This window comes from Hylobates moloch, unplaced genomic scaffold (assembly GCF_009828535.3).
Source record: "Hylobates moloch isolate HMO894 unplaced genomic scaffold, HMol_V3 SCAFFOLD_2, whole genome shotgun sequence".
In the NCBI taxonomy this organism is placed as follows: Eukaryota; Metazoa; Chordata; class Mammalia; order Primates; family Hylobatidae; genus Hylobates; species Hylobates moloch.
This window is the reverse complement of record NW_026652277.1, coordinates 65873344-66017522: the sequence shown is the minus strand read 5'-3', so window position 1 is coordinate 66017522 and position 144179 is coordinate 65873344. Positions and strand designations below refer to the sequence as shown.

At 41.0% G+C, this 144179-nt stretch overlaps 1 protein-coding gene across 4 annotated transcripts; it reads right to left on the bottom strand.

The window, feature by feature from the left end:
* Window positions 1–41627: 41627 nt before the first annotated feature.
* On the bottom strand, window positions 41628–124201 carry KIT (KIT proto-oncogene, receptor tyrosine kinase). 4 transcript variants are annotated; one of them, XM_032151289.2, is made up of 21 exons: window positions 124009–124201; window positions 86446–86715; window positions 83660–83941; window positions 82459–82595; window positions 78356–78527; window positions 74963–75152; window positions 72720–72835; window positions 58638–58752; window positions 56289–56482; window positions 55006–55112; window positions 54792–54918; window positions 54410–54514; window positions 54216–54326; window positions 52857–53007; window positions 50916–51004; window positions 50337–50464; window positions 49141–49263; window positions 45732–45843; window positions 45521–45620; window positions 45063–45168; window positions 41628–43913 (listed from the first exon to the last, which is right to left on the bottom strand). In XM_032151289.2, the coding sequence occupies exons 1-21, from the start codon at window positions 124073–124075 to the stop codon at window positions 43785–43787; spliced, it is 2931 nt and encodes a 976-aa protein (XP_032007180.1). In that variant the 5' UTR covers window positions 124076–124201; the 3' UTR covers window positions 41628–43784. The 4 variants fall into 4 exon arrangements, with proteins under 4 accessions (XP_032007180.1, XP_032007195.1, XP_032007171.1 ...); XM_032151304.2 differs by having other exon boundaries at window positions 56301–56482; XM_032151280.2 differs by having other exon boundaries at window positions 50916–51007; window positions 124009–124200.
* Between the last annotated feature and the right edge of the window lie 19978 nt (window positions 124202–144179).

The window sequence follows — 144179 nt, the reverse complement described above, 5'->3', positions numbered from 1 at the left end:
CCCTTACAATACGCTCTCATCAGATGCATTTTTCAAAGGACATTTGCTTTAGCAGAATTGGAGAGACATAAATGGCAGCCCTGTGCATTTGATACTTGATACATTCTTCCTCCACTGAGAAGCTAATGCTCTAGTTCTGAGCATGGTTTACCTGAAGCCATTAGGAGAGCTAAAACTCCATATAGTGTGCTCTGCTAAAAGTAAGTGGATTTCGGAGCTAGAAGGAGAATTCTCTCTCTCTGTAGTTCAAATGGCATTCAGAAATCCAATTAACGTTGGTTTTTCTAAAGCAGAATCTGTAATTGTGTCCAATACTGCCAACTGTTCAGTTTGATAATAAGACAGGCTATTCTTAAGATGGCCTATAGTCATTAGGGAAAGTCTAGCTCTGTAGGATACAATTTCTCTTTGGAATAATATATGTAATGTTTTTATAATTTCTTTCATCCAAGCATTTCAAAGCATTTTAAAATAATTTGGAGTCACAGGATATATATTTTTCATAAATTAAGCTACATATGTCAATACTTTGCCTAGGGACAGAAATTAATTATTCCACAGAAGTGATGCTGGTATCTAATCTTATTACACTTACACTGTAAACGTATCATTATTAATAATTATGACAGCTATTATTTATTGAAAGCAGAATGCTTATCCTGTTAGGCATTGTGTTAAGTGCTTTGTGTGTATTATCTCATTTAATCTTCCCATGAATCCAATTCTAAATCTAATCCCATTTCAGTATGATTCTATGAGTAAAGTACTACTTCTATCCTTTTTTCACAAATGGTGTCAATTAGCTTCAAAACAGGCCCATTGTCACATTGCTAGTAAGAATGGTGGAGCATCTCTTATTGGGGAGGACCAGTTATTAAGAGTTCCGATGGTCAATTTCCTTTTCAAATGTCACCTGCGTGGCATGTTGTTCAGCCTGTTTGATCATGAAGAGATGGCCTTCTTAATTCTAGAACCGTGTGGCTGAAATCTTTGCTAATTATTGAATGTACCAAGAGCTCCACTGTCTCTCAACACCTTGTAAGTAAAGAAAACTTTAGGGTGATTTTTAAAGTGTGGCAAAGGATAACCTTTCTCAACTGTCAGCCAGTTCTCTAGATCACAACTATAGCACATACCATACTAAAAATTACAAAATTTTGAAACATAAAGTTGTCATCTTCCTCCTGGGTTATTGCAGTGTCCTCCTAATTGGTCTCCTTGCTTCTCATTTTACCCCCTTGGAATAAAACCCATGGCTAAATGTTTTAGCCTAGCTTACCAATAATCTGATCTCATCTTATGCCACGCTCTTCCTAACCCACTCTACTCCAGCCGCACTCACTCAGCCTTTTCCAGCTCTTCAAACACGCCAAGTTCTTCCTGCCTTTATACATACTATTATCTCCTGCTGAAACCTCATACTCCTGCTGTTCTCCCATATTCCTTCCTCCCATTTCTCGGCTCTTAAATGTTATAAATGGTGTTGAATCACATACACACACACATTCACAAACACACACCCCACATCTAAATTACACCCTGTTTTTCTTTCATAGCTCTTATCCATATTTACAGTTTTCTGTTGTTTTGAGTACTTTGTCTAATGAATATCTCTTCAATTGGACTGTAAGATCCATGAGGGAAAATTTCATATCTCTTCATTTACCATTGTATTCCCAGTGCCTGATACACTGCCTGACTATATTAGAAGCCAGTGAAATATTTGATAAGTTGAGTGACTCTAAGTTTGATTCCTTATCAACCACCTAATTGCTGTGTGACCTTTGGAAATGCATATTCAACTTCTTCTCTGAGTGTCAGTCTTTTCATCCGTTAAATGGGGCTCACAATACCTATATTACAGGATCTACATGGAGAAGATGTATGCTAATATATATAAAATGCTTCATAAATTGTTAAACCTTGTAGAATCTCGAACTTTAAATTCAGTATCGCCCCAGTGAAGCTAAGGGTGTTTCCTCCAGTTTAGTAGGCTAAACTTGCAGAAGGAGCAGACTTTGGACAGCATGTGGGCAATTTTCACAAGGCGTTTAACCGGGCTTCAAGCCCAGGGCACTCAGAGGCTCAGCAAGGAGTGAAATAGGGCCAGCTCGTCCCCCGAGGGGTGCATCGGTCCCTTGACTGAGCTGGTATGCTTCTGTTGTGTATTTGTGCTTCATAAACACAGCCATCTATCTGGCTTTTCGTCCTCTTTTCTGACTGACTTCTCACTCAAGCACAAAGAAAAAGAAAGGAAATGCAAAGTCACGTGCATCAACAGAGCCTGTATCTTTGAGTATCTTAGTGACTTGGGATTATTTTAAGGGACAAAAAATGGAAAAGCTCTGCAGGGACCTAACACACATGGCTGGCTAACATCTATACTCCAAGTAGACATCACTTTCTTAACTGTTGTAGATGTTTGGAAGGAAGGGTGTGTCTGATGCAGCCTAGAACTTTTCCCAGGGATTTTGGGGAAAGCTCTCTTCCTTCTTATTGATCTGGATTTGAAAAAGCAATGATATCTAAAACTATGTTAGGGGAAAGGTCAGAAAAGAGAGGTCACCTGAGAGAGAAAGGGTCAAGGTGGACAGAGGTCACCTGTGGAGACCAAGGTCTAAGACATATGGTTTCCTTTGACTTTCTTCTCACCAGTGGGTAAAGTGGTGACCTGGATATCAGCATTCTTGGATTCTTGGAAACTCCTGGAAGTTTTCTAATTCTCTCCAGAACCATGAAGTGAATAGGGCACTTCAAAGAAGACTTGATCCATAGCCCTTGCTTTTTCATAGGTTAGTCTCTGAAACAAATGAGAAAGTAATTCACATTATAAATGGTATTCCAAAAACAGCAGCCATTTGGGATTCTTGTCTGGTATTGAGGGGCAGACAGGATTTTTCCAACCTTGAATAAAAGTCCCAGGGTCTGCCAGACACGGGGAATTTACCCTCTGTTCTTCACCCATGTGAAATCTCACTCCACGACCATTCCCTGACCCAGGCTCCATCATCTCCTGCTTGGGCCACTTCAAGAGACTCTTATGCAACTTTCCGCTTCTGGTCTGGTGCCTGCTCCGCTTCACCCCCAATCCATTCACACTTTACCCAGAGTGATGTTTCTGAAACAAATCTAATCATACAAACCCTGCTTAAATCTCTTCCATCATTCTCCACGGTTGTGGAGGTAAAGTCCACACCGTAACATGGCCTATGAGGCCTTCCTACCTCACCAGCATCATCTCGTATAATTCTTCCCATATCTCACCACCCACCTTGGCCCACCTCTTATTCTTCAGGCATGCTGTTCTTGCAGCAGGTCCTGAACAGGCTGTACACTCTTGGGACTCTAGGTCTTTACATATCTGTGAATTATAAAGTTCACCTTCTCACTACTATTATTCAAAACATTTTCTTGGAGCTCTTTCATTGCGCCTAACATTGTACTTGGCAGTAGAACAGACAGACAGGTAAACAAATAATTACAGTTCTGATATTACAGAGGACAAAATGTATAAATGTGATAGAAGCCAGAGAAAGGGGCAACTAATTTGGCCAGGGCGGAGCAAAGGAAAGCTTCCAAGAAAAGAAGATCAATCATATTAGCTCACGTTTATTGAACATTTACTTAGCTCTGTGCTAAAGTGTTTTACAAATGTTATCAAATTATCAGAATAACTCTAGGAAACGAATACTGTCAGGAGAGAGGAGAGCATAACAGTTAAGCACATGAGTTAGGCCTCAGCTTAAACCCTGTCTCTACCACTTAGATTTCTAGGCTTGAGCAAGTTATTTAACTCCCAAGGCATTTTTGTCACCTTCAAAATGGAGATAGATAATAGTTTTTTAAAAAAATTATTTCTTATGTTTTTTAAAAGAGAGAGATGTATGTAAATACATAGCATGGTACCTGGAACCTAACAAATGTCCACTAAAAGGTGGCAACTACTACTATTTTTCTTGGTTTACAGAAAGGTTGAGCAACCTTCCTAATGTCACACAGCTAGTACATTCCAGAGCCTGAATTCAAACCCAGAACGATCAGGCTCCAGAGCCCAGCCTCTAAACCAGGATGTTTCTTTTGAGTCTGAAAAACGAATAGAACTTGATGATGAGTATTTGAAACTACTTCTCAAAGTAGGAGTCATAAAGAAAAGAAGAGAAAAGAGGTAGTGTTGATGCAGCACCAGCCTGGGAACAGATACTTGGAACTGAAATCTGAAACACATGTGACTTACCCAGAGAAGAAAGTGCTGAGGCTCACACAGCTCAGGTTGGTGGTCCACACATGGTGAGAAAGCAGCAGCAATTTACACTATGCCCAAGGCTGGCTGGTGGGGGCAGCTGGGACAGCCTCTGGGATTATAGAACCAACTCTCTCTCCTGCCCTCCCTGCCACCCAGGTTGCTGCTTCTGGGATCTACCTTGAATGCAAAACAGCTGCCTCCTAAATACCAAGTTGAGCCTCTCCCAGCTATTCTCACTAGCTCTATTAGGAGCTGGAGGGATGCAGCAAAGAAATAGCAGGGCTGGGGATCCATTCCGCAAACTTTAACTGCTCCAAAGGAGCAATTATGGTGCGTCTACACAACAGACCCTAATTATGTGTTAACCCAATAAAATGAGTTCAAAGGGCCACAAAGACCTATTTACCAAATGCGTAATCTGTAATTGCAAATATCCATTGGGCAATCAATAGATGTTTTAAACCATTACTTGAAAGTTTATGTGCTTCTCTGACAGATGGTTTTCCTGAGTCCTTTTATGTTTGTTTTAAGTTGATCATGGGAATAAGTTACCCACTGTTATGGAACTCACAGCAGGGTGAAATAACTGAATTTGGATGAGTTTACTGATACAGATTATGACGTTGAGAGTAGTCCCCGAATTGCACTAAAGGCAATGGACTTGAGTCTTCAAAACTTGAAATGGATTTGGACCTTGAAATGGTCTACATTAATGAAATATTCCTCTGGTCAAAAACTGACAGCTTTCAGTGTGTCTTATCCATGAAACCAGATTATGCAGTCCAGGCAAACAGATTCTGACTCTTGAGATGAATGGGACCCCTATGAGGTGGTTTCATCTACATATTCATTCACTTAGCCAACAAATAGTTGAATTGCACTGCAACTCTATGCCACTTTACTAAGCAAGGAGAATCAGATTGACAAGGTCCGGCTTCTGCAGAGCTTATATTTGGAAGTTGGAATGAAAGCAGCAAGACATAAGTAAACATAATTTCAGAGAATGGTAGTTGCTATTGAGAAACTCAAATGAGGTAATGGGAGAGTGACTATCCAGCCAGAGGACTGGGGATAGGTGGTCAGAGAAGCTTCTCTGAGAATGTGGTTTTTTGGCAGAAGACCAGTTTATGAGCAGGATCAGATACCATAAAGATCAGCAGTGAGCTTGCCATGTTTGAGAAACAAACAGAAGGCCAGCATGTCTGGAGCACATTGAGCGTGGAGGTACAAGAGGCTATCAGAGACGCAGGCAGAGACCACTCATCCAAGGACCTTCAGTGATTGTAAGGAGTTTAGACTTCATTTTAAGTGTAGTGAGAAACTACAGAAGTATTTTAAATAGAGAGGTGGCATGAAAATCTACATTATAAAAAGCACATTCTGGCTTCTGAGTGGATAACGGATTATAAAAGAACAAGAGTAGACATAGGGAGACAGCTAGGCTACTGCAGTAATCCAGGTGAGAAGAGATGTAGGCTGAGATTACAGTGACAATAGTGCAGACGGTGGAAATGGTTGAATTTGTGATCTATTTTGGCATCAGAGCCAACAAGATTCACTTCATATGGAAAATGAGGGACAGTGATAAAGGGAGGATGATTCCTGAGATTTTGACTGGAGCAATGGAAGAATGGAGACATTCACTAAAATGAGGGAAGGTAGATGAGGGGGAAGCTTCAGGGCATGGAGCTGCAGGAATCAGAAATTCTGTTGTGAAAATGAGTTGAATATGCCTGTTGGTATCAAAATGAATACATCAAATTGGCATTGGATGACTTAGAGCTCAGAGGAAAAGTCAGGGCTAGAGTTTTAGCATATTTGTATTCATTCGTTTTCACACTGCTATAAAGAACCTGACACTGGGTTATTTATAAAGGAAAGAGGTTTAGTTGACTCACAGGTCTGCATGGCTGGGGAGGCCTCAGGAAACTTACAATCATGGCAGAAGGCAAAGGGGAAGCAAAGCACATCTTACATGGCAGCAGGAGTGGGATGGAGGGAGGACCTGCCAAACACTTTTAAACTATCAGATCTCATGAAAACTCACTCACTATCATGAGAACAGCATGGGGGAAAATCTGCCTCCATGATCCAATCACCTCCCACCAGCTCCCTCCCCCAGCACATGAGGATTTCAATTCAAGATGAGATTTGGGTGGGGACACAAAGCTAAACCATATTGATATTGAAAATTATCTCTCTTGTAAGAAAACTGAGGCTTAGAAAGGTTACCTAAAGTCATACGGCTTATTAGTGTGACCTCCAAAAGCCCTTAAGATGTGGGGTCTCTTTCTGTCTTCTCAGCCTCCTCCAGACTTACTGGCCTCTGTTGGCTAACCTCTAGCCACACTGGCTTCCACTCCACTTCCCAAAGATGTAGCTCCTTCCTGCTTCAGTGCCTTATACATAACCTACCTTCTGCCTGAACATCCTTCTAGATTTCAATCTACTGAGAAGCACCATGGCACTTCTCAGAAAAGCTTTTCCTGAACCCCTGAGATAGATCACAGATCTCTAAAACATGTATTCATGATTGCTTTTATGTGTTACATGCCATGATCCAATTTGAGTATGAGTGACTATTTGACTAAGTTCTGCTCATTCTCTGGAATATAAGCTTCAGGAATGATCTCTTACTATTGTATACTTAGTACCTGGGGAATCACAAAATATACGTTGAAAGTGGTAATTGGTAAATAGTGGTAATCAATGAATACACAGTAGTTCCTTCTTATGAAATAACATTCCAAAACCCGCCAGTGGATGCCTGAATCTACAGATAGTACTCACCCCTCTATCTACTATGTTTTTTCCTGTACATACATACCTATGGTAAAGTTAATTTATAAGTTAGGCACTGTATGATATTAATAACAACAATAGTAAACAGAAGAATGTAACCATATACCATAATAAAAGTTATGTGTATGCGGTCTCTCTCCTTCTTTCTCTCTCTCTCTCAAAATATCTGATTGTACCATACTCACGCATTTTTGAACCACAGTTGACCATGGGTCACTGAAACTGCAGAAAGTGAAACTGCAGTGGGGGGTGCCTGACGTGTATTGAAAAAATGGATAATTTTCTTAAATGAATTGACAACTAGAGAGATGAATGATTTTTCTACCCCAATCATGTTAGGGAAGTTATTTAGCTTTTCTTCTTCTACCAGACTTACAGAATTAAAATGAAAATACCTTCTCTCTCCTATTAGGGATGTTAAAAAGCTAATGATAAAGTGCTTTGCCAGTTAGAAAATAAGACCTATATAAGTACAGGGTATTTTTAAAGCAGACAAAATACCAAAGCATCATTTAGTTAATAGGCATAATTTATCCACTTTACCAAACCTTTTCTTAGGGTTGCAAACAAATTCATTTAAACAGATTCCCATTTCTCTTCTCTTTTCAACCTTGTTCACTCACTTTTGGGAAGGTGGAAATACTTTTAGAGAATGTCTCAAGTATCAGCAACTGAGAGGAGCCACGAATGTCCCAAGTAATCTTTAAATATCTATAGAATTATTCTCAAAGCAGAAGTTGGAAAAGCTGACTGCATTTTTCTTTCCAGTGTGCCTGTTGCTTCTTTCCTTGGTGGCCAAGAGAAGTGGGATCTAAAAAAGACTTCATAGGGAATCTGTGGGCCATGGCAAATAAAGTGCCATTTGCACATGAGCCAGATGAAAGAAGTCAGCTACCCTGCTGGGAAGACCATGTGGAGAGGGAATAGCTCTGGGACTAGATGGAGAGTGGGAAAATGGCCCAGCTATTCCAGCATCCCAGCTGAGCCCAATCTTCCTGCCATCCTCACCAAGGTACCAAAAATGTGAATGAGCCAGTTTTGGAGATTCCAGTCCATCAGTCCCCCAGCATGACTAGAGACACAGCTGAACTCCATGAAAAGCAGGAAAAAAAATGTCATTCAACCACATAAACATGAGAAATAATACATTGTTATTGTTTGAAGCCTCTGATTAGTGGAGTGGTTTGTTATGCAGCAATAGAAATCAAAACAAAAATTGCTACAGCCAGCAAGATGCTTCCATAACAAAAAGCTAAAATATGTGGCAGAGGGGCCAAATGGCAGGTAGAAGCTAAGAAGGCCTTGAGAATACTTTCAGTAAAGACTGGACAGACATGAAGAAAATGGTATTGGAGCCCGGAGAAGAGGCAACCCTTGTTATGTAATTACAGAAAGTTTGCCAAAACTGTCTCCCACAGCTACTGAGAAAACAGAAAGGATATTTAATTAATTAGTAGTTATGGCTAAGGAAATTTCCAGAAAGAATGTTAAAAGTATCAGTCTGTCTCATCTAGCTGCCTATAACATATAAGAAGAGAGAGATTAACTAAAGAAAGATCTGTCTAATTCTCATGCAGGATTTAAAGAAATACAGAAAGCTCAGAACAGTCTTTCTAGTCTGAAAAGAGGTTCTTAAATTAAGAGATGTTCTTAAGCAAAGACCAAATCTAGGACACTACCAGTTAAAATGGCCTCAGGGTAAATTCAGATCAAGTATGTGGCTAGGAAAGTCGTTAAGATCCTTGGTAAAATATAAGGTAGCATCTCATATATCCTCCCAGCTGACTAGAAAAAGACTTCCTTTCTACTTCTATTCTTCAGGTACTAGAAAACAAAGGCAAGTTTTTGAATCTATATGTGATGAAGTAAAATAGTGGCTTCTGAGAAATTAGTCTGGCAGTAGACTGTAGGATGGATTCAAGTGGTAAACCTTGAGAAATTAGGAGACAAAATAGGAAGTACCTTAGTGGTGGTGATTCCTTCTCAGAGACAGTTGTTTTCTCTTCATAACCCTTAAAATAACACAGATGATTCGGCACCTATTATAATACCTAGTATATAGTAGATACGCATGAAGTATTGTTAATGTATGAACAATCTTATGTTTTGGAATATTAAGCAGGGAGGATGAATAGGAACAGACTAGCTCTTACAAAGATCCAGCTTCAAGTCAGCTCATTGGGTCAGGATGATCCAATCCCTCGTAACTGCCTGCAGAAGTAAAAGCAAATTCTCAAAATACATAAAGCGAAATCTGACCCACATAAAAGAGGAAACAGGAAAATTCATGAACACAGTGGGAGATTTTACCACATTCCTCTTATTGATAAAATAAGCAGACAAAATATTAATACAGACATAAGAGGCTCAAACAACACTACTAATAACATTTACCTAATTTATAAATATAAATAGATATAAATTTATAAATAGATATGTTGACCTACACACACACACACACACACACACAACTATAGAATACATGTACTTTTCAAATGCATATAGAGCATTTCTTTAGAGTCCAAATGCTGGGCAGAACTCAAAATTTTCAGAGGATTGAAATCATATGGAGTACATTCTCTGACCACTGAGGAATTAAGCTAGAGATCAATAATAAAAATAACTTCAAATGTTTAGAAATTGAGAAAAAAGGCCAATTAGAAAAAGAAGAGCAAATTAAAACTAAAGAAAGTAGAAGGAAGAAAACAATAAAGATAAGAGTAGAAATTAATGAAAGAAAAGCCATGTACAATACAAAGGATTCAAAGTTGATTCTTTGAAAAGACTAAAAAATATTATAAACTTCTTGATAACCTAATTAAGAAGAAAGAATAGTCAAATAACCAATATCAAGAATAAAAAGGTGAATGTCATTCTATATCTTACAGACTTTGAAAATATAATAAAAGAATATCATGAACAATTTTTGCCAATAAAGTAAAAAAATAAGAAAAAAGCAAATAGAAAAATCAAAACCTACCAAAATGTATCCTTGAATAAAAAGAAAATCTAAACAGCCATGTATCTGTTATGATAATTGAACCTATAGTAAAATCCTTCCTGCAAAGAAAACTCAGACCCAGATGGCTCCATCAGTGAATTCTTCCAAATATTTAAGCTATTTAAGGAAGGAAAAACATCAATCTTGTACAAGCTCTTCCTGAGAAAAGAAAAAAATGTAACATTTCCCAACTGATTTTATTAGACCAACAATACTTTGACACTAAATCCTAAGAACCACATTACAATGCAGGCCAGAGTCTCTCACAGAAATGCAAAATTCCAAAAATTCCAAAAAGAGTATTAGCACATTGAATATAAGAAAGAAAATATATCAGGACTAAGTTGGATTTATTCCAAGAACACAAAGTTGATTTAACATTTGAGAATCAGTAGCTGTGATTTACCACTTTGCTAGAACAAAGGGGAAAGAAATCATATAATCATCTTAATAGAAGCAGAAAAAACATTTTACAAAATTTAACACCCATACAGGATAAAAATTTGTAGCAAGTTAGAAATAGAAGTGTGCTCCCTTAATTTGGTGAAGACTATCTGCAAAAATTCTACTGAACACTGAGATCAAGAACAAGATAACGATGCCCCTATCATGACTTCTGATGAACATTATACTAGAGGTCCCAGCCGATACAATGTAAAAAATGCAATAATGTAATAAAAAAGAATGAAAGGTAAAAGGATTAAGAGTCAAGAAATAAAGCTGTCCTTATTTACAGATGGCATGATTTGTATCTATACCTAAGAAATCTACATATACATTTTTATAAATAATAAGTTAATTTGTAAGATTTCTGAGTATAAGAGCAACAAGAGATAATTTATATTTTAATACACCAGCCACAACAAACAAATAAAACCTTTAAAATATAATTTACCATAACATCGAAACAGTCAAATACCTAAGACTAAATCTAATAAAAGCTGTTCAAGATCTATATGCTGAAAAGTATAAAATGTTCCTGAAAAAAATTTTAAAATCCTAAATCAATTGAAGGCTAGGCCAGTTTTCATGTATCAGATTAATATTATAAAGATGTCAATTCTCATCAAATTGATCTACAGATTTAATGTGATGCCAATCAAAATCCCAGCAGGCAATTTTGTTAAAAATTAATGAGGTAATTTTTAATTTTATATTAAATACAAAGGGTCAAGAATAGGCCCCAAAAAATTTTTGAAGAAGTTCAAATATAGAGAACTTACCTTACCGGACATCCAGACTTATTAAAAACTCTACTAATAAGGACAGTTGATGAGCTGATAAGTTGATGAGTGTGATCACTTTGTGATAACTAACAGAGCTGTCAATTTATTATTTGTGCACTTTTCTATGTATATACTATGCTTCAATTAAAATGTTTATTAAAAAATTGTTTTGCCAAGGTGGGACAGATGGCCATCCTATGCCTTCAGAAGTGTGTCTTGAGAAGATCACTTTGGTTATTTAACAGTCCAGTCTAAAAGCAAAAATCTGAATTTAACCATGGGAAACATCACTCAAGCCAAAAATGAGGAAAAAAATCTAAAGAAGGGAAAGACAATCATATTCTTTAAAAATGTCTATGCCGTGCAAGGCTGTGGAAACATTCCGGATCAAAGGTGACTAAAGAGGCATAGCAGCTAAATGTCATGCTTGATCCTGCACATAGGAATAAAATTATAAAAGGTATTATTGGATGGATTTACCTAAATGGACAACAGAGAGTAGTATTTTTATGACATGTACACTAAAATATTTAGGCATAAAGAACCAAGAGGAATGCAACTTACTCTCAAAAGCTTTAGAAAAATATATTATATACATACATGTACATATGTGTATGTGTGGGTATATATATGTACATGTGTATTTGTGGGTATATATATATATATACACACATATATATAGAGAGAGAGAAAAAGCACAAATAGAAAGCAAACAAGGCAAATATTAAAAACAAGTGAATCTGGGTAAAGGCTCTTAGTTGTGTTTTATATACTATTCCTATTCTTGCAAATTTTCTCTAAGTTGAAAGTTATTTTCAAATAAATTACTTTTAAAAACTGCATTGGCTTATTGGACAACTTCACTGCACTGAGACTAGTTGACATGGTTTTTGAGTTTGCAAGTGTTACAGATAAATTGAATAAATGAATGAAAAGCCTGCACAGACTATTCTACCTAGTTACTGAGAAGTACTCCAATCCCAGCCATATAGATAGATTTAATGAGAACGATGTCCCTAGCAACCCTGTCAGACTCCTGTCATATAGAATTAGCATAGATTTGCAAGTCATTTGTAATATTCCTTAAGTTCGAGGAGAGATAAAGCCAGTGATGCTTGCATAGCTTTTCTTATGATTTGTCAGTTCAATCACTGAGCACCTACTATGTGCCAGGACCTGTTTTAGGCACTGAAGGTAGTGAAAATATATGCTACCTGAACTCCTAAAGGGAACATAAAAAGGTAACTAAAAACGATATAATTCAACCAATGTTTATTTTATGAATGCTTATTGACTGAATTCTAATACAATTCGATAGACTCCAAATGACCACTGTATACAAAGACAACAAAACTCTGAGAGTTCTGTATTCCCAACTCTTAATTATCCAGAATTACCATGCTAAGGAAGCATGTATTTTATTTATTGTTGTTGTTGCCCTCTACTAATATATTCAGCACAATCTCATCATAACAGCTTCCTGTGGAATCCATACCAAAAAGGACAAAAAGAATAAGTGCACGCAGGGATCATGGCGGTCAGGAGGAAGGACTAGATTGCAGCTCCCACTCCGACAGACAGAGCAGTGTGTGGAGGCTTACATCATGAATTTTTGCTCTGGATCCACTGCAGGAATAAATTGGGAAATCTGAGAGGACCCACAGACCACCTGAAGGAAGTGGATTGCCCCTGCAGGACCCTGGAAACACCCCAAATACTCAGCTGTGGCAAGACCTGCCCAAGGAGAGTTTGAGCTCAGACACGCCTAGCCCTGCCCCCACCCAATGGTCCTTCCCTACACACCCTGGTAACTGAAGACAAAGGGCATATATTCTTGGGAGTTCTAGACCCTGCCCCCTACTTGTTCCTCCCCATACTACCACAGCTGATGCTCTCTGGAAAGTGCCACCACCTGGCAGGAGGCCAACCAGCACAAAAATAGTGCATTAAACCACCAAAGCTAAGAACCTTAACAGAGTCCATTTCAAGCCTCCTGCCACCTCCACCAGAACAGTTACTGGTATCCATGGCTGAGATACCCACAGACAGTTCACATCACAGGATTCTGTGCAGACAACCCCCAGTACCAGCCCAGAGCCTGGTAGACTTGCTGGGTGGCTAGATCCAGAAGAGAGATAACCATCACTACAGCTCAGCTCTCAGGAAGCCACATCCATAGGAAAAGGGGGAGAATACTACATCAAGGGAACACCCTGTGAGACAAAAAAATCTGAATAACAGCCTTCAGTCCAAGATCTTCCCTCTGACAGAGCCTACCCAAAGAGAAGGAACCAGTAAACCAACTCTGGTAATATGAAAAAACAAGGTTCTTTAACACCACCAAAAAAATCACACTAGCTCACCAACAACGGATTCAAACCAAGAACAAATCCCTGATTTACTTGAAAAAGAATTCAGGAGGTTAGGCCAGGTGCAGTGGTTCATGCCTGTAAACCCAGCACTTTGGGAGGCTGAGGTGGGCGGATCACTTGAGGTCAATGGTTCAAGACCAGCCTAGTTAACATGGTGAAACCCTGTTTCTACTACAAATACCAAAAATTAGTTGGGCATGGTGGCACGTGCCTGTAATCCCAGTTACTTGGGAGGCTGAGGCAAGGGAATCACTTGAACCCAGGAGGTGGAGGTTTCAGCAACCCGAGATCATAGAATTGCACTCCAGGTTGGGCAAGAAGAGCGAAACTCCATCTGAAAAAATAAAAAGAATTCAGGAGGTTAGTTATTAAGCTAATCAATCAGGGAGGCACCAGAGAAATGTGAAGCCCAATGTAAGGAAATTTAAAAAATGATACAAGAAGTAAAGGGAGAAATATTCAAGGAAATAGATAGCATAAATAAAAAAACCCCCAAAACTTCAGGAAACAATGGACACACTAATAGAAATGCAAAATGCTCTGGAAGATCTCAGCAATAGAATTGAATGGTAGAAGAAAGAAATGCAGAGCTCGACAATAAAGTCTTCAAATTAACCCGATCTAACAAAGACAAAGAAAAAAAGAATAAGAAGATATGAACAAAGCCTCCAAGAAGTCTGGGATTATGTTAAACGGCCAAACCGAAAAATAATTGGTGTTCCTGAGGAAGAAGAGAAATCTAAAAGTTTAGAAACATATCTGGGGGAATAATTGAAGAAAATTTCTCCAGCCTTGCTAGAGACCTAGACATTCAAATACAAGAAGCACAAAGAACATTTGGGAAATTCGTTGCCAAAAGATCATCCCATAGGCACATTGTCATCATGTTATCTAAAGTTAAGACGAGAGAAAGAATCTTCAGAGCTGTGAGACAACAGCCCCAGGTAACCTATATAAAGGAAAACCTATCAGGTTAACAGCAGATTTCTCAGCAGAAACCCTACAAGCTAGAAGGGATTGGGGTCCTATCTTAAGCCTCCTCAAATCGAACAATTATCAGCCAAGAATTTTGTATCCAGCAAAGCTAAGCTTCATATGTAAAGGAAAGATACAGTCTTTTTCAAACAAACACATGCTGAAAGAAGCCACTACCAAGTAACCACTACAAGAACTGCTAGAAGGAGCTCTAAATCTTGAAACAAATCCTGGAAACACATCAAAACATAACCTCGTTAAAGCATAAATCTCACAAAACCTATAAAACAAAAATACAATTTAAAAAAAATAACAAAAAAACAGAAAACCGAGGTATACAAGTAATAAGTGTAATGATGAATGGAATGGTACCTCACATCTCTAACATTGAATGTGAATTGCCTAAATGCTCCACTTAAAAGATACAGAATTGCAGAATGGATAAGAACTCACCAACCAACCATCTGCTGCCTTCAATAGACTCACCTAACACATAAGGACTCCCATAAACTTAAGGTAAAGGGGTGGAAAAAGACATTTCATGCAAATGGACACCAAAAGCGATCAGGAGTGGCTATTCTTATATCAGACAAAACATACTTTAAAGCAACAGCAGTTAAAAAATACAAAGAGGGACATTATATAATGATAAAAGGCCTTGTGCAACAGGAAAATATCGCAATCCTAAACATATATGCACCTAACACTGGAGCTCCTAAGTTTATAAAGCAATTACTAACAGACCTAAGGAATGGACTTCAATATTCCACTGACAGTGCTCGACAGGTCATCAAGACAGAAAGTCAACAAAGAAACAATGGATTTAAACTATACCCTGGAACAAATGGACTTAACAGATATATACAGAACATTCCATCCAACAACTGCAGAATATACATTCTATTCAATAGCACATGGAACATTCTCCAAGGTAGACCATATGATAGGCCACAAAATGAGCCTCGAAAAATTTAAGAAAATTGAAATTATAACAAGTACTCTTTCAGACCACAGTGGAATAAAACTGGAAATCAACTCCAAAAGGAACCTCCAAAGCTATGCAAATACATGGAAATTAAATAACCGGCTCCTGAATGATCACTGGGTCAACAATGAAATCAAGATAGAAATTTTAAAATTCAACAATAGTGACACAATGTATCAAAACCTCTGGGACACAGAAAAGGCATGTTAACAGAAAAGCCCATGGCCCTAAATGCCTATATCAAAAAGTCTGAAAGAGCACAAACAGACAAGCTAAGGTCACACCTGAAGGAACTAGAGAAACAAGAACAAATCAAATGCAAACACAGCAGAAAAAAGGAAGTAACCAAGGTCAGAGCAGAACTAAATGAAGTTGAAACAAACAAACAAACAAACAAAAAAATACAAAAGATAAGTGAAACAAAAAGCTGATTCTTTGAAAAGATAAATAAAACTGACAGACCATTAGCAAAATTAACCAAGAAAAGAAGAGAGAAAATCCTAATAAGCTCCATAAGAAACAAAACAGGAGATATTACAACTGACACCACTGAAATACAAAAGATCATTCAAGGCTACTATGAACATACTTACCCACATAGGCTATAAAACCTAGAAGAGATGGATAAATTCCTGGAAAGATACAACACTCTCAGCTTAAATCAGGAAGAATTAGATACCCTGAACAGATCAATAACAAGCAGTGAGATTGAAATGGTAATTTAAAAATTACCAACAAAAAAAAAGTCCAGGACCAGATGGATTCACAGAAGAATTCTACCAGACATTCAAAGAAGAAATGGTACCAATCCCATTGACACTATTCCACAAGATAGAGAAAGAGGGAACTCTCCCTAAATCATTCTATGAAGCCAGTATCACCCTAATACCCAAACCAGAAAAGGGTGTAACCAAAAAAGAAAACTACAGACCAATATCCCCGATGAAAAGAGATGCTAAAATTGTTAACAAAAAATTTTTGCAACCTACTCATCTGACAAAGTGCTAATATCCAGAATCTACAATGAACTCAAACAAATTTACAAGAAAAAACAAACAACCCCATCAAAAAGTGGGCAAAGGACATGAACAGACACTTCTCAAAAGAAGACATTTATGCAGCCAAAAAACACATGAAAAAATGCTCATCATCACTGGCCATCAGAGAAATGCAAATCAAAACCACAGTGAGATACCATCTCACACCAGTTAGAATGGCCATCACTAAAAAGTCAGGAAACAACAGGTGCTGGAGAGGATGTGGAGAAATAGGAACACTCTTACACTGTTGGTGGGACTGTAAACTAGTTCAACAATTGCAGAAGTCAGTGTGGCGATTCCTCAGGGATCTAGAACTAGAAATACCATTTGACCCAGCCATCCCATTACTGGGTATATACCCAAAGGACTATAAATCATGCTGCTATAAAGACACATGCACACATATGTTTATTGCAGCACTATTCACAATAGCAAAGACTTGGAACCAATGCAAATATCCAACAACGATAGACTGGATTAAGAAAATGTGGCACATATACACCATGGAATACTATGCAGCCATAAAAAAATGATGAGTTCATGTCCTTTGTAGGGACATGGATGAAACTGGAAACCATCATTCTCAGTAAACTATCGCAAGGACAAAAAACCAAACACCGCATGTTCTCACTCATAGGTGGGAATTGAACAATGAGAACTCATGGACACAGGAAGGGGAACATCACACTCTGGGGACTGTTGTGGGGTGGGGGAAGGGGGGAGGGACAGCATTAGGAGATATATCTAATGCTAAATGACGAGTTAATGCGTGCAGCAAAACAACATGGCACATGGATACATATGTAACAAACCTGCACATTGTGCACATGTACCCTAAAACCTAAAGTATAATAAAAAAAAAAATTCTTAACAAAATACTAGCTAACTGAATCCAACAACATATCAAAAAGATAATTCACCATGATGAAGAAAGGTTTCATACCAGGGATGCAGGGATGATTTAACACATGCAAGTCAATAAATGTGATACACCACATAAACAGAATTTAAAACAAAAATCACACGATCATCTCAATAGGTGCAGAAAAGCATTCGACGAAAATCCTGCATCACTTTATGATTAAAACTATCAGGAAAATTGGCATACAAGGGACATACCTCAATATAATAAAAACCATCTGGGACAATCCCAGAGCCAACAAAATACTGAATAGGGAAAAGTTGAAAGCATTCTCTCTGAGAACTGGAACAAGGCAAGGATGCCCACTCTCACTACTCCTCTTCAACGTGGTACTGGAAGTCCTAGCCAGAGCAATCAGACAAGAGAAAGAAATAAAGGGCATCCAAATCAGTAAAGAGGAAGTCAGAGTGTTGTTGTCTGCTGATGATATGATCATTTACCTAGAAAACCCTAAAGACTCCTCCAGAAAGCTCCTAGAGCCTATGATAAAAGAATTCAGCAAAATTTCTGGATACAAAATTAATGTACACAAATCAGTAGCTCTTCTATACACCAACAGCAACGAAGTGGAGAATCAAATCACTGCAGACATGCTGGTCAAGTCAACATCATCTCTCAACATTATCTCTTGCAGGAGAGTCCTGACTTCACTCTTGCCCCCTTATAATTTACTCTCTACCTTGTAACCAGGGTGAATTTTTAAAATATAAATTTGATTATATCACTTCCTGTTTAAAGTCCTCCAATGAATTCCCATTGCACTTACATAAAAAGATAACTCTTGCTAAGTTAAAGTGGACATTTGTCATTTCCTTGGTTATCCAGAATCCTAATCCACTTTCTACTCTTGGGAAGTTCTCCACCTTTTGAGTTTTGGGTGGTAGACTTTGCTTTTCACTCAAGAATACTTTATATACTCACTTTCCCAGGCTTTCACATTCTGAAGGAATAGGCTCATGACCACTCAGCCAATCAGCTGCACTTGCTCATTGTGATGGTTAATTTCACATGTCAACTTGACTGAGCCATGGGTGCCCAGATATTTGGTTAATCATTATCCTGGGTGTGTCTGCAAAGGTGTTTTTGAATGAGATTAACATTCGAATGTTAATCTTCCCACCACTCTTTCCAGGTGTTGGGAAGAGGCAACAAGTCTGCTGTCTAGTGACGGCAAGGGTGGTAGTACAACACTGGCATTGCAAGTGTCCAGCTACTCCCTGTGTTCTGATCTCTTTTCCATATCTTTCCCTGGCAGTCCTGTGGGACACCTAAGCTCCTTTCAACAAATTACTTTTCTGATATAATCAGCCAATCAGTCTCTGTCACTTACAAAATGGACTTACACACATGACTTAGAAGGGCTTCTATATCCTGGTCACTGCCTCCTTCCCCAGCTTCATCACATACCACCCTCCCCACTCAGTCCCTACTCTCCATCTGTTGAGGTCTTTTTCCTCTAAATTATTCCCATCTCTAGTCTTTGGCACTTGCCCTTCTGGCTGCTGGAATTCCCTTCCCCAGGTCTTTCTGTGGCTTCTTACTATTATTGTAATTTGTTGAAAGGAGCTTAGGTGTCCCACAAGATTGCCAGGGAAAGATATGGAAAAGAGATCAGAACACAGGGAGTAGCTGGACACTTATTGAAGAACCAGCTCAAATGGCTCCTCTTCAGGGAGGACTTCACTATGTGATTTGAAGCAAATTCTTTCCCCATAAAAATCCCTGTGTTAATAACTGTCTTAATTTCTTTATAGCACCAGTAATTTAAAAGTAACTATAGCGCTATTATCTAAATGTAACTCATTCATGTTTTGACTTGTTATGGTCTACCTTCCCCCTTAGAAGTTATCCCAGGGGGGCAAGGACCTTGTCTGTCTTATCAACGTTGCATCCCCTTGAATGCAGTTGATGTGCAGGAATCATTTGCAGAGTGAAAAAAAAAAAAAAAAAAGAATGAAAGCCCCTCTTAGGAGATGCCCAGGCCAGACTTCTCAAAGGCCTTCTGCCCCAGCTCCAGGCTTGCTCTTCATGCCTGAGCATTAATTTCTGAGTGTAGAAAACTCATGAATTTTTCCTTCTGAAGATTCAGGCTTTATCCCCTTCAGGGTGTCAGCAGGGGTGGTTCTGTTCATATCAATGACTGCCATTTAAACCCTGAAAACTGCTAGAATGTTTGACAGTGAGAAGTTAGAAGACCAAAAGCCACGATCACCGCAAGCTACAAATGTCATAAAGAGAGCCCTGGCTGTGTTGGAACAAAGAGGCAACCACTGGTATCATTCTCTGAGAAGCAACAATAACAAAAAACATTTACTTATCTGTTCTGGTCTGTCCTAAGCCTATTACTATGCTTCTTGCCAGGGGCAGTGGGGCAGAGAGAAGAAGAAGGTCTGGTTTTTCAGGCCTTGGAGAAGTATCTGTAGAGCCAGCTTGGTTGAGTAGGCAGGGGGAGGAAGAACAGGGATACAGGGAAATTAAAAAGGGGAGGAGGCCAGGTATGGTGGCTCATGCCTGTAATCCCAGCACTGTGGGAGGCCGAGGCGGGTGGATCACAAGGTCAGGAGATCGAGACCATTTTGGCTAACATGGTGAAACCCCATCTCTACTAAAAAATACAAAAAAAATTAGCCAGGCATGGTGGCGGGCGACTGTACTCTCAGCTTCTCTGGAGGCTGAGGCAGGAGAATCGTGTGAACCCGGGAGGTGGAGCTTGCAGTTACCCGAGATCGTGCCACAGCTCTCCAGCCTGGGCGACAGAGCAAGACTCTGTCTCAAAAAAAAAAAAAAAAAAAAAAAAAAAAAAAAAAAAAAAAAAAAAAAAGAGGTGGAGCCAAGATGGCCAAATAGGAACAGCTCCGGTCTACAGCTCCCAGTGTGAGTGATGCAGAAGACAGGTGATTTCTGCATTTCCATCTGAGGTACCAGGTTCATCTCACTAGGGAGTGCCAGACAGTGGGTGCAGGACAGTGGGTGCAGCACACCGTGCATGAGCCAAAGCAAGACGAGGCATTGCCTCACTCAGGAAGTGCAAGGAGTCAGGGACTTCCCTTTCCTGGTCAAAGAAAGGGGTGACACATGGCACCTGGAAAATCGGGTAACTCCCACCTTAATACTGCGCTCTTCTGACGGGCTTAAAAAACGGCACACCAGGAGATTATATCCCTCACCTGGCTTGGAGGGTCCTACACCCATGGAGTCTCGCTGATTGCTAGCACAGCAGTCTGAGATCAAACTGCAAGGTGGCAGCGAGGCTGGGGGAGGGGAGCCTGCCATTGCCTAGGCTTGCTTAGGTAAACAAAGCAGCCGGGAAGCTCCAACTGGGTGGAGCCCACCACAGTTCAAGGAGGCCTGCCTGCCTCTGTAGGCTCCACCTCTGAGGGCAGGGCACAGACAAACAAAAAGACAGCAGTAACCTCTGCAGACTTAAAAGTCCCTGTCTAACAGCTTTGAAGAGAGTAGTGGTTCTCCCAGCATGCAGCTGGAGATCTGAGAACGGGCAGACTGCCCCTCAAGTGGGTCCCTGACCCCTGAGCAGCCTAACTGGGAGGCACCCCCCAGTAGTGGCAGACTGACACCTCACACGGCCTGGTAATCCTTTGAGACAAAACTTCCAGAGGAACGATCAGGCAGCAGCATTCAGCGGGTCACAAAAATCCACTGTTCTGCAGCCACCGCTGCTGACACCCAGGCAAACAGGGTCTGGAGTGGACCTCTAGTAAACTCCAACAGACCTGCAGCTGAGGTTCCTGTCTGTTAGAAGGAAAACTAACAAACAGAAAGGGCATCCACACCAAAAACCCATCTGTACATCACCATCATCAAAGACCAAAGGTAGATAAAAGCACAAAGATGGGAAAAAAAAACAGAGCAGAAAAACTGGAAACTAAAAAGCAGAGCGCCTCTCCTCCTCCAAAGGAACGCAGTTCCTCACCAGCAACAGAACAAAGCTGGACGGAGAATGACTTTGACGAGCTGAGAGAAGAAGGCTTCAGACAATCAAATTACTCCGAGCTACAGGAGGAAATTCGAACCAATGGCAATGAAGTTAAAAGCTTTGAAACAAAAATTAGATGAATGTATAACTAGAATAACCAATGCACAGAAGTCCTTAAAGGACATGATGGAGCTGAAAACCAAGGCATGAGAACTACGTGAGGAATGCAGAAACCTCAGTAGCCGATGCGATCAACTGGAAGAAAGGGTATCAGCGATGGAAGATGAAATGAATGAAACGAAGCAAGAAGAGAAGTTTAGAGAAAAAAGAATAAAAAGAAACGAAAAAAGCCTCCAAGAAATATGGGACTATGTGAAAAGACCAAATCTACATCTGATTGGTGTACCTGAAAGTGACAGGGAGAATGGAACCAAGTTGGAAAACACTCTGCAGGATATTATCCAGGAGAACTTCCCCAATCTAGCAAGGCAGGCCAGCATTCAGATTCAGGAAATACAGAGAATGCCACAAAGATACTCTTCGAGAAGAGCAACTCCAAGACACATAATTGTCAGATTCACCAAAGTTGAAATGAAGGAAAAAATGTTAAGAGCAGCCAGAGAGAAAGGTCGGGTTACCCAGAAAGGGAAGTCCATCAGACTAACAGTTGATCTCTCGGCAGAAACTCTACAAGCCAGAAAAGAGTGGGGGCCAATATTCAACATTCTTAAAGAAAAGAATTTTCAACTCAGAATTTCATATCCAGCCAAACTAAGTTTCATAAGTGAAGGAGAAATAAAATACTTTACAGACAAGCAAATGCTGAGAGATTTTGTCACCACCAGGCCTGCTCTAAAAGAGCTCCTGAAAGAAGAACTAAACATGGAAAAGAACAACCGGTAACAGCCACTGCAAAATCATGCCAAATTGTAAAGACCATTGAGGCTAGGAAGAAACTGCATCAACTAACGAGCAAAATAACTAGCTAATATCATGATGACAGGATCAAATTCACACATAACAATATTAACTTTAAATGTAAATGGGCTAAATGTTCCAATTAAAAGACACAGACTGGCAAATTGGATAGAGTCAAGACCCACCAGTGTGCTCTATTCAGGAAACGCATCTCACGGGCAGAGACATACATAGGCTCAAAATAAAAGGATGGAGGAAGATCTTCCAAGCAAATGGAAAACAAGAAAATGCAGGGGTTGCAATCCTAGTCTCTGATAAAACAGACTTTAAACCAACAAAGATCAAAAGAGACAACGAAGGCCATTACATAATGGTAAAGGGATTAATTCAACAAGAAGAGCTAACTATCCTAAATATATATGCACCCAATACAGGAGCACTCAGATTCATAAAGCAAGTCCTGAGTGACCTACAAAGAGACTTAGACTCCCACACAATAATAATGGGAGACTTTAATACCCCACTGTCAACATCAGACAGATCAATGAGACAGAAAGTTAACAAAGATACCCAGGAATTGAACTCAGCTCTGCACCAAGTGGATCTAATAGACATCTACAGAACTCTCCACCCCAAATCAACAGAATATACATTTTTTTCAGCACCACCCCACACCTATTCCAAAATTGACCACATAGTTGGAAGTAAAGCTCTCCTCAGCAAATGTAAAAGAACAGAAATTAAAACAAACTGTCTCTCAGACCACAGTGCAATCAAACTAGAACTCAGGATTAAGAAACTCACTCAAAACCCCTCAACTACATGGAAACTGAACAACCTGCTCCTGAGTGACTACTGGGTACATAAAGAAATGAAGGCAGAAATAAAGATGTTCTTTGAAACCAACGAGAACAAAGACACAACATACCAGAATCTCTGGGACACATTCAAAGTAGTGTGTAGAGGGAGATTTATAGCACTAAATGCCCACAAGAGAAAGCAGGAAAGATCCAAAATTGACACCCTAACATCACAATTAAAAGAACTAGAAAAGCAAGAGCAAACACATTCAAAAGCTAGCAGAAGGCAAGAAATAACTAAAATTTCAGACCAATAACAGGCTCTGAAATTGTGGCAATAATCAATAGCTTACCAACCAAAAAGAGTTCAGGACCAGATGGATTCACAGCCGAATTCTACCAGAGGTACAAAGAGGAACTGGTACCATTCCTTCTGAAACTATGGAAAAAGAGGGAATCCTCCCTGACTCATTTTATGAGGCCAGCATCATCCTGATACCAAAGTCGGGCAGAGACACAACCATAAAAGAGAATTTTAGACCAATATCCTTGATGAACATTGATGCAAAAATCCTCAATAAAATACTGGCAAACTGAATCCAGCAGCACATCAAAAAGCTTATCCACCATGATCAACTGGGCTTCATCCCTGGGATGCAAGGCTGGTTCAACATATGCAAATCAATAAATGTAATCCAGCATATAAACAGAACCAAAGACAAAAACCACATGATTATCTCAGATGCAGAAAAGGCCTTTGACAAAATTCAACAACCCTTCATGCTAAAAACTCTCAATAAATTAGGTATTGATGGAACATATCTCAAAATAATAAGAGCTATCTATGACAAACTCACAGCCAATATCATACTGAAAGGGCAAAAACTGGAAGCATTCCCTTTGAAAACGGGCACGAGACAAGGATGCCCTCTCTCACCACTCCTATTCAACATAGTGTTGGAAGTTCTGGCCAGGGCAATTAGGCAGGAGAAGGAAATAAAGGGTATTCAGTTAGGAAAAGAGGAAGTCGAATTGTCCCTGTTTGCAGATGACATGATTGTATATCTAGAAAACCCCATTGTCTCAGCCCCAAATCTCCTTAAGCTGATAAGCAACTTCAGCAAAGTCTCAGGATACAAAATCAATGTACAAAAATCACAAGCATTCTTATACACCAATAATAGACAAACAGAGAGCCAAATCATGAGTGAACTCCCATTCACAATTGCTTCAAAGAGAATAAAATACCTAGGAATTCAACTTACAAGGGACGTGAAGGACCTCTTCAAGGAGAACTACAAACCACTGCTCAATGAAATAAAAGAGGATACAAACAAATGGAAGAACATTCCATGCTCATGGGTTGGAAGAATCAATATCGTGAAAATGGCCATACTGCCCAAGGTAATTTATAGATTCAATGCCATCCCCATCAAGCTACCAATGACTTTCTTCACAGAATTGGAAAAAACTACTTTAAAGTTCATATGGAACCAAAAAAGAGCCCGCATCGCCAAGTCAATCCTAAGCCAAAAGAACAAAGCTGGAGGCATCACACTACCTCACTTCAAACTATACTACAAGGCTACAGTAACCAAAACAGTATGGTACTGGTACCAAAACAGAGACATAGATCAATGGAACAGAACAGAGCCCTCAGAAATAACGCCGCATATCTACAACTATCTGATCTTTGACAAACCTGACAAAAGCAAGCAATGGGGAAAGGATTCCCTATTTAATAAATGGTGCTGGGAAAACTGGCTAGCCATATATAGAAAGCTGAAACTGGATCCCTTCCTTACACCTTATACAAAAATTAATTCAAGATGAATTAAAGACTTACATGTTAGACCTAAAACCATAAAAACCCTAGAGGAAAACCTAGGCATTACCATTCAGGACATAGGCGTGGGCAAGGACTTCATGTCTAAAACACCAAAAGCAATGGCAACAAAAGCCAAAATTGACAAATGGGATCTAATGAAACTAAAGAGCTTCTGCACAGCAAAAGAAACTACCATCAGAGTGAGCAGGCAACCTACAAAATGGGAGAAAATTTTCGCAACCTACTCATCTGACAAAGGGCTAATATCCAGAATCTACAATGAACTCCAACAAATTTACAAGAAAAAAGACAAACAACCCCATCAAAAAGTGGGCAAAGGACATGAACAGACACTTCTCAAAAGAAGACATTTATGCAGCCAAAAAACACATGAAAAAATGTTCATCATCACTGGCCATCAGAGAAATGCAAATCAAAACCACAATGAGATACCATCTCACACCAGTTAGAATGGGGATCATTAAAAAGTCAGGAAACAACAGGTGCTGGAGAGGATGTGGAGAAATAGGAACACTTTTACACTGTTGGTGGGACTGTAAACTAGTTCAATCATTGTGGAAGTCAGTGTGGTGATTCCTCAGGGATCTAGAACTAGAAATACCATTTGACCCAGCCATCCCATTACTGGGTATGTACCCAAGGGACTATAAATCATGCTGCTATAAAGACACATGCACACGTACGTTTATTGCGGCACTATTCACAATGGCAAAGACTTGGAACCAACCCAAATGTCCAACAACGATAGACTGGATTAAGAAAATGTGGCACATATACACCGTGGAATACTATGCAGCCATAAAAAATGATGAGTTCATGTCCTTTGTAGGGACATGGATGAAACTGGAAATCATCAGTCTCAGTAAACTATCACAGGGACAAAAAACCAAACCCCGCATGTTCTCACTCATAGGTGGGAATTGAACAACGAGAACTCATGGACACAGGAAGGGGAACATCACACTCTGGGGACTGTTGTGGGGCGGGGGGAGGGGGGAGGGACAGCATTAGGAGATATACCTAAGGCTAAATGACCAGTTAATGGGTGCAACATACCAACATGGCACATGGATACATATGTAACAAACCTGCACATTGTGCACATGTACCCTAAAACTTAAAGTGTAATAATAAAATAAAATAAAATAAAAAGGAGGAAACAGAGGATACAAAGAGCAGGTCTCAGGAGGCTGAAGAGAGATAGAGGGAAGGAGAGGAGGAAGCAGATAGTAGAAGAAAGACGGAGGAGGGAGAAGGGAATTGGGGTGAAAAAAAAGGACAAGGAAAGAAAGGAGAACAAAACGTTAGAAAATGAGAGTTAGAGAAGGAAGACGACAGGAGGCCAGAGGCAGAGAGGAAGGGAGGACAAGTACAGGGAGCTGGGGCTCCCACATTGCCCCCAAGCCCCACCCCTTTTCTTTAATTCCACTCAGAGCAAGTTTCCTCACTGAGTTATTGAAAAATTCTGTTTTTAATCTGGATCCCAGGCACTATCTCTCCTTCTTTTCTCTACCCTGCAAACTCCAGTTCAATGCCCACAGTAAGCTGCAAGCCTTTGCTGTGCATTTACCATATGCCAGACACTGTTTTAGTACCTTATCTACATTAACTCCGAATCCTCACAACTGTTGACCCCAGTACAATTTACCCCATTTTTTCAGATAGGAAAACTGAGACACAGAAAACTTAAATATCTTGCCCAAAGTTACACAGCTTTTAAAGTGATGAAGCTGGGATCCAATTCCATGCAGTCTAACTTCAAAGTCTATCACCTCAAACATCTTCTCATTGATAAATATTTGTTGAGTAGCTACTATATGACAGGCACCATAAAGTCTCTTCCGACCCCCTAGGAAAAAGTAATTGTTCTCTTCTCTAGGTTTTTAAGGCATTGTGTATACCTACCCCTGATCCCATTGCAATAAATTATGTATTTATGATCTCTATCTCCCAGGAGCCCATATATTTCTTAAGGACGCTCTCTATGCCTTCTTTATCAATGTATGTCTGCCCCCTACTCTTGTGCCTCACACGGAGAAGGTATGCAGAAAATGTTTTTTTGGATGGAAGACGGTGGTGGTTAAATAATTTATGTTATCTGCTGTGACTTTTGAGCTAGTGGCTTCGATCCTAGGATTGTGGGCTTCATTTGACTAGTATGGAAGATGACAGAGTAGCCATGAAGGCAGCCAAAAGAGAAGTGTAAAATTGCCTGCCTGTGTCCTGATTCATTTACCTCAAACATGTGCACCCCAAGGCAAGATTACGGGAAAAAAAATTAAAAAAGAAAACAAGGGTGAGGGATTGGCAAGGCCAGGGTAGGAGGCATTGCACCATCAACTCCTATTTCCCAAGGAGCTATGCACATCCCAGGAGGGTCAGTCCTGTTACAACATTTTTGGGTTCTGAGCCCATGCCTGGGGCTGCAACCATCATTTGCTGGCATCTAATAGAGAACCTCGATGGGACAGCATGCACCACCTGTTCTCAGAAGATTCACCTGCATTCACAGAAGCATAGACCCTAAAGATCAATCTGTCTAGTGGTTTTCAAAACCTTTTCTTGCTTTGAGTGCAGAACTCTTTCTTCTAACTCAATCTATAAACCAGATAAATGTCAGACAGCTCTAGTTAAAACAAGGTTAGAGACCTATCCACCTCCATCATTGTGCCCACTGAGTATGTTGAAAACCATTGCTGTATCATGGCCATCTCATTTCAAAGATGACAAATGCAGCTCCCACAAACCTTAAATGACCTGTGCAAAGCCCCCCAGCTGCCTGGCAGCATATTGGTGGGATTAGACAGACCTGAAGAAGGTTTTCTTTCATTTTGACCCTCTGCTTCCTTTCTTTCTAATCTTCTAAAAGTAACAATTAAAATAATGCTGCATATTTTCTAATCTGTACAATTTTCAGGGCATTCTCTGAATCTTACAGCCAAAATGCTGCTACTTGTTAGGACCGGCCTCGTACTAGATTAGACAAACAGCAAAGCCTTGAGTTATGTTCTATGCATTTATATAACATTTGACACGTCTGAGAACTCTTTCAGATGTGGCAGTATAATTTGTTGAGAGATTAATTTGTGTGGCAGGCAGAAGTTGCCGGAAGACAACACCCGTTCCTTTTTGTAGCCTTCGTTTTTTTAAACCTGGGCTTATAGAATGCATTATGCTAGGTTTTCTCAGAGGGGGTAAGGGATATTTGGGGAAATTTCCTGAGACGCGCAAGGAAATAGGAGTTTTGCAATGCAGCAAGTAAGTGGGGCTCATGCATTGCAACACCACAATACTCTAGTAGGAATACTCCGAAAAGCAAAGAAGAGCCAGGTCCCAGGTTTATTGAGTAGCTACTATATGACAGGCACCATAAAGTCTCTTCCGACTCCCCAGACAAAACTAATCGTTCCCTCCTCTATGTTTTTAAGGCATTCTGTATACCTACCCCTGATCCCATTGTAATAAATTATATATTTATGATCTCTATCTCCCAGGAGCCCATCTACTTCTTAAGGACGCTCTCTATGCCTCATTTATCAATGTATATCTGGCACCAAAGACCTGGCTCCCCAGCTGGCACAGGAGCAACAGAAATGCCTGGTTTCAAGGGACCACGCATGACTTTTAAATGAGGATCTTACATTGACTACTACCAACGAAAGGCAAAAATCCATCTCTCCTCTCTCACTGTGTAAGTCCCAGTGCCTTTCCACACATCTCTGGGGAAGAAAGGAAGCCCAATTATGACTTAGATTAAATCTCTTGCCAGCTTGGTAGGATAAGGGGTGTACAGCAGATAAAATGTTATTTAGAAACATAAATGTCACATGTCTCTTAAAGGCAAAAATAAAGAGATCCTTATCCCTACAATATAATGTGAGGTAGTTAGGGAGGGTGTTACTGTTATTCTCATTGTATTAGTGAGAAAACTGGGTCTCAGTCTTGTTTCATGTCCCAAGGCTAGTAGAATCAGTGCTCAGCTCTAGTTTATTAATTTCCAGTCTCCTCTTTCCTCCAAGTGTTACTCTTAATATTTGTGTGAGGGAAAAAGTAGGTATGTTGGATATAACATAACGAGAGGATGTGCCACTTTTATTTTTTAAAAGGTGAAGGGATTGGGAGCATTTTGCTAATTATATCCCTGCCCACCCTACCTTAGACCGGAAAGGCTTTATGGCGACTCACAAAAATACTTACGGTTGGATTGGCTCTTAGCGTTCATTGCAGCCTTCTTCTGGTTTGGTTGCAGTGCTGCAGAGTACCTGACGAGAAAGTATTTCCTGGACTCTCTTGAAGCTAGGGTTCTTGCTGTGAATTCGATTCCACCTGTCAGCAGTACTTATTTGAGGTGTAGCAGGAGGAAGTGAAGTGGAGACGATCGTTTCCCTCCTGCTTCAGCTGCTGCTGTTGGGAAACACGGGCATAGGGAAGGGTGTTTTTCTGTATTACATTGTCCAGCTCCTAGTTTTATGGGCATGAGAAGGCAGAGGCAGCAATCTTAGCAACAGTAGTTTCCTCAACTTTGGGATACAGCTACAAGGTGAGCTTTTGAGATCAGTGATTCCAGTGGTGGCCTCCCAATTTCCATATCCTGGCTATGGCAGAGGCAGCAGCAGCCCTTGTGGCCAGTTTAGCCATGTTTTTCAAGAAGATATTCTTGGAGAACCAGCCTAGAGCCCACCATCCCAGCCCCTGATGAAGCACCTAATTCTACACTAAATCCCTCTCTGCTTGAGATAGAAAGGTCGCAGGTTTGGTATCTGTATCTTGAACGATATATACAGTTACATAAAATAACATAAATCTTTAAAACAAATAAAGGGAAATGAAATGCGGGAAGAAACAAGGAGCCAGGCACAAGATTAATATAAAATGAGTATCATCAAATGCTCTCCATTTGCAAGGGGTAAATCACTCATTTGGCTCCAAGCTTTCTAGGAGTAACTACAAAGAGAAAAAAAACATTATTTGATTCACAAAATCCATTAAGCCAAAACGTTCTGTTTCATGAGATTTCTTTCATGAGTCTTAAAAGTGCTGTTAGTGAAAATAATACAACAGAAATTATCTGGGTCTAGTAACTCACTGGCTGATCGAAAACAAAAACAAAAGCCAAAAAAGAAAAAAAACCACTCAGTAATACCTTAAACCTTTTATTTAAATTAATCCTATGAACATACATTCATTCCCCAATCTTTCAATGCCCTTTCTTTGATTAAAAGTCCTCTGATTTGAATTATGGTGTCATTTTTCTTATATAAATCACATCCACAATACATCATCTATGATTTTGAATTTCAGTTTATTTAAATTGGAGTGTGAAATTACACAATTTTTGAAGCATTTTGATTATATATTTCTTCTAGACTTTTAAATAGTATTTTCCTCATTAAAATTTTTTTATTTGTATATGTGCATGGAGTACAGGTGCAATTTGCTACATTGATATGTTGCATTGCAGTGAAGTTAGGGCCTTCAGTGCATCCCTCACTGGAGCAATGTATATTGTACCCACCAGAGCAACCTCCTACTATCCACCCCTCACACCCCAACACCTCCAAGTCTTCATTGTCTATCATTTCACACTCTGCTTCCATGTGTACACATTATTTAGCTCCCACTTATAGGTGAGAACATGGTGGTATTTGTCTTTTTGTGTCTGAGCTGTTTCACTTAAGATAATGGCCTCCAGTTCCACCCACATTGCTGCAAAATGTGATTTTATTTTTTTAACGGCAGAATAGTATTCCATTGTGTATATATACAATGTTTTCTTTATCCAGTCTTCTACTGATGGACACTTAGATTGATTACTTATCTTTGCTATTGTGAATAGTGATGAGATAAACATATGAGTACAGGTATCTTTTGATGTAATCTCTTTTTATTTTTCTTTCTTTGAAACAGGGTCTCATTCAGCCCAGGTTGAGGTGCAGTGGCATGATCTCAGCTCACTGCAACCTCCATCTCCTGGGCTCAAGTGATCCTCCCACCTCAGCCTCCCAAGTAGCTGGGACCACAGGTGAGAGCCACCATACGGCTAATGTTTGAATTTTTTGTAGAGACGGGGTCTCACCGTGTTGCCCAGACTGGTCTTGAACTCCTGAACTCAAGCAATTCACATGTCTCAGCATCCCAAAGTACTGGGATTATAGGCATTAGCCACCACGGCTGGCCTGATTTCTTTTTCTTTGATTAGATACCCAGTAGTGGGATTGCTGGATAGAATGCAAGTTCTATTTTTAGTTCTTTGAGAAATCTCCATACTGTTTTTCATAGAGGTTGTACTAATTTACATTCCCACCAACAGTGAATGAGTTCCCTTTTCTCCACATCCTCACTGACATCTGTTATTTTTTGTCATTTTTATAATAGTCATTCTGATTAGTATAAGATGATGTCTCATTGTGGTTTTAATTTGCATTTCTCTGATGACTAGTGATATTGAACATTTTTTCATATTCTTGTCCACTTAATTTGTTTTCTTTTGAAAAATGTCTATTCATGTCCTTTGCCCATTTGTGAATGGGATTATTTGTTGTTGTTGTTGTTTTTGTTCCTTTTAAATTCTGTATATTAGAGAATTATATGACTCCCTTAATGTCTTATGGCTAATAAATGTCAGAGGTGGAATGAAAACTCAACTCTTCTGGACTCCAAACAATAAACATTAATCATAATAATGTTCTTTTTTAACAATTTCTTTAATCTGTGGTGGAAGCTGATGGATTAAACCCAAAGCATAATTTGGCAAAAGCATTTATGGGGTTATGGTACAATATAACCCAATCCATACACACAGCTTTCTTAAGTTCATGCATAGAACTTGAATTTCAAAACAGAGGACAGATGAACTGATTATTCTTTAGACAATTGTGCATAAGTATTGTCTCTATCAACCAGGCTTTCGATGGATTCTGAATGCCAGGGAGTTGGAGCTTATACTGCCTGACAAGTACCTGGAGTGCAGCTATTTTCACTGTGGTTAAGAGCAGGCTAATGCTTTACCAATCAGCCCAAACTGGAGTAAGGATTGATTGACATTCTTGGGAGGAGAGGGGTTGCATTCATTGGATAGCAGTTCCAAAGGAAAGTGATAACCTATTGTTATCTGAAGGGTGAATGTCTAATGCAACCCTGGTATGGTTTGGCTCTATTTTAATCATAGGCAGCCAATCTGTAGAAGTATGTGTGTGATGGGAAAATAACTCCTTTTCTTCCAATTTCCCTTAGACATCTACAAAAAGCTGATAATCTTACTTTTAAAATATAAAAAAAAAAATACATTCAATAAAAATCAATCCAGGCACACTAATATTCCTTCTACTTTCTCAGTTCATTCTTACTTACCAAAGCATATTATATTTTGAGATTTAACTAACCTTTAATGAGCACATGTGCCTCAACTGGCACTGCACTAGGCCCTCTCATATAAATTATCTTTATTTGCTAAGCTGACCAAAATAGAATATCACATACTTCCCCCTGACTTAGCTTTTAGTCCAAACAAACAAATGTATGCCATCCTCTATATTTGGCAGAAGTGGACCAAAAATGATAAGATCTTAGACTGCCAATAGCCAACATGACAAGTTCTTACCTAAAAATATCAGGTTTGTGATAGATCCATACTGTGGAAAATTGTAAATTTAATCTATATGACGATACGGAGTGATAATCATGATACATTGCAAGTTAAAAATGCTATTTGCAGAATATATACATGCAATGCATAGATATATGCAATGCAATGTCAGTTGCATATATATGTGTGTGTGTATGTGTGTATATATATATAATATATATATAATGTTGACATAAAAGGAAAGGAAGAAACTGAGGCAAAATTAATATAAGCAGAGAGTTTATTTGGGCCAAGGTTGAGGACTGCAACTCAGAAGCATAGATTCAAGTTGCCATGAATGTATACTTCAATTAGTGGCAGTTACAAATGGAGTTTTAAAGGAAAAAAAAAAAAAGATGGACAGGGGGTTGATAGGACATTCATTGTTTGTCAGGAATTCTCATTGGTTTACAGAAATAATATTGATTAGTGATTGGCTATACATTGTTAAACTATAGAGTGTGGGTTATAGTGTTTGATGTGGCATTATTAGATTAATTTATAGGCCATAGCAAGCAGGTTCAGTGGATGAATGCATAGCTCACAAAGCAGGGAAGTAGGATGTGATTGTTTTCTCATTTTAATGGCTTTTTAGGCCTAAAAGTTAGAAAGGGCTCACATCCCTCAGACAAAAATTCTTTGCCTTCCTTAATAGAATAATCCCATTTCTTTAAATAATAGATATAAATATATGCACAAGAATAGAAAGGTATGAAGTCATTATATGAAAGTTAACATTGATTACCTAAAGGAAAATAAGAGCTGAGCAGATCTTTTGAAAATAATAGTATATTACATAAAAATTAAAAAGAAATTTAAAAACAAGAGCCTTAGTGCTGGAGAAATCTCAGGAACTTGTAGACAGGGAAGATGTGCTTCCTTCCATATCTTCCTGTTTGAGTCAATAGAAGAGTCTGCATTTAAGAGACTGGGGAATGCCCCCAAGGTGCTCCAGGGACTGGAAGTCTTTCAGTAACAGGAAACCTCAGCCACAGTCAACCACATCACGACAGGTTGGGATTTTAAGCTGCTGAACTGCAGGGAACTTTCAGTGATTTCCCAAATGTGGCCTGTGAAGGACTAGAGAGTCTGAGGGGTAGCTGTGGAGGAAGAGCTGGGCAGGCAAGTGGACTTCAGGGACCCCTATCACTATTGTCTATTTTGCTCATTGGGACTTTTCACTTAATTTGGGGTTCAGCAGCAACAACAGTGGAAATTTTCTGTGGAATCCATTGAGAGGGAATTTGGAGTTAAACAAAATTTACTTAAACTCCTTGAGTCTTAGTTTCCTCATCTTTGCAATACAGATCACTCCCTATCTCCTAGGGCTGTTGTGAGGATAGGATGAAATAATGCAAGTGAAGTGTTTAATGCTTAATAAATGGTTGCTTAAGAAAGGAGGTAAGGTAAGTGGTAAATAGTAGCACAACTAAGGCAACAGGATGGGCTTGGGACTCCTTACAACCTGGGTCCCCAACAGGGACCGGTACTGGTCCATGGCCTGTTAGAAACTAGGCTGCATTGCAAGGGCAAGGGAGCATTACTGCCTGAGCTCAGCTTCCTGTAAGATCAGAGGCAGCTTTAGATTTTCATAGGAGCATGAACCCTATTGTTGTTAACCAGTACATGTGAGGGATCTAGGTTGCCCACTTCTTATGAGAATCTAATGCCTGATGATCTGAGGCAGAACAGTTTCAACCCGAAACCATTCTCCCCACCCCTGTCCATGAAAATATTGTCTTCCACAAAATTGGTCCCTGGTTCTAAAATGGTTGGGGACTGCTGCCTTACACTGTACCATTGTCTTCAACTTTCCCTGTCATCCTTAGATATCATGCATTTCAGAGACAGTTCAGTTGTCACCAACATTGCTCTGGGTGCCTGTTTATCCTTGGGGCTTCCTCATTATCTTCCTGAAAAAGCCATCTCATTTTGCAAGGTCAGGAATCTAAATCCTTGTCAGCCTAGGAGAAAAGAAGGGCATTCGAGTCCCATGAAACTCACGTGTAGGAGGCATCCATGTGGAGAAGATCCCCTCTTGCATCCTAGGCCAGGGAAAAATATGAGGCCTGTATGGAACCCAGCTGACCTAGGTAGTCTGTCTTGATTAGAACAGGAAAATAAGTACGTAGAGAGGCAGTTTGGCATAGTGGTTCAGAACCCAAACTCTGAAGCCAGGCTCCTTGGATTCCAGTCCTGCCTTGGCCACTTACTAGCTTTGTAACATTGGGCAGGCTGTTTGACCTCTCTGTGCCTTATTTTCCTCATCTGTAAAATAATAACTCTTACGTATGGTTTTTGAGAGGATTAGACTAATGAATGTATGTAAAGCACTGAGAACATACAAGCTATATATGGGTGCTATGTAAGAGTTAGCACACAAAATACAATTTCCCATGCCTATGTCCAAGCAGACAGAACTTAACCACAGCATTCTTTCTCACTGAACCTATTGGAAACCTGTGTATCCTTCTCAAAAAAGTCATTTCATGTCTTTGCTAATGAACCAGATCACTCAATTAAAAGCTATTGTCACATCATGCTACCATGTCAACTGGAGTATCTGAATGTAGCAGTAGAGAAATTCAGTTCACACATACCCGCGTTCTGTTCCAAACACTCCATAGGAGTAAAATGCACCCTGATTAGAAGCAACTTATGCCATATAAGAGGGTTTGGCACTCAGGCCACCCAGGTGGCCTGTTGTGTGGACACAAGTGTTTTCAGTTTCCTTAGGATGCCTATTCATATCCTGAGACAAGCAGCCATTAAGAAAGTCCTTTTGCCTGTCCTCATTCTTCATTTGCTACAGAACAAGAGTGGCTGCTAAGCCACAGACCACAAAGTAAAAGGTCAGTCTCGTAAAATACACCACAGCCCTGCTGATGTGCTCAAAGAGGCACGCACACTTCAAAGTCAGCCATGGATGGAGACACACAGCTGAGCCACTCGAGAACATTTATTTCAACTAGGAGTGTTTACCCTGAGGACTTAGCCCTTGTGAAGTTAAACCCTTCATAGAAGAACCCACATCACAGAAGCTGCATTCAACCAATGAACATGGAATCAACAGTGGAGGAGACATATGGGTAACAGCTTGTTAATTTATAACCAACAATAACAACTGTTGGATCGAGAGAAAGGCAGTATTTTCACCCACACTCTCATTGATCTGAAATTCCTGATTGGCTCTATCTAATGCTCCTCTCCACAGTTCAGACCCCACACCCCTCTGTAAATCCAGCATTTTGTTTTTCTCACCAGGCTCAAATGAACTAGATCATTCTTTGAAACAGAGGGGGATAAATGTCCCTGAAGGACATGGGGAAGCTCTCATGGCACACCAGGAAGTGGGCAGATCACAAACCTGTGACATCAACAGATAATTCTGGAGCCTATATTAGCATTTACTTCAACCACATTCCCACCAACATTTTAGAGGAATTAGTAATAAGTAGCAAAGTGGCTGATTTGATTTCCTTACCTTCTCGTATTTTTATTTATTTTTATTTTTTATAGAGATGAGGTTTCGCTGTGTTGCCCAGGCTCGTCTCAAACTCCTGGGCTGAAGCAGTCCTCCCCCTTGGCCTCCCAAAGTGTTGGGATTATAGGCATGAACCACCATGCTCAGCCTTCTCTTGTATTTTTAAAAGTGAAATGAAATGGCTCAAAGATCATCCAACACTGAGAAACAGACAAGAAAGGACTTGCTCATCTTGGTGAAGTTCCTGCTTAAAATCCTATGATTCAGGGGTCAAACTAGAGCTTACCTCTCAGTTCCATTGCCCATAGCCGTGAAGTTTAGGGCAAGATAGCAAGCCTCTCAGAGGCCGAGTTTTCTCACCTTTAAATGGAGACAAATAATACCTACCTTCCAGGATTGTTGTGAGGCTTAAATAAGGTAATACGTACAACACACCCAATAAAGATCCAGGGACATAATAGGCTTTACATAAATGATAGCTCTCATTATCATCAGTATTATCACCACTGATAATTCTCCAACCAAGGCAACCTGTTGATTATCACTGTTATTTATGTGACCAAAACATCTGGGAAGAGCCCAGAGACAATAAATGGGTGAGTAATATAAGAGAAAGTCAAATATGTGGTATTATCTCACAGGGCAAAAATAACTGAAAATTAATCCATTAAAATTATTCGAATACGATTTAACTGCAAACAGGCATAAGGGAAATTTTGGGGATAACAGCAATGTTCTAAAGCTGGATTGTGGAAATAGTTGCACAATTCTGTAATTTAATAAAATCATTGAATTATATACTTACAATGGCCAGTGGAGTCTATGGTATGTTAATTATGCCTCAGTAAAGGTACTAAAATGGTTCTCCATGGACAGGAGCCGAAGGGGGATTCAGATAACAGGAAGAACAGATGTTACCTTGCATGTAGCATAGAAAGACAAAAAGAAGGAAATATGAAAGCCAGATTAAGAGACATGGAGGATACAGTAAGACTTTAAGATGCATTGAATTGGAGTACCAGCAAGAGAAGAGAAATAAGATGGAGAAGAAAGATTTTTAAAAGACTGAACAATTTTAAAAGGACTGAGATTTTTCCAGTATTGATGAAAGACACCAATCTATAGATTCAAGGAGTCCAAAGAATTTCAAATAAGATAAGTAAGGAGAAATTCAATCTTAGACATATCATAGTGAAACTGTAAAGACCAAAGACAAAGAGAAAATGTTAGAGGCAATAATGAAAACAAAAAAATAATATCTTCAGGAGAATGACAATCTGAAAAGACTTCTCAATAGCAAAAAATGGAAACTTGAAGAGGGTGGAAATGAATGTGCTGAAAAATATAACTGCCATCCTTGAGTTCTATATCTAGTGCAAATATTTTTTTAAGAATGAAGGTGAAATGACAATTTAGACATCAAAAAGTAAAGGGTTTGCCACCTGCAGACCTTCAATAAAATAAAGTTCCTCTTCTATATTTTAGTATCTTTGAAACTGCATTTCTTCCATGTGCTGGACCTAGAATATCCAATAATTAATTAAGTGTCGTCCTTAACTTGAAGAGTCTCACAATCTAGACAAGGGTTACCAGATTTAGTAAACAAAATACTGGTCATCAAGTTGACTTTGAACTTCAAGTGCATAACAATTTTTTAGGATCCATATGTCCTAAATACTTAAGGGTACCTACTTATATTAAATGTTGAAATTCAAATTTAACTGGCTGTCCTGTATTTTATCTGACAATTCTAGTCTATACAAAGGGAGAGATGTCAGAGCCAGAGACAGAGTTGGAAATTGTAGGTTGGTAGACGACAGCCACATCTCAGGGATTAGACGAGATTGACCAGAGATTGGAGAACATATCAGCTGAAATAAGACAAGAAAGGACCAAACGCTGGAACTCCCACTTTTAAAGGGGTGCTGGAGGAAGACAAAGAGGAGGACCGGCGAATGCAGGCAAGAAGGCAAGTTTCAAGGAGGAGTCCTTCAATGCATAAAGCTTCATTTATTTGACAATTGAGTGGTTGCTGCAGACCAGGCTCTGTTCTAAACACTGCTCTAGGCAGTGAAATGATTGAACAGAGTGCTGTGAAATTGGAACTTTGCAGATCACTCAAGAGTTTTTAGAGAGCCCATTTTGTACTCTAGGGAGAACCAGGTCACCTGCAATCAAGAGGGTTTTGAGATTTTTCTGTTCTGGGTTGAATTGTGTCTCTCCCAAACTCCTATGCTGAAGTCATATCCGTAACTCCCAGTACTTGAGAATATGGCCTTACGGGAAATAAGGTCTTGGGAGGTGTAATTAGTTAAGATGAAGTTGTACTGGAGTAGGTTGAATCCCTAATCCAATATGACTAGTGTCTTCATCAAAAGGCGGAACCTGGACACAGACACACACAGAGGGAGGGCACCATGTGAAGTTGAAGCTGAAGACAGAGACGTACAAAGAATGCCAAAGACTGCCAACAAACCACCAGAAGCTGGGAGAGGCATGGGACAGATCCTCAGGGCTCAGAAAGAACCGACCCTGCCGACACCCTGATCTCAGACTTCTAGCCTCCAGGACTGTGAGACAATCAATTTCCATATGGAAGCCAGCCAGTTTCGAGTGCTTTGTTATGGCAGCCCTAGGAAACCAATACACTTTTCTTCATAAAGGTTCACTCAAAGGCTGCCCAGCTGGTGCTTCCTGAAGCCTTGCTCATCCCGAGACCTCTCCTGTGGGGCATTTTCTCATGCAGACCCTGGTGCTGCTGACCTTCTCCAAGACCAGTGTGCGGTGGCACAGTCTTCCCGTCTTCAGCTTCTGCACCTTAAGCCCAGAAGCTGCTTGTCAGCTGCAGCTCCTCTCCCTACTTCTGAATAAGGAAGAGCACTCCTGCCACTTTCCCTTCCTCTCCACCCTTCCTCATCTACCAACGCCCTCCTTCTCTTCTCCTTGTTCCCACAAAGCCTTTGTATAGGCCTCAGTAAGGCTGTCCGAAGGAATGTTTCTAGTTCCCCTTTCTCTTCTCCCCAAAGCGCCACTCCCTCATGTGAAATTAAGCTAACTTCACTAGCTTCTGTCTCCTTCTATTTCCTCTCTTTCTTGGGCCCATTTCCTCCCAAATGGCTCTCTCTCAATCCAAACACTGATGGGATGTTTAATTATTCGTTCAAAAAGAAGCACTCTTGAAGTACTGTGCTAGCAGCTTCGGGGGTGTCTGAGATGAAGAACATCTGTCCCTCAGGAAGATGGAAACTTGGTCATCATTTAAGGGCGACAGGTAAGTCTCTCTGCAGGCTAACACCAATTGATTCCTATCAGCTTGTTGGAGAAGACTGTGACTTCTAAGGCACCTGGGCTCAGCTGGAGGGTGTGGTGGCAGATGAGTGGTGTCTGCATGGCTAGGGTGGTGGGAGACACCAGCATGGGAAGACCAGGTGTTTGCCATCACTGAGGTACCCCTCTGGATTCCAAGTCTGGCTTCACGTACTGCTCCGTGAACTTGGGCAAAACACAACTCTTGCAACCTCTTGGGCAATTTAACCCCTGAGTGTCTGGACAATTCAATATTTAAACAAATAAATGATACCACTGACACCAGTAACCCTGGCACATACAGGAATTTTATGTTAACCGATTTTAAGTCTGGATATAGTATGGGTGGGGACAAGAGCCAAAATAACCAAAAAATCAATTGTAAGAGCCATAAGAAGTAAAGAGTGTTGTGGTAGTTCAGCGACAACTTCCCACTGAGATGATTTTGCTGGTCTTCAAAGATGGGGTCTTGCTGGAGGGAAGAGACAGTAAGCAGTCTGAGAATGGAAGCAGAGAAGAGCATGGGGCATACTCATGGGCCTTCGATAATAGGAGAGAAGTAGGAAGGAAGGCTGGAGCAAGAATAGAGAGGTTTGAATTCCTGGCCAAACACTGGGATTAAAAAAAAAAAAAAATCACCACCACCACCCAGAAATCTTTATAGCAATGTCAAGTTTTACAGCACACTTGTATAATACTGTTTGCACCTAAAAGAAAATTAGAATCAAGCTTTTGACTGTGTAATTTTATATGGGTTATGTCAGTAGAGGAACACCGCCCTCCCTGCTTAGTAAGGTGAATTGGCTGTGGCAAAACTTATTAGGCATATGAACGAGCTGGCCTCGACAGCTTCACATTAATACATCAAGGTAGACACTACTCCCACAAGCTGAGATTTCAAGAGCTAATCTGCCTAATGTCACACAACGGTTAAGCGGTAGACACAGCGGTGGCACTGAGATTCTAACCAAGTTTGAGCCTGGGCACCAAGACCTGGTATTACTTTCCTGTGAAAAGCTAGGCTGGTGAGGAAAATTAGCTACACTCTTAACACAGGGGCCTGTCAACTGCTTCTAACGCAAATTTCTCACACATGACAAAGGCTAAATGACAGTGAAAACATTTGGAAAGAAAAGACTTCTTTGTTTTGTGGTCAATTAGCATTCATTCCTGTCTGTAATAAAATAATGGGAATTGCCTGACTGAAATGTAGGTCTGTTTTTCACTGATTATTGACGCATTCCTTGCCACACAATTCCCTCTTGATTTTAAAAGGATTCCTTTTCATTACAGGTCACTTTTCACCCCTTCCCTGTCCTTTCAGGAGACATTTCTGCAGGTGTAGATGTCACGTCAATAAAGGCAGTCCTGACTGAGGGTGTGTGGGTGCCTCGTTCTTCATAGGAGTATGGGATTCAGGGTGCTTCCTTTGTTTCAAGCTGAAGAACTCTGAGCCTCTGTTTGGGTTCCAGTGGTCTGGACGGTACCACTTGGGTATGCAGAATGTTTCACCCACATGACAGCACCCAGCTCATACGTACTAAGCACCTCCCTCCAAGTAGAAGTGGAACCTAACTGTGTTCCAGAAGCAAGTAAGAATAAGGACTTCAGGCGGAGCATGAATATCTCATTTTGAAATAACCTCTCTTCGAAACCCAAGCCAACAAGAATACAAGCCACTTTCTTGGGATTCCTCATGTCAACTTGGTCTATTATTTTACTGTTCATGTTTTTAGACAGTCTCTTTTGGGGAGAAACATGCCAGTCATATTAGATTAAGCCACATGAAATTGCTGTTATTTGACCATTATTTTGCTGCCAAAAATGGCAGCAAATTCACATGAATACCAAAAATTCACATGAATCAATCTAATAACAATCATAGCTATGTGTAAAATTTTTAGAATGTTCTCTGCATCTATTTTTCTATTTAAATAGAGACCTCAGGTTGTAACACTAAAATGAGAAAATATCACACGTATGAAAATTCTTAATATCTGTTGAATCTCGAAGCATGTAAATCCTAGTGTGATCTGATAGCCCTGCACATATTTTATGAAAACTGAGTATAAAACTTTGTCAGGATGAATGCACTTTAATGCTTTAAAGTTTGATCTCACGAATCTCAACAATCAAATGACTCCACTTGATTTATATATGTACATTTTATTAGAATTCTTCAGAACTGTCAACAATTGGACAACATACAGGAATAAAACACGTGGAACACCAACATCCTTTAATCTTACACCGCTTATGTATTTACACATAAAGTTACTGTATATATAAAAAATATTTTCAAGGACTCATGGGCTTGGGAATATTCAAAAGACATTATTGCTACATTTCAATATTTACAAAAAAAGCCACAAAATAATTTCAAACATTAAGCCACTGCAAAGAAACATCTGATGTAAGAAAAAATTATAAAAATATAAACTTTCAAGAATATCCAAGACAAAACTCTCAATGAAGTGCCCCTGAAGTACCTAGACATCTATAACTAACAACCACTTTTCTTACTATCATTGAAGTCAACAGAAACACAAAGGAATTTTTCGGACAAAGTATGGCAAACAACAATCTCTTGGGTGACAACACAACCCCAAAATCTGTTAACTTTGGAAAGGTGCGAGAGCATAGCACTCCAGTGCAAATGGTTACTTCCAGATAATGGCCACAGTTCTCTAAATGTAGTCTAAGAAACGTAGAAGGGGGAAACCATAAAGGCAACATACCTGAATCTTTCAAGACGACACACAAACTCTGCCATGTACATATTTGCCTTTTATATTGGGCAGTGAGGAAGGGGAGTTTTTTGTTTTGTTTTGCTTTTAAAGAGGTAAACTACAAGAATAATATCTAGGCTACAGTCTAAAGGGTAAAATTTAAATGTTTCAGTGAGACAGTAGCATTATGGAAGGTCTAAGGAACAGGTACAGTAAGATGAGTCTAAATAACAGAGTGCCTTAAGTGCAGGTGGACTGCAAATACATAGGGACTGATGCCTTCCACTTCCTCTGCACCGCTATGGAAGCTTCTGGTAAGCTACTCTAGATAGCTATGTGGAAAGAAACAAGAGCAGTACTAATAATGAAAGCCAAGTTACTTTTCGGGTACTAAAGGACCCTCTTGGACTCAGGGCAAAAATACCCCTCCAAATATTTGTCTACACACATACAAACGTATACACACATATATAGATACTGGCCCGGCGTCCAGGACATGCCTGTGAAGGAGGCTAAACCTAAACTTTATTTCCTGCTACATAAGAATTCAAACTAAGATGGCAGTGTCTTCTCACTCCTGTGGGAGCCATGCAGTGAAATCAGTAACTCTGTCAAACAGCATCAAATCCATTGAGTACAATGCCATTCTGAAGCTGATAGGCTTGTTCCACAGAATCTATAGAGTAAGTTCATCAGCTAAAAGAGGAGATTTTGTTCAGACTGTGCTTTGTGGTTATATTGTTTCCTTAAAAAATGGTATTAACTGTTTCCTTCAAACTTATATGGCTCTTAATCTACTTCTATACACAGTGGACATAATGCCAGGGTTGTATACAGAAACGAAACCTTATGGTGTTTTCCCCTCAAATGTATGAACACGGACAATTTATAGATGCGTATATACAAGTGCTGGCTAGGGAGGCCTTCTCTCCAATTCAATGCTCTAATAGCAAACTCTATTTAAAAACCAGGTCAGTAGTATAAAAGCTCATGCAGTGGTCCACAGAAGAGCATCTTTTGTTCACACTTGGGGATCATTTTTTTCATGGCCTACGTCTCATTCCCAGCATGAAATACTAGATTTCTTAAGCCCAGGTGTTCATACTCTGTCCTTTGTTCTAATGATGTTCTGTTTTCCACATAAAGGACTTAGGTTTTCAGCTTCTAATCTTGTATCATCATACTACTATGGATGGTTCTGAAGGCCAAATGTGATTACTACCATTTATTCAGGCAAACTATCAACCATATTTTTGGGCAGAATTGGAGGAGCCTTGGAAAGGACTCTGGCCCCCAGCCCATACCTCCCTCACTTTTTCCAAATCAGAATGTTTTCTGTTCATGGTAGAAGCTATGTTGCTATTGGGAATATATACAGTTCGAACCTTTGCAATAGGACGGTGGCTGATGACAAAAATCATCGACCACTAAAGTGTGCTCAGAAAGACAGGATTGCAGTGGGGTGCCCACTATCCTGGAGTTGGATGCAAGTCGAAAGAAAAGAAAATATCCATCATGGAAGCCAAAAGAAGAGGAGATCATTCCTGGAGGGGTGACCCAAACACTCATTCTGCTCAGACGTCGTCGTGCACAAGCAGAGGCTGGGAGGAGGAAGCGGTGCTGCCGACAGAATTGATCCGCACAGAATGGTCCACCACGGGCTTCTGTCGGTTGGGGCTGCAGTTTGCTAAGTTGGAGTAAATCTGGGGAAAACAAGCCCGTAGTCAATACGCCAGTCCCTACAATGAACACAGCAACAAAAGGCATACTTACGGTGTCAAGATCACAACCGATGGAAACTCTTAAGAGAGAAGTGGTTTACAAGAACTTTGTGGCCAAAACCCAAGTCATACTGACAAAACAAACACAAGCTTGTTTTCCCCTTCAGTTTTCCAAGGAAATAACTGTATACAAGAAGTGGGGACAAAACATGCACAAGCTTAGCTCTTCCAATAGGGCACACCAGGCAGCAAGCACTATCTAACCTATTTAAAAGGCTTGTAAATCTCTACAGCCAACTACAACCCAACAACCAATGTAATTTGCTGAGAAACCCATGGCCCTTCCAGGGGTCTCTTGTCAAGAATCAAAGCAACTGGGTGGAAAATGCTGTTTAATTTGAAACATGCTTTGACACCTAGAAGAACAAGCTTTAACCCAAAAATTATCAGTGGTGTGCTATTAGGAAAGGAAAGATAGCTCCAAGCACACAGCCCAGTAAAGAAAGCAGCTTAAAAAAATCTGAGTCAAAGTATCACTAATTCGTGCTTAAAAGCAAGAGAGGAAATAATGGATTTGAGTTTTCATTCCCCCACGCTTCCCAAATCACTGGGAGGGATCTCCCAACTTCAAACAGCTCTTCATTCTATATGGCTTGTGGGCATGACAGCTATCTGCCATTTTCTGGCTATGCTTGTTTGATCAGAAGGCTTATTTCACTGCAGTAACAAGCTGTCTTTTCTATGCTTTTATTCTAGTTCACATCACCCCAACCCTCCAAAGGATGCATGGCCCTGACATGTGAGAGGGAGAAAATACTGACCCCATGACCAGCATTTGACATGGGGGAGGAAACACGGCAAATCCTTATGGAAACTTCTACTTCCAGTGAGTACAAAACTCTCCACCCTTCCCCCTCAATCTCACATCCTTCTTTGGCTCAGAACAGGAGGGCTGGGCAGAAAGAACTGGTTTCCATTGCTTTACTTCCCCTACCTGAAGCCCAATTTGCAACCTAAGATGAGGAGAGAAGGGGTTGGGAGGTTAGTCCTCACCCTGAAAGCCTGAGGAGGAGGAGGACACACCTGGAACTGGGAGAAGGGGGATCCTATGCCTGGCCAGGGTATACTCACGTGATTGGTGCTCTCTGAAATCTGCTTCTCAATTAGCTGAACAATTTGCTTGAACGTTGGTCTTTTTAGGGGATCCGCATCCCAGCAAGTCTTCATTATGTCATACCTGTAAGACAAGGGCCATTTCCTATCCCTCCTCAATGCCCTCAGCTTGTTTTCAAATGTATGGGCATCCAGCAACTTCAGTAATAATTCCAAGGCTATGTGACTGGACATACGGACTGACAGACAGATAACATAAAACACTGCATGTATGAAATGTTGCTGAAACTTTCTGTATTTTTGGTGACAAGAGATTATGAAAATAAACTACAGAAATGACATTTGACCAGTGTCATAAAGAATCCAAGTGACATTTCAAACTGTGTTATGAAAACCCTCAACATCTGGGTTTCTGTCTTTAAAAAGAACAATAAAAGGGAAAACATGATCTAAAGGAAAAACTTTTTGGCTCTTACATTTCTGCAGGTGCATGTTCAGGGCTGAGCATCCGGAAGCCCTCCTTGATCATCTTGTAGAACTTAGAATCGACCGGCATTCCAGGATAGGGGCTGCTTCCTGAGACACAGTTTGCAAAGCAGTGTTAATCACAAGGAAGCAGGACACCAATGAAACCTCAAGAAGATGCTCTGAGTCTAATGAAGGTGACTTTGGCAAGGATCATTTTACCTAAAGAGAACAGCTCCCAAAGAAAAATCCCATAGGACCAGACGTCACTTTCAAACGTGTACACACAGTTGAAAATGCTTTCAGGTGCCATCCACTTCACAGGTAGTCGAGCCTGTAATAGAAGCACAACAGAGTCAACAATGTTAATTCAGAAGCTCAACAAAACTGAACAGAAGATATCCTTATAGATGCTGCTGTTGCTGAAATGTGGGGTGATAACTTGAGTACCATCTCACAAAAACCTTTTACCTATATGATCTCAGATGATCCCAATCACCTCTGAAATACATGGCTCACAAGTGCATTATCCCCATTTTAAGATGTGAACACTATGTCAGTACGGCATGGAGATTGAGCACAAACGTCAGAGACAGCCAGACATTTTAGCCCTGGTTCCACCACGGGCCTTAGGTAATGCAGAGATTTGTTAGTTTCCACTGAATATGTCCCTCTCCTTCCTTAAAAAGACAAACACGGCCTCTCACAATTAGGACTACATTTCCCAGCCTCCTTTGCAGCTAGCTAGCTGTAGTCAGGTGACTCGGTTTTGGCCACTAAGTTGTAAGTGCTGTATGGCAGCTTCAGGAAAACCTCCTTACAATATAGCTGGCACGTGCCCTCTGCCCTCTCTTCTCTAGTGCAAGGGCCCCCTGCCTTCTGGATGTGATGGCTGGCTATCTACCTGGTGGTCATCTTGGACCATGGACATGGGGGTTACACCCAGGAATGGCTAAGCATGGAAAGGAAAGACTTGGCCCGGGTACTCCATGGAACCTTTATACCAATCCTGGCCTGCTACCCCTAGACTTCTTTTATTTTGGGTTTTCTGTCAAAACCCAAAACTTTCTCTAATACACTGGGAAAGTCACTAAAATATTTGTAATTAAGCCTCAGTATCTTCTTCTGTAAAACAAAATGAATACTTTTAATTTCATGAATTGTCCTGTGGGTTAAATAAGATAATGTGGGTAAAAATGCTTAGCACCGCCTGACTCAGTGCTATCTGAAAAATTGCCTAGAAGAAAGGCAAGTACTTGATAAACAGTAGTGGCTTGTGATCACGACTCTTTGGAGAACGCTCTCCATTAAAGTTGAGCTAAACTTTCTGTAACTATTCCTTTTAGATGCATTCTGGATTCCCAATCTTAATCTGCCACAAAAAGCTAAATCAGTCCTTCTCTTAATTCACTTAGGATTGAAAACTGGGAAAGCTTTTTTTTTTTTTTTTTTTTTTGGTGTTAAGGTTATTTTAGTCAGTTTACAAAAACAAAACAAAAAACTTCCGATATCCCTTCCCTTCCCTAGATGTTGTGCTAAAGTTCCTATAAGGGCTCCTAACCTGAGATCTATGGGTGTCAAATTCAGGGGCCTGTGAACTTGGAAAGGAAAAATGGCATCCTTATTTTCGCTAATTTCTAGACGAAATTTAGCATTTCTTTAAATTACTAGCAAAGGTGATAAACCACAGTAGTATCAGCTGTACCTGTGACTTTGTCATGAACAGGAATCATAAATATCTTCATATCCTATTAAGTCTTTACAGGTATCTCAAAATCATATTTACATTAATCACCACTCTAAAATTACAGTGGTTTTTAGAAAAGATAGCAAAACCCACAATTACTTTTACACCAACCTAACAGAGCCTGTTACTGTCTGTAGTAAACACATGTACTGACATATCATAAATTTACTTAGTATCTTGAGAGCTATTTCGATTTAACTGTTTTCCTTGGTATTCCTATGTATTTCATCATAGGCGTTGAAAACAGTGTTCCGATAAGGGTTCCATAGGCTTTACCAGACTCTAAAAGGGGCCATGACATGAAAAACAATGAAGAACTCATGTGAAAGGAAAGAACTTCAGAGAACCTGACACAACAAGGAGATCTCAAACGATGATGACAAAAATGCGGGGCAGTAACATATGTGAGTTTCCTTGTTCTTATCTTGTTCCAGAAATTCTCCCTACCCACTAGCCTGGTGAAAGCGACATCTGTGATTGGTTAGTTCAACTGACTTGAACTGGAGTCTACAATCTGGAAGCCTGATAGAGCCAACCCCTCTGTCAATTCAAACTAAGGTCACTAACCAATAACAAGACAGCACGTAACCATCGTCACGATTATTTAGATCGTAAATAAGACATCTATGAAGAATAGTAACAATATGCCTGGCACTGTTGTAAGCACTTTACATATATTAACTCATAACTTTCTGAGTCAGGAATCACTATTATTCCCAAGGGAAGAAAAACAAAGATTCAGAGGTATCGGACAACTCTTGACAAAATTACACAGCCATGAAATAATGGAGACAGATTGCAGAATTCATCAAGACTGGGCCTGGAGGCTGCCACCTTCTTCCTCCTCCCTTTGGTCAATATTCAGAGGACTGGATAATTAAAAACTTATCATTCTTCCTTCCAAAATTGCACCAGGATGAAGACAAGTTGTTTTTATTATCACTCCTGATGATAATATCTAGCTTCAGGGCAGCCTCTTCAGAAATTCATGCTTTGGCCAGGAGATAAACACAGCAACACTCTTACAAAACCAAATCGAGTACAGGCTACCAACAGAGACGCCATAGTGATGGGGGGAAAACATTACATTATCATAAGGGGCACAAAAATCCATCTCCAGGAATAAACCTGTACTGCAGAAATGGGCCGAGGAAGATAGGCAGAGAAGAATATAAAGGGCAATACGGTTTTCCATGGCGATGGGATGCTACTCTGGAAATCACAGGCTCTGATTTCAGCCTCTACTACCCTGTGTCACCTCAGATAAAAAGCACTAAAATATGCTATGCCTTAGTTTCTCCAACTTTTAAAATAGGAAGGTGCTGCAATTATGGGACAAGGGTTTGTTCTGAGGATTCAATAAAAATTGGCAAGGAAATACAGCACTTTGAAAAACATTTGCTATGTTCTACAAACCCATTATTACTTATGAACCTATTTAATAGCTCTCTGTGTATTCTAGGATCCAACATTCTATATGGCTAACTCTGAACATGATCTTAGATTTTAATATTTTTCACACAGCATGTCCATCCCCCCAAAATTTCTCCTGCTGTGACCTTCAATGACCTACATTTGTTACACTTGAACAAAATCAAGTTCATTGCTATTCTCAGGCTATAATGAAAATTAAGGCTATTTCTGTTTCCTTCACATGCCCCATAATTACACAATTAGAATTAGGACTTCTACTAGATTGAATGTTAGTTGTAGTAATGTTCAGTATACCATGCAAATTTTGCTGAAGTACACTTAATTTGACTGCTAAAATGTGTGATATCCCTAGACAGGATTGACGTTATGAAAATCACAGGAAACAATTTTTATCGAAAGTTGAAACTAAAAATCCTTTGCAGGACTGTCAAGCAGAGAATGGGTACTCACGTTTCCTTTAACCACATAATTAGAATCATTCTTGATGTCTCTGGCGAGACCAAAATCACAAATCTTTGTGATCCGACCATGAGTAAGGAGGATATTTCTGGCTGCCAAGTCTCTGTGAATACACTATTAGGTTGGAGGAGAAAAGAAAACCATTTAAATTCATTTTAACTTGTAAAGAGTGAAAACTAACTTTTTAATATTAGAGTGTTGCTTATATTATAAAAAATCTGATACTTTTGTTTTAAAGTATTCAGTACACCAAAAATAAAAATCAAAAGTACCCCTTGAATGATGTTCACATAATCAAGAGTCTAATTACTATAATCTCTTTCAAAAGCAATTCTAATAAATGCTGTTTTCTTCTCAGGACTGCTTTCATTCATAGGGAAATACATAAGAAATAGTCATATCATATTGTTTAAACTGAAAATTCATTTTGCATGCATCTCTTCAAATGTCCTTTCACAGAGTTCCCAACATGTCTTTGCAACTTCAATTTGACATCTCCCAAGGACACACGGAAGAAGGTCTTTATTTCAGCCATCCTATATCCTTTCTTAGTTTGGTAATTGTTGGGAAATGTCACCAATGACATTTAAGGGTAAGACTGGTAACTCATTCTGTTTGGTTAATCTTACTTCCTAAGGAATTCCTCTCACCCTTCCACAGACCATGCTCCTGGTTTTGGTTCCATCATTCTTTCCATTCCTATCCTTCTCTCAAGTGTTTATTACTCTCTCTGACCCCTTATTTCCTGACACTTCATAAGCCACACATATAATATTTGGATCTAACTTCAATAAAACTCAAGTCTATGCTTCACCCCAAGCCTTGTAACTATGAGGTACCCTCTGCTTTTACTGATAAAATGATTCTGTTCTCTAGGAACATATCCTATATCCTAAAAGCCAAAAGTTTTAAAAGAATTTCACTGCATATAAAAGAATATTCATAGAAAAACTCATTTAGACAGGCTTGTACTTTACAGCTTATAAATTAGAACAGGAATTCCAAAGAGACAGCAGTTGGAAGATGAAGAAACTAAATTTCCTCTGCTTTTGGTTACCACACTTCAAAATGACACTCTGCATTCTAACTATGGCTCTAAAATGCTCTGTTCTCAAAAAAAAAAAAAAAAAAAAAAAAAAATCAAAAAAACAAAACACAAAACTCTTTTGAGAATCACTCCCACTTACATTCTTGGAGGCGAGGAAAGCCATGCCCTTTGCCACCTGGTAAGAAAAGCTCAGCAAGTCCTCTAAGTCTAGGGCCAACTCGTCATCCTCCATGATGGCGGGAGTCACATCTCTTTCTATGTATGAGCCTGTGAGGAAGAGAGGATTTTTCTTAGCAATTAAAACCATAAAGGTTAGGAAAGGAAAAGGCAGTGGCAATGACGTACAAAAGCCTGGTAATGAATGAAGTAATGTGAACTTGCAGGCAGATCACTTCCCTGATGTCCAAGAAAGGTAGCTGCTGAATCACAAAGTTAATATTTAACAATCCTAGGCTGGGTTACAAAATCCGTAGAGAAGAGGGATGGCGAATGAATGCAAAGATCCCACTATCTATAGTAAGATGCTCAGGCACAAAAACATATGCTCTGACCCCAAACACCCACTTGCAACCCTAACTGCCATTGACCGTTGGCATTGCTACCGTAAAGCAGAACTGGGCTGCATCATTGCTACTGGGAATGATGGTATATTCCACATTAGCATGATATATATACTCTCCGTCAAGTTACTCTTGTTGCTTGATAGGTAGGTACTCACCTATTCTCGCAGATCTCCTTTTGTCAGCCTTGGTTGGGACAACATAAGAAACTCCAGGTTTCATGTCCATGTACTCGTTAGTACTATCGCTGCTGGGAGAGATGCAACAAGTCATGACTGAATCAAGTGGGACGTGTAGAAGGGCACTCACGGGTCAGGCTCTACCTCCTCATCCCCTTTGCTACATAATAGACTGGACCAATTTGAGGAAAGTCATGTAAAGTTTGAATAAAGAGTTTGAAAATCTTGTTCTGTAAGATATGAGTTTTTAATATTCGATATTGGGGTCCACGCCCAGAAACTAGGTGTCCTTTTTGTGTTTAATCATACAGAGGACTCAGGTTAGAAATTTCCCACCTCTTGACACAACGAATTTAATGGGAGACAGAGAGCCAAATATGGTATCCCGTATTACCTCAAACTCTCTAAATGAGCCCCAGGAGACAAGATGAAAGAAAGACAAAGAAGAGCTTCCAAGACGGGTTATGCGGGAGGCAGAGATCGTTAACATATAGTGACTGATGGAAGAAGGTTTAAAAAAAAAATCAAGTTGGTTCAGATAAACACCAATAATTTGGATGATTTTCTGAACCATCTGGACCTCTTCAATCTGCAACATTTGGCTGGAGACTCTTCAAGATTTCTAGTACTTCCTGCTTCTGATTAGCATAGAAACACCATGACAACAATCTCCTTCAGAGCGTGCTGGTGGTTCCAATCCCATATGGGATCCCAAAGCACAAAGAACATCACACAGGATTGAACAATTTAGGCCATTATATCAGAAAGTTAAAGGATATATATAGGGCCAAGGTTTCGGAAAGCAGCAAAATGGCTCATTTCTTCATATAATGAGCACATGCCCAGGAGAAACTTAACAAAAAGTGGTTTTGTACAGTTTCTACTACCACTTTAAACTACTCAAGTTTATAGGATTAAAAAAAATAAAAAGTTTCACCTGGGGTTTTAAACTTTAGTCAGAGGTACAGAAAAGGGCTTTAAGAGGTAATTGCCTATCAATAATATTTACTGAGGTCTCCCTGAGGGCCTGGTGTTAAGAGTTCAGGAAGCCATGTCTTGCCATTGCAAGATGCAGTGGATGTAAAGTGCATGAAAAGGATAGGAGAAATCTACCACACAACTGCAGCAATATACAGTGTAGGGGATTGGGCAAAATAACCATGACTTCTGTTGGACTGGGTACATCTAGGAAGTCTTCTCAAATGGTGGCTCTTAACAGCATTTCCAAAGAAAGAATAGGCAAGGTATGAGAAGAATTCTTTTCTGGTTGTAAATCAAACTCGAAGCTCTTTATACATGATTCAAATTCAGAATGGCATCAATGATGAAAGAGATGAGAATAATGTCCAGAATTTTAAAAAATGTGCTGGAGTAGCTATGTCTTCTAATAGCATGATGAAATAAAAAGGGCAAGAGGCAAGGTATATAGGAATAATACAGAGGTCGATGGCAAAAAGCCTACGTGTAGAGATACGTTCAGAGCTCTTTGTCATTCTGCTAAAGGTTTTAAAGGGACTTTACTGTGGCAACTTGAGAGACTTTAGCATTTTCCCTATAAACAGTATCTCACTGGAAACATGCATATAGTACCAAGCTCAACGGTATAAATGGAAATACATGCAGGACAGAACCGTAAGAGAAACAGATATAGAATTCATTCAGTTGCATGGAACTAAAGTGTAGAAGAAAATTAAAAACGCATTTCTTAAAAATCAGCAAAAATCTAGGTTTAAGTTTGAATCTTTAAAAACACAATTTGAACTTTCTAAACTGTTAATCACATTTAAATGATTTAATAATTTTGATTTCATACCTCAGAGTACCTCAGTTCATTTTTTAAAGAATCAGCCTTGATTGCAAACCCTTATGACCCCATGAACTGCCTGTCAACAGCTAACTATTTATGTAAATCAGTCTTACCAGGAAGACTCCTTTGAATGCAGAAGATTCTTATAAAGTGCAGCTTCTGCATGATCTTCCTGCTTTGAACAAATAAATGAATCACGTTTTCTTCTCAAAAAATTCAAAAGATCACCATAGCAACAATATTCTGTAATGACCAGGGTGGGCCCTAAAAGCACATAAGAAAAGGTTAGAAAGAGGGTGAGATATATAGATTAATTCTGCCTCCCATAAAAATACCCAAGGGTGGTCATGGCCATTAACATTCAGCTTCAGTGGATAAGCCTACTTAGTCCCAATACAATCCTATATATTAACACTGCTTATCAAAAAAGCAGCATTATGTGGAGTAACATAAAACAAGCAAGCCTCTTTTAACCTGAATTTCTAAGTGACATTAGTATTTGGGGCCAAGCATGACTGCTGGTTTTACAGACAGAAGTTACTGCTTTCAAAGGTTCTACTATTATCAAGCTTCCTATGTGAATCCTTTGATTCACTTCTGTTTACAGCAGGGCTTCACACACTCTCTGTGACGTTATTATGGAAATAATGAAGGCACAAACTGCGGCATAGTGGGAAAATCAGCCACAAGGAGCAGCCAGCTGGGACAAGACTGGAAAGTGAGTGAAAACCTAAAATGACCTGTGTTCTGAGCGCTACTAGTTGAAAAATTTTTTGGTGTTATGAATGTTTAAACTGCAGTTTAGAAGTAACAGGCAACTAATTAACTTGGGTAAGAAATTTTCTCGTGAACAATTCATGATGTGGTGAAGCGACATTTATGGGGGTTATCTGAAGACATTATATGAGGCTGTCAACTTTACCATGGATCTCCAGAAACAGCTCATTTTACACATCTTTGTTTCTTTCAACTGAAATACTTTCTGCAAACATCACAGACATCCTTGATGGGAACCTCAACTAAGGCTTCAAATTGGGAACTTATTTTTAGAGAAGTGAAATGTTTGCCTCATTTGGTGTATATGTGAGAACCGGTAGGCTTAGGGGCCTATTTTAAATTGTAGTATGCAAATTAATATTAACCCTTTCAGTGGCTAAACATGATCAAAAATGTATAAAGCTTACAAGATAAGAGAAGCCTTCTGGTCGGGATGAGATATTCAAGAGGCTGATGTTGTTGATGTTACAAACACGACAATAACTAGTGTATGTCTGGGCTGTTCTACCCCATAATGATAAAATTAAAATCTGCATTCTTCAGAACAATAAGGAAAACAAAATCTAGCAAGAGAGAATAGTCTGGGTAAAAAAATCTTGCAAGCAGTTTATAATCTAGCATTGTCAAAATCATATTAAAATGTCATGTTTTGATAACTTGACAGACAATAAAAGGCAGTTTGGACATGGCTTTACCTCCGATGGTGCAGGCTCCAAGAAGATTCACAATATTCATATGATTACCAAGGTAACTCAGGACTTTGAGTTCAGACATGAGGGCTTCCCGTTCTGTTAAATGGGCACTTGCTAAAATTGGAAACATGCATTTTAGCAAAAAGCACAATTGGCAAACTGATGTCAAGTGCATGCAGTACCATAAAGGAACTTACGTTTGAGCATCTTTACAGCGACAGTCATGGCTGCATCCGACTTAATTAAGCCATAAGCAGTTGCCTCAACAACCTTCCCGAAAGCGCCAGCACCCAGGGTTTTCCCTGTAGGAAGGAAAACAAGGTACGTGGTGATGGTGCTGGTGGTGGAATTGAAGGACCATTTATGTAGTTTCAAAATCAATAAAGGAATTAAAAACAATTTTGTCTAGAGACATTTTCCTACAGTGTTCTCTATGCCAAACCTGTCAAAAGGGGTGCAATTTCACAGAAAACTCATTGTTTCAGGTGGAACAAAACAAAAGAAGCCACTGGAGTTCCTTAAAGTCATTGTTATGTGTACCCAAAAAGGTGACATGGAAAGCCCCTGTTTCATACTGACCAAAACTCAGCCTGTTTCTGGGAAACTCCCATTTGTGATCATAAGGAAGTTGTGTTGGGTCTATGTAAACATAATTGTTTCCATTTATCTCCTCAACAACCTTCCACTGTACTTCATACATGGGTTTCTGTGGGGAGAAAGGGAAAAATAGATCACCTTTTAATAATTATTGTCTCAGTCATTAGAGCACTCTGGAGAGAGAATAAATGGTTACCTGTAAATATTTGTAGGTCAGAATCATCACAATAATGCACATCATGCCAGCTACGATTACGAAACCAATCAGCAACGGAGTGAACAGGGTGTGGGGATGGATTTGCTCTACAATGAAAGAGAAACGTGGAATCACAAACTTTGGCAGGATGGGATCTCTACCACAGCCACTCAGTCCCAAACTGACCCACCTCCCAACTCACAGCCCATGGCAGGATGCAAAGCTATGTGAGTCTCAGAGCTTCACCTTGGTTACACTGTACTCTTGTTATTCAAATGAATCTTTAAAATATAACTTGAAACCACAATACTGCAGAATAGAAGTTGAGATTTCTGCAGAAAAGGAATAATTTATGCTGTTTTTCAATGAAAAGCAACATCTGAATGCACTTTGTACTTCAATCAAATTCCTGCCTTGTACAACTTTAAAAGAAGAAGCTTCCTTTATGGACGGTTTATATTTTCTTCTTTACGCTTTCCTGTATTTTCCAAATTTTCTACACTGAGCATGAACGTCTTTCACAACCAAAAAACATTTTTAAGATATTCTTTTCGTTGCCCTGTCTGAAAAATCGATGATGTATAACAATGGAAGATTCTTCCCCTCACTACTGAAAACCTGAGAAAATACGCCACTTTTTGGCACTAGTCTTTGCCGACTCAAAAAACAAAAACAACAAACAAACAAAACCCCAAGAAGGCCTAAAAAGTAAGTGCCCCGTTTCTTTGTCTTCCCACTTTGTACCAATTCACCAATTTGCCCAAAAGATCTTTTAACTTGTTAAGAGAGTTAGTCACACACGAATCAAATTTTAAATATTTTAAAGAAATAACTTGCTAACATGACTTCATAAAGGCAGTGTTAACTTTTGGATACAGTGTCTGGCAAAGTGTTAAAATAATTCATTTAAAATAACTGAAATTTTTAATTGAATTTAAATTTTAGATTGTTCTCATTCTGTTTGGGTGTAAGGTAAATATATTCCCCCCATTTGCTTTCTCTACCCCTTTTTAATAGAGACAACTGTAAATATACAACTAATTATATAATAGAGACACACATACATATAAAATATATAAAGTGGCATGGTTAAAAATGCTCTGGTAAAGGCATATACTTAACAAGCTAGTACAAAATGAAACTTAGTGAGTTTGATGACAGTATGGTGTGATGCACATATTACCAGAAATGACATGCTCAACGTTGGAATGAACTTAAAATCATGACTGACATGGTAGACAGAGCCTAAACATCCCCTTAAATTGGATTAAAAAGAAATATACCTTTGTTGTTACCTTTAAATGCAAAGTTAAAATAGGCAGAAGTCTTGCCCACATCGTTGTAAGCCTTACATTCAACCGTGCCATTGTGCTTGAATGCACTAGAATCTATGGAACTCTGAACCACTAGCTTTCCAAAAGGTGGCCCAGACGAGTTTAGTGTCTGCACATCCACTGGCAGTACAGAAGCAGAGCATCTAAAGGGAAGAAAACGAAAGCCCCGGCTTACTCTAGGAAAATATATACGTCAAACACTTGGGATGTGGCATACTTTTAAAACAAAGTTAGAGGTTCATAATCAACAGAAAATGTCCTTCTACAAGTGTCTAAGAATAAGCACTCTGATGACCTAGTGGGTGAAAAAAGCACTGGGGAAGAGAAGAAAGGGCAGAGGAGGCTTTGGAGTCAGATGTGGTTTTGAATCCTGATGAGTTACTTTAACCCCCACCAAGGCTGAGTTTCTACGACTGTAAAACGGGGATAGTAATACCCATTACAGAGGGTTACTGAAAGGATTGGAAAGGAATTCAATAAAATGGCAGGCATATATGCTGGTACACAGCAGATCCCTAAAATAAACAAGCTTCAAAAGGGTACATGAATGGTTGAAAAGAAATAGCATAGAGGAGGAAAGCATAAAAAATCTTCAAGGGGCCAGGCACAGTAGCTCACACCTGAAATCTCAGCACTTTAGGAGGCCGAGGTGGGCAGATCACCTGAGGTCAGGAGTTCGAGACCAGACTGGCCAACATGGTGAAACCTCGTCTCTACTAAAAATACAAAAATTAGCTGGGCATGGTGGCGGGCGCCTGTAATCCCAGCTACTTGGCAGGCTGAGGCAGGAGAATCACTTGAACCTGGGAGGCAGAGGTTGCAGTGAGCCAAGATCACTCCATTGCACTCCAGCCTGGGCAACAGAGTGAGACTCTGTCTCAACAACAACAAAAAATCAAGGATGTAGACCGGAAAATAGTCAAAGTGAGGACCAAAGTTTGAGTTCTAAGCAGGAAGGCCTAGTTGTACTGCAGGTGGCTGAGACCACCACTGCAAGGGATCCTTTTCGTGAGCCAGACCCCAACTTCCCTATTCTAAACACCTAGCTATTCCCTGTTTCCCTTCTTAACACCTACATACATTCATTGTTTATTCCATCTATTATGTGTTTCTACCCACTAGAACAAGCTTGTCCAACCTGCAGCCCACATGTGGCCCAGGACGGCTTTGAATGCGACCCAACACAAATTCATAAAGCTTAAAACATTATGAGATTTTTTTGCAATTTTTTTTTTTTTTTAGCTCATCAGCTATTGTTAGTGTTACTGTATTTTATGTGTGGCCTAAGACAGTCGTCTTCTTCCGATGAGGCCCAGGGAAGCCAAAAGATTGAACACTCCTGCACTAGAACATAAACTCATAAAGGCAAAAAGACTTGGGTGTGTTCTGTCTATTAGAATAGTGTCTGGTACACACTTGCCACTCTCTGTGTATCTACTGAATGAATGCCCGTAACCATGGGGCTCGCTTCTGCTGTGGCCATTCCTCCCAGGGGCCTTGAACCCTACTTAGTATTCCCCAAAAGAAAACACTCTCCTAAAACCCAGCTGAAAACAGCAATCCGATGTAACCCCTTCCAACTTGTTGTGATAAAGAGGCTTATTCCATGAAAAATAAAATTTCTGCAATCATACTAACTATTCAATTGTGATGTTAACCTGGGCTTTTAAAGCCTGAGCATAAAATAGCAATTGATGGATAAAAACAGCTGTGGTGACCCCACTTTCGTCTTCAGGTAATGCAAAAGGGCAACTTAAGGCTTAAGTGTGGGTGGTGAGGGGCAAGCAGCACAGTGCCAGATGTTCTCTGCTCAGGGGCTGGGCACCTAATCAAGAAGAAACCCTTTTTAAAAGCAGTCGCTTGCAAACACCATATGTATGTTGTAATTGTGCGATCATTACTTTTTGGTAACTTGGCAATTAACTACTGAGGTAATTTTTTCATGATAACTACAGTCACATTTCCCACACACATTACCTCCTGTGTATAGAATGGAAATCTAATTACTCTGTCCTGCAAAATTGCTTTATCTACCTGCAGGCTAGAAATTGCATGAGAAATCCAGAAAGATAACCACCAAAATAGGGAAGTCATTCAGTAATCATTTTTCAGCAAACAAAATTAATGTCTACCAAGAAATATAGCAATTATCCCTTCTAAAAAGCCACATGGCTAGAAAAAAAAAACAATAATCAAAACAAAGCTTTTTTTAAAAAATCAGAAAACGTATTTGAAATTCAAGTGAATTGCAGTCCTTCCCCTCTGCATTATAAGCAGTGCCAAAAATAATCATCTCACCTCTGCTCGGTTCCTGGGCAAAAATACCAATCTATTGTGGGCTCTGGGAATCCTGCTGCCACACATTGGAGCATGCCATTCACGAGCCTGTCGTAAGTCAGGATTTCTGGTTTTGCTGCAGGAAAACAGAAGTGGCCATATGTCAGAGTGCTGAAAAACCTCAGCAACATTCACTTCACTCCCTCTCTACTCCCTGCAACCTTCCTGAGGCTGCTGAGGAGCCTGAGGGAGCATGTTCAAAGGGCAGAATCTGAACCAGGGAGTGGAAGGTACAAGGAGGCGGCTGTCAGGGTCCAAACCCAGAAAGGCTTTCCCAGCGACAGTGGCCCAGCCCCAGAGGGGATGGCTGAGGAAGAGGTCGCAGGGCCAACTGGAGTGGGGATCTGAAGACTGCTTCTAATCAAGACTCTAGGACTCCAAAGTGTTCTATAGGTAAAAATCCACTTTAAAGGATTCCTGCCAATGGGATTTCAAGCAACTGTACCTGCCCTAGGAATTTCAAGTTATTGTGGGAACTGGAAAGGATGAAATTAGGAGTTGTTAGAGGAAAAGATAAGCCCGACTCTTTTGCTCTTACACGAATTTTCTCCTTTTTGGGGGTGGAAAGGTGGTGCTGATTAAAAGCTGAATCACTCTATTTACAGGGAAGCTAGAACATAGACAGCAAAATACAATACGGGCTTTACTTCAAATCTTTGTTTCAAATGCAAAATATGAACAGAAAACTAGAAGAGAAAACCAGCCCAAGATTTATACATTTACGTATATATGAACATGAATATATAAATATATATATAAATCTGAATATATTCACTGAAACAGCAGAAATGCTCTAATTCGGTATTTCTGTGTAACTACAATAACCAGCTGACACTCAAGAATTTCTAATTTTTGAAGTTATTCACAAAGTGAAAGGAAGATGCACTTGTACTCGGTGGTTCTGATGGCAACACATCTGAAGGATTCTAACCCTCTGAGAATAAATAAGCTCAACAGAAGCATCAGGATGGCAGGGATGCTGATATGCTCACCCTGTACTTGTAAGAATAGCATTGACTGTGCCAAGTCTAAGCGCAGAATTACGGGAGCCCCATGCATAGGGGACACATCCGAATACCAGCTCTTACATTTCTCAGTTCTTTGAACTTGAGTAAGTTTCTACATCTCTCTAAATTTTCGTTTCCTCATGTGTAAAGTGGGAATAATAACTGTGCCCATCTCATAGAGATATTAAGACAATTAAATGAGATGGTGCATACAGAGAGCTAAGAATGACTTATAGAAACGAAACAATTATTTATTATTATTATTGCTGGGCACGGTGGCTCAAGCCTGTAATCCCAGCACTTTGGGAGGCTGAGGCAGTGGATCACCTGAGGTCAGGAATTCGAGACGAGCCTGGGCAACATGGTGAAACCGCGTCTCTACTAAAAACACAAAAATTAGCCGGGCATGGTGGCATGTGCCTGTAGTCCCAGCTACTCGGTAGGCTGAGACAGGAGGATGGCTTGAACCCGGGAGGCAGAGGTTGCAGTAAGCACCACTGCACTCCAGCCTGGGTGACAGAGTGGGACTCCATCTCAATAAAATTTATTATTACTATTATTACTGAGTTACTATTTTATAATCAGAATATCTACCTTTCTTGGATAACCAATTTCACTACAAATGAAGCGAACTGTATTTGCCACTCTAAATATTCTCCTCAATAATCTAAAAATTCCTTCTTTAAAATAGTCTGATAAGCTATATATTTTAACCCAATGAGCAGGGAATTCAACATCAATTATGTTGCAACTGATAGGGAAAATATACGCAGTGAGAAGGAAAGACTGACAGATCAGAAACTTAGGAAGTTTATTTCCCCAAAGGAAGGTAACACTGATAAATGACATCTTTATAGAACAACCTCTCAGCACCTCACCTCCCTGGAGGCAAACTAGTTGGCGGAGATCAGAGTATCCACATGCATGACACACCCACCTGTCACTCAACCTGGCCCTGCTGATGAGCAGGCCATTTGGCTAACATACACAAAAGAGAAACTCTCCAAAACAATCTCAAGGTAGGGGCATCCTTGAGAGTTTGGATCCAATGCCAGATTTCACAAATAGAGCAAGAAGACAAGCCATCGTCTTGCGAAAGCATCCATCTGGCAAGTTTCATTTAATTATCATGGGCAACTGTGTGATCAGGCTGAAAAGTAGGACACAACACAAAAAATCAGCAGACCCTTAGGAGAATGCTATTTGCTGGGGACTCTAGGTGCCATACTGTGGGTCTCTCTGGACTCAGTTAAATGTCAACTCCTTTTCTAAGCAAGCCTAAACTCTCTGATGCCAAGTTGGTCTCTCTCCTTTCCTTATTCCCAAAGCATTTCAGAACACCTGACGCTAGTATGCAAGATCTTGGTCTGCCTCCTCCATCAGACTCGATGTTCTCGAGGGCAGAAACGACATCTTACTGATTGAGTATACTTGTAACTCCTGGCTCAGTGTGACCCACAGCAGGCACACAGTAAGAGCTGTTGAATGATGAAGATCCCACCCAAACGAACAAGTCTCTAAGATTCCAAAGGCATTCAATTATAGAGTCACAAGAAGAGACCTGTGAGAACAGTCTAATGGTGACTTTTGTAAATATGGCACTATTTCTATTATTTTTGCAATAGAGGGCCATGAGGTAAGAAATCCAAGTGCCTGACCACATGAATTTTTTATACCACTGAGATGAATGATGAGTGGGACCAGTCTACACAAAGATGGTAGAGATAACTGAATAGGACTCAAATAGGAGCTAAGCTCACAACACAGACGTACTCATAACCTGTATTCCCTCATATTCCTAACACTCATACTTCCTAATGCTCATAACACTACATGGTAAATTCTTAGTGGAATTAAACATTAACTCAACAGGCAGAGGAAAGGCTGAAAGAACAGTTTAAGATGATGTTAACAATGGTTATCTCTGGGTAGTACGGCTATGAAAGTTTCTATTCTATTTTATTTCTAATTAATTTTGCAATGAATGGGTAGCTGAAAGTGAACCTACAAAACATTGTTTAATTAAAAAATTGGAACAGCTCAAAATTATATAATCAATTCCATTTAGCTTTGGTTGCAAGTGTGCTCTAACATCCAAGCCTTCTAGCGTGACACCTGGTAGCAGTTATACAACAGCCATGGCTGGCAACGGTGTGGTCTGGCTGGCCTACTTGTTCCCATGTGCCGGTTAATTAAGCAGTTTTGTTAAGTTCCTATCCCAGGTGGGTCATAACCTGAGGCTAATTGAGCAGCTTTTGTCCTGCTGGCCTTAGGTTGGCCAACCAAGCTGACAGGGTCCTAAGTCTTCAATATGCCTTAGACTCTCTAAGGGAAGAGAATAAATGCACATTCCTGGGCCGCACCTCCAGAGACCTGGTAAGCTGAGGTTATGACCCAGCAATGTACTTTTTTAAAGGGCCTTTAAGGAACCCTTATCAAAGCCAGGACTAGAATGAGGCAAGAGAAGCACGCAGGGCATAAAAATAAGAAGGCACTAACCCTAAAGGGCCTATGAGTGGGTCTCTGTGAGAGCACCTCCTTACATTTCACACTCTAGGTGCCTTTCTTGCCTCACCTAGGTCCAGCCCTTTCCCTAACATTGGTGCTAAGAGACCTCCTTCTGAAAAGGATGAGACACACTAGTACAGCATGAGCTGTACATGGCAAGTTGCATTATGAAAATGTTTAATGCATAAAGAATGAGCCAGGTAGAAATCTAATTCCTAAAAATGAAAATCTGGGCTCATCTGCATTTTGTAAGTGCCTCAATGCACCATGTTTGGCATTAAATATACATCTTGCTTTTAAAGATACATAACTCTGCAGTTCTCCAGGTTAAATCTGAGCTGTGGCTTCTTAGATATTCTGCAATAAGCAGTATAGCAAATGACACATTCTCTAATTCCTCCCAAGTTGGAGGTTTAGATAAGCCTAAGAGGTGTATAAGTTATGCATTTCCTGTGGAGATAAAAAAAAATAGCCTTTTTGCCTTTAAAAACATCGTGGACCTGAGTCATTCTGATATCTCCAACACCACCGATCAGCTTGTAGGCAGATTTCAGATGCTTGTAACTCTGCTGAGAATTTATTGCTCATGCAATTAAAAATCCTACACATCCAGTGATTTACCCCACAGATTTGTGATCTTGGAAAACATTCCTTTTCATCACCATCCAGTCCATGTGGAAAGCAAGAACAAAATGAATTTTAAGAACACAGTACAGATAACAAAGCTGAGGGCTGGTGGCTGAAAGGCAATACACAAGCCAGTGGTAGAAGGGGTCTTGCTTTCTTCATCTAAATGTGGGGAGGCATTTTTTGAGTAGAGTTCTCTCACCCCAGCCACTTTAACCAACTTCCGCTATAAATGCACATTTGCCCACATTTTATAATCAGCAGGACAAAAAACACAAACACTTAAGTCTCCAAATAATAAAAGACTAAATGAAGAGGGATCATAAGAATGAATTTCTGTTTTTAAAATTCGAGGTTTGCTGGTGTTAAAGGCAATAAAGCAATGCTTTTCCGGAATTTTTCACTATCCCAGTTTTGGTCTGTGTAAAACCTACACTTGTGCCATAATACCATTATAATAAAGAAATTTAAGTCAGCTAAAATTGGAGTAGAAAAATAACTCAACCTTTACTTATAAAAGGAATATTATACTTTTTAAAAAATTCCCAGAATAGACATTTTGGACATACACTGTGTCTTATACATTCTTAAAGATATCCAGAAATTGGCATATGGACACTAACAGAAGTTAATTTAACAAACAAAACTTCAACTACAGTCTCCTGTACCTATTTATTTTAACAGTGACTGTCACTTTAAAAAGAAAAACAATCATTCTCTTAATGAAGTGATATTCTCAACTAGGGCTCAGCAAATTTTTACTATAAAGGGCGAGATAAATATTTCAGGTAAATATTTTAGATTTGTGGGCCATAAGGTCTTTCCCGCAACTCAACTCTGCAGCTGTAGTACAAATGTGCCCATAGACATTATATAATCAAATAGACATGGCTGTTTTCAATACAACTTTCGTTGTGGACACTAACATTTGAGTTGTATTCTCATGTCTCATGAAATCTCCTGATTTTTTAAAACTAATCAGAAATAAATCCAATAACGTTCTTAGTTTGTGAGCCATTCAAAAACAGGTTATAGGCTGAGTGCAGCGGCTCATGCTTGTAATCCCAGCACTTTGGGAGGCCAAGGCAGGAGATCACTTGAGGTCAGGAGTTCAAGACCAACCTGGCCAACATGGTGAAACCCCACCTCTACTAAAAATACAAAAATAAGCCAGGCATGGTGGCAGGTGCCTGTAATACCAGCTACTCGGGAGGCTGAGGCAGGAGAACTGCTTGAACCTGGGAAGTGGAGGTTGCAGTGAGCCAAGATTGTGTCACTGCACTACAGCTTAGGTGACAGAGCAAGACTCTGTCTCAAAAGCAAAAAACAAAACAAAAATAGGCTACAGGCCAATTCTGGCCAGCAGGCTATAGTTCTACCAATTCCTGTTCTGAACAGCGATCAAAAAGATATCCCAGTCACGAGATTATGTTGAAAAATGATGAAACTACTTAGAGAGAGACTTCTTCAGCCAGAATCACTGCTCAACTTACAGAAGCACCGTTGCTGTATCACCCAGCCGTGGGGAGGAAGACCTGTACACACACCGCAATGCCACTCTGCTTGCTGCCAAGGAGTGCAGGCATGGGACAAAATCCTCTTTTTTCCTACTCTGGAAAAGTAGCTAATTCATTTTGCCACATAATTCAGAAGTGGAGGAGAAGGGTATTGACAGAATGCCCATGGAAGCATTATGTCCCTATTCTCAGATTAATTTAAATTTCACTACATTACAGGTGACCTTGCATACACCTGTAAATGAAGGAAGCTAATTTGATGTAAAAACAAATGGCTCAGCTGAAAAGAAAATCTCCACAGAGTGGAAGTTCCACAATATAAAAGGGACCACTCACTGCTTTTAGCAAAGTCTATGTATCCAAGTTTAGTCAATTCCAGCAGAAGTTTACATGGCTACATACCTAAACCTGTTTCTCCTGCTTTTCCACCATCAATATAAAAAAAAATGGCCAAACCACACAAACGGGGGCAATCAAGGGCTATGGATCCAGACAGTTTACCTGGTTCTCTTACAGGTTCAGTGTTTACATCAAGGCCCCTACATTAGCAACACACCCACCAGACCAACTTTCTTATGAGATAGGGAGGAACAGTAATGACACCAACCTTTGAGGAGGGAAAAGATGTTTAGCTTAGTTCAGAGCTACATCTGCTAAATTTTTTTCAGAACAGAAGAGAATCAAGTTCTACTTTAAAAGTAGGTTGCCATTATATCTTTTCTTTTTCCAATTTAAACATCTATAACAATTCTTGCCTCCACAGACGTTCTCTTTATAAGGAGAAAGAGATATTAGAGTGTCACATCAAAAACAACATTCATAATTCCCAAGCAATGTGAGAACAAAAACTCATTTCAAGTTCAGGAAGAGAAAATAAAAACAGAGTTCAAACACTGTCAGATATCTCAAATGAACACAAATTATCTATAAAAAGATTAATGTGAAAAGACAAGCAATGATTTTTACATAGATTAGCTACCACACTAAGAAGATCTGAAAATTATTCCTTAATTTAGAACTGTCCTGAAAGCCAGCACAGTATATCTGCCATATCATATGTTGAAGACACAGAGCATGAAAGATAACAACAGATGATAACCTTATTAACTTCCAGCCACTTAAGCAAGGTCACTCATTAAACAAGATAATTATAAACTTTAAATAATCATCTGACAGGTTTCTTTTAAAATTCAGTTACATCATTTCAGAGTCCCGCCTCGCTCCTGGATGTCTCAAAATTGCATCAGGCATGGGCTAGAGAAATTATAAAAGATCCATACACTGAGATGCCAAAATGATATTATAGAAAGATATTCACAATGCTTTTGTTGTGCAGCACCAAAAATCCAGGTTATAAAGCAATATGACCTCATTTTTATTTTTAAAAAAAATTAGTGGTCTGGAGGAATATATAATAAAGAATATTAGTAATGGTAATCTATAAAAAGTAAATAAACATAAAAAGTAAAAATAAACTTAAAACTTGATTTTTATTTTTGCTTATTTACATTTTCTAATTGTTCTACCCTTCGCATAATGCTTTTGTAATAAGAAAAAATTGTTTTAATTTAAAAACATATGCAGCATACAAATGTTCACACAAACCAAGCTATGTTCCAGTTACTGTTGCAGCCTTAGAGCAAACTCTCAAAAGCAAGTAAATAAATCAGAAAGGAGTTCTAGTCAGCACTTTATTTAACGTTTAAAATTTCCAATTATTTAATACAAGAGGAAGTCACTCTAATAGTATCCACCTGATGGGGAAAACACTGAAAAGCAAAGACTTTCAAGTAAAAATCAACAGCAAGTCTTCAAATTTGTGGCCTCTAACACAAGCATGGATTGGACGCACATGTGTTTGAAAGGTCCCACCATTTTTTTAAAAAATGGAAAGAAAAAGCTAATAGGTTAAGTGGTGGGAAGACATTTCCATCTTCCAAAAAAGCTGAAGTTCCAGTAACTTTGCTGTTTTGTGAGGATCTTCCTGAAGAGCACAGTGGCCTTAAGGACCAAATCTGAGCAGTCCTTGCAGGCAAGACTGCCATTATTATTTTATTCTGGATAAGGGTAGTTGGAGATTCCAGCCAGGTGGGTGACCCAGAAAGCTGGCAAACAGGTGAAGTCATCTATATGGCTGGCTTCACAGGTCTATGATACAGTTTGAATATTTGTCCCCTTCAAATCTCACGTTTAAAAACTGATCCTGAATACTGGAGGTGGGGCCTGATGGGAGGTGTCTGGGTCATGGGGACAGATCTTTCATGATTAGCTTGGTGCTGTACCTCTATAATGAGTGACTCCTCACACTATTAGCTCCCTCGAGATCTGATTTTTAAAAACAACCTGGCACCCTTCTTCTCCTTTCTGTCTCTCCTCCCCTCTTGCTATGTGATGCCTGTTCCCCTTCCCCTTCCACCATGAGTGGAAGCTTCCTGAAGCCCTCACCAGAAGCAGATGTTTCTTACAGTCTGCAGAACTGTGAGCCAAATAAACCTCTTTTCTTTATAAATCACCCAGCCTTCGGCATTTTTTTTTTTTTTACAGCAACACAAGTGCACTGATAGTCTACCTGTGATCATTTCTGGTTGGCTGGCCAAAAGCTAGTTGGCTATGTGCTTTACCTGCAGGAGCTTCTCCCTAGAATTGGCTCGCACCATCTGTAACTGGATTTACTTGTGACCAAAAATACTCAAAGGTAGCCCAGACTTTGTATACATGGTCAAAGGGGATCTTTCTCATCAAGAAGCCTTATTCTGGGTGATTTATTGCTTTGGCTGATTTTGGCATACTGTATGACCTATAAATAATTGCTAACAACAGGTAGGATGTTAATTATATGATGCAGTGATTTGGAAATAATACATTATTTAACATTTCCTTAAATTGTTTCTCAACCCCCGGTTAATACCCTTCCATAAATGGAGTGAAATTGGTGACTTCTGAGTTAATTTGGCATACTTCAGCAGTCACTTGGGCTTCCAATCTAGCTCAACGTTAAATGCATCCTATGTAAGGCTAGTGATCAAAGGGAGCCCTTCAGTTCTCAATGTCTGCCTCCCCGTCACCACCACGTGAGGATCACAGTACTCCCACTGCACTGGCTGAAGCTCATCATTAAAGGATAAGCCTTTAAAATGGGAGAGGGATCTATTTATGATCCTTAAATACCATTTGCCACATATTTTAAATGCAAAATACCACCCTGGAAATGCTACCAGATCATGTTTTGAACTATCCACTTTAAGGTTACAGGATCTTCTTAAAATCATTCCAAAGGTTTGAAAAACAACTGGCTTATCATATCAACTATAATTTATTTCTATAATTATGTAAATTATTTCAGGATTCACATGGGTATCTAAAATTGAAGCCAAAATAAACCTACAAAATATTTACTTTACTGATTATCCTTTAAGTCCAATATCAAGTTTGTTATTTATTCAAGAAATACTAGATGGAGTGGGGAAAAAAGCCAAATGGGTGTATCAGGATTAAAGTGCATATTTGGCCTTTTATTTGTCCTGGACCTGGCAAAAAACCTCATTGTGTGACATTTAATATAACCAAAGAGGCCATCAGTTCCTAAATAAGTAGCATAAGCTACCCATAGCATCTTGGCAATGTCTTTTTTTTCTAATATTTCCAAGAATTTTGGAAAGGGTAATGCCTATTAAGAAGGCACTTTGAGGTGACGTTTCAAAACTCTACTTTTTTCCTGATTTTCATTTCCAAGAAAAACAAATCAGCATTTTCACTGAAGGATATCAAACATTTCAGATCTAAAAATTTGATGTCTATACACATCTTGGATAAGCAATTCCAAAAGTAATTAGAGTAATGCAAATTCAATGCAGATATAATCACTAATTTTTGGTTTTGCTTTGTTTTTTAATGAGAATTCCTATCACTTTCCACCAGAAGTTCTACTCAAAGATGGCAACCATGTTATAATGGCTCTTGGCCATTATAAACCACCTTAAATGTCACTGAGTCAGTTTAATAGGCCCATGTAAATCATGGCTTGATTAGAGAGGTTAGAAACAGTATTAGAACATTTTCAAGCTTAACATGTTATATACGTGTTTTCTTAACACAAATTGTCAGAGCACAATATTTTTTTAAAGTCTACCATATAAGCAATTAAAACATGCCCCTTCCCCACATTCAATATACTGAAATTTACATGTGGAATTTTCAAAACAAATAGATTTTTCAGCCGCCAAACATTTAACCATGCCAAATCGAGGATTTTCAATAGCATTTCTTGCAGATGAATCTATTAAGCAATTATGCATTAGTGTCACAGAGTAAAAGTAGGCTGAATTTCTGCACTAACAAACACTATGCATTCATTATTCTGATTTTTATCAATTCTGATTTTTGAACACAATCCCGTTTGTCCTTGAGGCTGAGCTTATTTACAAAATAAACCATACAGTACACCTACATATGTAACTGCCTCAGCTAAAATGATGTCAAAAAGGCCACAACTATTCTAAGTTGAAAACTGTAGAATTATTTTAGCTTTTGATTTTAAAATTTAACATGAAAAAAATCCTACCTCATGAGCTAAGCAATGAGGATGCAAAATCATGAGAATGACAGAATGAACTTTGGGGATCTGGGAAGAAGGGTGGGAGGGGGGTGAGGGATAAAGACTATACATGGGTACAGTGTACACTGCTTGGGTGACAGGTGCACCAAAATCTCAGAAATCACCATGAAAGAACTTATCTATGTAACTAAAACCCACCTGTTCCCCAAAAACTACTGAAATAAAATTTTTAAAAATACTACCACATAATAATGTTAACTAGAATTTTTTTCAGTTAAAAAATCAACAAACAAATCAGCTAACTATATCTGTAAAGAGCAACTGGGATGTAGCTCATAGACCATTTAAAGCTCAAACATAAATGCTACTACCTCTGTCCAAACGTTTGCAAATCAAGAAATCCAACGTGTTAGGTAAGTGAAATAAATGCCTTTGTCAGTTTGCTATTTGTAACAAACTAATATCAAGGAAAAGACTCTCTGAAGAGCTTAACTTGAGGTCAGGACCAACATGATCCTCATCTGTATATGCAGTGAAATACAGCGGGACCTCAGGAAGTGCTGGGTGGGTATTAGAGACCCACACCCCAGAATGCAGAAAAGGCCTCCTACCTACAGGGAATCCAAGAAGATATCCTTTTGGAAGGTTAACAACACATCCTATCTAGTTTCAAATAAGCATGGGTTCACCAGCAGCACTGATTCAAACTGAGCCTGCTGGAATGGCAAATTAGCCTGGTAGCAATTTTGCCCCCACCAGAGAAAAGTCAGAAACATCTTCCTGAGGTCAATATCTCATGACCAACTGGCAGACCACACACTGGCAAATGGAAGAATGAAAAAAGAGGAAAAGAGACACATTTAAACGCCCCTTTGGACTTAAAGCCAGGGAAACAGTGGTAACGCAAAGTACCTCACTTCATAAAATTCCCAACCACTGAGCTCTCAAACTGAGGTCTGTGGAGTGGGCCCCACCCACGATCTGCTGTTGCTAGTGCACAGGAGATAAATACAGAAACTGAGAAGAAGCACCGAGGAGGAGCAATTTGACAAAGAGTAATTGTTATACCTACTGAATCTAAAAAATTAAAAAAATCGAGCTTGTATTTTGTATATTGCTGTTCTTTTTCATTTCACTTTTCCAGTAATTGATTTTTACTATATTTTACAAGAAGTATTGATCCACAATGAATTGGGAATCTTAGAAAAGAAAGTCTTTTAACATAGAAAGGTTGAGAAGCATCACACAAGAGCAGCCACAATAAAATTCTGTATGAACAATATGCATATTAATGCTTGCAAGGATACCAATTTACCTATGGTCATCTCTTAAATGAGATGAACATTAAGACTTTTCAGAAGCAGGTAATTTTGTCCATGGGTAATATACTAAGCTCTATATACTATTACTTTTTTTGTTGTTGTTGAGACGGACTCTCGTTCTGTTGCCCAGGCTGGAGTGTAACGGTGCGATCTCAGCTCACTGCAACCTCTGTCTCCCGGGTTGGGGTTCAAGTGATTCTCCTGCCTCAGCCTCCTAAGTAGCTGGGATTACACACACTCATCACCGCACCCAGCTGAATTTTTCTATTTTTAGTAGAGAAGGGGTTTCACCATGTTGGCCAGGCTGGTCTCGAACTCCCAACCTCAGGTTATCCACCTGCTTCAGCCTCCCAAAGTGCTGGGATTACAGGCGTGAGCCACCGCCTCCAGCCTCTATATACTATTACTTTCTGATTCACATTGAAATTAATCTAGAGATACTTGAATTGAGGACCAGTGAAATGCTATGTAATCAAAACTGTTTGCTGGAACTCAGATAATAATTAATGTTTCCCTTGAAAAGGGAGAACTGTGTGATCAAATAAGTTTGGGATACATACATCCTATCCCATGGCCCCCTCTGGCAAAGTCAGAATCCTAACATATTAGGATTCTGGGAAGGCCAGTAATAAAGATATGTGTTTAATTACATGAATGTGACCTTCTTCATCTAAACTTGTATGAATGTCTTATTCAGAAAACACAATTTTTGAAATGCTCAAAATAGTCAAAAGACTCTGGATTAGCAATAAAAAATCTGCCCAGCTATTTCTTTTCATTGGCTTACACCACCCACCCTACCATCTTTCCTGAGCTGTAGCATCAAATAAGACAATTATGTAAAATCACTTCACACAAGTTGAGCGTTGTGGCTCACTCCTGTAATCCCAGTGCTTTGAGAGGACAAGGCAGAAGGATCGCTTTAGTCCAGGAGTTCAAGACCAGTCTAGGCAACAAAGCAAGACCCCCATCTCTAAATAACATTTAAAAATTAGCTGTGTGTGGTGGTGCATGCCTGTACTCCCAGCTACCTGGTAAGCTAAAGCAAAAGGATCTCTTGAGCCCAGGAGTACAAGGATACAGTGAGCTATGATCACTCCAGCCTGGGTGACAGAGACAGATGCTGGCTCAACATGTTTGTCAACATGTTTGAAAACAAAAACATGTCTCAAAATCAACCAAACAAAACATCTAGCTGGGCACAGTGGCTCATGCCTATAATCCCAGCACTTTGGGAGGCTGAAGCGGGTGATCACTTGTGGTCAGGAGTTCAAGACCATCCTGGCCAACATGGTGAAACCCCATCTCTACTAAAAATACAGGTATCAGCTGGGTGTGGTGGCATGCCTATAGTCCCAGATACTCAAGAGGCTGTGGCAGGAGAATCACTTGAACCTGGGAGGTGGAGGTTGCAGTGAATCGAGATCATGTCACTGCACTCCAGCCGGGGAGAGAGAGCGAGAGACTCTGTCTCAAAAACAAACAAACAAAAAAAAAACACAGCACTTCGTACAGAAAGTAAGCTCCTTCAAGACAAGGAATTGGCCCCAGTCCTTTGTTCCCACAACTCCCTATAGCCCAGCACACATAAAGTGCCCAGCATAACTCCTAAGCTCTTCTCTATGAAATATTCCAGGTGTCTCCTCATCCTCCACACACCCAGGAAAGCCAATTCCAATAGTCATTTGTTGGGCCACTCCCTTGGAATTCCTAGTCTTTGGGGGCCTCCCTTGCCCTAGCAGGTATGGTGTGGCAGGCACCTTCCTTGGAAATGCACACAGGGCCCAGAGTGGAGCCAGGAAGAAGCCCTGCACTTGGCAAAAGCTCCAGCTCATGATCGGGCTCCCTTGGCCACAACTTCAAAGCAGACATTTCTCGAAGACATGGTGGGCTGTAGGAGTGGGGTCGGTAGGGCCCCAGCAGTGCAGGACTCGGGTGCTCAGGTGCCCATGGTCATGGCCATCTCCCATCCTAAACCATCTGCTACCTTCTCCCACATACCACATGGTACTCAGTAGTGAGCCATGCGCCTGTCAGTATTGCATTTGTCTCAGTGGAAGAACAGTCTAAACACAAATAACATCACAGCCTCAAAAGAGACAGCACTGAACAAAGAAATCACGTCAGGGCTCGGTAGCATCTCTTTCCTACCTAACGCAGTAATTCAGCTCCTATTCAACTGCTAGCCCCCCATTCCAACAATCAATAATAATACACTTTCCCTCAAACAACTGTATGTTCAACTTCTATGGCTCCTCTGTTTACTTCAAAGGCAGCACACAGAGTTTGAGCAACTTCTACAAGGTCATGTGATCAGTGAAATGTAGGACAAGGAACTGGTTTTTTTGACACACTCTAACCACCAAACCACGAAGTCTCTGTGGAGGTCAAGATTATCATGAAACGTTATTTACATAGTACACAAGTTGAGTCCTTGCAGCTGTTACAAACACGAGCCACAACTTTAAAAGAATAAAAAATTAAAAGGGGCCCTTCATGTTACTTACTATTCACATAAACATTAAATGCTATGGAAGCATTGACGTCAGAATTGGACACCAGGAATGTGTAAGTGCCTCCTTCAGTGCCTTTTAATCTGGTTAGATGAAGTTCACTTACGTATCTACAAAGAAAAGACAATTAGTCAATCACCTGTGGATAGCCTGCCTTGGAAGGCATGTCTTTTTCAGTTTCTACCTGGAAATCTATGCCTGTTTGGGGAAAAATATAACTCACTTAATTCAGTAAGTATTAGCAAAATCCACATTAACAAATACACACACAGGCACACACATATTCCATCTGGGACCCACGCCTGTCGTGAGAGAGCACAGAGTGGGGAATGGTGAAGCACAAAGGCAACCTGACAGAGGCTGCGGCCTCTCCACTGGCCCACTGCCTCCCCCTCCCCCCACCACCCTGCGCTGTCCCCACACCACTTCCTCCCCTGCCCATGGCGCTGCAGGAGCCTGCTCTCCGCAGCGTCCTGAACTCGCCTGCCCTGCACGCACGTGCTCATTGCCCTCACACAGACACTCTGGGCCCTCAGCGAGGTCCACGCTGCTCACCTTCCTTCTTGCAACACCCCCATCTCCTGGTTTTCCTCCACCCTGGAGACTTCTCAGTGCTCCTGGCAGTATTTGCCACTCAAGCTTCTGACTTCTTGCAGGACCGCCATATAGGGCTGTGTACAGTGAGCACCCTACAACCCTGTCGGGGTTACTGGCAGGGGCTCCGATGTACATGTGTCACCCTGGGCAGCCCACGACCCACACGATCCACACGGGCCACAACACCAACTTGCCAGAGGCAGTGTTCCGACTGTCACACTATGCAAACTCCCTGGGCAGCCCACTCTCTCACACTGAGCTGCTGGCTGCTGGCTCATAACCTTCACGTCTTTACTTCCAGCGCAGGGTTCTCTGTACCACGTCTCCTCTACAGAGCTACTTTCACGCCCCCAAACACTTGCCGGCAGCCTTCTCCCCAGGATTGCCCTTGCACGATCCTTGGAAGAAGCTGACCGGGCAGCCAGGTCTGCAGCCAGTAAGTGACTGATAGCTGGAGAGGTGCAAAAGCCCCGCTCAGCTCCTGGATAAGACTGAGGCTTGGGGTCATCTGAGCCACATCCTTACTTGCCTCCTTTCCCTGCCATGCCTCTTCCCCTACTCCCTGGTCAGTCTCCCCCTGCATAAGTCACTTGCCTCAGAATCCCTGACTCAGGCTCTGCTTCTAGGGCGTTTGACAAAACATACTTCCTATCTGAACAATCCCACTCAAGACCCCACTATCAATCTCATACCCAACAAACCCCACACCGAAGTCACTGTCTTCCCTCAGAAACTTGCCCCTCCTCCCCCTCCTCCTCCTCTCCCTGGATGGTATAGTCTCCCGCCACCCAACCTAAAGGCATCTTCAACTCCTCCCTGCCTCTCCTGCCCTCTCAATCACCTGGAGACCTCCCACATCTATCCTCTTCCCTCCAACCTTTAGTCCTTGGCCCGGGACGCTATCATCTCTCACCTGTATTTTTCCAAGAGTCAACAGTCCTGACTGGAAAAATAGAGCAAAACCCTGTCCAGGCACTTAGCCCTTATTAGCCATTCGGTCTTGGTCAAATTACTTCACCCCTCTGTACCTCTGTCTCCTCTTCTATAAAAATGGTGGGAAATAAGAATGTCTACTCACAAAGTCTGTGAGGCTTCAGGTCAGTGGGTGAATACAAGTACTTAGAACCATGCTTCAGAAAAAAGCACTTATGTCTTACCTGAAGTATTACTATTGCTACTATTTTTACTATAATGTTTTGAGGATCAAATGAGAGGTCTAGTGTAACAGAACATGGGTTCACTGCCTGAAGCAAAGCTATTTAGCTCTTAGTTTTCTTACAGCTTTAATAAACAATTATAGGTACTGACTTCCCTTTTTCTCTGAAGAAACTTGCTGTATCCTGAGTACATGCCAGTTACTGCTTTGAGCTAAGCTCAGATCTCTAGAGAACTGTCCTCCATTTTACAAGTGAGAAAACTGAGGCACACAGGTGTGTGTGTGTGCACGCGTGTGCAAGAGTGTGCATGCTCTAAACACACAACAAAATGGAATACTAGGATGAGGACACAGGAGGCAGCCCCAGACTTTCTTCTTTACCAGGTATCTTCTCGTGGATTTATGGGTTACAGAAATAAGATCTGATAAGCCCAGTGGAAAAGGGGGTAATGTGTAATCCCCCAGGGCAAGGTCGGTTTCTTACCTGATATTACTTTCATTCTCAGACTTGGGATAATCTTCCCATTTATCAGTGAAGGTTCTGTTCATATAGATCCACTGCTGGTGTTCAGGTTTGGGGAATGCCTCATATTCAACAATCAAATCTACATTTTCTCCATCGTTTACAAATACTGTAGTGTTTATCATGGGGAAGATATTAATGAATCCTTTATCTAATTAGAATGAAATAAGACAGAAAGAAACCATTATCTACAACTACTGGACAAAAACGCAGAACCTCATCTTGGAATTACAAAGATAATTGGTTGATTTCCAGTATTAATTGGCAATAAGAGAATTTTAACTAGCTGTTTTTCATTTTATTTTGCTCTTGTAGAATCACTGTCACAAGTGAGAAAGGATACACATTTGAAATACTGATTCTCCCATCGCTGTCTCTTAAGCAATTCTCTTAAAGATCTATCACCATCTTAAAAGTCTTCTAAATCTACTAGTCTTGATGTTTATTAGGTTAAAAGTATTTGGAATAAATAGTGAGTTCATACACAGACCCAATATTATTATATATGTGATAAGGTGTCATAAATTAAGGGAAAAAAAAGAGAGCCCTAATGTTTAATAAAAATGTTCAAAGAATGTTCTTTAGTATTTGAAGAAAAATAACCTTAGGTCTTCTTATATATCCCAGATAAATCAAAGACCATTTTAACAATAAAATGTTATTTTTAACTAAATAACAATTGACTCCTATGAAACTTCTACAGAGGGGAAGTTTCTAGGCTTTTTAGAAGCAACAGAAGAAAAACATCATAGAAGACAAATTTAAATCCATAAATATTTTTAAATGTCTATATAGTAAAATAACAAGAAAAAGAGGAGAATAAAATGTAGAAAAAATGTTTAGCTAAACTAGTAATTAAAATAAGACATCACTTTTCACTTATTAAAAATAGCAAAACTAATTTTAACTAAACTCAATAATTTTGCAAGTGTGGTAAAAGTAGCATGCTGAATTACACACTGTAAATTGGCACAATTCTTTTAGGAAGCATTTAGCAATATAGATTTTTTTTTAAATTATCTATTCCTTGATTAAATCTTGTAATTTCCATTTGAGAACTCTTCTTAAAATGAGATAGATAGCTACAGGCCAAAAAAAAAAAAAAGTGCTATTTACACTATTATACGCTATTATAATAATTTTTAAAATGGCAAAATAGAGAACTGGTTAAATAAATAATGGAGTCCTTAGAAAAGGTTATATAATAATATAAAAAATATCTTGAAAAAGAGAGCAACAAAGTAATTGCTAATATTATTTTTATGGCCACCATTTATGTGCTTACTATGTGCTAAGAACTGCTTTAAGTACTTTAGCATACCTTTTACTTAATACTTTACATTTACTCTTTTGTTTTGTTTTGTTTGAAACAGGGTATCCCTCTGTTGCCCAGGCTGGAGCACAGTGGCACAATCACAGCTCACTAAAGCCTCACCTCCTGGGCTCAAGCAATCCTCCTGCCTCAGCCTCCCAAGTAGCTGCAACTCAGGCATGTGGCACCACGCCTGGCTAATTTTTGTATTTTTTGTAGAAATGGGGTTTCGCCATGTTGCTCAGGCTGGTTTCAAACTCCTGGGGCTTAAGAGATCTGCCCGCCTCAGCCTCCCAAAGTGCTGGGATTACAGGCAGAGCTTCCAATTCAAAACCAGGTAAAATGTTAACAGCTCTTATCACAAAACCAAAAATAAAGAAAGGGTAACTTTATGAGATGATGAATACATTGATTTGCTTCACTATAGTAATCTTTTTACTGTATGTACCCCATAACATCATGTTGTGTATCTTAAAAATACACAGTAAAAAAATTATTTCTTAAAAAAAGAGTGATCTCAAAGCCTTGTTCTCTTCATCACTCCATGATGGATCCAAATCCTTCTCCCAGCCACTAAAAAATTACTTTTCTGTTTGTCTCCTCCTGTTCCTGCTCCACCTCAACCCATTCTCAAAACAATACAAAACCAGATTCAGGTTTCACAGCCACAAGTCCTTCCAGTCATACAGTGATAATTCTTGGAAATTGATGAATGGATTTTAAAAATCCGATTACATACAACAATGTTCTCAAAACATCCTTACTAATTGCTTTCTGGAGCTGAAGCTGATATATCAACATGCTCCCTAATCAACTTAGCAAATTAGTGCTTATGGAGTTTAATATTTTAAAAGCATAGCCTTCTATTCAAATTAATAAATGGTTCACAATCATGTTTAGGAACAAAGTAGTACACTTTCTGTGTGCTGACTATAATTGCAAGTAAAGTATCTTTTCCATGTTCAGTCTGGGGAGAAACTTTCCATTATAACATGGGCAGAAACGCCAAAATTTTACGAGATTATTGTGGGATAATCACAAAGCTTTAATACTGCTACATAAATTATTGAAGAAATTTGGTGAGGCGGGGAAAGAGACGAAAACAAATACCGCATCACTTTATTATTGTTCTTGATAAAGAATTTTGCCACCCTAGAAGTATTTAATGAAAGTCAAGCACTAGGAATATGGTTGTACTAAAAAGACAGAAAAATGGATTAAATTCAAACAATACTCAAAAGACAAAAAAAAATTGTAAACGAAGTAATTTTAAAATAATTATTATTCTCAGTAAATCAAAAGCATGAAGAAACTCACTATGCTCTGCTCTCTTTAAATAAAGATGATTGGAAAATAAATATTTAGTGAAATTTCTAGAGTAGAGACAATAAGGCTAAACCAACTGTGCATACCAGATATGATGGGGTCCAGGGACAGACTACCATGTTGTACTTTATGCTCTGTAGAACCAATGACCTGTGTCCCAATGGCACTCCTTCCTGAAGGTTTATGCTATAATCTTTATGCTTAGAGAACAGGTGAGATAAGGAGGTAGGGCATACTAGGGAGGAAAAGTCCAATTCAGTCCTTACTAGAAGGAACTAGATCTGATGAGTGGCAAAACAATAAACCAAGGGGCAGAGCCCCTACCAAATGTTTCAGAGAAGTACTTCAGGCTCTAAGCATTTGTGCTCCTTGATAAATTCTACATCCATTTCCAAACTCAAGTCATTCAGCAAGCACTAGCATTTTTGAAAAATCTCAACTTATGTTTTGTTTGGTGGCGAAAGGAGGGTGGGGTGCACAAATAATAGGTTTGAACAATTTTAGTAACAGCTTTGCACTTTCCTCCACTAAACTGGTAGATTTTGGTTTTGTGCTTTCATTGCAAGAGGCTACAATGATAATTTTCATTCATTCATTCAGTGATAACAAAATTCTAAGAATCTGTTCAACATTCCATTTACATAAAAAGGAAACTATCTAATAATTTCTTCTTTCACTACTGCCAGTAATTTAAACATTCCCATAGAGGTATTTACCTACTACTTCCAAGGCTGTTGTGACATTTGCTGATCCAAAAGTATTATTGGCATAACACATGAACACTCCAGAATCATTAACTCTCGCTGAACTGATAGTCAATGTTGCCTGACGTTCATAATTGAAGTCACCGTGATGCCAGCTATTGTATTTCTCCTGTAGTTTAGTTTGCTGGTTTCAGAAAAGGAGAAAAAAAATGAAGATTACCATATAATTTATATTCAGAATCTTTCCTAGATAAATTAAAAATAGCAGCAATTAACTTCTCCATATTAGCTTTCATTATACACTACTTAAGTAAGTAAGAATAATAAAGCATCATGACAAGTCTGTCATTGGAACACTTCATATTACAGGATTATGTTGAAAGACAGTCATTATTAACGATTGGGAAAAAAATGAAAATTCATTTCTTAACCCTAGTATATATAATTCCAAATTCTATGCAACGCTAAATTTTAAAAGTTGCTATATATGAAATATTATGGGATACTGATATTTTGTAATATGAGTCAGCATATTTTTGTCATGTCCTGTTATATCTTTTTCTATTCTATGTCCCAACGACTGAGAGCGAACACATTGCTAATAACAATAATGTTCTATTTTATTAAAAGTTATTATTTGCAAGAATGAAAACAGAATCACAATGTCAACACCTAGCTTGGAAACTCATCCTGCAGTTCTCACCCAGCAGAATCTTGTGAACTACTGAAGGGAGTTCCAAGGTATAAGAGACATCTAAGAACAAGGCCCAAATTATTTAAGCATGAGCTGAAAAGAAAAGGTTGTGAATTTACCCTTGTGATATCACCATCTCACTCATTTTTTGTCTGCAGACAAGACATGGAGAGATTTCTTGTATTTAAAAAGTCATGGGGAAACCGTAACATAAGCTACAGCAGCTTTCTGAAAAGATTAAAGTCGAATATAGCTTTCTGCATCTTCCAAATCTTCTGTAATGTACACAAACTCATATTACAATGGGGAAAAAAAAAACAACCAATTAAAGTAAAAGGAGCTAATACTGACATGGAATGAGATCAAGGGTGATTCCTTGGCAAGGCTTTGGTAAACCTAATAGAGTTAAAGCATCTGACAGTATTATAAATCAGAAAAATCCTTCTGGAAAGGAGCTTACCAGGATGTTCATACACTCTGATCAACTGCAGCAAATTTAACTCAAGGAAATTGCTCAACAGAAAATAAAAGCTCCAACATGTTGGTTGTGGTAAAAACTCAGAAACGACCTAAATGTGTATCAAGTACAGCATTATGACTATAAGAGAGGTGTTTACCTACTTAAAAAGCACAAATTGAATGTACCTTAAAATTGCAATCATGTGATAATACATATGCATAGGGGAAAAGAGAAAAAAATATGAAAAAATGCAGACTATATAGCATTTATAAGGACTAGACACTTGGGACTACGAAGCATTTGAAATCTGGTAGTCCAAAGTAAGTTGTGTTGTAAATATAAAATATGTCCTGGCTTTTGAAGACTTAGTATTTAAAAAAATGTAAAACACCTAATTAGTAATTTTTATGTTCATTACATCATGAAATAAATTATTAAAATCAGTTTTACGTAATGTACCTACTAGAAAATTTAAAATTACATATAAGGTTCATGTATTTCTATTACACAGCATTGCTATCTATGATGGTGGGATTATACCCATTTTTTAATGTTATTATGGTTTTACAAATATTTTTACATTAAAGTAACCACACGTAAAAGTTGACTACTGAAGCTGAATGTTTCAAACTAAAAAGAACAGAAACCTGCTTTGCTGTTAACTAATTGTGAGATCTTAGGTAAGTCAAGAGCATCACTAGTCTTAACTTTTGTTTCTAAAAGGGTATGTGGGAACAAAACTATATTTAAAGGCTTTTCTAGTTTGTAACACTATGTAGATTTCCTACTACCCCCTCCTAAGAGAGTCTTCTAATAATTGGCAGAAATCTACCATTTCACAGCATAAGATCAATTGTCAAGAAGATGTAAGAGCAAGGTGAAGGGACATTTTCAAACTGGCTTTTCCCAGTTCATAGTTTCACAGACTTCTCCACAAAGGCAGAGTGACAATGGACAGATAACATATCAAAGTCTCAATTTAAGGTATCTTCCTTCTAGTTCTTTCAAGAGCCCAAGAGTCCACAACAGAACTCAAACAGGACCTCTGAACTTGTCACCGCCGAAAGGAATAGTGCAGTCATAAGAGATGCAGCATGAACATCCAAACCCAAAGCCCATAATTTAGGATACTGTCAAAAATTCTGATTACAAGCAAGTAAAAATGCGAGGGTTTAGAGGCATTAAGAAAGCTAACCAACCAAGATTAACAGTATTGAACAAACTCCAAGACTCCCTTGCGCTTAAACAATGGCAACAATGCTAAAAAGTCACTTTACCCTAAATTACATTGTGAATTAAACTTATTCCAAAGCGTCAGAATAAAATATTATGGATTTTTTAATAATTTGATAGTGCTAATAGTATTCCAAATTAAGCCAAAAGATATCAATAAAAGATTCATGGATGAACCTTGGCAGACAGCCATGAGCCCCATCTGCAAGTCACACATTACATATTGTTTGCACGTGATTTGGTTTTCCTTAACCCTTGGAGGTGCACACTGGGATTTCCCCAAAGAGCTCCTAACAGTGAAGGCTTATCTACCAGCACCAGTGGATTAATTGGGAATGGCATGCAAGGCTCCTGGGAAAAATGGTTCAGAACAAAACTGCCTGGGGCAATTTAATTTCTCATCTCAAAAAAGGGTAATGTTCAAGTTATACAGAGGCTCAAATGCACACCCAGTCTAAATTGTTCTCTCATCTGAAATCAAGGATTATAGAAAGCCAATTAATATGAGATTGTATTCTGTAAGGTTAGCCAAAAATCCATACATAAGCTATTGTTTTTATTACATTATATGATACAAAAACTAAAATGTTTCTCTGAGTCATTTGTTTGAAAGAGTAAGTCTATGGTACAATCCATTCTACCAGTCAAGGGCAGGCTTCATTTAGCAAGATATCATCCATCACAGGTCTAAATGAATACCATCACGATGTCTTTGCATTATGGTAATCACCATGGTTATTTGTTTAGCAAAGAGTTTTTTAAACAGGCAAAAAATTGCCAATGTTGAACACAGGGCAGGAGGAGGAAGAGGAGGAGAAAGAAAATATAGTATTTCTTTTTTCCAATGTAATGCATGCATGTGTAATGAATAAAAACCACTGTGGTAGCTAATTAACTGGATGGCCAAGATTACTCAAACAAAAATTACTGAAAACTTGGTCAATGGGAAGTTTAAAGCAAAGTATTTGGAAATTAAGACAGTGTAAAAACTCTGCTCTTTGAGTAGGGAGAAAATTTCAATAACTAGCTAAAATTTATTTAAGATATGCCTAACCCAGTATCTGAGGTATAATGGCATTGAATATGCATTTGTTAAATGAATGGAAATGTAAACATGCCCAGATGTTTCAGATTAAGGATAACAATTTTATTAATAGTGACTAAAACAAATAGAAAACCATTAGCAACTTAATCTCAGGTAACCAGCCTCAAAGGAGGAAATCAGATCCTTACAAAAAGAAACCCATCTTCAAATGGATAGGCCAATTTGTGGGAGAGGGAAGGGTTTTCTGGTGAATATCTGAGACTGCCTATTCTTTTTAAGTATGGAAGTGGCAACTCTTTTCAATATTTTAAATAGTCTGGCCTAAACAGTATCAATAATAGCTTTAAATCAAAGTATTCATGCAGTTAACCATGTTTTTTAAGTCCCTAACAGAGTTTTTCAAAGAAACAGCATGAAGTAATAACATGAATCTGAAGTTCTCTCAAGTTTCTCAAAATAAATGTATAAAATGAAATTTATTTGTTACTAATAATAAATGTATATATCTCCATGTGGAGGTATGAAAGGGGGAAATATGCAATCCCAACACTCTCCCAGACAATCCACCTCTGACAGACACACTAGCCGAGGCAGTTTCAGGACAGACTCTTCTGAAAGAGAAAACTTATCATCTCCCACAGAGACAGAACAATATGTTGAGAAGAATGAAGCGATTCACTCACCTGACTGTTTTCTCTTTTCCACGTTGAGTACACAGAACTAGACACATCTTTTATTGTGCACGTCACTGTGAATTCTTCCCCTTCCCTAAGAAGATAGCTTGCTTTGGACACAGACACAACAGGCACAGCTTTGAAGGCTAGAATGAAAAGAAATGTGGCCTCTCAAATAATTTGTATTATAGCATGAAATTTTGATTTACCATTTCTCCTCAAATGTGTACAGCTTACTTTGTCATCTTTTAAATAAAATACAAAGCATGGTGCTAACCTATCTGTACTACTTGCATATCTGAAGGTATCAGCAATTAAATCATGCATCCTTCAAGTAAATTGAGTAAAAAAGACAGAAATGCCCACTGTCAGATTATAATGCTTCTGGAAAATGATTTTTCCAAACCAAGTAGAAGCCCTAGCATAGGGAAGCTGCTTTAATCTTTACTTCAGACAACCTTGATGGTGTCATGAGGATGTGACCAACAACTACTTATATTCTTTTAAACAAACAGGCATCTTTCTCATGCAAATCCTACCCTGCTCACCTCTGGAAATCCCAGGTTTTAAATAATCAAATTTTCCCTAATTTCAATAAGTATACTTTTTCAAAAGCCTTAATAAAAACTGTACTCAATAGCTGAATGCCAACTGGTGTTGAATTAGATGATCTCTGAGATTTAAAACCTAGATTATCTTCCAGCTAACGAAATATTCTACTTAATGGCACAACCATAACAAGTTCCACAGTCAACTGGAATTTTCCTTCTCAGATCTCAAACAGTTTGAGGATGCATTGCAATTGATCAGCTGAAGGGAAAGCCAATTCATATGTCAATAGTAAATCAAAGAATGAATCATCTGCATGCTAATCTTTTCAATCAACATAATTCAAACTGCCCAGTGGACTTCCCTTGGAAGGAATACTTGATGCAATTATGAAACTTTGGGCTGACTTAGGTCAGTCCAGTCTAAATGCCAATCTATGGCAGATACATTCACCTCTATGAGAGGCAGTCATGAACTGCCGCACGGGATCAGGACCATGAAATAAACAAACTCAAAAGCAGATGACATTTTTTTGAAGCTGGGGGAACTATGAAGAGCCAGCTCCCTGATTGACTACACTAAGATGGACCAACGAGAAGAGAAGTCTTCTTCAGATAAGTGAGTTCTCAACTCCCAGAGGCAGATAAGAAAGAGCCAGTACCTGGCCTCACTTTCAGGATGAATTTTTCCGACAGCACTGACTTGCCCTCCTGGTCCACGGAGCAATGCAAACAGAGCCGATGGTAGGTGCGTTTCACACTTTTGATCATGATGCCCGCCTTGGGGTCAGGAACAAACCTCAAGTCCTTGGGAAGAGGCTTCCCCTGGCACCCCTTGAGGGAATAATTTGTCACTTCTGGGTCTGTGAGAGGACAGCGGACCAGCGTGTCGTTGTCTTCTTTCCCATACAAGGAGCGGTCAACAAGGAAAAGCTTGGCGGGATCTATAGAAGCATATCTAAAATTAGTAGTTGGAATGGCTGGTCACAGACACTGAAAACAATTTTTAAAAGATCTAATATGTTGCCTTCCATGACTAGCGGCCCAAATGGCTGCTTTTTTCTGTGTAAACAAAAGCAAAATTTATCCATCTAGTACTATTGAGAATTAACATTTATTAAACACTTTCCATGTATCACGCACTAAGCTTGGACCATTACACTTAATCTCATTTAATCTTCAAATTGCCCCTCCCATGATCAGTACTATCATTACTGCCATTTCATAGATGAAACTGCGGTGTCATAAAAGCAATCCTCCTAAAGTGACATGACCTGGAAATGGCTGATTGGAACTCAAACCCAGGTCCAACAGAGAGCAACATTTGAGCTCTTAAAACTTTGGGAAAACTTTATTACAACTCCAGGGATCATCTGCCAATAAGCCAGTGTGATGATTCCTAGTGAGGGCAGGAAAGGCTTCCTCCTTCTAACCACTCGGTGCAGGACTCTTTCCAGGGTCCAGAGTCTTTCAGCTTCTAAAGAGAATCCAGAAAACTCTCACCAGGCCACCCAGTACCCACGATAGGTGAGTCTCACTTGATTCATATTCCTCTGAAGAAACATGTAAATGTAACTTCTGGAAATCAAATAATTTCAAATGCACAAGGGGAGCTTGTGAGTTTCAGGAATGCTGTGGCAAATACCGTAGCCCACCAGGACACTTGTGAGTGAAAGTGAACACTATTAGTGTTTATGACAGGACACTAGGCACAGACTCGGAGTGGCTCAGGCTGACTGGGGCCTCATAGAAGCCAGACAAACCTAATTCCATATACACAATATGCTGCCACCCTCTACAGTGTAATAATACAGATACATGTTTAGGTCCACAGATTTCATTAAAAATCTGTTTTTAAACTATCCTTTCCATCTGAAACTCAGGTGTTTCACAAACATGAACTTGACATCATTGAAATAGGTTTGTGTTTTATCCTTAACCTTGACCAATTTTGAAAAGAAGTTTTCCAAGATAAATTATGCATCTCCCAGCCTTACTAATTTATTTTGCAAATAAATGACCTCATGATGGTTGAACTATGGATGGTCCCAGGCCATAGCCAGTTACTGTTCTATCTACTCTTTGTAGGTCACTTGAGTCTAGCTCCTACAACGATGCCCCACCTTCCTTCATTGCTGTAACAGAGATTACTTAAATATTCAAACATCTTACATTTGTTATAATTAAGGATAGTTCCAAGATACAGAAGATGACTTTCCCTATAAAGAATGTTTGTGAGCCCCGTTAGAGTTATTTAACCAATTCAACAGTTTTCCTCATTTATTCAATTGTCATGATACTTCATTGCCACCTGGAAATTGCAGAATACCTTCCTGAATGTAAAGAACAGCACGTGGATTAGCTCAGCAATTACAGAAGCATGCCCTGAGGCGAAGTGGTGACTTACCAGGGTATATCTCTTCGCAGCTACCTACTTCAGAAAGGACAACTGATAAAGCGGAGAGGCACAGTCAAGCTTTAGAGTCAGCTTTATTACCTCCTGATGGAGCATGTTAGAATTTGTACCATCCTGGCTCCCTAACAATTACATAAGGAAGACAGAACAGATCATCTTATCCAAATACTGTAGTGAGGAACTGAACTTAGGAGGTACCTAAGATCTCCAATCTAGAATAAAAGTATCCATTATTCATTCACAATACCATGGATAAGGCCTCTCACTCAGGCCTGTTTCAAAGACAGCCCCCGTCCAGGGACACCCAGAACTAGAAAATAGGACTCTATTTCTCCTCCCGTCACTTGGATATGTCCCTTAAGCTGTCAGTGGAACAGTTTTTACATCAACTACAAGATACACCCCTGCCCAACATGCTTACTCTGACTATTAAAATCACAGACAAATCACTGAACTTGTCATAGGAAATAAAGCACAGAACTCCAACTACCGTATTTATTTTTCTTTTGTTTATACGAGGTCACTTTTTTTCTATGACAACTCTACAAAGAACCCATGACAGACATGGGATGTTTAGCTGACCAAATTATTTTTCTGAAATTTACTCCTTAAGAGTGGGCCACATCTTTTGCAGTGTCAGTCTGGTTAGGCCTTGAGAGGCCTTCGGTTCCCTGAAGTGTTTTTACTAAGTGGGAGTATCTAGTATCTCAAGGCATTAAAATGCAGCTTTCCCAAAGGGCCTAATTGATTCTCAGGGTTTACTCAAAGCACCAGCACAAATGGGCTAAACCTACTGTAATCTCATTAGGAAAAGTATCACAGTCCTGCAGTCCTCCAGCTGGGGCCATCCCCAAAGCCACTATGCATCATATCAAAAGATGGGAGAGAACAGTAAAGAAACATGTGTTTTAGGCCTTCTAGACCCAGCCAGAGATATTTTATCTATGGCTCAGTCATCCAGACGTCATCCAAAATTAAGAGCAGGATATTAAATTCTCGAAAGCACAGCACTGCAGAAAGCCAGGCATTTACCTCTAACAAACACATAAATGGAACTGCTTAAGCCGTGTTTGTTGATGCATGTGTATTTGCCGGTGTTGGTGGCTTCTGCCTTTTCCCTGATCCATTCATTCTGCTTATTCTCATTCGTTTCATCCAGGATCTCAAAAGTCCATTTGACAAAGCCTGGATCAGTGCATAACAGCCTAATCTCGTCGCCCACGCGGACTATTAACTCTGATTTTGCTGGATGGATGGATGGTGGAGACGGTTCCCCTGGACTCACAGATGGTTGAGAAGAGCCTGCCAAGAAAAACAGAATCGTGTTGAGTATGATCTTCTTCCTTGGCGAAATAAAGCACTTCTTCCAATACTGAGTTCCATCTTCTGTGTACTCTACAATAAAAATAGGACAAAGCTGCCCTGCTATTTATGGCTGAAAAGAGAGTTCTGTCTAAAATTTCTTAAGTTCATCTAGAAAATTATTTTCTCCAACCCTCAATATTAATCCTGAGGGTCACATTTGGTCCCCAAGCCAGGATGTGCTGAATGCCCCAGCCTCCTCTGGGCTAAACATACAACTGGGTCAAGTTTTCATTCTGAATATGGGCCATCTTCGCAGTGTGGACATGCAGACACCCAGCTTAGAAACAACAGAAACAAAATCTCACACTACGGGGGAAAAAAAAAAAACTACTGGCCTGTCACTCTCTTTGGCAGAATATACATGACCATGACATAGAATAGCTTTTCCTTAAAACTGTGTGAATTCAGTTATTTCTATATAACTCTCTTTACATGGCAATGTTCATCAAAAGGAGAACTATTCACAAATCTCTAAACATTAAGGCAGAAAATGATACACCTGTTTTAACACCCTAACGCCTAAATAGGTTTCCTAGATAGGAAACTATTTAGTTTATAAAGATGCAAACTTTAAGCTCTGAATATGAAACCTGAACCCTAGAAATTTTACAACAGCCAATTCATTCAGCCATGCATGCCTCCATGTATTCAAATACCTATTCATGAATTATCATCTACAAAAGCACCATGCTAGATGCTGGGGAAAAGTCCATGCTAGTGTGACACATGGTCCTCACATACACTTCAGGGTTTAAAGAACAAACTGCTGGCCAGGTGCTGTGGCTCACGCCTGTAATCCCAGCACTTTGGGAGGCTGAGGTGGGAAGACTGCTTGAGCCTAGGAGTTCGAGACCAGCCTGGGCAACACAGTGAGACCCCCCTGCCCAACACATCTACAAAAACTAGAAAAAACATTAGCTGGGCATGGTAGTGGGCACCTGTATTCCCAGCTATATGGGAGGCTGAGGCGGGAGGCTGTGGTGGGAGATCACTTAAGCCCAGGAGGTCGAGGCTGCAGCAAACTGTGATTGCAACACTGCACTCCAGCCTGAGTGACAGAGCGAGACTCTGTCTCTCTAAAAACAATAGAACTACTGAAGTAAAACATAGCTATGAGGTTTACTGTCAATCTGAAGAAAAAGCAAGAGGTGGGCTGGAGTGTAACCATATCGTAAGGGCAAAGGAGGAGGAGGAGAAGAAGATGACAGCATGAAGAAAGGGCTGGCAGTGAAGTGAGCACAGAGCCTCTAGAGTTATTCAGAAACCAGCCTGGCTAAAAAATAGGGTACCTTGCAGAGCACGTGACAGGTGAAACTACGTGGAGTGAAACCAGATCCATCAAGGGTCCTGAACTTCTGGGTGTAAATTCTGGGAATGTACCTCAGGGACCCTGTAGATTCAATCTAGGTTTTTCAGCAGAGAAGTGACATGCACAGTGAGATCCCAGAGAATCAACTAGATTCAGGGAAATGAGTGAAACATGCTGGTCGCAGGCAGAAGTAATGAGAACCTACAGTAAGGAATTCAGAATAAAGAGGAAAAGACACCATAGATTGTCAGAGGAGGGCCATAACAGCGGGATGAAAAAGCAAAAGATTGACTCAGGGAAGACCTCAGTGAGGAGGCAGAAGGCAAGGTCCCCACGTGAGGTGGGCTGGGGCAGTGTGATAACAAGATTCCCTGGGGCCTTCAGTCACCTCTTGCAGAATGGTGAAGGGAATGGTTTATGCACATCAGATTTATGTCCCCTGCCACCATATGCAAGGTTGCAGATGAGGACTGATCTGAGAGAGCCACACAACTTCAGGATGGCTGAGGATAGGGGATGGGGGCATATTTTGAGGGGAGGGGATGTGAGAGGTGTAATTTGCTCACAGGTACAACCTGGTCAGTAATGGGACCTCTCAGCAGTGGGTTGCTTATGACCTGGAATTCAGATGATGGTGGTCCAGTGACACCTTATGAAGTTAAAAAACAAGATCAGATCATTAAAGAAAAGGGTTTGAGGAACCAACCAAGCTGATCTTAAAGGGCTCTTCCAGCCAAGAGGGTGTTAGGAAAGGGTCATGAGAGATTTAAGAAAAAGATTTAAGAAAAAGAACCACCAGGAAGAAAAGGGAGAGAGGCTAAGTGGCAAAGAAGGCAATGCAGTACAAAGTTGCAAAGAGAGGGTGGTGGCTTTAAGGGCAGATGCCACAGTAAGATGGCAGGGAATGAACAAAAGACCCCTAATCTGGTTACAAAGAGACTGCTGTAAATTCTAAAGTACAATTTCAGTTGAGTGGGAAGTGTCGTTTGCTCCAGGGTTACAGGCTGCAAATGCAGACCTCTCCCTTGGGTGGTTCTGGCAGTACAAGACAGAAATAGAGATCTGTAGCCAAACCAGGATTAAAGGTAAAGAAAACAGGAGACCCCCTCACATATGAGATAGAAAGAAGAGCACTTGTGGGTAGAGACAGACTGAAGGTGCTTTATAGGAGGGTGGAAATTGTTTCCTGCAGGTGTGTGTAGAGATGACCAGTCTCAATTCCTCTTTATTAGCCAAATATTGCCTGTGGTGGCATCAACTGTAGCTCCATTATGTCAAGCAAAGTACACCCCAGACCAAAAGACAATAAGGCCAATTATAAGCATTAAATATTATTAGGCAGCAACAATGTCATAAAGGCTATAGAATGAGACGTTGAGTCCACTAGGTGCAGCATCTAAATGTGGCAGCAAGAATATGGACACGCAGTGGCCAGGATTATTTTCAGAGTTGTACAGAGCACTAAATAATAAAAACAGAGGCAGCAATAGAGATGCTATTATTTATATTATTTATTCCTTTTAAAAAGGAACGGTTCCCAATGAATGTGCATGATATTGATAGCAAATTGGACCCAATAATTCTTAAAGAATTTATACTGCAATCTATTTCAATCAATTCCATTTTCTCATGGGTTGATCTAATGGATATAGATAATTACAATCCAGTCAAACAGCCTTGACTTCCTGAGACACACGAGGCCAATGCAGCTAAGTCTAGCTGTGTGACATAGGCGTATCACCCTAACTCTGTGTCCAAGTTTCCACACCTGGAAAACGAGGATAAAAATACCCTCATCTCATAGAGTTTTTCTGAGAATTAAGTGAAGTAACACACGCAAGGAGATTAAAACAGGACTGGATAGTTTTTAATACATGGTGTCATAGAAAAGCAGGAAAGCCTTTTAGCACACCAAGTGAGAGCTTGGCTCTTGAGTTAGGACTGTCTGGACTTGCATCTTAGCTCTGCCTGAGGCAAGTTCCTACTCAACTCTGCCCTCAGCTTCTCATCTGTAAAGTGGGGATAGTAACAGTACTTATTTTATAAGGCTGTTATGTAAAGCTCTTAGAACGATGCTTGGGTACATGGAAAACACACAATAAATGTTAGGCCCACTTATTCCAGAAATGGAACTTCTTATTGGCCCTCCAAATCAGTCCGGACTCACCCACTTCCTATGTATGGGAAGAGTTTCCATCATCTGCCAAACATGTTCCTACTGACTTCCCCCTCTCGGGCAGCATATCCTAGCATTCTTTCCTTCAGAGCCCCCTCCACACACCCTGTATCCCTTCCATTCCTGCTGTCCCACCCGAGACCAGCCAACTACTTCACAGAGGTAACATCCTCTCCTAAAGGACTCCCCGCCAGCCGCCACCCACCCCACCCCAACTCATCCTCCCTCAAAACTCTGAGGTCCATCAGCCTAAACAATATCCTTTTAACAACTCCATCCCCAGCCTCAAAACCACAACAGAGCCGGCAGCAGCTAACAGTAGCAGCTAACAGTAGCAGCTCTTACAACTTTAAAGAAACTGCCGTGGGGTTAACTTCTAGCTGTTTTCCCTGGACCCAACCTGGCTCTCCTTAGGCTGACTGGCTAAGGATCCTGAGAACATTCTTCATCCATTGTCATGCCCATCATCCTTTCTGCCTGTGTCCCTCGGACACGTCTTGTCTTGTGTAAAGCCCCGCTGAAGACAGCCTCTTCGTGGATATTGTTCCCTAGCCACTCCATGTTGCGATAACCTGTCCTCACTAAATCCCACCAACAGAGGCAGTCCATCACTCATTTGCCTTGTACTGATGTTCAACTGTGTCCATTATCTCCTACATCCACTCCAAAGTCTTAGATCCCGCAGGTAAGGATCCTAAATCGTCCTTTTCCCTCTAGCACAGTAATGAAAACATTTTCTTCAATCCTGAGCGTATGAAAGAATAAAGAGAGGATAGGCTCCTAAACAAACAGCCAGGCCCTATAACAGATGTCAACAGTCTACAGATCTATCCCCAAAAGATGACCCATGTCGATTCTGCTGCTCCACCAAGAAAAGCTTGGCTTCATCAAGTCAAACAGCCACGCATCCCTCCAAATAAGGGCCCTCTAAATTCAAGATCATGAGTTCATGCTTCACTTCTAGAGTTTAAAAAATAATTAAAATAATTGCCACCAGAAGTATTCAGGGTTTTATTTTCAAAATAAATGATTTATAAACTCACATTATAAAACGAAAATAGGGCTTTTATTAGGGTGGGACTGTAATGTTTATTCTCCTTTTTAAATTCTTTAATATTGTTATAGTAGTCTCACAATTTTTAAAAAACGTAAAGTTTTTTAAAAGAGTATAGGTTCATATTAAGAGAACGCCTTTCAAAAAGGTATTCCAACTTAGCTTTGAAATTGCTCTGAAATTCCAAATTTTGAAATGTGCATGGTAGATAGCAAGTTCTTAACAAATGTTTGTTGAATTGTGTTTTATTTACCCCAGGACTTTTTGCATTAGCAAATGTACTTCCCAAATTATGTTTGGCTAAGGCTAATATTAAGAGTTGTTTTCTGTTCCCGGAACACATGTTAATTAATTAACCCAAAAAAAGGATAGGTGGTAAAACCCAACACTCTGGAGACCAACCAGTACCATAAGGAATGATGGCTTTAAGCTAGGAACTCCAGGAACTATTCAGTAAATACTTATCCCAGCTACTTGATAAGTGCTGAACCTAGAAAATGGCCTTTGCTCTCAAAGAGCATAAAGGAGGAAGGGGACACTTATGAACAGTCAACAATGCGAGATTTTAGTGATAGTTCAAAATAAAAGAAATGCCAACACACCCTCTGGCTTATAACCTCTTCAGGTACTTGCTATGTCTCCCTCATCACTAGTAGTATAAAATTCAACCTAAATAATTGAAAGCAGAAACTCAAACCCATACTTGTACAGCAATATTCCCAGCAGTATTATTCACCATAGCCAAAAGGTGGAAACAACCCAAATGTGGTCCCAATAACTTATGAATGGATAAAATGTGGTATATACATGCAATGGAACATTACTCAGCCAAAAAAAAAAAAGTAACATTCTATACATGCCACACATGAATGAACCTTGCAAACAGTATGCTAGGTCAAATGTGCGAGACACAAAGGCATATTGTATGATACCAGTTATATGACGTACCTAGGATAGGCTAATTCACAGAGACAGAAAGTAGAACAGGTTATCAAGGTGTGAGGAGGGAGTACAGAGGGGGATGGACAGTTATTATTAAGTAGAGTTTCTGTTTGGGATATGAAGAAGTTCTGGAAATGGTTAGTAGTGATGGTTACACAACATTGTGAAGATATTTGGTGCCACACAGAACTGGGACACTTAAAAATAGTACATCCTAAGTTACATGTATTTTACCGCAATTAATTTTTTAAAAACTCAACAATTCTTTAAGCCCAGCTAAACCTAAAACCTGCCTCAGCTATCTTGACACTTTTTTATCTGATCACACTGGCCTCTATTATTAGCCTCTGTGAGCCCCTCAATGTTGTTTTAAATCACGTCATTAAAAAATTAATTGCTTCACTATTTTTATTTAGTTTTTCTATACAGTTGAGCTTATACTAAATAAGCATTGGCAGGAGAAGGTCTTTTAACTCTGAGCAGAAAGACCTGGAAGCTCTTATTTTAAACCACATTGACCTTGCCTAAGGCATTTTTAATGTCCAATACTATTAAGTTCTTCTCTAGTGTATCTTCGCTCTTCTGCTCACACCATGAGTCATCTGGTTTTATCCCCAAACCTGCTTATGGGAGTTGTATTTGATATTTTATTATGTATAAATTACATGTATAAAGTGCACATTATGAAAATTGGTGAAAAATGAGTGTGTGCTTCTGGGGAGAAAGATGCTAGTTTTTCCATAACTAAGAAAGGCTTTATATGGGTCGCTCAACTAAAGAAAGCCTACTATTGAATTAAATGTGGGCAAACATTAGCAGATTGGAGGAGGGCCTCCAATTTACAAAAACTTAGCAGGGGTTCTGCATTTGGATTGTTTCACAAGTACTCCATTTAAGGACACAGAAATAAGGAATCACAGACCCTGCATTGTGGGTGTGGTGTATGGAAAGAATGGCAGCTCAGAACTTTCCTGAGAAAGCCCATCGCTCAACCAAAACTCAAAGAAGAGGCTTTGGCCCTCCATCAAAAGATAGGCAACTGTCCACCTTCTGTTTTTAAGTAAAAATAAAATGTTCAAAGCATACCTGTAGTATTTTTTTAACACGTCAATTCACAGACTAGTTGAGACTGCAATTCTGGGCACAGTGATCTGTGGAAGTAGGAGCGACCTGCTGATGGAGCCCGGGGTGCTCCCCAGCAACTTCCGCAGTGGCTGGCCCAGGTCAACCATGACTGCAAGGTCTTTCTATCCTTCACAAAAGGCTAAAGCTCCAACAACTGGATTGATAGCTGCGGTTAAAAGTAAGGAAGTCCTTTCTAAACAGTCGTCCTTTCTAAACTGTCCTCCTTTGGACACAAATATAAGGAACTAGACAAAATAATGGCGGGGAACAACACCCACCACATTAGAGAGGCCTATTCTAGTTTTGGGGAAGTGGAGCAGGAAGAACTGTGACTAGGGCAGAGCCTGTGCATTGCAGTTCAACTACTCTCCGGTTCACATAGTGTTTAACCACAATTCGTAATAAAAAAGCTAATGATTTGTATATCATACTGTTTCAGACATACTTTTATATCCCCATAGGAATAAACTGGATGAAAAGCATGATGGAAGGATCCCAGTAATCGCCCACAACACCCATGAGGCTTTACAAACAAAGAGATGATACTGGAAATAGCGTGCAGATTGGGGAGGGGGAGTATGAGCTCAGTGAAAACCACACGAGTCCTCAAAACACTCTTGCTCAGCAGTGGGGAGACTAAATCAACTCTGCATCACCCACATGAACCAAAGGAAGCCATGCAACAGAGAATCCCAAAAATGTCCCTGTTCTACTGTGGGGAGCCCACTGCACCATCGTCATTCAAGTCTGACCTTTCCACATGCATGTACTGTGTAACCAGAACTAGATGCTCATGGGGGAACTCACAGCCCTGTGCAAAGACATAATGCTAATGAAATAAAAACGTCAAGAGGTGACGCACGTGCTACAGGCCTGTGCTGCCAGGAAGGACCATGAAAGGGTGTAGGGGAGAGCTGAGCCAGGAAGACCTTGTATATGTGTTTGCATGTGTATGTGTTTCTATGTGTATTCAAGGAAAAGGAAGGCGAAGACGAAGTTCTCAAAGCACGAAGGGGTGTGGTGCTTCAGGAAAAGCTAGTCCTATGGGGACCCCAACGCAACCAAACTGTGAGCTCTCACAATCCAAAGTAAGGTCTCTGTCCAGTGCCCGGAATATAGCACGTACTAAGTGCAGGGGGAAGGAATGTCTACAGTACAGAAGATGCAAAGGGGCAGAAAGGAAAGAATGGTTAAATAATTTGTGGCATCACCCTACAGAGCAATGCTTTTTCATTGAGGATGTTTGATTATGAGTCTTTTTTTTTTTGGAGATGGGGTCTTGCTGTGTCGTCGCCCAGGCTGGAGTGCAGTGGCGCGATCTCGGCTCACTACAGCCTCTGCCTCCTGGGTTCAAGCAATTCTCCCACCTCAGCCTCTCAAGTAGCTGGGATTGCAGGGGCACACAACCACACCTAGCTAATTTTTGCATTTTTAGTAGCGATGCAGTTTCACTATGTTGACCAGTCTGGTCTCGAACTTTTGACCTCAAGTAATCCACCCGCCTTGGCCTCCCAAAGTTGATTATGAGTCTTCTTGAAGGTCGATTTCACTCAGTGGTAAATAATTTTAAACAGTCTTTCATATTGTTTTACATATTGTAATATAGAAGGTAAAATCAAATGTATTTTTTTCAGGAGGAAATAAATGAGCTTTCGAAGAAACTGAATCACTTTACAACTACATATTCCCAAATGTCCCACTCAAATCCCTGGTACCTCCAATCTTTAAAAGTCATTCCGTGGAAAAGTTTGAGAACATGCCTGGATGGATCATACTTTCTATTTCCAAAGATTTTTCTGGGTAAGAGAAAGTTCAGATCTATCTTTAATCCAGTAATACAGAGATTAAAGCACTTATTTAGGCAGAACTCATGAGTAAAATCTGCTCAGGTCCAGGAGTGCTGGCTGACACCTGTCATCTTAGCACTTGGGGAGGCCGAGGCAGGCAGGTCACTTGAGTCCAGGAGTTATAGACCAGCCTAGGCAATATGGTGAGACCCCATTTCTACAAAAAATACAAAAATTAGCCAGGTGTGGTGGCACGCTCCTGTAGTCCCAGGTACTCAGGAGGCTGACGTGGGAGGATCACCTAAGCCCAAGAGGTCGAGGCTGCAGTGAGCTAAGATTGTGCCACTGCACTCCAACCTGAGGAGCAGAGTAGGGCCCCATTTCAAGAAAAACAAAAAACCTACTCAGGTTTAGTCATGAGGTGAATGATAGGTAACTGTTTGACATCATCTCCTCCTTATCTTTCATTGTAATACTCCCACGTCCAGGCCTGAGAAACCAGTTCCTTTGAACAATGCAAATTTCTGTTTAGCTTTTAAAAATTAAAGATATGTCCTATCTGCATGCCAGGTCTCAGTACTGTATTATGTACATGATATTTAGTGATTTTACAGAATTTGGACAGTTTAAGGTTTCAAGCAATAGCATTATACCATTTTAAAATGATTAGCCATTTAAAATTCACAAAATAACAGACTTCATTACAGCATATTTAGTTGTTTTTTTTTTTTTTTTTTTAAAGTAGCTCCTTAAGTATATTTCAAGGTTGGTCTAAAGATGATGAACTAATTGACACAGGGGAATCACAGAACAGAGAAATAAAGCTAAAGCTAGAGTGTCAGTAATTAATGGCAAACAAGGCTGGATCAGTAACAAAGCAAGCACTTGTGTGATGTGTCCTCATTGATGAAATGGGAATTGAGCTCCTATCATTTCGCCTGGGAGTACAAAGAAGGGGCTCACAGCCCCGTGGGGAAGACAGACTCACATAATTACCATACAATGAAGCAAGTACAGGCTAAAACACAGAGCAGCGTATTATGTAGAACTGAGCTGGGAAACTAAGGCAGTGGGCAAGAGGAGAGGGCTCAGAAAAAGATTCCTAGGGCTCAAAACAAGTGATGTGTGTGGCCAGGCTGAGGGGTACAAGAGGAGAAAGGTCTATCACTTGGGTCAGGGGAGAAGGGAGAGACATTCAAGACCAAATATCACAGAACTAGTAGCGTCAATGCCTAGGAGTCACAAAATCATTCAGAATTGCTGCAGGTGTGAGGCCAGAGAGGGACGGAGGGCAGGACCCCCGGAGGCCTCCTCCGTCATGGTAAGGGGGTGAGCTGCAGATGTATGTTTTAGGAGGACTCCTCTGGGAGCAGTGAAGGACAGTGCAAGGGGAACAGAACTGGAGAAAGGTCAGCCAGGAGACAACCAGTCAGGGACCCAGAAAAGAGCTGATGAAGGCATCAACCAGACGTGGTGGGATGAAGGGGAGGGGTGGCTATATGCCAGGCGAGCCTGGGACCTTGGGTGGGCTGGCCCTGGACAGTGAAGAAGAAGGAGAAAAATATCCCTGGTTCTGTCTTACGTGATGGGGAGATGGGGTGCCAATAGATTGGAGGGGTAAAACAGATTTTGAGGCATTTGGCCCAGCAGGCAGCAGCAAAAAGGTTCTGGAAACTGGAGGCAGGAGGTGGGGACAGGTCGAGACCACAGATATACTCTGGAGTCTTACTGGCACACAGAGGGTGGTAGTGGTATCCATGAAATCCCCCAGGGAGGGAGTGGAGACTACAAAGAACAGAGGGGCCAGAGAGAAATGACAAGGCCCAGGGTGGCTGAAGTAGGATAGAGATGACAATGACTCCACTGCTAAAGGAGAACCAGGAAATTCCAGATCAGACGGTGCACAGGGCTTTCTATTAGATTGGTGCAAAAGTAATTGTGGTTTTTGCCATTACTTTTAGTGGCAAAATAGATGGACACTAGAATCTCAGGACAAGGCAGTAGGTTGGGGAGCACAGAAGGATGGGGAACCCACCCCCAAGTCTCCAGGGCACAGGACTGGCCACTGACAGCAGTGAAGAGAAACAATCATAGAACTCACACACTCATTAGCAACCCCAGCTGCGTGTCAGAACCACCAGAGCTTTGCCCACAGTAGTCAAACCAGGATCTCTAGATGCAGAGCCTGGCGACTGGTACAGCAGAAGCAGGCCTGGCCATTGGTATGGCAGAAATGGAACATGGAAGAAGGGAGCTTTGTTGTACTGCTGGGGGAGCAGCAACTGTGGGGGCTGGCTGGTGTCAGGGAGGAGTTTGCGGGAGGAGGTGGAGGGAGGATCCTCGGAGTCAGTGAATGTGGGAGACAGTGCCTGATGGCAGCATGAAGACACAGGGTGCTTCCAGAGGGCTCAGAATGAAGAGTTGGGGAGATGAACATCCACAGAGGAAGACGGCAATAAAGAAAGAAGGAACTGAGGGGAGGGATAGCCAGAGGGGTGACTAGAAGGGCTCCTAAGTTGACCTGCCCAGGAGCTGATGCATGTGTCAATAAGGTGCAGAAGCCCATTTTGGGCTCAAGCCCCCCCCTCCCTTTTTTGGACCTACTCTTTTCAGGAGACTCTCAGTGGTACAAAGGGGCCCATGGTACATGTAGGTCCCACATTTCCCAGGACATGTGAGACGAAGTGGTTCCCAGGCTCACCAAGGCTAGAGAGGGATGTCACACTGCACACAAAGGCACATCCTTTGCAGCGGAGGCAGTCAGGCTGCACCACCCCACCCCACCCACCTTCCACCCACACACCTCTGTGAGGGCGTTCAACCTGGGTGGATTCACTTGTAGTTTGGGCCCTTCCTGCCTCTGCTACTGAGTAGTTTCCTCCTCAGGGCCAAGTCAGCCCTTCAATTTTCTGCCTTAAACCACACGGACATAGTGCCAAGGTATCATTTGTGCCGATCTCACCTTTCCTGTAGCATCTTCATGTTCTGCTTTTCTTTTATTTTTGTGATCTCTGGGCAAATCAGACAGACTTCATTCTCTGTGATGAAGCATTTCCCCACTCAGATTCCTCAACATTGCCCAGCTGGGAGATTCATTTTAGTGCAACCCTCACCTTGACTCATTCCTTCCACCAGTTCCCAACTCACAAGCGTGCCACCTGGTGGCAAAAGAAGATGCCCTCAGGCTGCTTCTGCTTTTTGAACAGCACTCTCAGGATAGAGAACATGTTAAATGTTCTGTGCGCTTCTAAGGAAACTTACTAAGAGGACCCAGCAGCAATGACTCACGCTTCCGGTGAGTGTGTTTTAGAGATAGGACATCTGTCAAAGCTTTTCTCAGGCTGGAGAAGACAAGCAAAATTATTAAATGTTTGGTGTCTGTTAAATATTTAATATTTGTATATATTAGATGAAATGTATAACTGCATACTTTTGCGGGTAGTTACACTTGGGTTTTGGGGGTTTTGTCTTCCCCATCCCCCTGCCTTTTTGTGGAGAACGAGGTCTCACTATGTTGCCCAGGCAGATCTCGAACTCCTGGGCTCATGCTATTCTCCTGCCTCTGCCTTCCTAAGTGCTGGAATTACAGGTGTGAGCCACCGCGCCCGGCCATAACTGCGTACTTTTGCTCTTAAGCAATTAGTGAAGGATGAAGGGGAAAATATATACTAGTAGAGACATAGCAGTTCTGGATTCTAAATCATTAGGCAAGTCGCTTAGGTTCTCTAGGCCTTGTTTTTCTCATTTGACAAAGTAAAGAGTTAGTCTAAAGCCACTAACAATTCTAAGATCTGTAATTAAATGCTTAGAAGAAATAAATGCTGAGGTGATGGGATAACCCCAATTATCCTGATTTAATCATTCTACATTGTTTGGAATTAAACACGATGGCCTCATCGGAAGGTTAAGATAGGCCGGGCATAGTAGCTCACACCTGTAATCCCAGCACTGTGGGAAGCTGAGGCGGGAGGATCACTTGAGGCCAGGAGTTTGAGACCAGCATGGCCAACATGGCAAACCCCGTCTCTACTAAAAATACAAAAATTAGCCAGGCGTGGTGTAGCATGCCTGTAATCCCAGCTACTCAGGAGGCTGAGGCACAAGAATCGTTTGAACCAGAAAGGCAGAGGTTGCAGTGAGCCGAGATTGCGCCACTGCACTCCAGCTCGGGTGACAAGGCGAGACTCTGTCTTTAAAAAAAACAAAAACAAAAACAAAAAAACGGTCAAGACAAAGAAATATCGGCCGGGCGCAGTGGCTCACACCTGTAATCCCAGCACTTGGGAGGCCGAGGCAGATGGATCACTTGAGGTTAGGAGTTCAAAACCAGTCTTGGCCAACATGCTGAAACCCTGTCTCTACTAAAAATACCAAAAAAATTAGCCGGATATGGTGACATGTGCCTGTAATCTCAGCTTAAGAGGCTGAGGGAGGAGGATCGCTTGAACCTGGGAGGCAGAGGTTACAGTGAGCCAAGATTGTGCCACTTCACTCTAGCCTGGGCAACAGAGCAAGACTCCATCTCAAAAAAAAAAAGAAAAAAAGATAAAGAAATCTCTTACATTAATAAAAATTCTGTGCTTGGGCCAGGCACGGTGGCCCATGCCTTTAATCCCAGAATTTTGGGAGGTCAAGGTGGGAGGATTGCTTACCCAGGAGCTCGAGACCAGCTTGTGCAATGTGGCTAAACATCATCTCTGCAAAAAATACAAAAATTAGTCGGGCATGGTGGCATGTGCCTGTACTCCCAGCTCCTTGGGAGGCTGAGGTGGGAGGATTGCTTGAGCCCAGGAAGTTGAGGCTGCAGTGAGCTGTGATCATGCCACTACACTCCAGCCTGGGAGACAAAGAGAGATCCAGTCTCAAAAAAAAAAAAAAAAAAGAAAAGAAAATTCAGTTCTTGTACATAGAAAACACTCAAATGTTTGTGGCAAGAATGAATAGCAGTGATTCTCCTATAATATAAATATAACTAAACATCTACTTTGTTTTTGTTTGTTTTTGAGATGGAGTCTCGCCCTCCCAGGCTGGAATTAAGTGGCACCATCTCGGCTCACTGCAACCTCTGCCACCGTGCCCAGCTAATTTTTGTGTTTTTAGTAGAGTCAGGTTTTAGCCATGTTGGCCAGGCTGATCTCAAACTCCTGGCCTCAGGTGATCCACCCGACTTGGCCTCTCGAAGTGCTAGCATTACAAAGGTGTGAGCCACCATGCCAGGCCTACTTTGTTTTTATACTACTCTTTGGACACAGAATTAGAATAAGGACCTAAACATGAAATTTGCCTTATGGCTCTGACATCTTATAATTAACTATGAAGATGCAAGTATCATTCAACACTCAAAGACGGACCTTTCTCAGCTAGTTATGTGGTCAGACTTCTCCTAGATACACATACATTACCAGCAGCAAAGACCTTCATAGGACTACTTAATATATTCTCTTCTCACTCACTCATCCTAACAAAAATACAACCTAATGCTTGAGGAAAGACCTCCCCTTTTGATCTCAGAGACAGACTAAGAGGAAACCTTTCTCTGCCATGATGAAGTCAGTCTTTGGGGAGTTGGATAAGGTCTGGATGTGACAAGCAAAATATACTGGGATCCATCCCTGAGCAGAAAGGAGGAACTTTCTCATTTCCGGTGGGTTCTTCCCAACAGCCCAGCACAGTCCCCCGTTTCCCCGCAGCCCCCACCCCCATCCCCGCCGCCGTAAATATGTAGATTTCTGTGTTTTGATTTCTGGAAAGCACATATTGAAACGTGAACCAGAAAAGCACTAAGGATTGGAATCCAATAAACACCAGAACAAGGCCCTCACCATCTGTGAGGTTTGGGGTCGGAGTAGAGAGCTCATCCCTTCTTTGAACATTTGCTTCCTTCACTTAAAGAACAATTCAGAGCAAAGTAAAAAGAAACAGGTCAAAAGAGCATGGCAGAGATCAGCCACACTAGTCAAAGGCTTCACCCCCCAAGACCTAGGACATACAAAAGGGAGCCCTGGTGCAATCTCACCTCTGAGCAGATCCTCCTGGCTGCACGCTCCACAAACAGATGGGCGCCGCCGGATCCTCGCAAGATCCTGCAGGAGTACCTCTCAAGTGCAAACTGCCTTCATGTTAGCATTGTCCTGGACATGCACGGGTGTGGGCGAGTGTGAGCTAGGCGCTCCAGTATTCACTAATCACCACATTTCTTCCTATCAGGAAACTCAAACTTCTGCAAAATGTCAATTCCATGCAGGCTCAGGAGGAGAAATGAGGTTTTTGAGGAAGACAAATAAGGCCGGCGCGGTGGCTCATACCTGTAATCCCAGCACTTTTGGAAGGCCGGGGCAGGTGGATCATCTGAGGTCAGGAGTTCGAAACCAGCCTGCCCAACACGGTGAACCCTCATCTCTACCAAAAGTATAAAAAATTAGCCAGGTGTGGTGGTGGGCGCCTGTAGTCCCAGCTACTCGGCAGGCTGAGGCAGGAGAATCGCTTGAACTGGGAAGGAGGAGGTTGCAGTGAGCTGAGATCGTGCCACTGCATTCTGGCCTGGGCAACAAGAGCAAAACTTCTCAGAAAAAAAAAAAAAAAAAAAAAAGGACGAATGAAAACTTCAAGACATAAAAAAGTGTGACAACCCTAAACTCAAGTTCTAACTTATGGCATCTAATTTGAATGATATCAAACGAAACATAGATAAGTGAGAGGCTGATTAACATTTATACATACACATATGCGTATCTGTGTGCACGTGTATATATATGCATATATCTGGCAACTGGGGCATTTAAGAAATGTTTTACTATGGTAAAATATACATGACATAAGATTTATCATTTTAACCTTGCAAGTATACAGTTCAGTGGCATTAAGTACATTCACATTGTTGTACGGCCATCACAATTATCCATTTCCAGAACTTTTTCATCATCCCAAACAGAAACATTGCATAATGACTCACCATTCTCTCCTCCCTCCAACCCCTGATCAACATGATTCTACTTTCTGTCTGGATGAATTTCATTATTCTAGGTACCTCATATAGGTGGAATCATACACTGTTTGTCCTTTTGTCTCTTGCTTATTTAACTCAATATAATGTCTGCAAGGTTCATCTATGTCGTATCATTTGTAAAAGTTGACTTCCCTTTTAAGGAGGAATAATATTCCATTGTGTATATGCTATATTTTTGTTTATCCATTCGTCTTGACATTTTATTAATATTATTTCCCTAAGGCATTTTTAAAACTTGTCTTCAATTATGATCTACATTTTGTAAAGGCCTGATTTTCTAGCTCTTAAAAATGCTAGAAATTTTGCTTGACTCAGATACTTAAGCTAATTTTCATTATAATGGGTAAATCAGTACGTTTTGCTAGTGAATATACTCTGAAATCCTGCTTTAATGGGCCTGTCAAATACGGAAAATTGCACCTTCCCCTCCATCCCACACTGAACAGACAGGACATTTTTCCGTCTATTTCCACTTTCAAAAATGTCACTTTATGGCCACAGGGGTGGTTTATACCAAAGGAAGTAAAAACAAAATTATTAATAAGAAAAACAAGTTTTATCTGAGGCCGTTGCTAGAAAAAAGGTTACTGCCCTTGATAACTGTTCTGCAGATAGACTTCAATTATCAGCAGAACAGTTCACCTACAGCTCCGGATAACAAGCAGAGGCGAATCTCCTTTCTCCCCTCTTTCTGGAGTTGGTAAAACATTCAAGGAGCCCCTTTTCACTTGCCTTTGTGTTACCTTGCCATAGAGGAGGATCTATTTTTTAAGTGCTAGAGAGAGCCAATTTCCAGGATGGCAGTGCATGTGTTTTAGAATATGAGTTTAATTTAAAGGGCTCACAAGTGAGCAGCTCACAGTGTCACTCCTTGGAGCAGGGCCCTCAGCTCTAGAGGGACAAGGTAAAGGCTGCACTTGGGTGGAGGCAGAGGAACTCACCCTGGGTGGCCTCGGTGTTTCTCACAGAATACAAGGCTGTCTCCTTCAGTGAGTCTTCAAGGGGGCACAGCAAAGGTGGGGGAGGGGGTCATGTTAGCAACTTACTCTCAAATGGTTCAGAAAAAAATATGTATATCAAACAAAATAAATGTGGCAAAATGTTAACAACTGGTGTACTGGAGTTTTCTGTACTAATCTTGCAATTTTCCTGTAAGTTTGAAATTATTTCCAAAAAAGGAGCTTTAAAACAAAAAGTGGGTCCAGCTTTGTAACTTTACTCAGCAATATTGGAAAGTCTAGAAGGAGGATCAGACACTGGAAATTATGGTGCTTCTCTGAGCTTGGATGAGCAGGTGAAGACAAGAGGAATATTATGAAAACAGGTGTGGGTTTTGGAGTTAGACATGCATGGATTCCAATTTAAGCAATGTGAGACTTTGGGAAAACTCATTTGACCTCTACAGACTTCAGTTTTGACATCTATGGGGGTAAAATAGGTCAAAATCTCCACCTTCAAATCCTTTAAATGCTTTATAGTCAAATAAAATGGTCCTGTTGTTACTACTACTATAATTACTGCACTTGACAGCAAGAAGAGAACGGGGTAAGGCAACATGAAGGAGCAGGGAGACAGCCTCACGGGGATTGGTGGGGGGAGGGAGGGAGGGAAGGAAGGAAGGAAGGAAGGAGCGAGCCAGCCATGGAATGCATTGAAGCTATGAAGAAAAATGGCAGCTGATGAAGATAAAGGAAACAGACAACATAGGTTATCAAAGCACAGAATTATAGTTCTTCCTGCTATCAACACTCCTGGCAGATGGTAGCTACAGTATTCTGACAGTGAGTGAGGAACTGGGTTTATAATTTTTCCCAAATTTACTGTGTTTGATTACATTCACTTAATCTAGCAGACGTTTACAATAGGTATGAGAGTATGCTGAGCCTCAAATGTAAAAACAAAAACCACCCAACAATCAATGTGCAAATAAAATAGTGAACAGATCACCAGTTCCTCTAACGAAAGCAAGATTCCCATAAGCACGTCAGCCTCTTTACCCTCTAGGTCTTGAAACCCTAATCTTTCACAAAACATGAGCCCTCATTCTCAATATATGTAGTTTTATAAGCTATTGTCAAGCTTTCTATTAAATCAGCAAGGCTGAGATTCTTAATGTAGACAAATGTCCCAATGTTGCACAGCTGTTGCTTCTGAAGGACAATCTCCATGCCTTTACCTTCTAGAATAGGAATAAAAAACACTGGCTTTAACCAGGCCAAAGTAAATTGACTAAAATAGGCAAAGGAGTGCATATCTTCTATCAAATAGATTTGGAAGTGGGTGGGAAGAAACACAACCCACAACCCCCTGCCTGCCATCAACTTCTGTGAGAGAAGGAGGCAGCGCTTCTTGGAAGCCCCGAGGAAAGAGGAGGCAACAGTCATTTTCCCTGAAAACCTTCCGGGGCCACCTTTACTCTTCAGGCTGCTGGCTTCTGACCCATGTATTATGAATGTCGGCAAAAGCAAAGGAGTTCTTCCTTCCCCATATCCCTGAAATACTGATACTCAAGAACTTCTCTCTAGTGTCCCACAGGGCAGACCCCAAGTTAGAACCAACTTATGAAATTTCACTGCCACAGTGCTAGGGACCTGACTTTCCCATAGTAGAATGAGATGGTGGTAGCAAATGCTCCTGGGACGAGGGTGGGGACAAGGGTGGGGATGGGGGTGGGGATGGGGATGGGGATGGGAGGGATGGAGGGGTCTAAAACTCAGGTGACACCTCAATCAAAATGTAATATATTAACCAGCCCATGTGTCCTAACAACAAAGATGAGGACTGCTCCACCATTCATTCATCCAATAATAAAGCTTGCTGTGTGCTGGGCCCTTGGGACAGTCAAGAGGGCAAGAATTCCCCACCCCTCACCCATGGAGTTTACATTTAATTCCACATCAGCAATAAACCAATAATTATACAATTAGATAATTACAATGTGATAAGTTAGAACAAGCACACTGTACAATGAGAGCTGATCTGACCTACCCTGGGAGGTCAGAGAAGATTGCAAAGGACGGGTGGGAGCTGGGCTGCGAAGTGCACTAGGAGGCCAGGGAGAAGCATGGGGCCCCTGGCAGTGGATGGAAGGGCAGCTCCTGCAGAGGCCACATATGGGTGGACAGGAGCTGGACACCTTTGGGGGTGCAGCGTGCACTCAGAGCCAACAATGAGGCAGGTGCTATGTGCAAAATGGAGATCAAAAGGAGACACTGGAGGCATGAAAGGGATCTACGGAGACAGACTTTATTCCAAGAGCACTGGGCAGTCTCTGAAAGGTTTTCATCAGGGTGGGACACAATCGTATTTGTCCTCTGAAACTACCACTCTTCCCCTGCTCCCTCCACCCACGCAGGTTTCTCGAAGCCTCTACTGCAGCGCTGTCCCATGGTACTCCAATTGTCTGTTTTCCTGTCTGGACTAACCGAAACTCATACCTATCTATCTCAGTCTGACAGAAGGAGAACTGAGAATTGCACCCTGGTCTGACATTCTGACATTAAGAGAATTGAAGACTCCACGAGGGCTTTAACTTTTTAACTAGCACAGCCTGACAGCTGTGACAAAGCCCAGTAATTTTTACACTCAAGGCCAGTGGTTCTCAAACTTTCGCCTGCAGCAGAATCACCTGGAGAGCTTGTTAAAACAGATTGCTGGGCCCTGCTCTCAGAGTTTCCAACTCAGCGGGTTCTTGGGTGGGGGCGGAGAGTTTGCATTTCTAATAAGTCCCAGGTGATCCTGATGCTGCTGGTCCAGACCACACTCGGGAACCCAGCTACCAGAAGAAACCCAGGGCATTAGCGCAGCAAACAATTTTACCAGGATCTGTATCTTGGAACTCAAAGCAAACCTGCAAAAACAGATTTTCTTGAGTGAGCAAATCTGCCTGGCTTTTACACCTAGAAATCGGCCTAGCACTGGGTCCCCCTGACAAGCTTTGGCAGCCAGTCGGGCACAGATTTCTCGAATCCCCAAGCTTTAGAAGTGGGAAATGTTGCAGAATTCTCCAGTCACAGCTATGGGACTCCAGAATAGTGACACCGGGTGGCAAATACAACTTCTGCAGCACATCAGACCTCAATCTGGTGCACTACATCCGAGAGCCCGGAGCCCACATCCACAGCCCATACTAATCCAGTGAGATCCTCTGAGCTGCCATTTGTAGTGAGTGAAAAACAGCAAATATCCTCCTTGGACAGTCTGTGTTCTTCCACACAGCCCTATGAAATACCAGATATTTCTTGGTGAGTAGTCAGATACCATTCACCAATTTTCTAAATTGCTAATCAGATAATTGCTGCAATAGTTAATTCTGCAGCCATTCTACATTTGAATAAGCAAAACAGAAAATAATTAGGCCAAAACAATCACATTGGTTTAAAAGCACACTAATGGACAAAATTGGTTTATTCAAATTTGTTTCAACATTCATCAGAACGCTTGCTGGTCAATTTGCTTAATGAGTATTCACTTTTCCCTTAATTTTTCTTGGGTGACATTCACTTACAGCAATACATTAAGCCTGTTTCCCTTTGCAAAGAATTCTTAACGACCAGCCCTGTGTTTGAAATGACTTCTTCTCAATCTTTTTGTGGAAAACAAGATGAAATGTCTAAAAACAATCTTGCTCTATTTTCCAGAATTTAAATAACAAAAGTTTCCAATATGTCTATTGAGAAATCTGTCCTTATTCTTTATATGGCTTTAGGATAATGGCCATCCCCAAAAGCAGAGGGGTAAAGAGGTCAATTCTAAAATTGTAACCTTTTAGTAGGTAATTTAAATCAATGGCCAATTGGAGGAAAAACTCAGGTTGGAGGAAGGAAATTTAGTATTTCTGGAAATCTAAATTAATATTATGTCAATCCCTAGCAGCATTTTTTCCAGAAAAGATTATAATTAGAGATATGCAAATTTTTCAGTGGGAAAAAAAAAATCGGAGAAAAATACACCTAATTAAGAAATTCTGCTATCTTTATTAGATGATATTAAGTATAAATGTGACTTAATACTTTTGAAACTGTAAAATAGCACTCTCTCCTTCAGAACTCAAAGAATCTCACACTAAACAAATAATGACAAAAGCATGTCAGTTCTTATAATTTTTTCTCAGAAATAATAGCTCAGCAGTGAGTTTCCTGGCACTCGGATGATTTCAGCCACTATATTTTATCATAAACAATAAGCTCAGAAAGCTAATGTTAGGTAGGCCATACAGTGTTAATTTCCATAGTAATCAGTTTTCAGATAGTTACAAATTTTTAATAACTTATTTTGGAAGCAAATCATTTTGAAAAACCTGTGAGTTGAGATTTCAAGACAGGACTTTAGTCCAGATTTGGTTGACCCAAAGGTTGCCAATTTTTATGTTAAAATGTCAACATAGATTCTGGGAAGATGGTGGTGGGCAGCATAATTATTGACTCTCCCCAACCAAAAAAACTGACAGAGAGCAGACTTAAAAACCATGGACAACATCCACGACAACTCTAGATGACAAACTACCATCAGCTACAAGAACCACCATCAGGCACTCACTGGAAAGCTCAGAGGGTCATCCTGAGAGTAGACAGACAAAAAAGTTCCAGTTTAATTAGTGAGTGCGGAGAGGGCTGTGCCACCTGTATGTCCAATGTGACAGAATGTTCTGGAGTGGGAGAGGTCTGATTCCTATGAATTAGCAAGCCAAGGCAAAGCCCCACGCTGGGGAGAAGCTGCTGGGGATGAGATCTAAGATGAGGAAATAGGGGCAAAGGTAAGGGAAAGTCTGGGCAGGTGAGCAGTGTGGGTAGGGACAAAAAAAAGTCTTAGGATATAGGAAAGTAGAGTTCATATCTTTATTACCACTTTACGAAAACAACTATGAGGCTGGGCGCGGTGGCTCATGCCTGTAATCCTAGCACTTTGGGAGGCCGAAGCAGCCGAATTGCCTGAGCTCAGGAGTTCAAGACCAGACTGGCCAACACGGTGAAACCTCGTCTCTACTAAAAATACAAAAAATTAGCTGCGCATGGTGGCACATGCCTATAATCCCAGCTACTCAGGAGGCTGAGGCATGAGAATCACTTGAACCAGGGAGGCAGAGCAAGACTGTCCCAAAAATAAAATAAAATGAAAACAACTAAGAGAGTCTCCTAGATCTCTGATGCTAGGAAATCTACACTGGCCCTCCTAAAAGTATAGGAAAACTCAGTTAGCAACAGAAAAGAATCCAGTTGAATTCTACATAGTTATTTTTAAAGAAAAACTAAGGAGCAGAATGACATCCATCGTGTAAACAATAAAATCATGCCAGAAGGGCGCAAAGGAAAGCTATGACCTAACATTTCAGAAGGAGCCAAGAGAAATTAACTAAATGAAAGAAGCTATGAAGAACAGCATACATCAGAATTTTTAAAACTCAGAAATGAGTTGATTGAAGAAAATGAAGATTTAAAAATGGAGGCAAAAGAACTAAGAATTAAAAAGAAAGAAAATAATCATTTCAGAAATGACAGGTAAAGACAACACAAGAGCAAATAAAAAAGAACAATGTCTTAAATGAACCAGAAGACAGAAAGGAGGAAAATTTTTCAATTCAAATGAATTCTGACGAGGTTAAAAGGATTTGAGAGAAAGTGGCAGATACAGAATACAGGCTAAGAAGGTCTAACATGAATAATGGGAGTTCCTAAAGCCAACAAAGATCAGAACAAATAGTAAATGAAATCTTTATTGGAGATAAAATAAAAAAGAACTCTTAAAATTACACATTAAAGCAGCGCATTGTGTCTATGGAAAAAAATAATCAACCTACAGCAGCCAATACTATAGTGGACTTTAAAGAATAAAGGTGGAAAAACACTTTGGGTATCTACGCAAACATACCAAGTTAAATTTGAGGGATCGAAAATAAAATTATCATCAGATTCTGACACCACTTTATGGCAAAAGGCAATACAGTAAAATAATAAAGGTATCCGAGCAAAGATAAGATGGGCCAGCAATTTTATACTAGCCAATCTGACCTTTAAATATACAGACTACACACTCGCCGTTGTGGACATATAATTCAGGAACTACTTCCCATAAGGCATCTATTAGAGGGTGCGTTTCAGAAAACCAAAATGCCAGGAAAGCCACGATATAAGGACTGGCCACCAGCATTAAACAGATATTTACCTGTACAGCTAAGACTAAATGATGGTAACAAGGGAGATAGCAGAGTATATAATTGCTGTATGCTCTGAAAAATGAGTATAGCCATCAGAAAAATGGGGAATAGGTGAAGTTCTGAAAAGTAGAATATGCTTGCTGATTACCTTTTAGATATTAACTGGAAGTAAAAGAATATTACTTCCAATCCCCAGCTTAGGAGAGTAAGAGAGAGCAAAGAACAAACACTGGCTGATTTAAATATCATGGTAGCAACAATGGAAAAGAGCCCCCTCAAAAACAGCAGACAAGGGTATTACAGAAAGGTATCAGTCTGAAGGCAACCATTAAAACCAAAAATACAAATCTAACAAAAAATATGAATCTTCACAAATACCTAAAGGTACACCAAAAAGAGAAAGCAGAACAAGAGAACACACCACTTACACAGTACCCTCATTAAAAAAAAAATCAAACTGAATATGATCAAACGTCTAAGTCACCAATTTACAGGAAATATTCAAAATGGTACAGGTGAAGACGAAGGAATGCAATCAGAATGAAAAGCTGCACAGGACAACTGCAGTTTCCTTAACAAAAACGGGGCTAACACCTACAGAGAAGAAATGACTTAAAGGACATACCAACCAATTACAATGTGTAGATCTTGTTTGCTTTCTTTTAAATGTGCATACATTTGTTTATATTTTTATTTATCTTCAATAGGAAAATGTGAATACGATTCAATGACATTATGTAATTATGTTTATTTGGAAGGGTTTGATATTGGCATCATCATTATGTTCCGAAAAGAAGGTCTTTGTAGTTTAGGACTACATACAGAAAATATTTATAGATGAAATTCTATGATGCTTGAGACATGCTTCCCAATAATGGGAAGATAAAGTGGGTAGAGGCTGTATTGGTAAGTGTTGAAGCTAGACGGTTATATGAGGGTTCATTACACTATCCTATTTGAAATGTTGCCATAAATAAAAATATACATTTTTTTAAAGTTCAGTTCTTTCATATTGAAATAAAATGGCTGCTAGCACATTTTCAAAACAGCCAGGGAATATTCTAGAAGTCATAGACTCCCTACTGCTTTTTTAACCCTTCCCTAGTCAACTAATAAATTTAAATAGGGTTTACTTAGACCCTGATATTCTCACCCAAAACAATAGGTGCTAACCAGTGATAATTACTGTAGATAAACGGAATTGTGAAACCTGGAGCAAATATATTTAAGCAGCTGAGTTCATAATTAGTTAAGCAGCCACCTATAGACCTAATGCTGCTAATTTCATTGAAATTGTCAACTGACACCCTGCCAAGCACCTCAAGATTCCTCCTTAATACCTTCAACCAAGGCTATGGTCACTGGGGATGCCTTCCTGCCCATATTCCAAGAGGGTACCACTTTCTATCCCCACACAGCCTTTATCTTGGATTCCTTCTCGAGAACCAGAACAATACCATCTGCAGCAAGAGTCCTACTCCAGTGCCCAAGAATTGATGGAGAAGGAACTTTCCCATCCTGAGGAATGCAATGGTGTCAGTTCTCAATTTGAGGCGTCCTTCATTTGAAACTGGAGAGCTTATCATTTCATGGAACTGTGAAAGGCCACCCTAAAGCGAAAACGCAAAAAGCCGGATGAAGTCACCCTGTCACCTCTCTGCTGGCACCTCACCTAGGCCAGCTACAGTAACAGGAGCATTGAAACTTGACATGCAGTAGGGCTGATGGCGGCTAAATGGTACTGTGTCAAGCAGACCGACAGTTATTACAACAGTTATTATTAAAACCGAAGTCTGTCATTTTTTTTTCCCCAGGGAAAACCTTTATTTTTATATTTAGGTTTGATGAATGAACAGCCATGCAGAAATGTGATTGGACACAAAGGATCTGGCCTAACGGTGATGGACAGAGTGGGGAAACCCAGCAAGGCTGCTCTGTACAATTCCCCTTCCCCCGGGGATGGGGCAGGACCCCTCGGGAATGAGGGTCTTCCAGGAAGAAGGGAGAGAGTGAACTTGCTAGGTTTTATGACTGGCTTTGGGAGACAGGAGTTCTAGTTTCTATGACCTGCCTTGGGGAAAAAGAATTCTGGTTTCTGTGACTCACTTTGCGGGAGAAAAGGGAGCAGGAACCAGGAGGGAAGGACAGAGACCTGGCTTCTGAGGCCTTCCAGTCTCCTCTCGGTCAGAGCAGTCCGCATGCCAAGGTGCCACACTTTGGGGTTTAATGAGCCCTGACAGCAGGTCCTTGCAGTTTTCACAGGCAACTTGTGATCCAAGTAATTGGCTTTCAGTCCCCCAATTTCACAGGACTTTATAGCAAAGCCTGGTTGAAATGGCCAAGTGTTAGAAGAACCTCTTTAAAGTTGAAATTCATCAAGTTCTTCAGCTGAGGGCCTAAGAATCCCAGGTGTAAGGTTAGCAAGAGTTAGGAGTTCGGTCATATTTTAAGAAAAACATGAATGAATTTTAAAAAGAGGGGCAGAAACTCCAGTCCTTGGAGAGATACCAAAGAGCATCTAGCCTGGACCCTGAAACATCTCTCTCAGCTGTGAAAGAGCATTCCAGCACATTCCAGAAAAAACAGTTCTAAACCTGCAGACTAAAGCACACTAAAGGCTCCAAAGGTCCTGAAAGTGAAGACACCTATCACTAGTCAATCCTGTTTGGTAAATTCTCCATCAGAAACACCTGTTGAATCAAGAGGCCTGCTGCTCTGAAGTTACAGAAACTGGGGCAGGGACATGGTGGGATGGAACTGGCGCTCAGCCCTCCGGAGGGCAGGACTGGTGGCAGGTAGTGAAAAGCGCCTCACAAAGCTTTCCTGACTCCACTCCTGCCCACCTCCCCCAGCCCCTGAATCTCCTTTTCCTGTTGTTCTAGTTGCCTTCTTTGGCTTTCCTCTTTTTTGAACTGGTACCCTCTGACCCTCTGCATCACCTTTCTTTTCTTTCTTCCTTTACTAACCATAATATGGAACTGAAATAAGTCTAAATTAAACTGCTTTCTATGAGAGCCCCTCAAATTACATCTTTCTTTTTTTCTTTCTGGACTCCTGGACTTTTCTCTCTCCTGGAGAGAAAAATAATTCACTAAAACATAAGCCCCAAGAGAGGACAAAGACTTTTGCCTGGTATGTTCACTGCCACACCTCCGATGCTTCAATAATTATTTGTGAATAAATCTATGGATTTCTGGTATCAGGGCAGATTAAAGATACAGAAGGGACCAAAAGGATGAAGAATAAAGCTGTAATGTTAAGCACCCCCGCTGTACCGCCAGAGCTGGTGTTCCCAGTGGCCAGTATGGCGCAAAGCCACTAGACCCCGTGGGGGACCCACCTCAATCGCAGGCACACACGGTGCTCTGGGCCAGACTCTTTGAAAGGCAGTGGTTCTGAAACCAAGATGATCATGTTAAATAATATCCCTTGAAAGTGCTGGAATGTAAATTGGGCAACACATTCAGATCTACTAAAAAAACTCACAAACCCTTCTACATATGCTGGTTTATTTTAAAAAAGCAAGGGGAGGGGGGTCCTCTTTTATCAAAGTGATGCTTTTTGGTTCGGCTAAAAATGTATATACTATTTCCCAGCAGCACATATACAGACTATACTAAAATAAGCAGAGAAACATTTAAACATTCCAATTAAGTATTTTCATTAGCTATCCTAACATATTTTAGGTTAAGAATCCTGGCTTGATTTAACGATGACAAAAAATTCTAAAAACCAGTCCTTGTGGTGTTTTATCAGCCAAATAAGTATCACCCATTTGTTAAGTGGAAAATCTTTTTCTAAGGTACCTTCTTTCAACATTAGCCATTAAAAAGAAAGTCTGCATTGTGAAAGTTGGAATGGAATTGCATTTAAAATACTTTATAAGCCAAAATTTATATCCTTTGAAAAGTACCTGTACTATCTTTACTTCAGTCTTTCCAAGTAGAATTCTCAAGATCTTTTTAACATAGTCTTGTTTTATTTAAGTATGCACTAGCCAAGTAGAATAATAGGCAGCCAACGTCTCCTGCCACCTTTCACACTTCTAAAATCTCCAGTAAATATTTTCCCCAGAAGCCAATTGAATCCTGTTCTAGAAATACTTCTTTTCCAATAAAAAGAGACACATTAACTTCCAGAGGTCTTTGTGATAATGCTCTCCTTTGTTCTAACTCTGTCAACTAATTCCTCTGCTTAAGAACCTACATAGGCCATTATATTTAAATTACTGGGAGTCCCGGCCGTTGTTTGGAAGAATTTTCTAACACCCTCTGAAATGTCCTAACACCCTCTGAAATGAGTTACCTGGGGTAAACCCACATGAAGTTGGATATTTTGCCCCACTAAGCAATTTAAAATACAAGGTAAAGGAGAACCGTTTCACCTTTTTCATTTTCCCTCTTATCTTTTTTCTACTTGGTCAAGAATGAGGCATTCACTACTGGCAAGTGCTATCAGACACGCCTTTTCCTTAAGTGACAGAGTTCTGCCCACCACAAACAGCCACCTCCTCCTCCCTCCCCAGACTCCCTGGGTTGGAGAGGGCAGCCACCAGTGTGCCCGTAATAGCCTTCTAAAACAGGACTGGGGGGGGATCCAGGGAAGAATCTCAAGATGTTCCAAACCACACAGGCACCTTATCAAGGTTTGCAGGCTTGTTTGTTGCTATCTTTGCTTCAATGAATAAACTGACATAAACAAGGTGTATTATTTTGCGAAATATTTAAAATATGTTAATAAGCAAATGAAAGCTCATCTACTGCCACAATCAGAAGTTGAGCCCACAAAATCTCTAATCTTGGCTAGGAGTGGGGAAGGTCGGTAGGGAGAAGGGAGCAGATTAGCCTTGGACTTAAAAACAACTCAAAATACATATCCATACTGGATGTGCATTGAACATACAACACAGGTAATACATGCAAAAGTGATATCCATACTTTTCCATTTTTAAAAGTTATTTCTCTGAATAGGCAACTACTTAGCCAGATTACATTTACAAAAATCTCATCACATATAGCACTGCAGAAAAGACTTCAATTATTGAAGAATAAAAATCCAGGTGCCCTAAAAATTATCCCATCTCATCTTCTGCTAGTCTCTACAGACGTTCTGTCGGCGGGAGCAGAGCCTTCCGGCTAACTCTAACCTTTGCTTTTCCCTCTTCACATCTTGACCAAATTCCACCCCACTCTTTGAAGATTTAATTCAGGCCCCTATCTTCCTTTCAACTGGCCATTCAAGAAGTGATGCCTATGTCCTCCAAACCAATGGTAATGAATAGGACCGGAATTGTTCATTTAAATCTTATTACAAATCCTGAACATTGGCGCCTACCCAGGACCATCTTCCTATAGGTCCTAGGCCCCTGAAAGGCAGGGATCCCATCTTAGACATCATCAATTTCAAAGTGACAGGTATTAATAAAATGTTATCAACCAGTAGCTGCTGAATTGCAATTTCATTTCTACCACCTTCCCCACTGGACCATGGGCTGATCTCAAACATGCCACTGAGCCATGACCACAAAATGACCAGAGGGAAAGGACAGATGGAAAGGATAGTCAGTCGTGGGTAACCAATCCATCCCTGAGTAATCAAGAGAAAAGGACTTTGGGAGCCATCCTTCATCCTTACAGACTTTCTGCCTACGTGCTGCGTTATAGCACAGCGATTCTTAGGGTAGGGCTAAATGATTGATTACGGATTTCTCTAGACCTTGAGCTTTCTTTTATTTGTCTTATTTTGACACTCAGTTTAAGCTACCACACAGTACAATTTCTTCTGTGTTTAGATCCCGCCACACCTAACAGATCAATAACCCATTTTTAGGCAGTGGGTTCTGTACTGGCTGTTATCAATATAGCCGAAATTGTGACTATAGTAGTGGGTTATGTTAGAGTCTATTCAGCATTGATGAGAAACTCTGCCCCACAGCCAAGGCAGTGAGGAAAGAAAAACGGTTGGTTATTTTCCAATTTCTGAATTATTCCCAAACGATTTCAGGCAGGCCCTTAAAGGGCCATCAAACCATCTGAGTTGGGGAGGACCTAAGAACCATTTCAAAATGATAATTACTTGGTTTTCTTCACAGCTCCAGCAAAGCCCCTATAACTGAATAGTCTCTGCCAACCCTTCCAATGAAAGAATTTTCCCTTTAAAAAAAAAAAAACCAAAAAACTGCCGGGCGCAGTGGCTCACGCCTGTAATCCCAACACTTTGGGAGGCCGAGGCGGGTGGATCACGAGGTCAAGAGATCAAGACCATCCTGGCCAACATGGTGAAACCCCGTCTCTACTAAAAATACAAAAATTAGGTGGGCATGGTGGCGTGCGCCTGTAGTCCCAGCTACTCGGGAGGCTGAGGCAGGAGAATCTCTTGAACCCGGGAGGTGGAGGCTGCAGTGAGCTGAGATCACACCACTGCACTCCAGCCTGGCGACAGAGCGAGACTCTGTCTCAAAACAAAACAAAACAAAAAAATTTTCAATTTCCTTCTGGGGCAATTTAAATGACTCTCATTTTGTTCTACTCTTCACTCACACACTAAAAATATTTGAAGACTGTCATTCACTAAACCTTCCCTCACCTTATCTTCTCCAGGCTTAATAAATCCAATTTCTTTAAGTTGCTTTCAAAGGACCTATTTCCCAAAGCTTTCATCAATTCTATGTCCTCCTCTATACCCAATATGGCCATTTTATTCTGAGAAAAACAAAAAACATACCTTAAACATGGCCTAATGCAGAGAATACAGGATTCTCTTCCTAGTACACACTTCTTTTTGTGAAAAGTTACTTTTCACCATATGACTGGTTCACAGTTAACACACCATTCTTTATAATCCCCAATGCTACCATAATATTATAGAGCCATGTTCTGTGACTTTGGGGTTTAGTTTTATTTCTTACAGGGACCTGACCCTAAGAAGAATTTCATTGACATCTTCCCTCCATGCCTGTGAAATTGAGTTTCAAGAAAGTGCAGCTCACAAATAATCAATGAACAAACACAGCAGAGTCCAACATCATATTCTCTCCCTCAAAGAGGCCACCCCTCCTCTTGGCTTTATTTTCACTAAGTCCATAGTATCAACAATACTCCCAGTTACCTACACCCATGATAATTCCAGTTCTCCTTCCCCTCAATCTCATCAGTGCCTGACACACAGAAGGTGCCCATAAATATGCCGAGTGAGAGAAGACCCGCACCTTTATCCTCCTCGTGTCTCTTAAGGGTGCTTTCTTTTCAAAGTATGCATCCTCATACCCAGGTCCACTATCCCTTCACTCAGAGATAATCTAAAGAGCCCATCTTCTGCCCAGCTCCCCAACACGTAGCTCGCAGCCATGAGTTTAACCCTCCTAAATAGCCTCCACAAAAAATCTCCCTTAGATACTTATATGCAAATGTTCATTACAGCATTGTTTGCAACCCAAATGTCCATCAAAGGAGGAACAGGTAAACAGAATGTGGTCTATACATACAATGGAATATTTTTCAGTCTTAAAAAGGAAGAAAACTCTGACTTATACTACAATAGGGATGAACCTTGAGGATGTTATGGTACGTGAAATAAACCAGTCAAAAAACAGACAAATTCAGTATGGTTCTGCATTTGCGAGGTACCTGGAATAGTCAAATTCAGAGACAGACAGTAGAATGGTGGTTGCCAGAAGCTGGGGGAAGGAGACGGGAGCTGCTCTTCAATGGGTATAGAATTTCAGTTTTGCAAGATGAAAGTGTTCAACAGTGTGAATGTACTTAACACTATTGAACTATACATTTAAAGATGATTAAGGTAGTAAATTTCATGTTATGTTTTACTGTTAAAAAAAAAAAAAAAAAAACAGGCCAGGTGTGGTGGCTTACACCTGTAACCCCAGCATTTTGGGAGGCTGAGGCTGGGGGATCGCTTGAGCTCGTAGGTTAGAGACTACTCTCTACAAAAAAAATATAAAAAAAATTAGCCGATGTGGTGGCACATGCCTGGGGTCCCAGCTACTCAGGAGGCTGAGATGAGAGGATCACTTGAGTTCAGGAGGTGGAGGTTGCAGTGAACCATGATCGGGGCCACTGCACTCCAGCCTGGCAACAGAGCAAGACCCTGTCTCATAAATAAATAAATAAATAAATAATAAAAGCAGACTCTCCCTTAGTCTTGGTTGCCCACAGCAAGGGAGTGTCCAAGTTTTAAGGCAGGGCTTGGCCTCTCGCTTCGTCAGACTATTGGAACAGGTTAAACTGGACAGAATGGTGGAACGGGCAGCCCTGGACTAGAAAGCAAAGCCTGGGGGGCCACTCCTGGGTCAAGTCCATCTTAGCCTTGACTTCAAAGCCTTCTTCATAACCTAGACCAAACTCAGCACTAAATACACATTCCGTCCATGCTCCCTGAGGCTAATAAGAGGAGTCTTACCTTCCCAGCCAATTCCCTAACCCCAGCCATCATACCAATAGAAAGGTTTGATAATCCTGAAGTAAGATCGTAATGCCTTGTTTCATGTACTGTAGTTTTTTCCAGCTGAAGCCACAACTACACTGCCCTCTTCCTTTAAGGTTCAGAAATTAATCTCAAATATTATCTCCTATGTGGATGCTTTTACTGATTCCTGATCTCTATTATCTGCCCATCAAGATTTAAGCTCATCTCCTTGAAAATCCTGCCCAGAGCACTTTGCACTTAAGACAACTAAATTCTACTTCGAATCAGGGGCTGTGCTCCTGCCCTGGCCCTCCTCCACCCCCAGCCTGTAACGGAGGACCAAGGCATGGGGATTGATAAGCCGTTGTTAAACTGAATCCAAAATGTTTACTGGGCATTTATTATGTTCAAAGCTTAGTGTAAGTGCTGGAGAATAGAAAAGATGTTAAACTAATACTTACTGAACACTAACCACTGTGTCTAGCCTGGGGCAATGGACAAGTTCAGCTTGGTCCTTGAACTCCTAGGGAAAGCAGTCGAGGAAAAACTCCTTGACTGCTTTCATGGACCCTAGGTGAACTACATGTACTTATTCACCTAGAGAAAATGGCCATTTGCAGACATACCCCCAACCTAAACTTTTATCAAGAAATTTGTATCTCTTTTGGTGGAAAGTAACCCAAGAATACAGCTAAACAGAGAGCCAAGCAGATAAACATGCATTACCACTAATTGTGGTATATTAATTAAATGTAACAACTTCATCTTAATACGAAAAAAAAAAATACTCTACATATTCTGTTTACACATTTTCAATTTTTTTCTAAGAGGCAAAGCTGAAAGGGGAACATAAGAAAATCAGCCCGATAGTGGAGTCCACACACTTCCTCTATGCAGGGCACTATGCTAAGCATATTACATGCGGAATCTCATTTAATCCTCGCAGGGGCCCTATGTCGTCATCTCCATTTTACAGATGAGGAAATGAAGCTTAAGGAGAGGTTAAGTGTCTTGTCCCAGAGCACACAGCAGGGAAGAGGCAGAACTGGAATAAAAATCTAGGGTGTCAATTTCAGAGCCCAAGCTCGTAATTAACTGATGCCACATGTCCTGAATAATAATTTGGCTGAAACCTTAAATTTTGCAAAAATGTTGAAAACCTGTCAGAAACGTATGCATGGGAAGATGTCTAACAAAAGTGTGTCATAACCAAAATGTAAGCATGAAAGCTAAAACATAAGATGAATGGGAAAAGTACGAGACACAAATGTTTCTGTTGGAGAATCTTACAAGATGTGTATTTTTCCCCCCCCTGGAGAAAAAAAAAGTTCAAGATCTATTCAATCTCTAGGACTAGTGATTTCTTAACTCTTATCAAAAGCTAAATAAAACAAGACCAAAAAAATTAAAGTTTATTTTAAAAACTGTCGGCCAGGCATGGTGGCTCATGCCTGCAATCCTAGCACTTTGGGAGGCCGAGGCAGGTGGATCACCTGAGGTCAGGGGTTCAAGACCAGCCTGGCCAACATGGTGAAACCCCGTCTCCACTAAAAGTACAAAAATTTGCCGAGCATGGTGGCGGGTGCCTGTAATCCCAGCTACTCAGGAGGCTGAGGCAGGAGAATCACTTGAACCCAGGAGGTGGAGGTTGCAGTGAGCCGAGGTTGCGCCACTGCACTCCAGCCTGGGCAACAGGGCAAGACACTGTCTTTAAAACAAACAAAAAAAATCCCTTTCTAATCTTTAGGGCAATCATCTTAAAAGAGTAGGCATTATTCCCATTTTAGGGACAATAATAATTCCTGTTTTACAGATGATAATTATGGCTAACACATATTGAGCCTGTATTATGAGGCACCATTCTAAAAGTTTCACATGTAGCAACACATTTACTGGCACAGAGAGGTTAAGTAATCTGCCCAAAGTCACAGAGCTAATAAGTGGCAAAACTAGGATGGACAATGAAAGCTCAAAAAGGTTAAACAATTAGATCTAAGGCCACCGAGCTGTCAGTCATGAAGCCAGCAGACCAACACAAGGTAGGCCAGCCTGTGCTCCTCCCACTTGTCATCTGCCGGTCCCAGGGGCATATTTGGATTCCTGCACTCACCAGGGCCCAGTGGGAAATGCCTAAGGGATGGCAGGATAAAGCCCTAGAGCCTGATGCAACCTGAAGAGCACAGGCCTCATCTACAGGGGCCACGACCTTCAATTCTTAAAGAGGAGACAGAAATAGAGATCTTGATTTAAAAAATCTCTAGATTGTTTAATATCGCCTCAATGTTTTCTAAAAAGCGTCATGTAGGCCAAAGAAAACATGTCTCCGCGGGCTATCAGACTACAACTGCTCTTTACTTATTAAGAGTCTTAGGTCAAAAGATGAGCTGTATGATCATGTCCAAAAAATGTCAGAAATCAGTGCTGCTGGGCCAAGACGACTTAACTCAATTCCTCTCTACGACTCAACTCAATTCCTCTCTACGTACAACAAAGATTTACACTGGATTTGCCCTCCAGGCAAACTTTTACCTCCTCTAACTCCTCCCCAGGCCTTCCTCATTCCGGACTTATAGCTGTGGCAATATCTATTCAAGTTACCAAAACTGCACATGAAATTTGCATATTTGGATTCCTGCAAATGTCACTTAATCTCAACTTTTAAAAGTTACCGCATATTAATGGAGCAAAAAAAGCTCTTCCCACATCCTAGCCTGCCAACTCTTAAACTAAATTCATTCTGAAGAAAAAGCTGCCACAGCCTTGACCACTACCTTGAAGGGGTCCCCACACTGCAGGCCAGCTCTGAGAATTCCGCTAGAGACACGAGGTTCATTTCCTCATGTCCTTCTTTAATCAGCTGGAAGAGACTTGAGGAAATGAGTCAAAACCCTGAGGGTAACTTCGAAGGGCTGTCAACAACAGCAGCAAAATTCATCACCACAACAACATCTGTACATGAATGTGCTCCAAGGGAAGCCCGCAGAATACTTGGCATACTTCTGATGAGAATTTCTTTTGGGAGAAAAAAATGGCTTTGGATGGTAGATTGCCGTTATTTCTCACCGTGCTTTCCAGGGTAAATAGCCAATGGCATCAGCCATTATTGGGGGTGTTCTCTTTCACACCTATGCACAAGACCATTTTTATGTTTTGGAGTGGGAGATGGATTTTTAACTGGCTTGCATCATCATTTTAGAAACAGCTTACCTTCATTTCTGAGGGACGCTAACTGGAATGAGACAGCTAACAACTAAGCCAGCATACCACAGCGTCAAATGCCTACAGCCCCTCCTCCAAGCTAAAATTTAATTAATCCTCCCTCCACAAATACTCCCCTTTCATAAGACATGCAATTCTAAATATTTTTCACCAAAATTGGGAAGGTAGTGACATTGGTCATTCTGCATTCCCAGAACTTCCAACAATCCCTGACACATAGTAAAAACTCATTAAATATTTTTGAATGAGTCTTACAACAGATTCTGGTGAATCATGTGAATGGATATAGAGCCGGGCACATGCAGCCAATCTCATCAGGCTTCACCATTGATGATTTAGGACTTATCCTTAGCTAGTTTCTCCAGCTGTAAAATGTTAGGGGTAATAATAGTACTACTTCCTAGGCTCACTGAGACTACTAGAAATAGCAGGTAAAGCCCCAAGCAACAGGCCTGGCACATCGTTTCCAACTGAAGAGCAACAACTATGTATACCACACATGTCATAAGAAATTTAAGGCCCATTAGAAAGCATGCTATAAATGCACAGCATTACGTGATTTACAGTCATGAGAAAAAAAAATGGGGATGAGTGGGGGAAAAAACAGAATAGGGATAAATGAATTATCTGGGATCTCTTATTTCCAGCAGAATAATTTAGAGTGCCTTGTGTCCAGCTGCTGAGAATGACTCCAGCCTCACACCTGCAGGAACGAAGAGGGGAAGGTATGATTCACTATTCCTTGCAGGTTCATCCTGTTAGGCACAGGAGCTGTAATAATTTGGGGGGGGGGGGTGCCGCGGGAAGAATGACGGTTAGGACAAAGTGGGCACCTCCTAGCCCTCAAAGGGCAATGCAGAGGAATATATGGGAATTGAAGGGCAGAAAGCATAAGCCACAGCTCCTTGCTTCAGCCAGGGGCAGACGGGTCAGATGCACCCATACTCTATGAGTTCCCTGTGAGCAGGAGAGGAAGAAGAATTTCAAAGAGGCAGACAGGGGCCAGGGGAATAGTTAAAAAGAGTGCTGAGTCTACACTCAGAACATTGGAGAATTCTGGACCCAAACGATCCTTCATGATGCAGATGCCTCCTTGCACTCTGGAGGACACTAGGTTTCCCAGAATTTAAGCAACCTGCCCTAAGCAACCTGGCCAAGGGCAAGCAGCCAAGAAATGGCAGAGAAAAGGAGAACCCAGGGGACAGAGCAAGGCTTTGTCGTTACACCACACTGCCCTCCCAGGAGACAGACCTTAAAATCCCCTTTGCCAAAAATCTATTGGGGAGAAGAAAACCACTGATTCTTTTAAATTTTTAAAAGGGAGATATTCGATATGGTCTTTCTAGTCTCCTACTAGGGTCTAGTTCACGTACCTTAAAACTGATATTAAAAAGGTCAAGGCACAAAAACATAAAGACCAGATGTGTTGTTTTAAGCTAGGTGATCAAATCCTCCAGGGAATCCGAACACTCCCTCGTGACCCCTGCTGACCCGTCCTGCTGCACAGGGGTCCAGATGCAAGGCCTCTCTGCCCCCACAGGAAAGCCCTCACAATAGTTACAAGACCAGGACGCGGCAGACCGCGCCTGGAGACTTTATAGAGAAACTGACCGGTAGTCGACAGTCTCACAACCGTTCATTGCGCCGCTTCCTTTCAAGCGCTTGATTCCAGCTAAGACTCACTTTCTATCCTTACATCATCAGGGTAACCTTAAAGGTTTGTTTTTTAAAATGACCTGAGAGAGAGCAGGGCTTCAGGGATGAGCTGGGCGACCTGCACTCGCGCGCACCAGCGACACCTGGAAAAAAGGGAACGGGAGGCAGGAATCTGACCGAGGGGCTCCAGCAGCCTGCAAATCCTTCACCTAAGACCCAGTTCCCGCGCGGATATACCTGGATTTCTGTTATAGCTTTAAGAACTGAGTAGGATTTGCATTAAGTTCCACTCCATCTCCCACCCCACCCCCAAGCAGCCCTGAAGTATAGATGTCCCGGGGGCGGGGAGGCGAGCGGTCACGAATCTCAAAAATTTCCGAAGAAAACAGGACCTGCGAATACAGGTCGCAGACACCGGGAACTAGGGGCTTCCAGAACCCGCCAGGCAGGCCGGACACTCTGGCCGGCGTGCTAGGCGGCCGGAGTCAGGGAACGCAGAGTCCCAGCACGCTGTCCCTCGCCTTCCCAGAGCAGGCGGCAAACGCAGCCTCCAGCCGCCCCGGGGCGCGTGGCAGGAATGAAACGGCGCCGCGGCAGAAAGGGGCGAGCACGGGATGTAGGAAAGCAAAAAGTCTGCAACCTAGCGGCTGCTTTCCACACGCCCTGCCCAAGTTGTCCCTGTCGCCACCACCTCCAGGCTCGCGGGAGTCCGGCCCCACAGCCCCACGCCGCGCACTCCCAGCGCGAAAGCCTAAGCCGGAGGCGGGGAAACGCCGCAGCCTTCGATTCGTCTCCACGGGTGGCGCCGCGAGCGGAGGCGGCAGCGGGTCGGTCCCCAGCTCTGGGCACAAAGAGCGCCTGCGGTTGGAAGGCAGCAGCCGCAGAGGAGAGAAAGGGCTCTCTAACTTTGCCCTCCGCGCGGCGGAGAACCTGCAGGCAGGTCCTCCTGGGCGCCGGTCACACACACGCAACTTTTAACAAAAGGAAGCTGCGGCCGCGCCTCGCACGGCGAGAGAAGGCGCTCCGTGCAAACCCCTGAGACCCCCGCCTCCCCGCCCCGCGCAACGTCGGCACAAAAGCCACCCCAAACTCGCACGCAGCCTGCAGCCTCGCTCACGCCTAACTCCCCCTTGCTGTCCCCATTCCCGAAGAACCCCGGCTTCGCGTCCCCCACCACCAGCAGCTGGGGTCTCCTCGCGCAGGTGAGCGAGACAGGGCGCCGGAGAGTCGGAGGGCCACCTGGAGTCTCCCTGGAGGCTGGAACGCACGGGCACTGAGGGCCCGCAGTCCTCTCTCCGGATGCACCCTGGCGTGTACCACCCTCCCGGGCACAGGCTTCGCCGAGTAGTCGCACTGTCGGGGTGCCAGCCGCGGTGTCCCACCTGTCTGGACGCGGAGCAGTAGGAGCAGAACGCAGAGAAAATCCCAGGCGCCGCGAGCGCCTCTCATCGCGGTGGCTGCGCTGGGATCCGAGCTCTAGTCCACGTTCCAGCTCTCGCCCAAGTGCAGCGAGCGCGGCAAAGCCGAGCCCCCAGAGCGGCGAGCGCCGAGCGCCGAGCGCCGAGCAGCAGCCCCTCCTCCCAGCGCCCTCCCTCTGCGCGCCGGCCACGCCCCTCCTCGCCTCCCCTCCCTCGCGTCCGCCCGGGTCTCGCTCCTTCCCGCCGGCGTCTGGCCCCTGTTCTTTCGAAGTGTTAATGCCGGGGGGCTGTGCCCGCGGGGTGGAGGAGGGCGCGCGCGCCCTCGCTCCCCGCTCTTGACTCCGGAGCCCCTTTCTTTCTCCACCTCTCCACCCCTGGGATGTGGACGGCCCGGCCGAGGCCGTTCCCGGACCAAGGAGGTGCTGCCCGCTCGCTTTGTGAAGCTGGGCACCACGCGCACGTTAGGGCACGGGCTCGCCACCTGCCAGGTGCTCCCCAGACAATAAAGGTCGGCTGCCCGCCCCTCGAGCACGTTCGGGCGGGAGGAGGCTGGACGCCGCTGCTGGTGGAGGCGGCACGGGGATGGGGAGGGGAGCGTTAGGAAATTGAGCCCCGACATTCCCCTCCAGGCCTGTTAGGAGCGCCTGGCACCGCGGTAAAGGCTGAGCCCGGTTTAGCTAATTGTTTCTGCTCAATTTCTCCACCTGCTTCTTAACCTGTGAGAACACAGTGGGTTCCTATTGGTCGGCGTGGCCTCCGCCCAAGAAGCCCCTGCCGGGACTTGTGTGGAGACGGGCGGTGGAGTGGGGAAGGGAGCGTTGCGAAGTTTGCTCTGGGAGCCCAGGTTTTCATACACATTTTTCCCCCCTCCCCCCAACGCTGCCAACCCCAGTAATGATTTCTCTGCCTCTGTATCAGACGACAGTTTTAGGGCTAGGGATCCCTGTGTTGCTCTTAACTGCCCTTGCCGGTCCCAGGAGCAAAATAAAAGTACAATGATTCTCTTAAGCCCGATTTCACTGCCCAGAAAGTGCTTTACCCACAGTCTCATGGTGGATCCTTGAACGGAAAGCAACAACAGTATCTGTATAGGGGTTAATAGTTCTTCCCCACACCGACTCTTCTTTTCATGCTCACGATAACAGCTTTGTGAGGAAGGTAGAGCAGGTATGTTTATTATTGTAGTGAGGGAAGACCCAGGGCTTAAACCCTTATTGGAAGACCTACTCCAAGACAGATGAACTTTCCCTGTACATTCTGATAAACTAATAAGACATCCCTCCTGAGAGCTTAAGAATGGAAAAATAAATGGCAGATGCCCATCAGAAAAAGGGATAGAACAGGTACACCTAGACTCTTCTCTGAAGTATCATCCAAAATTTACAGTTGCCCAGCTGCCCCACTTCATTTAATATTGAAAGCTCTCCTGTTGCTTAATAGTGTGAGGACCCAGGTTGATGTAAGAAAAATGATTTTTAAAGCTAATCACTTAAAAATAATCAGTACTAGAGGGTGATCAAATGATCTGTGTATGATTGCCTCTCTTTAAATGTAAGTATTTATTCACTCAGCAAGCATTTATTTAGTGTCTGCTGTGAAGCAAGGAGGAGCTAGGTACCAGGAGTACTATTATTAATAGACAGATACGCAGATGTGGCCCCTGCCCTCACAGTCCTTATAATCAAGTATGGGGACCTATATCCCAATCTCCCAGCAAAAGGTTCGAGTCATGCGGCTGTAGGAGAACTGAAATACAAAAGGTCTCTGTGCTCTGGGCCATCAGATCTCGTGTTTTTCTTAGGATGACAGATAAAAGATACCACTCAAAGCATTCGTAAGTTTCTGGGATCTTGATTTATTTCTAAAATTCATTTTGTACTGAGAAAAAATCACTATGAGTTAAAATATCAACATTATGCCTGAGAAAAAATTTACAATTTTCTTCTTCAATCAGCTGATATTGGAGAGGATAACATCTTCAAAAGAGTGGGTGAAAAGAGACCATATTGCAATTTAATTCTAGGCAAGGAACTTCTATCAGGAAAAAAAAAAACTGGTTAGGGAGTTATACCATGTTGGACTGTCATTCCTGTTTTTCATTCAGCAAATATCTTTTGAGCACCTAGGTAGGCATAAGACCTACATAAATGAGTAAGACAAAGTCTCTGCCTAGGGGAATTCACAGTCCAGCAGGGAAAATAGGTACTCAAATAAGAAACTATAGTATCTGCTAACAGAGCGTATGTTCAGCCAGTACACACCAATTTGGCCTTATTGGTTGACACAATATTGAAATCCTTCTGTACTGATTACAAAAAAAACCATCTTCTAAAATATCTCCTAGCCCAACCTTGAGACACGCTAAATCTCCTTAGATCCAGGAATTAAAATTTTAATGCTGGCCACAACAGAGAGCCTCCAGTACTTGTACCTTTAGGGTTGCTAGCTGCTTTTAATAATACCCACTGCCTGTTACATAAAGAAAGGAAGCATATATATAAGGCACTGTGAGTGGACATATGTGCTGTAATATATAAGGAACTATGTTATAGATCAGCAGTGTCCAATGGAACATTGGCAATGATGGAAACGTTTTATATCTCAGGTAGGATGTATGGATTAATTCTATACTGTATTTTGTGATAGTCCTGGGCATGTTCAGGGATTGTGCTTTATGTATTTCATTGTTTTCATAATTCTTTTAGCAAGGATTCTCGATTGCAACTTATAGAAGCAGCTTAAGTTAAGCAAGCAAACAAAGAAGCCTAAATGTATTGGCTCTTATAACCAGAAAGTCCAGGGATGATAGTGTTTCAGACTTTCCTAGATCCAAGGACTCAAAGTTACCAGAACTTGAAGGGCGAGTGTGTGTGGATGCATGTGTGCACAAGTGCACGTACACTTTCCTCCACCTTTATCCTCAACAATACTTTCCTGTGTTGTTTTGCCATCCTTGTATACACTCAGAGCAGCTCTAGGCTTACAGCTCACTAGTACCAACGGAAGTAGAGCTTTTCTGCCCCCATAAACATCTCCTATAAAAGTTTATGGGAGAAACCGAGTCTCACTGACGTGGCTTAAGTCATGTGCCCATTGGGAAGGAGCCAGAGGGATGGAGTATGCTGATTGGCCATGTCTGAGTCGTGTGCCCACCCCTGAAGCCGGGGTCAGGGATCCTCTTCACACCAGTGGCCTGAGATGGGGAAGGGTACATCCCCAAAGAAAAATTGATGCACCATCAACAGAAGAAAGAAGAATAATGCCACACAAATACAACTAACAGCTAAAATCTCGAACTTGAAAATATTTTATTATATTTCTGACTGTAAAAGTAAAGATGCTTATTGTAGAAAATTTGGAAAATACCAAAAATTATAAAAAACAAAAAAAGCACTCAAGATACAATCACCGAAGAGTTTGTTTTAATATGTTCCTTTCTTTTTTCTCTATTTATGTGTGAGGTTTTTTTCCCTTTACATAATTTAAGATCTTAGTATATTTTCAGTTTTCTATCCAGCTTTTTCACAAATAACATGAGCATTATTACAGATCATTAAAAATCCTTTGGAAACATACTGTTTAATGGCAGTATAATGTTCAATTGTATGGATGTACCATAATTCTGGATGTTTAATCATTTCTTTCTCTTTTTTTTCCAATTTTTTACTATCATAAATTACTTGATGATTAATGTCTTGGTGAATAAAACTTGCCTGCTTCTCATGAGTTATTAAGTATGCATTCCTACCCAGGGGTGGAATTACTACACCGAGAGTATAATCCTTTTCAAGTTTACTTTTTAATAGCTTTTCTTGGTATTCAGCAATCATCTGAAAGTCTTTTGTCCATGAAGTTGAAGAAATGAATAGATTAATACAATCCCTCTGGTTAGATTCCATACTAACAATAACCACTTCACAGTTTGTGAGTCTGAAAGGAGATGATGTATGGTCTTCATTCCAGCTTTCATTCAGTATTAATTGAACATCTCTGTGTCAGATGTAGTATATTAGGTGCCAGGGATACCAAGTTAGACGAGACACAGATGCCGCCCTCGCAGGATTTCCAGCGAATGAGGGGAGACACGAATAAAGGGGCAAAAATTACATGGCATGAGGTACTCGAACGGAGCCATGCACAGTAATGTTTGCACACAGAGGAGCACCTGTCCAGTGAGCTCATGTGGCCTCCCAGAGAGGTAGGCATTAGACTCTGAAGGATCAGGAGGGGGGAAAGGGAAAGGAGAGAAGAATGTTCCAGCAGTGGGAAGTACAAACGCACAGGGCTAGAGGCAGGAAACAGCGTGAGGAATAGGAAGAACAAGGAGTGCTGCCCAGTCAAGGAAACGGGGCTTGGAGGGGAGTGGGGAGAGTCGAGGCCACAGAGATAGACAAGAACTATAAATACTCGGAAATGAGAACCTCATCCTCTGAGCTACAGGGAGTCACTAAAGGACTTTAAGCTGCGGCCTGTTGTAATAAGATTTACATTTTTGGAAAAACAGTGAAGGAACTCAGTGAAGGGTGACTTGAAAGGGGGCAAAACTTAAGGCAGGAAGAAAATGGTAAGGAGCCTAATGCAGTGATCCACAGGAGAAACAGGGAACTGAATTAAGTCCACAGAGGTGAGAATAGTGAGAGGGGATGAATAAGGAAGTTAAGAAGACTCAATAAGCCTGTGTGACCAGAAGTATTGTGGAGCTACATGTGCTACCATCCAGCAAGACATGGAGGTACTTGGTAGTGGACAGTGAAGGATTTGGAGTTGAGCCTGTTTGTTCTGAGATGCTCGTGGACTTTTTTTTTTTTTTTGAGACGGAGTCTCGCTCTGTCGCCAAGGCTGGAGTGCAGTGAGTTCACGCCATTCGCCTGCCTCAGCCTCCCGAGTAGCTGGGACTACAGGTGCCCGCCACCATTCCTGGCTAATTTTGTTTTTGTATTTTTAGTAGAGATGGGGTTTCACCAGTTAGCCAGGATGGTCTCAGTCTCCTGACCTCAACCTCCCAAAGTACTGGGATTACAGGCATGAGCGACTTTTTTTTTTTTTTTCTTATTATTTTTTCGGAGACAAGATCTCCTTCTGTTGTCCAGGCTGGAGTGCAGTGGTGCCTTCACAGCTCCCTGCAGCCTCAAACTCCTGGGATCAAGCCATCCTCCTGCCTCAGCCTCCTGAGTAGCTGGGAGTACAGATACATGCCATCACACTCGGCTAATTTTTTTAAAGAGATGAGGTCTCACTGTGTTGACCAGGCTGATCTCAAACTCCTGAGCTAAAGCGATCCTCCCACCTCAGCCTCCCAAAGTGCTGGGATTACAGATATGAGCCACTGCACCAGGCCAGACTTCTTAACACTATATATGGAAGCCTGGGGCTCAGCACAGGACCAGGCTGCAGAGAGGGGACTGCAGCCTCGGATTTGCATTAGGTCACTCCGGATAAAATGTACATTACAAAGAAAACAGAGGGAAGACGTCCTCTCCTCAGGGAATATCAGTAAGGGACAGGCAGAGAGTACCCCATAAAGGGGCCGGGCATGATGCCTCACACCTGTAATCCCAGCATTTTGGGAGGCCAAGGCGGCAGATCATTTGAGATTAGGACTTTGAGACCAGCCTGGCCAATATGGCAAAAACCTGTCTCTACTAGAAATACAAAAATTAGCTGGGTGTGGTGGCAGGCCTCTGTAGTCCCAGCTACTCTGGAGGCTGAGGCAGGAGAATCACTGGAGTCTGGGCAGAGGTTGCAGTGAACCAAGATCGCGCCACTGCACTCCAGCCTGGGTGACAAAGCAATACTTTGTCTCAAAAAACAAAAACAAAAAACCACCCCTTAAAGGATCCCAATAAGCAGGGGTTAGAAAGGCAAAAAAGGGCTGTGGCAAAAGGAGATTTTCAGGAAAGCTGGAGTGTTCAACTGTATCATATCTCTTAGGGAGGTCAAATAAGATAAGGGCAGAAAGCATCAGCAGGAGTTTGTAATCGTAATAAGAACTGACAACGTCTACCAAAGTTCTAAATTCTTTATGTACACTAACCCATTTAATCTTCCCAAGAACTCTACCAGATAGATACTCTTTTTCTCCCCATTTTGCAAATGAGAAAACTGAGGCACAAGGAAGTTAAGTAACTTGCACAAAATTTGAATCCTATGCCAGGATTGGAACCCTTAACATAGCCCCTGTGCTTAATTACTGTAATATCTCACGTCCCTAAACCTACAAGTCTTTGGTAACTTTAAACACATATTGTCCCAACTACACACCCATTACACACATGCACAGTGTGTGGGGCCAGAATTCAGAATGTAGTGCATTGAGCAATACGTTAGAAGTGAAGAGGTAGGCCCAGGGATTTATTCTTTGGAAGGTTTTCAAGTTTGGTGGTATGAGGAAAGAGGGGAAGAGTCAAGAGATTAAGGGGAGATTGGGAAGCCCTGAGTGTTTGCGGGCTCTGCTGAAAGCACCAGAGGAAAGAGATCTTGGGCCGGCACAGTGGCTCTTTCCTATAACCCCAGCACTTTGAGAGGCTGAGGTGGGAGGATGGCTTGAGCCTGGAAGTTGAGACCAGCCTGGGCAACATGGCGAAATCCCATCTCTACAAAAAATACAAAAATTGGCTGAGTTTGGTGATGTGTGCTGATACTCTCAGCTACTCAGGAGGCTGAGGTGGGAGAATCGCTTGAGCCTGGGGCAACAGAGTGACACCCTGTCTCAAAAAAGAAAAAAAAGAAAAAGAAAAAAAAAAAACGGATCTGGAAGATCCAGGTGAGGGGGGAGGATGATTTGAAAAGGGAAATGGAAACACAGTCTAAAGCCAAGATGGAAGAATGAACATTAGAAACCAGAAGGAACAAGTCCAGTGAGAAATGGGAGAAGTGTGTAGGGTCAATTTAAAAACCCTAGAGTCCCATTGTATATATGAGTATTTAAAATATGATACTAATAGGTAACTTTTTCATAATTATCAACAATCATTCCTGAGAACTTCCTACAACAAAGGCACTGCACAGAAATCCATCCATACATACATACGTAAAGTAATAGGGCATCTTATCTAAATCCGTGTTGCTTCCCAGATTTAGGAGTATTTCTAAACTTTAGAGTTCCGTAAATCTCCTTAGCACACGGTTCAGACATCTTTTAAGTCACATATCTTTTTTTTGGCTTATATAACAATTATTTGTAACCTTGTCACAGCCTCTTTACTAAATAATAAATTATTTGAGGAAATTGTACTATAAGTCAACTGTGAGTCTCAAACAAAGGGTTTGCCCAAAAAGCCAGGCAAGCCAGGCACCCAATAGGCCCTGTGTTTACAAAACCATAATTACTGACAAATTATGCATCTGGAGGCATTTCCCTGTGTTTTTTACTTCATCAGGATTTGTTTTGGCCCCAGGAAATCCAATCTATTATTATTATTGTCATAAATTTGTATAATCCAAATCTGTGTTAATCTCATAGTGAACACCATGACTCTTTTTACTTTTTATTATTTTCTCTCTGATCTGATAAAGAAGTTACATTACGTTGCTGCAGGAGAAAAACTTGGTTTTCTTCTTCTTTTTAGTTTTATTTTATTTTATTTTGAGATGGAGTTTGGCTCCTGTTGCCCAGGCTGGAGTGCAACAGCACAATCTCGGCTCACTGCAACTGCCACCTCCCAGGTTCAAGCGATTCTCCTGCCTCAGTCTCCAGCCTCCCGAGTAGCTGGGATTACAGGCATGCGCCACCACGCCTGGCTAATTTTTTGTATTTTTACTAGAGACAGGGTTTCTGCATGTCAGTCAGGCTGGTCTCGAACTCCCGACCTCAGGTGATCTGCCCGACTCGGCCTCCCAAAGTGCTGGGATTACAGGCATGAGCACCTTGCCCGGCCCTTCTTTCTATTCTTAAGAATAAAAGTCTTAAATGGTTGAGTAAATACAAGGAGTAAATATGTGTTTAACACAAGAAAGAGTAAAGATAAACCAAGTTTCCTGATTCGTGGGAGACTGGGGAGACAGAACTGTTTCTAATCTGTATGCAAGTGTTAACATTTGCAACTAAATGATCTCAGATTAGGGACTGCCCCTCATTCTTTTTTTTTTTTTTTTTTTTGAGATGGAGTCTTGCTGTGTCACCCAGGCTACAGTGCAGTGGTGTGATCTCGGCTCACTGCAACCTCCACCTCCCGGGTTCAAGCAATTCTCCTGCCTCAGCCTCCTGAGTAGCTGGGACTACAGGCACTCACCACAATACCCAGCTAATTTCTGTATTTTTAGTAGAGATGGAGTTACACCATGTTGGCCAGGCTAGTCTCGAACTCCTGACCTCATGATCCGCCTGCCTCAGCCTCCCAAAGTGCTGGGATTACAGGCATGAGCCACCTATCCCTCATTGTTGATTGACAGAAACTATTAACACAATGGAAAAATAGTAACATGAACATGGCCTTTATTATACAGGCGCTGTAGCATAAACCATTCCCAGCGACAGAAGGAGTCTCTGATCATCGCTAGACCACAGGCCTCCAGTGGTTAAAGTGACTCTGGAGATGGGGATATTTACTTGGCAGGGCCCCGAGGCAAGAGGAAGGAGATAAATGAGGAAAAGTTGACTCTACAAGGTGTGTTTTTTTAAAACACACCTGATATTTTGAGTTGCATATAAGTAGGGTGATCATATAATTTATCATCCATACTAGGGCACTTCTAGTAGTGAAAAAGAACAAAAGGCATAAACTAGGCACTCCAGGATGAATGGTTATCCTGAGGATAAGGGTTGTGGAAACTTCTCTGCTGCCACCCTTTTCAGTTAGGAATCAGGTCTCTTCTATCCCTAAGGCCCTTTAGGACAGAAATGCCCTGGAAATGTGGCTGCAAGTACTGAATGCTTTTGACCTCAGCTTGGGAGGAGGGTGTGAAGATTGTGGGGTGTCAGGGAGAGAGAGAGAGCTTAAGCCAGTTGAAAAACACCAATAGGGGGCCGGGCACAGTGGCTCATGCCTGTAATCCCAGCACTTTGGGAGGCCGAGGCAGGCGGATCATGAGGTCAGGAGTTTGAGACCAGCCTGGCCAATATGGTGAAACCCCGTCTCTACTAAAAATACAAAAATTAGCCGGGCGTGGTGGCACGTGACTGTAGTCTCAACTACTTGGGAGGCTGAGGCGGGAGAATCGCTTGAACCCGGGAGGCGGAGGTTGCGGTGAGCTGAGATCATGCCACTGCACTCCAGCCTGGATGACAGAGCAAGACTCTCTCCAGAAAGGGAGAGAGAGAGAGAGAGAGAGAGAAAGGAAAGAAAGAAAAACACCAATAGTATTGACTTGCATATTAAAAAAAAATTCCTGGCCAAAATAATCATCGTTCTCATTATTATAATAATATATAATTGTATATTCATGGCATAATGATCAGAGTACCCATCTTTTTATTACACAAGTGACTTTAAGACTTATTTATGGGCCATAACCATATCAAGATATAATACTAGCTAATGTTTATTAATTAATCCTGATGGTTCATATGCTGATGGAAGTGTTTGCTTGTATTATCGCATTTCTCCTCCAAACAACCCTTTGAGGTAGGTCTATCATTAGCCCCATTTTACAGATAAGGAAAGGAAGGCACTGAAAGGTCAAGTGACTTACCTGAGGTCACCTGGTTAGGAAGTGGTGGAGGTAGGCTTGGAACCCAGGTAGCCAGCTGGGCCCATGCTTGTAGTCTCAGCTAGTGAGAAGGCTGAGGCAGGAGAATCACTTGAGCCCAGGAGTTCTAGATCAGCCTGGACAACATAGCAAGATTCTATTTCAAAAATAAAATAAAATAAAATAGGCCAGGCGTGGTGGCTCACACCTGTAATCCCAGCACTTTGAGAGGCCGAGGCCAGCAGATCACTTGAAGTCAGGAGTTCAAGACCAGCCTAGCCAACATGGTGAAACTCCATCTCTACTAAAAATACAAAAACTAGCTGGGTATTGTGGTGGGCGCCTGTAATCCCAGCTACTCGGGAGGCTGAGGCAGGAGAATTGTTTGAACCCAGGAGATGGAAGTTGCAGTGAGCAGAGATCACGCCACTGAACTCCAGCCTGGGCGACAGAGCAAGACTTCGTCTTGAAAAAAAAAAAAAAAAATAGGATAGGGTAGGGTAGGGTAGGGTAGGGTAGGGTAGGATAGGATAGGATAGGGAACCCAGGCAAACCTCCACACTGCTGCCTCCCTCTGCACCACGGGACTATAGTGCACTATTGTTCCATTTTAATAGTAGGTTTTCAACTTCACACTTTACTGTTTAGAACCAAAGGGATTTTTTTTTTAGCCATCTCTGTGTCCTCTACCTCTTATACTGAATAAAAGTTCAAAACTTGCTTCCTGCAGACCAACTATAAAAATAAATATGTGTGGCAAATGGGATAATTTGAACACTGACAGGATATTTGATGATTTTAAGCAAGATAATTTTTAAGGTGTGATAATAGCATTGTACTAACATTAAAAATAGAGTCTTTACAGTTTAGTGATGTATTCAGTACTTATGATGAAATCCTATGATGCCCGAGAGTCACTTCACAATTTTCCAGTGGAGCGGGGGTGAGGGGCGGTAGGGAGTGGGTGGGAAGATAGGTGAAGCAGGATTGGCCAAATGGTTGCTGAAGCCTGGGAGGCAGGATGCAGAGGTTCGTTATACTTTTGTAGATGTTTAATTTTTTCCACAATAAACAGTGGTTTTAAATTGCTGACGGTATTTAACCAAATGGAGAAAACCAAGGGAATGACAGGACCATAGTCAGCAAAATCTTTGCCCTGCACTCTTATCAGCAAGTTTGAGCCTTGTCCAAGTCCCTTCAATGCTCTGGACCTACTGTTGTCCCTCTTAAAATAAGAGGTTTGCCCCCAGATGATCTCTTATCTCTGAGGTTCCTTCCAGCTCTAAAATTTTAATTATCTGATATGAGGGCAATAGTTAAAGGAAAAGGCAGAGTGCAGTGGCTCACGCCTGGAATCCCAACACTTCGGGAGGCCAAGGCAGGCGAATCACCTGAGGTCAGGAGTTCGAGAACAGCCTGGCCAACATGGTGAAACCTCGTCTCTACTAAAGATAGAAAAATTAGCCAGGCATGGTGGCATGTTCCTGTAGTCCCAGCTACTCAGGAGGCTGAGGCAGGAAAATGGCTTGAGGCTGAAGCAGGAAAATGGCTTGAACCCGGGAATCAGAGGTTGCAGTGAGCTGAGCTCACCCCATTGCACTCCAGCCTGGGCAACAGAGTGAGAATCTGTCTCAAAAAAAAAAAAAAAAAAAAAAAGAAAAAGAAAAACGAAAAGAAAAAAAGTTAAAGGAAAAAAGAAAGTTCCCTAACTCTTTTTCCTGGCTAGCTCTGGTGGCCAAGTGCAGCTACTGAAACCACTCCAACTTTTCTCTTCATTCCTCTTCAAGCACTGCACCTTTTGCTTTCACTCCCTAGCTGTGTGACCTTGGGCAAGTTATTTAACCTCCCTGAACCTCAATTTTTTCATCTGTAAAATAGGGTGAGAATAGGGTCATAACCATCTCCTAGGGCTATGATGACTACTACATGAGTTAATATATGTAAAGTGCTAAAAGCAGTGCCTGGCATACATATAGGAAGCACCCAATAAATGATAGATACACATTTTTTTTACTATTCCAGTTGTACAGCTATTAAAACTAATTGTGGCTCAGTGAGGATATGCAATTTAGCCAGTCTATCCATTTTAATAAACAGTGGAGAGAGTGGACGTTTAAACGCAATGTTTAAACCATAAATCCAATGTTGCTTCTACTCAAATTGCCCTCTTAGGGTATTATTATGAAAAAAAGCAAATTATGAAAAATTATACCAGACAACAATCTAGGAGGATCAGGTAGTATCCCAAGACTCCAGCAGTCATCAGAAAATAAGTTAACATTTGTTGTTAACCACAGAAACTTCATCTGGGTCTCAGACTGCAGCCTCTGGGCCTTGGAGCCAGCCAGCCTCTCTTCCAGACAGCTTGGAGCCCGGGCACAGTGCAGTTGGAGAGCGCTGGGTGGCTGGAAGGTAAATTACACCAGCCAGCAAAAGCCAGTGCAGCAGGGAGAAGGGGACAGGGCATTCTTTTGTTTGCATACTGAAAAGCTTCTTAACCATGTACTCTGGGCCTTTTGGAAAGAACTGGGCCTCTGGGCTGACCTCAGGTGACCAGGAATTGTTTTTCAAATTGTCCCTCATTATCAGTAATTTCTCCAGCAGCTCTTCCATCGTTGGCATCTCTGCTGTAGCATTAATCTATCTTCTCAAGAGTATTTTTTAATAATGCTTTTAGAGATGTTATGTGCCAAAGAAATAAGATTAATCTCTATTTGTTCACACAAAGTTTAAAGATGTGTTGTTAAAGAAAAAGAGAAAGTCAGCCAGGCACGGTGGCTCACACCTGTAATCCCAGCACTTTGGGAGGCCGAGGCAGGCAGATCACCTGAGGTCAGGAGTTTGACACCGGCCTGACCAACATGGTGAAACCCCGTCTCTACTAAAAATACAAAAATTAGCCAGGCGTGGTGGCACACACCTGTAATCCCAGCTACTTGGGAGGCAGCGGCCGGAGAATCGCTTGAACCTGGGAGGCGGAGGTTGCAGTGAGCTGAGATTGCGCCATTGCACTCCAGCCTGGGTGACAAAAACAAAACGCCGTCTCAAAAAGAAAGAAAAGAGAAAGTCACAGAATAATATGTGTAGGATAATTTGAATTAGGTTAAATATTAGGTTAAATCATACCAAGATGCTGATAATGTGACTTTATACAAATATATCTCTGAAAAGACATGAACCAAACTGTTAATTGCTCATCTTTGGCTAGGAGGGTAAAATTAAGGAATGAGGGGGAGGGGGCTAGGTAGAGGCGTTCACTTCTTTCTCTGTTTGTTTCTGTAATGTTTGAACTTTTATTCAAATATGTTCATGTATTACTTTTACATTTTAGGAAATAAAAAAATAAGTTGCTGTTTGCCCAATTTAGCGATGGCAAATATTTTCTGGAATGAACTTAGGAATTAATAAATATTTATGTCAAATTAAACATCCCTATTCTGAAATGCTCTTGCATTTTGCATATATGAGGGCTACACACTTCAGATGTCACAGACTTTCAGGTTCCCACCTGATTGAATCCTGTATTTTTCTCAGTGTGACTATTTATTTATTTAGGAGGGGAGGGAGGATACTTCTATTTTCATTTGTTTTTAAATGGGGAAAACATTTCTAACCCCTGAGACTGGTTAGGGGCCCTTGGATGGATTTCATTTGTCCCCTGTGTGCCTATAGACACACACCTTCTATGTCTTTGTACTTCTCACACTGTGTTGTAATCTCCCTCTTACGTGCTCCTGTCTCCCAGCCTCCCACCTCCCCTACTACAAGCAACTGGAAAATAAACACCATGTCTGTTCATTGTGACCTCTCCAGCCTAGAATGTCTAGCATAATAGCAACTCATCAACATTCGTTAAATGAATGAGAGCTTGCATGCATGGAGGAGGGAGGAAATTCTTTTTCATAAATTGTTCCTTTTTATCTTAAAGAAAATATGCATACCACAGTTATAGAAATGACAGAGCAGGACTTTAAAGAATTACTCATGTAATGGTTCAAGGGCAATGAGCTAAAAGCAAATCAGAAACTTCTTCATGTTTTGTTCAAAGCCCACTAACACTTCAACATGTATTAAATGTTAATAAGCAGCTATCTGGGTCAGTGGGTTAAGTAATAGCAATGGTAGAAGGTGAGAGGTGAAGAAATACACGGAAATTACATTCGGGGATGGCTTGGCTCACCAGAGCGCAACTTGTGTTAATAGCATGCAAGTGATTTAAGCATGTTATCTTTTTCTCTTTTCCTCATACAGCAGGCTTGGTATGGTGACAACATTCCCTTGACTCAGGCGTCTGCAGGGCATGGTAAAATTTGGAACACATCAGAAAGTATCCAAGGGTTAGGTATGGGGTCACCTTCTTCTCCTTAGAGAACGAGAAAAAAAGATAATCACTACATTTAACAAAACTGTTCAGAAGCTGGTTCTACAGTTTATGGCTCATCTTTTCCCTCTGCCTTGCATTTTACCATTTTTCTACACATTTTCATGAAGGCCAAGAAAAGAAACAAAGATTTTGTAAGTACAAAATTACTACTCCTTAATACGAATACAAAATAATAATAATAGTGAGAGCTAATTTTGTGTGTGTGTTTACTGTGTGCCAGGTAGATTCCTGAAATGACTGGTTACCATGGAGGAGTGCTTTTGCACACCAGAGGACATTTGACAGTGCCTGGAGACATTTTCAGTTGTCACAACTAGGGGAGGAGGAGAGCGGGGAGGTGAAACTGGCATTTAGTGGATGGAGGCCAGGGTGCTGCTAAACATCTTACAATGCACAAGACAACCTCCCACAACAAAGAACTATCCAGCCCACATCACAATAGTGTTGAAGTTGATAAATCCTGCTTTCAATAAATTATCTCATGTAAAACCCAAAACAACCCTAGAATAGTGTCATTTCCATTTTACAGATGAGAAAAGTGAGTTACAGAAAGGCTAGGTAGGTCTGTTGCTTCAGACCATACAGTTAGTAAGCAGCACAGCAGCTTTCCAGAGCAATCCCGTCTGACTCTGGAGGTCTTAACCTTGACCGCCATGTATTGGCAGGAAAGCAGCAAATAATCTTGTGTTACACTGTGGCTTTTATGATTACATGACAGAGAATTGCTGCCATAAATTCCTAGAGTCCATCACTGTCACTGTATAGGAACTTGGAGGCAGGCGTCTTCAACTCCATCTGTTCTCTTAGCTCAAAGTGTGATTTCTATGAGTGTATTAATTGCTCTTTGCCATCTTTCCAATAAAAACATTCTGAAATTATATTATTTTTACTAAGATAATATTAATCTATAATTAGTAACAGTCCTACTTAAAGTAGGGCTTTATAAAGAATTATAAAGTTTACAATTCTCCAAAATAATAAAAGTATTAGCAAAGTAATAGAATATCAAATTCAGTCTTTTCTCATTCCATGGAATTCTTCTTCCCATGCATATCGGTGGGCAGAATGTGTCTGAAGTTATGTGAAATTCATGAAACAGCCTTATGTTCTTTATCAGCCATCATTTCCCACAGTTTATAGGAATAGAACATTTAAGTATGTCTCTACCAGAGCAGTACAATAATGCCAGACCCAGCAATAAGCCATTTCGCATGGTTATAATTGCATTTTATACATAACGGCTCCCTTTCCCTCCAGTGTCCCCAAAGGCCTGCCATTGGTAGATTTTGCTGAAAATCATCCATTTTCTATGAGGCTGAAACAGGACCCATATATAATGGACCAATATAAAACATGCTAGAAATAGTAATATGTGTGTTTCGTCCCCTTCTCCATGGGTTATGCATCTTTTTCATTGTTACTTCTTGTCATAATAAGATTTCTTGCTTATTGATTTATTACCACATTTGACTTAATAGTTTCCATTCTATATGTCTTACAACACTTTCAGCTTTGACAGCAAATGAAAGCAGGGATATCCGGAATCATTCAGCTCTCCAGCCCGAACCTCAAACTCCCATTACTGATTCAGTGGCCAAACTTTGTTGTATAGCTCGTAAAGTACCAAAAAATTGCTTAGACTACAGTGAAAGACATAAAGGGGAAATTCATAAAGGGGGTGAGAGGACTCCTTAAATAATTAAGCTGTGATTATTTTTTATGTATGCTTTTAATGAAAGAGTATATTAGAATAAAATAATATATATTATTTATTTTAACAGAATAATTCAATTTACTGGAAGGACTGTTATTCAAATCTAACCTGAAATTAACAGTTAACAAATGTTAATGAACGAAATATGAATGGATAGTTTTTTGTTTTTTTGTTTTTTTTTTTAGATTTAAGGCAGAAGATAATGACAAACCTAAGTTAGAAACCTCAATAGAACTTTGCTTCTTCCTCGCGCCACCCATCCTCCATCATTCCTGCCTCTCCAGTCCATGCTGCACACTGCAGGGAGAGCTATTTTTCTAAAATAAAAATATGTTTCCGCCTGGGCATGGTGACTCACACCTGTAATCCCAGCAATTTGTGGGGACAAGGTGAGAATATTGCTTGAGCCCAGGAATTCAAGACCAGCCTGGGGAACATAGCGAGGCCTTGTCTCTATGGAAAAAAATTTAAAAATTAACCAGATGTGGTGGCACACACCTGTGGTCCCAGCTACTCAGAAGGCTAAGGTGGGAGCAACACTTCCGCCTGGAAGGTTAAGACTGCAGTTAGCCATGATCGCAACACTGCACTCCAGCCTGGGCAACAGACTGAAACCCCACCTCAAAAAAAAAAAAAAAAAAAGGTATTTCTGATGCCTGTCTCAAAAACATTCAATGACACCCACTATTACCTAAAAATAATGTTCCAATGCCATAGCATGGCATTCAAAACTGTACTCAATTTGGCTATAACTTAGCTTTCTAGCCTTGTTTCTTGCCAGTTCTCATTCCTTTTTATTTCTTTCATCATCCAGGAAGCTTCAACTCCAGTCACAGCAGATCATTCAGGGTCCCCCAAACACATGTTGCTATTGACAGATTCTTTGCCTAAATACTCCTTGTCATTTCACCACCCACCCAACTCAACTCATCCTTCCAGACCCAATCTAAATGATATCCTTCTCTCATTTACATAGTACATTGTTTATTTCTCAAAAATGGGCTCCTTTAAAACATTCAACAGTTGGCCAGGCGTGGTGGCTCACGCCTGTAATCCCAGCACTGTGGGAGGCTGAGGCGGGCGGATCACGAGGTCAGGAGATCGAGACCATCCTGGCCAACATGGTGAAACCCCATCTCTACTAAAAAAAAATACAAAAAATTAGCCGGGCGTGGTGATGGGCACCTGTAGTCCCATCTACTCGGGAGGCTGAGGCAGGAGAATGCTGTGAACCCGGGAGGTGGAGCTTGCAGTGAGCAGAGATTGTGCCACTGCACTCCAGCCTGGGCGACAGAGTGAGACTCTGTCTCGAAAAAAAAAAAAAAAATTGTCACATGCATAGATATCTGTAACATACACTAGCTCTGGGCTCAAATTGTATCCATCTTTTGTAATGTAGAATCATGACCATTACTGGGGACCAGGGATGCTTGATTTGAATTGAGGTAAGAGATCACAGTAAGTGTACTTTTGACACTACTTTGCCTTGGGGAAGCTAAGAATATCTGCTCTACCCACTCTGCATTTGGCATATTTTGAGTTTAAGTGGAAGTGGTGTGAGGGGCACATCCTGATAAGTCAGTCCCATTGATAACTGTGAGATCTGATTAATTCACAAGCAGGTCTATATCAGTTCAATAGCATCTCAAACACATATCTCTCAACCCTAACCGCCCCACCTTTAGGCTTAAGATCCTTCTGAAAAAGCTAAAAAAAATTTCCCACTTTTTGTTTTCCTAGAAGAGCCACTTCCTTTCAGTAATTCTAGTCATCCAGCAATTATTATATTGGTACAAAGATTTTAGACTCAGTGCCGTAAAATTGTCATTAAAAACCTGGCAATTAAGTAATCTCTTTGCTCTTGCTAGAACTTCACATAACCCGTGGTACAAACATTTGGCCTAAATAAGATCCACTTGGGTATATTGTACTTAGGAATTTGTAAACACAGAAATTTTCTAGTTTCTTTGGATCATTTCTGAAAAAGCAGCAACCACATTCCTTCAGTCCACCACCCCCAACTTTTTTTTTTTTTTTGAGACGGAGTCTCGCTCTGTCACCAGGCTGGAGTGCCGTGGCATGATCTCGGCTCACTGCCACCTCTGCCTCCAGGGTTCAAGCAATTCTCCTGCCTCAGCCTCCTGAGTAACTGGGACTACAGGCGCGTGGCACCACGCCCAGCTAATTTTTGTATTTTCAGTAGAGACAGGGTTTCACGATGTTGGCCAGGATGGTCTCAATCTTTTGACCTCACGATCTGCCCTGCCCGGCCTCCCAGAGTGCTGTGATTACAGGTGTGAGCCACCAGGCAGGGCCACCTCTTTTTTAAAGACTCACTGAACCCTGAAAAAGAAACAGCAAAAATTGCTTTTCAGACTCAAAAATTAAGGAGAGTGCCAATCAGGCCAGGCCTGGTTAAAGGACCCAGCTCTTAGATGTAAGCTGGAAAATCCAGAAATCTTAACCCTGAAAATGACCTAGGGGCAAGTCAACAGCTCCAGTAGCTCCAGGCCCTGAGCAGGAAACAAATGGATGAGCAGGCTGCCGGGGAAGAGCAGAAGCTACTGCTGGAATATAAGAACTCATGGCCTATCTGAAAGGAACAAACGCTACTCTACACAGCAGAGTTACAAGATAGGAACAGGAGGCCCAGTGTTGCCCAGAATTCTCAATTTTCCAAGAGAATCTGAAAATCCAGATTTTTAGAGGATGAGATATCCCTATTTGGAACATAACTGAAATTCATTTCAAAGACCATGTAGGTCCAAGTAGAATTAGTCTGCAGATTGGATATGCCCTGGGGCCACTTCCTTGTAATCCTTTTCATAGGGACCGTTTATCCCACCTTCTTTATTTTACAGATTGAAACTACCCTCGCAGGGTTAATGAGAATTACAATCCAGGCTTTAGGCAGATTTAGTTAGGCATTGATCAGGCTGTGCTGGTGCACTTTGACCCACTTTCTTGCAGCTGCTAACTAATCAAGAGTCAGGTAGCTCGCTGACCACCTGGTCCTTCATTGCTCCTATAGATGGAATCTCGGACTGGAACTTTTTCCCCAAAATTACTTTTCAGATTATGAATTACAGCAAACGCCAACCTATCTGAAGACCCTGCCAAGGAACTGACTCAGCATAAGAATGCAGATTCTCTATCCCTCTGTCCCACAGTTTTCACCTCTTACTTTGTGACCAATCAGCAATCCTCACACTTTAGGCCATTACACATCCAGATCCCTTAAAAACTTCATACCCCAGCCTCTCAGGGAGGTGGATTTGAGGTTTCCTCCCATCTTCTCATTTTGCTGCCCTATGATGATTAAACTCTTTCTCTGCTGCAACCCCTGGTGTCTTGGTATATTGAATCACTGCGTGCTGGGCAACAAAACTGTTAACAGTTACAAGATGGTAGTGCCAAAAAAAAATTGATTTCGTATCGCCAGTTAGAAGCAAAAAGATGCCTAGAACCAAGTCTTCTGATTGCCAATCCCCTGAAATCATTCAACTCAGATTAAGCATTTGAATCTGAGATTAATGGAATGTAAGGACCAAATCAGACTGGGGGGCTCTTGTCTGGTTCAGATCATGGGTTCCAGGCTCACTTGAGTTTGAAGAACAAGATGGCAAATCCATTTCAGGTCCCTCTAGTGTCTCTAAATCCTCTGGAACTAGCCTAGTACTTGCCTAATATGGGTGACCCTCAGATACACCTGACAAAAATACAGATTTTTCAGGTTTCAGCCTAGAACGAAGTAATCAGAAGCTCCAGGGACATGTATGCTTTTAATTAACTCCATCAGTGATTCTGAAGCTCAGCTGCTCTATCTTAAGGACCCAGAATTTGCACCAGAATTTGGACCAGAAATTGTAGATTAATCCCAATCCAAAGTAGTGGTCCGTTAACATGGAGCACTGCTACTATTCCAGTGAGTGACTACATGTTAATTTTTTCCACATTTAAAAACAATTCTTTTCTAATTTCCTAAATTCTTGTTTTCTTACATTTTTAAGGAAAAAAAAGAGCAAATCTTGTTGTAGAAAAAATTCTGGTTTTCAGTAGTACTGCTGGAGCAAGATATTTTTATCCAGGAATGAATGTGAACAGCTGCAAAAAACTGCTTAATTAAATCATGAATGATAAATTCCTCGAAGTTATACTTAAACATTTTATAATTTTGATAGTTCTTATTTTTTACTATAATCTGTAAACATTTAAGTGGAAGCTATGAATTAGATTTCAAAATAGATAAGTAATTTTAGACTGTGACATTCCAGTTTATTTTAAGGGACAATTAGTAGCACTTATAAAAATGTATCTAATTGCTAGGCCAAATCAAATTCAGCGATACTGGATGTTTTTACCCTCATCGGGCCTATTTTCTTCCGTGATGACCAAAACAAGTAAATGGAA

Excerpts from the sequence above, each read along its gene's own strand:
- KIT (XM_032151280.2), bottom strand. The coding sequence starts at position 124,075 with ATGAGAGGCGCTCGCGGCGCCTGGGATTTTCTCTGCGTTCTGCTCCTA. Across the intron at positions 75,153-78,355 it reads AACAGCCTTGGAAGTAGTAG|ATAAAGGATTCATTAATATC; the intron begins GTAAATACCTCT and ends CATTCTAATTAG. Across the intron at positions 54,327-54,409 it reads CGCTGTAAAGATGCTCAAAC|CAAGTGCCCATTTAACAGAA; the intron begins GTAAGTTCCTTT and ends TTCCAATTTTAG.